Raw genomic sequence first — 142500 nt, 5'->3', positions numbered from 1 at the left:
GCCGCCGTCGCAGATGTCCGGCTTGCCGCTGGGGTACGCCGGCCTGTCGCCCGTGGGCGGCCGCGGCGGGCGGGTCTGCCGGTCGTGCTTGCGGGGGTCCGAGGCCGGGGAGCGTGGGGGCGGGGCCGTGGGCAGCGGCTGGGTGGGCTGGGGAATCTTTTCGGGGGGCCCTGGAACCCAAAAAAAAAAGAGAGAGAAAAGGTTTTAAAATGAGTGTGGCATTCAGACCGCCGCAGAAGCGGATTGGTCTTGGCAGGCTGGTGATGAGAGCACACGCACCTGGGCTGCGTTAGCTAATCAGCCCAGGTGCTTACAGGTGTGCTGCTCTCCACAGCTCGGGGCCGAGACCGGGAGCTCACACCGAGAGCACGTTTATTCACTTAGTTTCTTCGTTTAGTTTTTGTTTACCTGTTTAACAGAGCACAGAACGAAAGTAAACTGGCAGTGCAAAGTAGGAGTAGCGGGTCTGGCTGGAGAGCGGGCCAGCTACGAGTGGAGAAAGCGTTCGTGCCGTGTTACGTTCTTTAGTGTCTGTTATACTAGTTTACTGTTTTTGCCCGGAGCCCGTGAGGAGGAAGGGTGAAGGTGTTCGTTCACTTCACTTTTGGGTTGATGTGGGTGCGCTCTCTCTCTCTCTCTCCATGCGGCAACCAACGGTGCTTCCCGGAACTGCCGCATCTCCCACCCATGGGTGTCATGCTGGCGTGTGATGATGATATAATCCTGTTTGTCTTTGTACTTTTGTCTCTTTTTCTTTTTTAACTGAAGCGGTGAATGCAGTGCGTGTCTGCTCCCGTGGTGTAGAGGGGGCCTGGCTCGATCACATGTTTAAAAAATAAAAAAAAAACATATAACTCTTGTAGATGGTGGTAAAATCACCAGTGAAAGAATAACTTTGTTCTGAACGTTGGTGAAAACAGATGTTTCTTTTGAAATCATCAGTTAGCTGGAGGACTTCCACTGGTGTCTAAAAGAACTGAAGTCTTTCTAGCACAGCCCCAGGTGTAGTCTACAGAGCTGCCGGGTTAAATAAAGATGCCTGTCTCTCGTAGTGGAGCGACTGCAGTATTCAAAGCTCAGGAGCTTCACGCTCTTCTCAGTGTAAACAGCTGCTCTGCGGTGGGGGTTAGAGCGAGGAGAGCCAGGAGAGAGAGGAGAACCACAAAGTGGAGGAGACCTGGAGCTCAACCAATAACCACCCTAACCCCCGCTCTAACCTTAAACCTGAACGTTAACCATAACCCTGTCCGCTAACCATAGCTACCCTAAACTCCAGCTCTAACCATAACTCTGACCACTAAGCATAACCCTGACCGCTAACCACAACCATCTTAAACTCTACTCTAACCATAAATCTATCCACCAACCATAACCACCCTAACTCCAGCTCGAACCATAACCCTGTCCGCTAACCATAGCTACCCTAAACTCCAGCTCTAACCATAACTCTGACCACTAACCATAACCCTGACCGCTAACCATAACCATCCTAAACTCCACTCTAACCATAAATCTGGCCACCAACCATAAGCACCCTAACTCCAGCTCGAACCATAACCCTGACCGCTAACCATAACCATCCTAAACTCCATCTCTAACCATAACCCTGACTGCTAACCATAGCCACCCTAAACTCCATCTCTAACCATAACCAACCTAACTCCAGCTCTAACCATAACCCTGACCACTAACCACACCCTGAAGGAAGCTGAGATCTCCACGCTGCTTCAGTGCTTCCCTCCTGGTCTTCTCCCTCACGAGATCAACATCACGGAAATAAAAACACCTCCCCGTAACCTAGCGAGAGCAGCGCAGCCGGAGTCCCGGAAACCCTCGCCGTGAGCTGAAGACCAGCGCTTTCAGATTCTACGATCAAAACAAGCTCCTCGGAAGAGAGAGGATAATTACTCTGCAAATGTAATATTCGTTTAGGCGTAGTAATTAACAGCGCGCATTAACAATGCACAAAAGCACTGTCATCACCATGGCCATATCAATTGCATCAAACCCCAGGGCCGTGATGTGTGTCCTTATTGCATTAGCCCTTCAACCTCTGGAAGAAAGTTTTTTTTTTATTTTTAAATCGCATCTCCTTATCGACAGGGAGAAAAACTGAGATTTAAAAAAAAAAAAAATGAAGATGGAGAGAAATGGAGAGTTGCTCTTTAAAATGTTTATTTTCATCCCCCCTGAAATCGCTTCAGTCCAAGCCCGAGCGTTGGAATGGGAGCGGACCCAATCGCCCGGAGGCCCCGCCAGCCGGCAACGACGGAGTCGAATCGGCGAAGCTCGGCGAAGCCCGTCAACGAATCAACAAACGACCGAAGGAGGCTGGCGGCGTAATCTACTTTGAGAAAAACCCCCGGGGAGAGGAAGGCAGATTGCGTTCGGAGCGATTCGCACTCCGCCAGTGATCGGCCAGAGCCGGACCGATAGGACGCAAAAAAAAAGAAAAAGAAAAGAAAAGAAGGATTTTATTCACTGAGTGAATGCCCCCATTTTGTTGCAACCCCTGAGCCGGGTCGTAACAAGAGGAAGCGAGTAGATCACACATTCACACAAACGCACTCACTGGTGGACTTACTCAGGATTCAGTGAAAACACACGCGCAAACACACACTCAAAACGTGTGGGGGGGGGGGGGGGGGCGGGGTGTGTGTGCATTAGGTATCCCACTTTGCCCCCCCCCCCCCCCGTTCTGTAAACGCTGACTCCGCCCTCCGTACTGACCCATAGAGTTTGTGGGGGTTAGTGGTGGGGGGGTTCCCTACCGTATATCTTCTGGATCCCCTGCAGGTCATCAGTCGGCAGCTTGAAGTTGTCCGTGTCCATGTACTGGTAGAAGGGAGCCATGATGGCAGTGGGCTCGTTGGAATGCTCCAGCCCGAGGGCGTGGCCGAGCTCGTGCACCGCTACCAGGAAGAGGTCATTTCCTGTCCAAACGCAACACGCACACACACACACACACAAAAACACACAAACACACACACAAAAACACACAAACACACACACACACACACACACACACACACACACACACACACAAAAACACACAAACACACAAACAAACACAAACCATTAGCCACACCACAGTACAGACAAGTGCTACACACAGACCATGTGGGACGCAGGAAGTACATATGGCCGGCGTTTGGGGGGGGGGGGTGGAAAAGGGGGGGGGGGGGGTGGCAATGGTCTGTGAACTTGTAAATATTATTGCAAATTATATAATAATGTCGTTTTGACCTCGAGCCGGGCAGCCCTACGTAAGATGCATTTCAGTAAAACACAGTGACATCTCAAACACAAACACTGGCACTCAGATGCAGGGCAACAGCGGGATTAGCGCTACGGCTGCATCTGAAAACCCGCTCGGGGGAGTCCGGACGGCTCGGTGGCGCGCGGGGCCTGATTCGCCGAGCCAACAGCAAAAAATCCGCACGAATTATACGACAAGGCGGAGAGACATGTCACGACACCGGCGGAGTCGCACAGCATGCTGGGAACACCTCGAGCCGTGTCCGGATCAAACCCGCGGGAGCACGTGGGATGGGTCCAGAATGTTCCTGCGCAAAGACCACGCAGTTCACATCAAAACGTCTGTAAACATGCTAAACGGCTGTTTCCATAGCAATGATTTATCGAGTCAGTTGCGAGGGCTCGGATTGCGTGTGAGCTCAGGACTCTGGGTCTGACGTGCTGAATCCACAACGGCTACCAGCAGTCAGGTTTCCTCCAGGAAACTACGTTCTGGTCTGGACTGGCCTTAATGCCTGAGCAGTCCACCCGTAGAACACAGAACACAGAAACAATGGAAGAACCCTCTTACACTGCATGTAGAACACAGAACACAGTAACAATGGAAGAACCCTCTTACACTGCCAGTAGAACACAGAACACAGTAACAATGGAAGAACCCTCTTACACTGCATGTAGAACACAGAACACAGTAACAATGGAAGAACCCTCTTACACTGCATGTAGAACACAGAACACAGTAACAATGGAAGAACCCTCTTACACTGCATGTAGAACACAGAACACAGTAACAATGGAAGAACCCTCTTACACTGCATGTAGAACACAGAACACAGTAACAATGGAAGAACCCTCTTACACTGCCAGTAGAACACAGAACACAGTAACAATGGAAGAACCCTCTTACACTGCATGTAGAACACAGAACACAGTAACAATGGAAGAACCCTCTTACACTGCCAGTAGAACACAGAACACAGTAACAATGGAAGAACCCTCTTACACTGCATGTAGAACACATTAACAACAGACAACTGTAAAACTTTGTACAGGACTAAAATAGGAGTTTGAAGTCCCTCTAAGAGCAGAACTTGATTGACTCTTAGAGGTGTAGGTGAGCTGGAAGGGACTGGAGGGTGGGGGTGGAAGGGTGGTGGGTAGGGACCATGCCCCCCTTCCCCCCCCCGATTCCTGGCACATTGCGGCTTGCTAAAGTCGCGGTAAAGTCCCGTTTGGAGTGTCGCGGCTGTGGGCCGCGGTGTTGCTGGCCCGGCAGCACTTCGCCCCAGTCTGCAGCTAGCAATCACCCCGCCAAAATCCCTGGCTTTTATGCCCAGCGACCTTTTTAAAACGCTAAAAAAAGACCCATGGCAGAGAACCCTCGAGTCACGGTCTTCCCGGTTCCCAAACCAGAGGCTGGACTGACCGTAACTCGACCACACGGAACCGGCAACAGTTCACACAGCCACATCACCGCCACTCTCTCTCTCTCTCTCTCTCTCTCTCTCTCTCTCTCTCTCTCTCTCTCTCTCTCTCTCTCTCTCTCTCTCTCTCTCTCTTTCTCTCTATTTATTCTTCTCTCTGCCTCTCTCTGCGTGTCTGTCTGCATGTAACTGCATGGCAAGAACCAGGACTGCGTTTTTTTGCCAAAGTATTTTAAAACACATAATGACAAGACACGCGCTCTGAAAGTAAACACCGCGGACTCCTCCAGGCACATCCCTCCCCTTAACCCCTTAAGAACACAAAACCAGTGAAATATTACAGAAATACATACAGATCGAATTTCTGCGACTGTAAAGCACAAACCTGAAAATATTAACTTTGAAGAATAATCTCAGAAATTTGCAGGAGTGTTTCAAATTTGACCAGACGAGGTGTTTATCTCTTTCTGCTACTCTATCTCTATATCTCTCAGGGATAAGATTCATTCTTTTTTCTTTTTTCAATGCAATACTTCTCTCCAGGTGTAAGATTAGACCCATGTGTCACATGACTGGCAGCCCGGGTGACAAGGTGCCGGAGCTGTTCAGCGGAGTCATGTGTTGAAGAGGGGCGGGGCTGGTGCCGAAAGACTCCACGGGACGATTCTGTTACCCAAACCGTGTCACTTCCATTCAGCCGGAGGAAACAGCCAGGAAGAACGCAGCGTCTGTCTGACGCTCTCTGTCACTCCATCAATGGATCAATGGGAGAGACAGAGAGGGGGAGGGAGTGGTGAGGGAGAGAGAGAGAGAGAGAGAGGGGAGGGGGCAGAGAGGGGATAGAAGGAGAGAGGGGGAGAGAGGGGGAAAGAGGGAGAAGACAGACGGAGAGAGGGAGAGAGAGGGAGAGAGAGAGAGCGTGTGTGTGAGCAGTGGAGGCATATTGCTATGCAGATGTTGCATTAGCTCTGCCTGCTCTGCTCTGATTTGTCCCCCTGACGACAGCTGAAGAGGAACCTTACAGACAGGGCCTTCTCCACTGGCCCTGCACATGCAGCACGCGCTGACACACCAATGCACACACACACTCGCACATACATGCATGCATGCACTCACACACGCACATGCACGGACGCACTCACACACGCATGCACACATGCATGTAAGCATGCACGCACATACACACACAAGTGCACGTGCACGCACATACACACACACACACGCACACACACACTCCTTTGTACATTAATTTGCGATGAGGAGGTCAGCCTGAACAGAAAGACACTTCTGCAGTGGGTGGAGATCTAGGCTGTGCAGATGAACTAGACTAAGGCACCGTTTTCCCATTCTGACAATGTAACCGTGCCACAAACCAGCAGGAACAGCACACAGCAATGTCCTACTGCTGAAGAGAGAACGACTGAGACCCAGCCTCTCTTACTCCCTCCCCACCACCCCCACACTTAAGGAGGGGTCACTGGGGGGCACATCATGGGTCAGCACCCCTGACATTTCCCAGGGAGGTAGAGTGTGCTCTGAATGTGGTGCAGCCACGAACACAGCAGCTTTGCTTTTTTTCACTGAAGCAGGGCAGCTAGAAAATAACACAGCAACTTCATCTATTTTTGGAATTGAGTACAAAGAGCTTGACTCCCCCCCCACCACTCCCCACCCCCCCTTCCCCCCCATGCAGAATCACACTCTCAACCCTCACACTCTTATCCAGGTGGAGCGCCTAACCCACAATTCCCCAAAAACACAACACCCGGCTCAAAGTCCCGCCGAGCCCCGCCCAGTCATTTCAGCCAATTAGAGTACAGCTGACCGGCAGACAAACTCAAGGCACTGGGGAAGGGAGAGACAGACAAAGAAGAATATTGCAGAGAAGGTGGAAGAGAGTGAGAGTGAGTGCGAGAGAGAGAGAGAGAGAGAGAGAGAGAGAGGGAGGGAGAGAAAGGGAGAGAATCATTCAGGATGGAAAAAACTGCTTTGGTGGCTGTTTTGCCAAACAAGTAAAAGCAATTTGCTGGCGCCTCTCCGAGGTAAATGTGTAGCAGAATCCTAAAGGGGATCGTAGCTGGTGAATCAGTCAGGGAGTCGGGGAGAGAGAGGGGAGAACCATCAATTTTAGGGGGCAGAGTTGTCCCAGAAACCCAGAGACACAGGAAGCTAAGGGTATAAACTATCTGTATGCGGGAAGACCTCATTTTAACACCATTAACATATATGCAAATACAAGTTGAAATAATTCACACTGGTAAAACATACACAATATAAATGTTGAAATCCCTACCCCCCCCCAGTTTTGCTCTTCCTACATTCTTACTTTCTTGCCTTGGTTTAATATTTTTGTGAACAAATATATAATTTTTTTTCTCTGCCCGTTTTATCCCAGCCTCCTCCACCAAAAAAAAACAAAAACTAAACAGAAATATTTCATTTCCTTTTATATCTGACCACTTTCCCGCAAAGCCTTTTTGCCAGCACAGATGTGCTCTATAACAACGATTAAAAACTTAGGCCAGACCAAAGTGATTTCAAGCCCGTTGCACCCCCGCCCAGGAGAACCAGGGGCTATGTAAGACGCGACGTTCGATCAGAATAAACTCTCTCCTGCCTCACCCGCACAGATCTGCTTTAGGGCATCTAATTCACATTTCCATATTTCCCTATTTTCATGCATTCATATTCCGCTCATACGCGGAGATACTTCTGGTGTACGAGCGTAGAAGCAGCAGGAAGAGACTGAAGGCTGTGCCTGTCTGTCCACTGCACAGGGAGGGAAATACACACACGGTTCATTTTGCGCTTAGTTTAGGTCATTATAGATAATGGACGGAGGGATATTAAATGAAATGAACAAATGCACATCGAATGGTAACCTACGATGCTCCTGTACCTCCTGAGCTCTCCGAAACGCCAAGGTCACATGCTTCACACTAATTTATAATTCCACACACTGGCTCTGCTTGTGCAGATAGCCATCAGGAGAAGGCGGGGAGGGAGTGAGGGGGAGAGAGAAAGAGAGACAGACAGAGGGAAAGAGAGTGAGAGAGAGGGGGAGGGAGAGAGATAGAGAGAGGGGGTGAGGGAGAGAGAGTGAGATAGAGAGGGAGGGAGAGAGATAGAGAGAGGGGGTGAGGGAGAGAGAGAGAGAGAGACAGACAGAGGGAGAGAGAGTGAGAGAGAGAGGGAGGGAAAGAGAGAGAGAGGGAGGGAGAGAGATAGAGAAAGGGGGTGAGGGAGAGAGAGAGAGAGAGACAGACAGAGGGAAAGAGAGTGAGATAGAGAGGGAGGGACAGAGATAGAGAGAGGGGGTGAGGGAGAGAGAGAGAGAGAGAGAGAGAGAGAGAGACAGACAGAGGGAGAGAGAGTGAGAGAGAGAGGGAGGGAAAGAGAGAGAGTGGGGGGGAGGTACTGCAGCCCTGCAGTTAAACTGAGTCTCGCCTGAACTGCTGAAGGCTCAACCTGTCCATCAAACACTAGGACCTCGGCTAAAAATAGCCATCAAAGGACACCCCCCATTCCTGTGAGGCTCTGCATGAACGCACCTATCCAAAGCAGGTTCCTCCACACCCAGGCACAGTTGGGCCCCGGAGCCCAAGGAGTCTAAATAAAGCACAAGACCTGAACAACATCCCGAAACCATTTAACCCCGCCCACAAGGGGACAGCTGATCACATGTGCGGCATTCCAGTCACTTCCTGTTTACAAAGCTCTGGTGCATTGTGCAGTACATTCAGGAACCTGATGGAGGACGCCATGTGTGTGCGAGTGTGTGTGCGAGTGTGTGTGTGTGTGTGTGTGTGTGTGTGTGCTTCTCAGCCACGCAAAACTCAGTGCTCTGTATGCACTGAGCGTCTTTTTGCACACACACACACACACACACACACACACAAGACAAGTCAAGTTCACTTCTAAAGCACGACTACCGTCAACCAAAGTGCCACACAATTATATTACACAAGCGTGTGCAAAACAAAGGATAAAATTGTAAAACAAAACATAAAGAAACATGGCAATAATACGTAAGAACAGAAGAACGAGGACAGACCTGATGTGGAATCAAAAGCAAGGGAGAAAAGATGGGATGTGAGAAGAGATTTAAATGTGTTGAAGGAGGGAGCAGACTGAATGAAAAGAGTCAGGCGATACCGCAGCCAAGGCCCAGTCACCACTCAGTTTTAACCGACACCGAGGAACCTCAGCGACCTGCGTGTGGTGCAGGGGTGCAGAAGATCAGAAATGTGACGCGGGGCCAAACCATTAAGTGCTTTAAAAACAAGCGGCAAAACCTTAAAAATCCATTCTAAAACTGGCCGGGTCAGGGAAGCAAGCCAGTGCAGGGAAGCCAGAATAGGTGTGACTAGGTCTCTTTCCTCGTGCCTGGTGATGGCCTCGCTGAGACATTGTCTCCTGGGGTCAAAGGTGAGGCTGACGGAGACCGAGGGGCGGGGAAACGCTACAGCCGAAGCGGGATGTAATCAAGGCGAGGACGACTGTTCCCGGGTCCTGAAACGACGGGAAAGGGGCGGGGCTTTGGCTCCGAGATGAAGGAACCTGGCCGTTACAGCCGAATTCATTTGTTAATAAAGTTTGAGAGCGGAATCCGAGCTGACGCCAAGGTTTTTGGCTTGAGCAGGGCAGTGACCCACGGTCATTAGAGGAACCTCTGATAGAGAGAGACAAGCCGAGTAAGATTACACACACACGCACACACACGCACACACACGCACACACACGCACACATGCACACACACACACACACACACAGCCATTCTCTCTCTTTCACACACACAAACACACTCTCTCTCACTCACACACACGCGCACTCATACACATACACAGACACAGACACACACACTCACACACACATGCACACACAGACAGACATTCTCTCTCTCTCTCTCTCTCTCTCACACACACACACACAGTTTCTCCCTCCTCTGTCCTCTCCCGACCCGCAGTGCTACACTGCTCTAACCAGGCCATGGAGCTCACCACCACCAGGGACTCCTGCCCCGGCTCCTCCCCCGGTCAAGGGGCCACTCTTCCTGGGGAAGGGCTGAGTCCGGCTGACCCCCAAAACCCAGTGGAGCTCCGAGACAATGCCTGAGCTCTCAATCACCCCACTGGCTCAGCGGCCGCAGTTAGAACAATGCAGCTGACCGCATCGCATTTCCCCCCCCCACCCCGCCGCAACCACCGAGTCAGGCGAGCAGTCAACATCTATTTCATTTGACCTCTTCAAAATGCCGGTGAAAATGTAAAAAAAAAAAACCGTCCCACAGATGCCTGTAGCGAACTTCACGTCAAACACGGTGACTGACCCACACTGTACAGGCACATGAAAGAATGTTGGTGAAAAAAGAAAGAAAATATGCTACTTTTCTTTTGAAATTGGCAGCGATATGGCAGTTTAACCGGTCCTGAAAGGGTCATTCAATGTCGAAAGTATTTCAAGTAAAATATTTGACCCAAGCCAGATTTCCACACGGCTTCATTTTAATTTTCCAAAAAAAGCGAAGCATTATCACGGCGTATCGCACAGGTTTACAGATGGCTAGAGAAGAAAATGTCATGACAGAGTGGATTTTAACAAAAAAAGCAAATAACACAAACAAACCACTTTGGTCATGAAAGGTCGCTGGGTGGTTCTTGGGTCGGAACCAGGCAGCTACTCGGATAATTTGCTCCACAGCATTTCCGACCGGGGCCAAATTTAACCTCTCAGTTTCCCAGCATTTCGGCCTACTCAGTCTTCAGTAGTGTTTATGAGGGCACAGGGAGGAAGAGAGACAGAAATGGGCTTAATTAAATTTAATTCATTCATTCGTTTAAAAAAATGTAATTCATATGATGGCGTCCGATATGCGCACATACATTTCCTCCCACCACCACCCCGCCCGCCCCCCCCCCCCCCCCCCACCCCCCCAGTTTAACACAAATTGTCATACAGCGTGGCACTGGGCCGATCATAAGGCGCTAACCCGCTGTTAGCTGCTGATGCAGGAGTTCTCTCTGGGAAAATCTGCCCTGCTGCAACGTTGGCGCAACGTTGTAGGAGCGCTCTTCGAACCCCGGACATACCCTTGACGGTGCGAAAAAGGTCCTTTCCTGCCGCGCCGTAGCCATCGCATGAACGGCTGGAAAGCTGCCAAGCGGTTCTGGCTGAACCTCCGGCGTCCCCAAATTAAGACCTTTTAACGGGACAATGAAGGCCAGTTTGACTTTCTGCCTAAATCAAAGCAGCTGAATAATTCACGCCATGTCACAATTTGCGTAGCGGATGCTTTTAAGAGGTAACACATCTCACATTTTTATATGCTTGTTGTTTTTGTTTTTTTAAGGTGTAAGATCCCAAATATGATTAGAGTGTTCTTAACTGAACATTCCAATGCTGATGTAACAATCACTGCTGGTGACTGAAAGCAGTGGCATTCTAGAACACTGACTTATTATTGTGAAGAAAAAGAAAAACATTTCAAAAATTCTAATCTTCAAAGGGTTAAATATAAAATACGCATTTCTTTTGCTAGGTGTATTGATGTCCAGGAAGCAATTCAAGGAGTTTTTGTTACTCAACATTCCTGCCCCGCGCAAGAGGGGGGCAGAAAAACAGACTTATGGGATCCTGCTGCACTAGGGTTTCCCTAATCTAATCTCCATTTCAGTTCTGGGCCGGTGGGGAAAAGGCAAAACACACACAAACCTCCCCAGGCGTGCTTTGGATTTTTCCTGTGGGGGCCCTGTTTTCTTAACCTTAGATTTACAGGCAGTCTGGGGCCGAGGACTGGAGAGTCAGGGGTGGTGGGGGGTGCTGGTGAGGGGTGGGCATGGGGGGGGGAGAGCCCTGGAAACTTAATTTTAATTTCCTGGACGAAGATACACTGCGCAGGTGTGCCATATATTTTCAGCAGTGCTCCCTGGTGGTGTCTGAAACCCTGTGACTGTCTGACAAGGAACATAAAAATAAAATAAAAAATAAAAAAAACACATATTGTGTATGTATTCCAGCCCTTATAGGTTGGGGTGGGGGGTTAAGGGGGGACCATTTACACACAAATCAAAACTGTTTTGTCAGTAATTGGCTTTATCTGGGGCTGTGCTGGCGTATGGTGAACGACAGATCAAACCCAAGGTCACGAATATTTATACGTTCGTGACCTCCTGCCCGCGTTTCCATGGGAACCTGAAGGTCTGCTCAACGTCTGTACCTCAAGGGAAACGTCGCTGCTGGAGGAAAATAAACGGCGTTCAGTCTCCCAGTCCCTGCACTGTCCCCCCCCATCTTCCCTCAGAGCCCCTCGAACCCGAACCCCTGCACACCTGCAGCGTCAACACGTTGACACGACTCAAATCTCCAGTGTTAATTCTACTCCAACAGAGCAAAGTCCACAGTGCTTAAAATGTACTCTAGCAGGGCGAAAAAAGCATTGATCAGCACTGATTCCAAGAGAGAAAGAGCTATGTGTTTATTTAAACATGGCCTACTAGTCCGCAGACACTGTACCACCGCGGGCCTGTGTTTTATGCATTAACGCTCTGACCTACTTCTCCCTCCTCCTCCTCCTCCTCCTCCTCCTCCCTGTCCTTTCTCTGGCAGGACGCTTCATTTCGTAAGCCTGTCTGGGACAGGGTGAATGAGACTCGCTTTCTGCTGGGGGGAGGGGGGGAGGGAGCAGGGGGGTGGCGGTGCCGTGCCAGGTCAAGGCACTAAGGGATGTACCTCACAGACACAACAAAACAAAAACAGAAAAAAATTAATAAATAAATACAAGGGGTGACATGTGTCCCAGCACCACCATCGCCAACAACAACAACAACAACAACAACTTAGTCTTGCCTAGCAACAGAAACGAGATTTAGCACAGACAGAGGCACTGACCCTACCCTAATGGCTCACAGACAGAACCACCGACACACACTCAAAACCCCGGCACAGCTTTTTGGCAGCGTATGGCAGCCGGACGATCACAGCCACCACGAGGGAACTGTCCAGAGCAAAAACGTTAGATTCGGTACAAATGTGCACTGCATGGGCGCGAAGGCCAGACTGACTCCGTTCTTTGAACGCTGCCTTAGAAAGAAAAATGCCCAGCTGGAAATGAGCCCTGGTAGCATACATTTTACACTGTAATTTAAAAAGAAGCACAACTCCTTCGCTGACAGACCGAGAGTGGCTTTTATGTAGCGAAGGCTCACATAAACTCCGTCAGAGTTGAGTCAATCACCGCGTGTTTTAACGCGTGCCATAACGTTTGAGAACCCTCGCTTTTGGACGGGAGAGGGACGCTCGTTAAGGGCCGTCGGGGGGGTGTGTGGCGCGGACACACGGGCGCAGCATAAATTTCGGTCTGGACTGTGTGCCCGTACGGCAATTTAGACTTCTCCATCCTCGTTAGACGTCCTCCCTACTCCTCCCTGTCTCAAAAAGCGTGGTGAGTAATTAAACGATCGCTCAGGGTTTTTTTTTTTTTCTTTGCACTTCCCCTCTGGAGTTAGTTAGCCTTCTACAGCATGCAAAAAAAAAAAAAAACTTGGGTAACAGATCCAGAATATTGAGCTGAGCTCCAGAGAAAGCCGTAGGCTGTGTTAAAACACACTGTTTGCATGCAAATAGCGCTGGATGACAAGAAGAAGAAGGAAAAAAAAAAAACAAACTTGCTATTTTGCTATGATTTTAGACAACGGATGCAAAATCCAATCTGTTTCCGTGAGCTGATGCATAATTAAAATCAGATGTTTAATTGGGATGTTTTCATTAAGGGGAACGGCGTGTTATGAATCGCGCGCGGCAACGGGGGCTTTTGAGAACCCGAATAAAATCAATCTCATCTCCCTCAGCGGTCATAACGCCTTGTTTACCTAAAGACTGGAGAGAAAGAAAAAAAAACCTTTACTGTCACATCAAACCTAATGATCTGGACGAGCGGCCTAGCTTTGCATTGATTGGTCCCCGCGTTCGATTGGACCCGCGTCCGATTGGCCGACGCTCATTGGCCATTCTGTAAATAATCTGTCGAGATCCCGCTCGTTTCTAGCATCGCTTCAGGACATACGAAGACCCTTGCCATCACTGTCGTTCATTTTCATAACCCCCCCCCCCCCCCCCACCCCAAGCCAAGTAAATAAAGATCAGCTCGGCACTATGACCACAGAGAAAAACCACAACCGCATGTTCTACCAGAGCAGAACCCAATTATACTGAGGATCTATCAGAACAGAACCATAATTGACCACTGGTCATATACAGCCAGGGTCAACCAGAACAGAATCTTATTATACTCGGGTCACATATACCCTGGTTCACCAGAGCAAACACAGAGTACACCTGAAGGGCTACAGATTCTGACGAAAAGAAGAAATGATATATGACAGACAGCCATACATTATTCATACTGTCCTGGCTGTTCTACAGGCCAGAAAAGTACAAACTTTATATTTTCTGGAATGTTCGCCCACAGCTTCTTTCCTATTAAACACACACATAGTACAGCCCAGCCCAAACCACTGCAGTTGCACGGCAGCCATTTTGATAACTCCGCTTCTCACCGTCGTGGTTGGGGTTCCCCAGGGTCCAGGGCTCGTCCGAATCGAAGTGGGTGTCCCCGCCGATGCCGGGCCCGGGGAAGTAGGCGTGCGCCAGGAAGCCGCCCTCCCCGTCGAAGGGCGAGCTGTCGCCGTGGAAACCCGAGGCGAATATGATGGTGATGTCGACGTCCCGCTTGCCGTTCTCCAGGGCGCTGTACGGGACGGCCTCGAAGCGAAGGGGCGTGACGTTCTGCCACACGTCGAACGCCCGCCGGATGGCGTCGTGTGTCTCCACGGCGCCCACCTTGGGCGTGACGTTCTTAATGCTGCGGGGGGGGGGTTCGGGGCAGAGACATGGTCACAGAGCGGTTATGAATGATCACAGGACAGTCATAGAGAGGTCATGAACGGTCACAGAGCACTGGCAGGGTGGTCATTGAATAGTCATAAGATGGTCATATAGCTGCCAGGAGCTCAAGGAACAGTCACAGAGTGTTCATTGAGCAGTCATAAGATAGTCACAGAGTGTTCATTGAACAGTCATAGGTTAGTGACGAAGTGGTAACGGAACAGTCATAGGAAATCACAGGGTGGTAACGGAACAGTCATAGGAAATCACAGGGTGGTAACGGAACAGTCATAGGAAATCACAGGGTGGTAACGGAACAGTCATAGGAAATCACAGAGTGGTAACGGAACAGTCACGAATGGAACACTCTCGGAACAGTAGCCGAGATGCATGCCAGCCGAGGCACAGATTTCCGGAGCCAAATTTTAAAAGCATTTCCAAAAATACACTGCTGACTCCTTTACATAATACACTGTGCTGAAAAAGGAAAATATCGATATGTTCAATCTCCAATAAGGCGCACGAGATCATATTTCCTCCTGCACAACAGGCCTTGGTGGTGATGCAGCAAAGTTGTTAGGATCGTATGCTAACAGAGGTCTATTCATTCAGCATCTGATCGGATATTCTGGTTGTGACAAAAACTCCTTTCTTCCACACATTTCAGAGCTCACACTGTAATGCCACATAAAGGTTGCCAGTTCAAATCCAGGAAGAGCAACTGCATTTCCACCACTAAGCAAGGCACACTGCTTACTTTACAATGCTTACCCTAACTGCCTTAAAAAATCTATCTACTGTTAATCTCTCTCTTTCACTCTGCCTCTCTCTCTCTCTGATGAACAATAGCATTTTGTTTAATATCGGAAGTGCCAGATACAGTATGTGCTACATCGTTCATAAAAATAACGCACGGCTTCAAACGTAGTACTAGGCCCGCATTCTGGCTACTCCCACAACTGATACAGAATGTTGTACTGGAGGATGGAGATATTAAGCTTCTCTCTCTCTCTCTCTCTCCATCTCTCTCAGTCTCTCTTTCTCTCTGTCTCACTCTCTGCAAAATGTATTTTTTTTTGTGAAATATCTACGCCTTCCTCAGGGGAGGAACAGATGCGAGAAAATTTCAGAGTGAATGGCACACCCCTCCCCCCTCCCTACCCCTCCCCCCATCCCCCATCGCAGCTTCACTCCACTCAGCTTCAACATTATCATTCCTGTTTTTTTTCCCTCTCGTCCCTCGTTGGATGAATTCAAAGAAATTGATATGTATTCTTTCCTGCCGATGCTGGGTGCGTGATGTGTGTGTGTGTGTGTGTGTGTGTGTATGTGTGCAAAGCCAGCCCTCTGTGGCCTGTCCCCTCCTTTAAACACAGAGAACTTCAGATAAAATCAACCGTGAAAATAATTTATTCTGAATGTAAAAACTGGAAAAAACACAGTTATCGATCCCAGGTTAACACCCACACCACCCTGCACCACACACACACACACATACACACGCACGCAAGCACGCACACACACACACACACACACCCGCATGGTTATGGTATGAGGTGAGGGGGAGGGGAGGAAATAGATTGTTTTTCGCCACTTAATATCACATTTTTCCTGAGGAAGTCACGAGCCACCGATCAAATTTACAGTTCGGTATTCTGTCGGAGAGGATGAGTCTTGAATCTTGGCAGAGGGAATCTTGGAGCACAAATCTGTGCTGATTTCTTTCTTGCTAAATACCTTCTAAAGTCACGGATGTGCAGATATTCATTATAAACTGTAACTGTCATCATTAATTAATGTTAATCATCAGTCATTTCATCTTCACTATCAAACACTCTGCTGTAATTCCATATTCAGATACATATTTTCATCCTCCTTTGTTCTTAAGATACGGTTTTATTTCACGTTTACCCGCAGATGTAAAAACAAAGTTTTAAGTGGGTGCAGACGCACAACACAGACACTTTTTACGCTGTCTCGTGGATGCGATGTCATCTGAGGTGGGTGTGATGTCATCGGACCTGAATGCAATGTCATTTGAGGTGGATGTGATGTCATCTGAGTAGGTTGTCATGTCATGTCATTTCAGGCGGATGTGATGTCATCGGACCTGAATGCAGTGTCATCTGAGGTGGATTTGTGGTAGACGCGATGTCATTTGAGGTGGATGAAATGTCATCTGAGGTGGATGTGCAATGTGACATCCTTTACGGATAAGGCATATCCGTAGGATATTATTTTCACTGAATGAAATGCGAGGCGTGATTTTCCCTTGCTTTCAGTTATCATGTTATCTAGTCAGATCCATCTCAGATGATTCACAGGCAGTTCATCTGATTGGCTAACCGTGAATCAACATGGACCAGAGCAAAAATAGCCTTCACCTTGTTAACATGGCATGACATGATTTTAATGTTAAAAAAAAAAAAAAAAACTCATAGCAATTAACCGAGAAAATAATTGTCTCATGGTCTGGTGATTAGATGAAGTAAAGGATGCCTTCTTTAATGAGGGAATATCATATCAGAAAGAGAGAGATGCTTTTATCACGTGCACAGATAGAGGAAGGAAACAAAAAAAGAAAGATGTTAACTGATGCCAGCTGTTTCTATAAATACTTTAGACCACCCAGATGGACAACTCAATATCCTTAACGCTGAAAGTTATTTATATCTTTCCAGTAACTGTCGCAACTTATTACTTTTCACGAGGGGGGAGGGGCCAGTTACCATAGCAAAGTCGATGGATGTACCTCTTCATGAACATCTATGAGCAGAAATACTGCACTCTGAGCTGCTGTATAAAACCAGTGTGTCCTTGTGTCTCAAAGAGGATAGGAAGAATGCAGCACCTGACAATCTGGTTACGATAGAATGTCTATGGCATTTGTCCATTCCTCTGCAGAGAACAATATATAATCTCTCCAGAGCCACAGACAGGGAGGGTGAGTCTGTGTATTGTGTTTTCTCCCCTGTTGTAACATTTTGAAGATTTTTGAAGGGTGAACCACATCTGTGATTTGCTATTGAGGTTTGAGAATTGGGCATAAGCACCGACCCACCATTTTTAACTACAGGTCAGGAGAGAGTGCTGATTCATTTTTAATGAGGGAGTTTGAGCCTGACATGCCTTGACTTCAGCATCTACTGTGGTTCTCATTTATGCAGGTAAACCAATGCAGTCAGGGACGTTGTCAGTCAGGAAGTGCAGAATAGCAGTACAGTAAAAAAAAAACAAAAAAAAGAAAAAGCCCACAAGCATCTCCATATTTACGACAAAAGCAATTCCATTTTTACTCTGCAAATCTAACTGGACATGGATGGCACATTTTTATAATGCCAGAATGACAGTAACTACGTAACTGTAAATACATTTTTTACACCCTCACCTCCCTGTGCAATCCACCTTCTGTTCCCAACTACAGTGTAGCTGAGGACTGGTTTCTCTTCTCACACTGTACACAGCCCTGTTTAGTGCCCAACGAGGAGTTTTCCGTTTGGGAGTGTTTAGTACTGAGAATATCCCTTTTTTTCTGTTTCCTTAACCCTTTATGGTGTAAGTAGTATCGCAAATAATGTTCCTGACTGAACATTCTAATGCTGATGTCACAATCACTGCTGGTGACTGAAAGCAGATGGAGTTCTAGAACACTGATTTAGAATTAAAAAAATTTAAAAAAACATTCCAAAAAGAAACCTATTCTTCAGTGGGTTAATTTAAACACACAGTATGTGTGGTGCGGCAGAAGCTGGGTGAATCCGTGGGGACAGGGAGAGGGAGGAGAGGGGTACCACCTCAGTTCTTGGTGAGAGGAGGAAGGGCTGAGGTGTGGGTCGGGGGAGCGGGAATTTCGACAGGGAACATCTGCGCCCGTCCCATCTGCTCGCCCCAGCTGTGGGAGAGCGAGGCACGCAGACACATGTGCATGCACATTCCACGCCCCTCAAAACTGAGCTCTGTCCCCTTACAGTAGTATCAGCAGTTTTAACTCCAGTCCTGGAGGGAAGCAGTGCCTGCAGGTTTAACTCCAGTCCTGGAGGACCACAGTGTCTGCAGGTATAACTCCAGTCCTGGAGGGAAACAGTGCCTGCAGGTTTAACTCCAGTCCTGGAGGACCACAGTGTCTGCAGGTTAAACTCCAGTCCTGGAGGGCCGCAGAGCCTGCAGGTTTAACTCCAGTCCTGGAGGGCCACAGTGCCTGCAGGTTTAACTCCAGTCCTGGAGAGCGGCAGTGTCTGCAGGTTTAACTCCAGTCCTGGAGGGCCGCAGAGCCTGCAGGTTTAACTCCAGTCCTGGAGGGCCACAGCGTCTGCAGGTTTAACTCCAGTCCTGGAGGGTTGCAGCGTCTGCAGGTTTAACTCCCGTCCTGGAGGGCCGCAGTGTCTGCAGGTTTAACTCCAGTCCTGGAGGGCCGCAGTGTCTGCGGGTTTAACTCCAGTCCTGGAGGGGGCGCTGTGTCTGCAGGTTTAACTCCAGTCCTGGAGGGCTGCAGTGTCTGCAGGTTTAACTCCAGTCCTGGAGGGTTGCAGCGTCTGCAGATTAAACTCCAGTCCTGGAGGGTCACAGCATCTGCAGGTTTAACTCCAGTCCTGGAGGGGGCGCTACGTCTGCAGGTTTAACTCCCGTCCTGGAGGGCCGCAGTATCTGCAGCATTTGTCTGTTTTCCTATCAATCAGCAACCTGCTTAGAACTTGCGGGATGCTTTAGCAAATCGATGAATTAAACAGACCTCTTAGGAGCTGAAACACAGAGGAAACCAGCTGATACGCCAGATACCTCTCACCCCTTGTCTGTTCTCCCTGGCCATCTCTCCTCCCATCTGTTTTGCTCTATTAACACTTCCATTCCTCCTCCTTGCCCCCCCCCCCTCCATTTCTCCATTTCTCCTTCACTCTCCCTCTCCATTTTTCAGCCCTCTCTTCCTGTGCAGACCCTTTGCTTGACCCTGGGGTAACGAACTCGGTGGCCAATGTGATAAAGGCACCATACTGTCAATTGTTTTGGCGTAGCGTCAATGACACGCGCGCACACGAGTCGTATTCACGAGAGTCATGTGACGATGAAGTCGTCATAACGACGTGAGGATTTAGGGCACGACCTCGAAGGGGACGTGGGGCAGGAGCAGCCGCCCTCTGGCCCTTCCTCTGCCATGCATCGCCTTTTATTCATGCGGAATTCCCATAGCGGTGCCCTCAGTCGCTGCGGCTGTCCGGTACACCGGGGCCAATGGAAGATCACACAGAGCCGACCTTTGACCCCGAAAACAAAGTAATCCTGGCTTATGTAGGCTGCACAGTTTCATTTAACCTACATTACTGCTAAAGAGCCACGCGTGGCCGAGAAAAAAAACACTAAAAACACAAGCAACTAAATATATCCAAGGAGAGGGAGGGAGGGAGAGATGGAGGAAGAGAGAAGGACAGGCAGGTGGAAGAGAGGTGGGGTGTGAGTGTGTGAGAGAGGAGTGGGAGGGAGAGTGGAAGAGAGAGAGAGCGTGAGGGGAGAAAGAGAGAATGAGTATGAGAGAGAGAGAGAGAGAGAGAGGGGGGGGGGGGAAGAGAGAGAGTGACTGTGTGAAAGCTGAGAGAGAGAGAGGGGAAGAGAATGACTGTGTGAAAGTTGAGAGAGAGAGGGCAGTTCTGTATGGATATTGTTTACAGAGAGACACAGCCTGGCTGTTTGTTTGTGGGTATAGGGCGAGCAGGCGGACACAGAGGAATTTGATGGGTAACAGCGGTGTTACAGACACAAGCACAGTGCTGTTACAGACACAAGCACAGCGCTGTTACAGACACAAGCACAGTGGTGTTACAGACACAAGCACAGTGCTGTTACAGACACAAGCACAGTGGTGTTACAGACACAAGCACAGTGCTGTTACAGACACAAGCACAGTGCTGTTACAGACACAAGCCCAGTGCTGTTAGACACAAGCACAGCATTACATCACGCTTTCCAGTGCCTGTGTTCATTTACAGCAGGGCTTCAGGCACTAAGCTTGCAGCTGGAATGCTTTCATATCAGACATGTAGTCATGACGACAACTCACCTGTACGTGATGTGCCTGTGCTGCCACCTCTGTCCCGTGAGGGCGTACCGCCGTCTCCGCACGTTGAATTTAGAGGCCCCCCCTAGCTGGTCTGGAACCCCACATCGAGGCTTTTTCATCCAACTGCACGGCACAAGACAGAGGTATCAGAGCTGGGTCCCCCAGCCGCGCTGCTTGATGATATCACAATACAGTGTGTCACTCCCTGGGGAACACAGAGGCGCGCCCTGATGACATCACAATACATCATTCCCTGGGGCCTATTAGTGGTGCATGCTGATGACATGACAACACATCACCCGCTGGGGTTCTGGAATCAGGACGACATCACTCTGCATCACAATGCTTTGCGTTTTGAAACCAATTCCTGATCACGTACACAGCACTGTACACTGTAAATTGTACCCAGGGGCTACTTAGGGTTGGGTAAAACAGCCTTCTCTTATTTAGTGCCCTGGTCATGGAGTAAACTTCAGAAGACTCTCCATTTTAATAATCTTGTCTCTTCAGACTAGTTCAAAGCCATGATCAATGGTTGTGTAACTGAAGAAGGTACTTTTCCGAAGCTGGATCTAATATTGAATGTCTGTTCTGCGTATTCGCTATATTTAATAAAAGATTTTTTTACTTTTGAAGGTTTGCAATGGTGTGCTGTCTTGGCCAGGCCTCCTCAAAAAAGGGGTTATTAATCTCGAGGGACTTTCCTGGTTAAATAAAAGTAAAATAAAAATCAAATCGAATAAATCACTCATCGCTCCCTTCCATCTCACGTGTTTTTCATTATGTATCCACCGATGAACAGGCCGGTTTCAGTAACAGCAAAAACCTGTGACGTCACAGTGGGGTGTCCTGTACCCAGGGCTGGATGGAGCCATGCCAAGCTGTCAATCACGCGCAGATTTGAACCAGAGTTCTCTTCATCGCTTCATACGAGTCAAGAGATTGATAACAGATGTGGCGAACATCCGCTACAAGATTCATGAAGCCTCGGCTGATGTTTTAGCCTTGAGGGTTATTTACTGTCTCAGAAACGGCGAGGGTGGCATGACGGGGGCGAATGAACATCTCCGGAGTTCTGCGAAGCCTGAACTCTACAGGGATCCTAAGGTGACCCGGAGGCGATTCGTGTTGGCGTCTCACAGGTTTTTTTTTATTTTGTTCTGTCTCTCACCTTTCGGGAGAAAATACAATGATCCCTCAGTCGACGTTTCAAGTTCAAGTTCCAACACAGAGCGGCTGATATCGAGTCACCAGGAGGATTACGCATTCTGTGTCACTTCCTGGTTCAACTGAGGAGTGCCTGCTCCTATCCAAGGCCCATGGGCAGGTACAGGGTCTCCTGGTTTTCATTGTTATCAGACCCTGAAAGTAGCAGTCACTCAGACCGATTAAAGCAGTTCATTACACGTTAATGGGTTTAAACTACGTTCTTATTTTTCAGGTGACAACAAAAGCCAGCGGACTCTGCACCTCCCCAGGCTCAGCTCCGAGGGGCGCTGACGTGGAGATCGGCATCTCGGAACCATCGATGATCAAAAAAAAAAAAAAATCAGAAATGAGTTAGAGGTTCGGTGCAAAAAATCAACTTTGATAAGAGTCCATTTTGAGGATCCTGTCGAAATGTCGCCGCCCTCAAATTTAGCAGAATGCATCACTTGAAAGCATAATAGCGGAGTGCTAGCACTGCTGCCTTCTGAACCGGACCGGACTCAGACAAACTGCTGAACCGACGCTACAGACGTCACTCAGGGGCTGAGAGGAAGGCGTGACGATCGCACTCCCGCCTCCCCGTGCGCCTCTGCGGCGGGCGCTAGCCCTGGATAGGGCGCTCTAATGAGAGTTCGGAAAGGAGGCCTGCTCAGCCAGAGACTAATGTCTGTCACACTTAACGCAACCGAGTCACCAGCATCCACATAATCAACCCTCGCACCCCTCGCACGGGCTCATTACCCCCGCCGCACTGCACACAAAAACATATCATTTTTTCATTTTATTTTACTTTTTTTTTTTTTACAGCAAACATAAAATAAATGAATGCATAATTTTCAAAAAAAAAAAAAAAAAGACACGGTAAATTTAGAAAAGGGTCCTCACCTTAACGTGTTTTCGCTACACCACCGTACAGAAAGCAAAGGGAGAAACAAACAGCAGTTAAGACATTGGCTGGATGAGGTTGGGGGGAGTGGGCGGAGCAGAGGGATGGGGCAAGGGGGGCGGGGCCTCATGCTGAGTGACAGGAGCTGAAGAGCAGTCTAATCCCTCTGTGTTTACCATGTAAATGGCTGGATCATAGTGCAGAAACCTGACTGAGTTCTTTCATTCTGACGGTAACCCAAAGTGCCTGATTGGGTTCTCTCATTCTGACTGTGACTCAGAGTGTGTGGCTGAGTTCTTTAATTCTGACTGTGACTCAGAGTGTGTGGCTGAGTTCTTTAATTCTGACTGTGACTCAGAGTGTGTGGCTGAGTTCTTTAATTCTGACTGTGACTCAGAGTGTATGGCTGAGTTCTCTCATTCTGACTGTGACTCAGAGTGTGTGGCTGAGTTCTTTAATTCTGACTGTGACTCAGAGTGTGTGGCTGAGTTCTTTAATTCTGACTGTGACTCAGAGTGTGTGGCTGAGTTCTTTAATTCTGACTGTGATTCAGAGTGTGTGGCTGAGTTCTTTCATTCTGACTGTGACTCAGAGTGTGGGGCTGAGTTCTCAGACATGCGGTCTGCTAGCCCGTCTAGCTTGGACAAGGCCGCAGGCCCTCACAGCTGAATACATGCAGTCTGTATCCATAAAGCATCTCAGAGTAGGATCACACATCCATATCCTCACCTTTTCCATTACCAGTTAAAAGATTAAACTGATCTTACGTTGGGCCCAGTATTCATAAATCATAAGACCCGGGACCCGGATCCTGGATCAGTGCTCCTACTCAGATGCTTTATGAATACTGACTGGCCCTAACATAGGACCAGTCCTGCATGCATAATGAGCTGGGTTTTGCAAGGTTCGGAAAAGATCAGCACTCATCTTTTGCCTAAACACAAGTGTCAGTTTCATTCTGGCCAAACACTGGGGATCTCTTGATTTTTTAAACGGGGGAGAAAAAAAAAGAAACTGAAAATGCACAGCTGCACTTCACTGTGAGCCAAAGTTAAGGTCCATTAAATCCAGGCCTTAATTATGGACGGTTAATTGCAGCTGAGCATTGCAGTCCACCACAGCAACACAGTGAGGGTGGGTGTAACATGAGAAGGCACATTTGATGCAGTGCACCATTGTAATAGAGTGTTAACGGGTGTGAGAGGGTGCGAGTAGGTTGTGAGTGGGTTTGAGTGGTTGTGGGTGGGTGAGAGTGGATTTGGGTGGATGTGAGTGGTTGTGAGTGGGAGTGAGTGTGTGTTAACGGGTGTGTGAGTGTGAGTGGGTTTGAGTGGTGTGCGAATAGGTTGTGAGTGGGTTTGAGTGGTTTTGGGTGGGTGTGAGTGGGGTGTGAGTGGTTGTGAGTGGGAGTGAGTGTGTGTTAACGGGTGAGTGAGTGTGAGTGGGTTTGAGTGGTATGTGAATAGGGCGTGAGTGGGTTTGAATGGGTGTGAGTAGGCGTGATGCTGAGAGACTCACTCGATGGTGATGGTGTCCAGCGACCCTGTGATATTCAGGCCATACAGACGCTGCATAGCAGCGATAGCAGACTGCATGGTCTGTGTGGAGCGCAGGACTGACATTCGGGGGTCAGTGGGGGGCAGGTACCCGTACCTCTGGAGCCAGGCCTGTGGGGGGGAGGGGGGGGGGGCAGGGGGTTAGAACTGAATACTTCCATCAATGACAAAGCAGAAATTACAATGGGCTTCCGTCTATGAACAGACCAGACTTCCTGATTCTGTCTGCGTCCGTCTGTCTGTCAGCTCAACCTCTCCTTCCAGAGCTGTCTCCACTCATAGTTATGTTCATGATCTTCACCATCACCATCATCATCATCATGACTACGACTGTAATCATCAACATCAGTGCTATTATCATAATCATAACCATCATCATCATCACCATAATCTATATCGTCATCATCACCTTCATCGTCATTACCGTCTTCAATATCATTATCATCACCACCATCACCATAATCTATATCGTCATCATCATCATCATCATCATCATCATACTTCTCTCGCTCGGCCACCACCAGCAACACTTCAGATCATGCAGACCACTGAAGTCACATGACACACAGGAAGTGATCCAGGCCTCCGTACTGGACCCGATCTCACTCAACCCCCATTCCCCTGAAACAGCACTTACCGACCCACAGTGTTGTGCAGTGCTGTCTGCCATGCAAATGACACTTGGTGCGAGGGGGAAGGGGGGGGGGGGTATTGCAGGGGGTTGGGGTGTGGGTTTTTCCGTCCAGGGTGGAGCAGCAGCACCACAGGATGTACCTCGAAATGTAATTTCCAACAACAAAATACTTTATCTTGGTGTAGTGCTTGTTGTTTCTACATGTACTCTTCTACTGCCATGCAATGTGCTCATAAATAAAAGAGAAAACATTTAAAAATGATTTCAAAGGCTTTCTTTTTTGTTTTCCCCTGCTAGGAACCATTACGCGCAGACCTTCTATTTATTTATTTATTAGTTATTTTTTTTGTTTTTGGCTATTTGATTTTTGAGCTTTCAAAGTTTCTAAGGCTGTAATGAAACTATGGTGCCATGCAAAGGTTTTCAGTGCCAGTGGGGATTCTGTCCTGCATGATCGCTGTCACACAGGGGTTCTGCTGTCTTTCTACAGTCCGAGGTCTTGACTGTGCATCCCTGTTTGTGAGGTATGTGTCATGTCTGTATCCATATTGCAGTGAGTTTACCATGTAGCCTTGGTCTGTAGTTACAGGGTTGTGGGTTTACCATGCAGCTTTGGTCTGTAGTTCCGGGGCTGTGAATTTACAATGAAGCTTTGGTCTGTGGCTACTGGGCAATAGGTTCACTGCTTTCCTCAGGGCTGTAAGTAAGAGAATGGTATATTTCTTGTGGTAGGAGGTTATTGTATATTCCTCTGATGGATATCTGGGTTTGTGGTCAAGTGAAACCTTCCTGTAGGTCAGGGAAGCATGCAAGGCATCCATAGTGATATCATCTCTCTCTCTCTTTGTCTCTCTATCTCAGTGTCTCTCCCTTTCCCTCTCTCATTACCTTTCTCATTTGCTCCCCCCCACCCCCCCTCCATATCACCTCTTTTTTTGCATATACCCCAGGAGTGAGGAGAGGCGAAGGGTTTCTAGGGAGTGGCAGAGCCCATAAACCCTGTGTGTTGCAAACCTGAGGTCAAACACATCTCCAAAATACCTCAACTCTTTCAGTACCTGGAAAAAGCACTTCTGCAAATCCCAGATTGCTTTCAGCGAAACGCGTTTCAAATCGAAACTCACAATCACGCAGTAAGCAATTTCTCTCTGAATAAAGGAGAAAGTAATTGCCTCTTTTAAAATCGTTCCCTGCAACCTGCAATGACGTTTCCTGGTGTCTAAAAGGATAAAATGCTACAGCTTTCAGACCCCTGGTCTGGTGACAGGTCCTTGATTCAGCCAAGAGCCAGGCCCAGGTCCAAACACTCCAACACTTACTGCTCGACACCCGGCAATACCACAAAATAACGGCGCTTAATTGGAAAAAAACTATTTAATAAATAATTCCCTGAAGTTCAAAGAGAGAAAAGAAAAGAAAATACACTGGAAGACATAGCGCTAACGCCCACGCCACGCTAACAGCATCCGATTAAGCTCGGTAATGAGAGGTTTGAAAGGGCAAATGTGATCTCTAATAAAGCAGTTCTACCTAGAACATTACATCCACAGTGGAACAGAATTCTAGAGCCCGACCGCTCTCCAAGATCAGAAAGGAGACTCTACACACAAACACAAACACAAAAATTCACCTGGGAAATGAATCGCAAATGTATTGCTAGTATATATGCACAGCAGTGAATATACAGCATGTGGGCAGTAATGAACACTATTAGACCACACCCCGTAATGCAAAATTAAGAACAGGCTCCACCCAGAACTACACTCATGCTCCTGCTGCTCCTGCAACTGTACGTGCTTATAAAAGACTTTCGGACTTTGTTGACTTGAGTTTGATCACCCACCCCACCCCCACCCCCACCCCCACCCCCCTTTCAAAAAAACAGAAATGAAAGCAGAGAACGCTCCTAGCATGAGCACGACGACTCGTTTTAAGAGGCGGGGAAGGTGTGTCGGCCACGCTCGCCTCCCACAGCCCAGAGACTCCGGAAAGCAGGAGCTCAAAGGCTCAGAGCCGGCAGTGCAGCCCACAGCTGTCAGTGGAGGGGAGCAGATTTATTGATCGTGTGGGGTGGGGGGGGGACTCCCAAGGGAAGTTCTAGAACAGACGAGCACATGACCTTACAGCCGGCCGGGTGTCTGGGGGTGGCTCGGGAGGGGGGGGTGGGGGTTTGACGGGGGGTGGGGGCTGGTGGATGCAGCAGTACAGTGCCTCTGTCAGCTCTCAGGATTTATCTCTCTGCCATAGATCACTCCTGTGCACAGATACTCCACCTCAGAGCAGCCATTACAGACCTGGAGGTGAGCCTGCAATTTCACTCCCTTTAGAGAATCAGGATGCATGAGAGAGCACTCACACACACACACACACACACGCACTCACACACACACACACACACACACACACGCACTCACACACACACGCACGCACGCACGCACACACACACACATACACACACACACACGCACACACACACACACACACACACACGCACGCACACACACACACATACACACACACACACGCACACACACACACACACACGCACTCACACACACACACACACATACACACACACACACGCACACAAACACACACACACACGCACGCACACATACACACGCACGCACACACACACTCACACACACACACATACACACACACGCACTCTCACACACACTCACACACACACACACACACTCACACGCACACACACACACACACAAACACACACACACACACACACACACTCACACACACACATACATACACACACAAACACACACACACACACACGCACACACACACACACACACACACGACACACACATAGCCAAAAAAATACAGATGAATACAGATGGCAATGAACTTGTATGAATCTCCTCTTAAATGAACTTGGTACACCTTGTTAATGGGGATGTAGAAGAAAAAAAAAAGCACCTGACAGCTTAACAAGCGGAAAAGGGCTTAATTAGCCATAAGGGGGCAGCGTGAGAACACCGCCTCATTAACGAGCAAGGCCTTCGCCTGGGGGGGGGGACCTAGGGGGAAGCATGTCCATGGAGACACGCCCAAAGCTCTGTTTCCAACGGCAACAGGGACCACGCGCTGCCGTGGGAATCCGGAACGCGAACGCCACACACACACACAAATCGGGATCGTGGGATACGGCAAGTAAAGCGCAATCTGATTGGCAGGCAGAGCTGGGAGCAGAAACCTCACCATAACGGCACGCAGACTGAAGGAGGACGTGACGTGTTCCACACAGGAAATGTATTTGGCATACATATTTTTTTTGTTACTTCTGTCTGCGGCATTCGGTCCGGCGGTGGACCGGATTGGTCTCGGCCCGGGCCGGCTGGTGGAGAGGGCACACGCACCTGGGTTGCGTTAGCTAAATCAGCCCAGGTGCTTAAAGGTGCGCTGCTCCCCACAGTTCGGTGCCGAGACCGGGAGCTCACACTGAGACAGCGAGAGTTTTGATTTTCGTTTAATTTTGTTTCGTTTGTCCGAGCACTGCAAGGCAGAGAAAGCAATCCGCTGATGAAAAGCAGGAGGGGCTGGTCTGCCGAAAAGCAGGAGGGGCTGGTCTGCCGAAAAGCAGGAGGGGCTGGTCTGCCGAAAAGCAGGAGGGGCTGGTCTGCCGAAAAGCAGGAGGGGCTGGTCTGATGAAAAGCAGGCCAGCTATGAGCCGGGCCCTGAAAAGTTGCCTCTCAGTTTTGCTTTCTTTTGTCTTTTTTATTTTAGTTTGTTTTAGTTCATTTTTTCCCCCCTAAAACCTGTGAGGAGGAAGAGTGAAGGTGTTTGTTTATTTCATTTTGTGTTTGTGTGGGTGCGCTCTTTCTCTCTCTCTCTCTCTCCATGCGGCAGCCAATGGTGTTTCCAGGAACTGCCGCATCTCCCTCCCATGGGTGTCACCCCGGCGTGTGACACACTGTCACTTTTATTTGTTTTATCTTTTTCCCTCTCTCGTGTGTCCCCTCTTCTGCCACCCGCAAGCTTCACAAAATTTGCCTGACCTGTTGATCTTTGTTTTGAAGAAAAAGACAAAAAGTGCATGAGGAAACATGGATGATCACGCTCTCTGTTACTGACTGCTGCTCCAGCTCCTCAGGGGGGGCATCTTAGAGTTATGGACAGGCGAGTGTGTCCATGTCCTGCTGCGCCTGCTCCTACTGCTGCTCCTGCTGCTCTTAATGCCACTGCTCAGGTCACTGCTCCTGCTACTGATGCTGCTCCTGCTCCTTCTCCTGCTGCTGGTCCTTCTGCTGCTGCTCCTGCTACTACTGCCCCTGCACCTGCTGCTCCTTTTACCACTACTGCTGCTCCTGTTATGGCTGCTCATGCTGTTCCTGCTGCTGCTCCTGGTCCTCTCCCTGATCCTGCTACTGCTGAACTGCTCCTGCTGCTCCTGTTATGGCTGCTCCTGCTGCTCCTGCTGCTGCTGCTCCTGCTACTGCTTCTGCTACTACTGTTGCTGCTGCTGCTCCATTATAACCAATTTCATTTCACACACTTAGCACAATGATTCCATCCACTATGATTTCCATTAGAGGGCAACGAGGGAATCTCCACCTAGCCAGGCGCTTGTGTGAACTCCGACCCCCCCTGGAAAATGAATTTATTCTTAATCTCTTCTCGCCACACGGTTAAACACCTCAAGCGAACGCACCGTGGGGCCTCAGCCAATCGAGAGTGTGGGTGCAGGCGTAAATTCCTGGGTTGCCATGGCAACAGAGCCAGTGGGGGGGGGGGGGAGTAGGGAGACTGGGGGGAGGGGTGTCCATGGACAGGATCAGAGCTGATGGCGCCTTCGCAATCGCTTACATTTTTATTTCGAGGGGGGGGGGGGGGGGAGTCTAAGCACTGCTGTATTTGACCCTGCTGACTGAAGGTAAAATAATGAATAAATAAGAAAGGAGAAGTAAGAGTGCAGGTCCCCAGCTAGCTGCCCACCTCGGCTCGGCTCGGCTCGGCTCGGCTCGGCTCGGCTCGGCTCGGCTCGGCTCGGCTCGGCTGGGCCGCCGAAGCCGCTGCTTTCATCAGAGATTCAGAAGCCCGACAGCAGACAGCTGGGCTTCACCAGACCAGGGGAGGGCTTTCAAAAACAGAGAGAGAGCCAGGAGAGGAGGAGAGGGGAAGAAGGGAGGAAACGGAGGAAAAGGCAGAGGGTAAACCTCCGCAAACATCGCCGCGTCCGCGCCAGCAGGCCACGGCGGGAATAAAAGCGCGAGCGGAGACGAGCTGAACGCCACGCCGCCGCCGACTCCGTCAGGCCAGAGCTGCGTCTCCTCTCACCCTGTGCCGTAGGAGGGGGGGGGCTGTCCCAGCACCGTGTCCCGTATACTTAGCGGCTGTTGGGAGTAAACGTTTAGCTCAGAGGGTCACTGGTGCTGGTAGCTGGATGCTGTGGCCAGTATACTTAGCGGCTGGTGGGAGTAAACGTTTAGCTCAGAGGGTCACTGGTGCTGGTAGCTGGATGCTGTGGCCAGTATACTTAGCAGCTGTTGGGACTAAACGTTCAGCTCAGAGGGTCACTAGCGCTGGTAGCTGGATGCTGTGGCCAGTATACTTAGCGGCTGGTGGGAGTAAACGTTTAGCTCAGAGGGTCACTAGCGCTGGTAGCTGGATGCTGTGGCCAGTATACTTAGCGGCTGGTGGGAGTAAACGTTCAGCTCAGAGGGTCACTGGTGCTGGTAGCTGGATGCTGTGGCCAGTATACTTAGCGGCTGGTGGGAGTAAACGTTCAGCTCAGAGGGTCACTGGTGCTGGTAGCTGGATGCTGTGGCCAGTATACTTAGCGGCTGGTGGGAGTAAACGTTCAGCTCAGAGGGTCACTGGTGCTGGTAGCTGGATGCTGTGGCTAGTATACTTAGCGGCTGTTGGGAGTAAACGTTCAGCTCAGAGGGTCACTAGTGCTGGTAGCTGGATGCTGTGGCCAGTATACTTAGCGGCTGGTGGGAGTAAACGTTTAGCTCAGAGGGTCACTAGCGCTGGTAGCCGGATGCTGTGGCCAGTATACTTAGCGGCTGGTGGGAGTAAACGTTTAGCTCCGGCGATCACAGAGAGGGGTGACGGGATCGTTCGGCCCGGTTAATTTACTGGAAGTCGGACGGGACGCAGGCAGGCCTGAACGCTGGAACCGTTCCCAGGGCCGACGGCACGACGGGAATCCGCACGGCGGGAATCCTCCGAGCCCGCGCTGCCTTTCAATTATTCAGTCTGGCTGGGGCGGGGGGGGGGGACCGGGTCGGTGGATGTGGGGGTGGTGGGCGATGGGCAGGGAGACCGGAAAAGGGAGACCGGCAGCCGACGGAGGTTGGGGGGGGGGGGGGGGGGGGGGCAGGGGGGGGGGACCGGAGGCAGTAACCCGAGCGGAGTTCAGCTGAAGTCTACCGTTACCCTCGCGGCCGGAGCCAGTTAACGGCAGCAGCTTGGACCGGTTAAAAATGTCCTCAAGTGCTGCGGGGCTGGGGGTGAGGGGGGTGGGGGGGGAGGGGTGAGGGGGGGAGGGGGAAGGAAAACATTTTCCAGCCACCGCTTCCGGTTGGTCCGTCTCTCTCATGCCCTGTGTTTGGGATCACGGCTGAAAGAGTCTGATTATCTGGCAGAAGGAGCTACAGCCTTTGGGGGGGTGGGGTGGGGTGGGGTGGGCGGGGGGGGGGTGTCCCAGCCTGAACCCACCCACACACACACACACACACACACTCACACACACTCTCCCATCTCTCTCTCTTTCCCTCTCTCTCCCGTCTCTCTCTCTTTCTCTACCCATTATGCCATTAAACATTAATGGTGAGATGCTGTCCAAAAAAACAAAGAAATAACAGTGCAACGTGACTGCAGTTCATCAAAGGCGACGGATGCAGTAACTGTCATGTTCCGGGGCACACACACACGGGCATACATGTTCACGCATTCATATAGACATACGTGTGCGTGTGTGTGTGTGTGTGTATGTGTGTCCGTGTATGTGTGTATGTGTGTCCGTGTGTGTGCGCGCGCGCATGTGTCTCTCTGTCCGGTGTGCTTGTGTGTGTGTTAACAGGAGTACGCGCATAGACACGTTTGTGAATGCGTGTGTGCTTGTGTTTGAACATGCATATGCGTATGCACCTGTGCATGCGGGTGCGTGCCCGCACACATGCACACGCACAGCGTACGCGTGTACTCACAAGTGCACGAAGCACTCGATGCAGTTCTCAACTTTGCCTTCCTCGTAACTCAAGCACTGAAGACAGGGCAATGCCTACGACTTCAAGGTTAATCTATGGCATCTTGCCAGCCTTTCTACAGACAACTTCCATCTTCCTCAAAGTCCGAGCCAGTCTTTCAAGAGAATCTGCCGGATGTCACTGAAAATAAATAACAACCCTGCAAACGACGGACTTAATAACGAACTGAACAACGGGCTGGCCGATAGATCGATGCCACTCAACCACTTCATCTTGTCCTCTGTTTTTCAGAGCCACGGGCATTGTCATCAGCGATGACAGGAAAGGGGAGGACGTGCAGCACAAGAGCTTTAATCAACTAAAACTCGCAATTAAAACATCAAAATTGATTTTCCTTTTCCTTTTCTAAACAATTCGACCAAGTTCAACTCGTTTCATGCCATCTCTGCCACAAGTTTAATTACAGTGATTACAACGGAAGAAATGTTAAAATGTTAAAATGTTAAAAGAAGGTAATGAAAAAATGACTTCCATTCATTAACATTTTTTAGTGATTTCTGTGGTCCACTCAACAGTCAGTCCCGGTTGTGGATTATAGTATGAAAGTTTATTGCTGCCTCAGGTCTTACAGAGTTTATATTTTTGATGAAAGCCTTCCCATACCGCAGACACAGACAAAAAAAAGAGAGAACGAAGAAAGATTAGATCCTTTGTCCTTTCCTAATTGTTCTTCCTTTCATACAAATCTTTTCTTTTTTGGCAAGAGTTTTCTCACATTAGAAAGCTTTTTGGCATAACAGTTAATGCCTCCTTTGTCCATTATGGATAATTACTGATGTCAGACAGAACCAAAGAAATGAAGAAAAAGCTTAGGAATGAGGCAAAGGCACTGTGATGTCACTGAAGCATTATAGAGTCATGAAGGGAAGGTGAAGCAAAAGCACTGTGATGTCATTGAAGATTACAGACCCATGAAGGGGAGGTGAAGCAAAACATTGTGATGTCACTGAAACTCCACCCCCACCTCACAAACCCAACCCCCACCACAAACCCCACCCCCAACCTGGAAGCTCCACCCAACCTCATAAACCCCACCCCATCTCATAAACCCCACCCCAACATCAGAAACTCCACCCCCACTACATAAACTCTGCCCCACGTCAGAAACTCCACCCCAACTCCAGAAACTCCACCCCCATCTCATGAACTCCACTCGCACATCAGAAACTCCACCCCCATCTCATAAACTTTGCCCCCACATCAGAAAATCCTCCCCTACCTCATAAAATCCGCCCTTACCCCAACTTCATAAAATCCACCCCCTCCCTCACCCCATCCTCCTGACCTCACCCTCCCTCTGCTCCTTCCTCTGTTTCGGCTTTGTTCTCTCTCTCTTGCTGTCTCAGCTGGTTCCGTGTCCTCTCATCCGCCATCCTCCCCTCACATTCAGTAAAGCACCTCTCTCTCTTTCTCTCTCCCTCTCTCTCTCTCTCTCTCTCTCCGTCTCATCTACTACCCTCTCCGTCTTATACGCCATCTCTCTGTCTGCTGCTTTTCTCTTCTCTTCTACATATGTTTGTGGTGTGAGGGAAGGAGTCTTCTGGCTGAGGGGAATTAAGCTGGTTTTATTACGCAGTTTATCATACAGAGCCGGTTGTAAAGTACCAGAGTTTCATGCACATGTCATACTGGATCATCAAAGAAGATAAAAAGGCCAGTCTTATTCTGTCTAATGTCTCTTTTTTTTTTTTTACCGCTAGCTCACGCCCACGGGCGTCACAGGCATCGCTGGCACCCTGTTCCCGACGTTCCCGGTCGAGCCGGGGGGGGAGCACGGCAAGTTTTCCCGAATTGAATGCGGGACGGCGTCTCGCCGGACACGACGCGGGGGGCGGAGCCTCTCCCTGCGGCCCACTCAGCTGGGTCGGGACCCTTTTAGTGCACGGCTGAGGACGGCGAGGCACTGGTTCGCGTACGGCACGGGTTTTCGTGTATGGCACACAGCGAGATGCGTCTCTCAGCCACGCGTGCAGGCGAGAGAGAGATCACACATCCCCTGGGCCAGCAGTCTTAGCCAGTCTCACAGGCAACAGAACAATATGGGGCAGGGCGGGGCTTTGGGAAGGGGGGTGGGTGGGGGTGGGGGGGGCAGGGGCGGGGCACGTGGAGTCTGTGTTGCTTAGCAGCTGGGCCAAAAAACGAAAATAAAAAATTGTGATAGGGCAAGAGCCTGGATAAGGCTGTGGCTTAAACAACATGCATCTCTCTCTCTCTCTCTCTCTCACTCACTCCCTTTCTTTCTCACACACACACACACACACACACACACACACACACAGAATAAAAGAAGAACAGCCATTTCATCCATGCTAAAGGACACAGATTTGAGAGATAAATCCAAATAAGAAGCATCAGGCACAAAATAAGGACAACACCTTCTTGACACAAGAACACAGGCTAAATTTCAGTGTCTGGCTACAATAGCCGAACTACAGTGCGATTCAGAGATGTCTATTTACACACGTGCTACACGAGAGAGGGCGTTTTATCTTCCTCTTACATTTTCTTGCTTTCAATGCTGGCATGTTAAATACAGGAGCCCGTTCCAAACAGTCCAGACTTCACTGACTTCCAACAGTGAAGTCTGGACGTAACTGAAGTTAACTGCCTCCCAGATGCTTATTAAGGGCTGAACACCCAAACTCGCTGTGGAAAAATACCCTAAATGCTGTACACAGCAACTGGCCCTTGGCTTCAAGACTTCTTCGGCAAAAGTAAACAGGCAGCTTACTTCCTTCCTGAAATTACTCAAAAAATGGGAGATGTAAGGACCGGATTTCCTCCTTCCAATTCTCCAGTCACTGCCATTTTCCCCCAGTTTGTTTGTTTGTTTGTTTCTTTGGTGACTGTTGTGGTCAGCCTCGTCATGAAGCACATCTGTGTGTACCTGAGAGCACACATTACAGTACATTAGACCTGTCTCAACTGCAGGCGTGAGCCCATTGTGAACTACAAAACAGAGAGAGATGGGACTAGCCCTCCTGACGGCCTCTCTTTGATTGTTTTTTTTTTTTTCACGCAGTAGCTACAGTAGGCTACATTAATCTTGTCAACTGACCGACACGAACACTCGCGCTGCTGTGGACGTACACGGTACAACGGTATTCATAGTATAGCTATAACAACAACAACAACAACAACAACAACAACAACAACAACAAAAAAAAACTCTGAATGAGAATTTTAGAATTATACAAGAGATAAGTGCGTCAAGCACAACCGAAAGGTTATGTCTTTAGCAGCTGTAATAAGATACTGCTCTCAATTCACATTAGTCCGTCGTTTTAACTGTGATTATTATTAATAATCATGCTATCGTGTCGCTTTGGACAGTGTACCTTCAGCGCGATAGACCACACCGACACCGGCGGGCTCACCATAAGTTTTCTTTTGTGAATGGGTCGTTTGGTGCCGTTCACACGGAAACGCGACCAAGACGTTTTCCGTAATACTGTGAACCTGAAATGCTGAGCTGGCGGCCGGGGACTGAGGTTTCAGCGATCTTGCTCAAGTAGTCTTAAGAAATAATTAATTTCTGGGTGACAAGGTTCATATTATAGAAATAATGAACATTAGAACCGATAAAGGCAACCGATAAAAGTTTGCTTTACATTGAACAAAAAAGTGCCTTTTGGCATCTACGTTGATTGCAATGTGCGTCTTCAAATTGTTTTCATGAGACAGTAGTGAATGGGCTAATCATTTCAACCGGCTGCACGAGCACTACACGTCGTGGGCAACGCTAATGCACTCTGTTCAATTTGCAAGAAGAGAGCTGCACTCACATGCACATAAAAATAGCTTAAGCTAGTGGAACACAGGATCTCGTGTGATGCACGAGCAATTCAGAGAAATGTGTATTCTATTCCGAGTCGTCAATGCCATTCGCAAAACTGCCGCACGAGAAACGGTTTATAAAGTATTCACGCACTATAACGTACATTGATTGACATCGTGTAAATTAATTCTAGTTAGAGTTAGCAGCTTGGACAGACTTGATTTGCAGACGCAGCCCAGTGTAGCCTACTGTAGTTAAATCTGTCATTCCGAACTGGAAAGGGAAAGGAATTCCGACAAAAAATAATATTAAAATGGAAACGACCGAAACGCATACCCTTACCAAAAGCGGACAAGCCTGCAACCCGACCCCCGACATTTGAACGCTCGAAATCCTTAACCTTTTCAACCCGCTGTCCATAACACACCGTGGGGTCGAACATATCTGCGCGGTGCCCGGACGGTGACAGATTGGGGTTATACTTCATCGGACGCAACGCAGGTAAAATGTGGACAACAGTCCTCTGTTTGGTCGAGTGTGGTGGCCAGCTCTTATGGTCCCAGATCGAGGAATTTGCCTGGCCGTGCTGAACCGGACACGACTTCGTGTCATTTTGGATTCCGGCTGGTGCTGGAGACAAAAAGGATGTTGCTCGCGCTCAGGAGGAAAACGTTCCTCAGTAGTTCCTAGCTCGCACAGACACATACGTTTATTACTTCAGCTTGTTTTTAATAAATATTTATATTGCATAGAATGTTGTCATCAGAGCATCGCTGCACCGTCTTACCTCCACACTGAAAGGCTGGTCCTCTCCGCGCGCGGTACATAAAATCCATAGAAATGATTGCAAGCACAACGCCCCTGGATAAAATATAGTCAAGCGTCTTCTATCATGGAATGGTAATAAAAGCATAATGACCCGTTTAGTTTTTGTTTATTTTATTTAAAAAAATATATATCAATAAAAAAAATGATATGGAATAAATCCCCGCGGATCAGAAGGAGAAAAACATCGGTCGAGAGAATGTCGGTACCCAGGTCATGAATTCATCGACACAGGGAGGAGAAAAAATCCAGAGGAATACGATGCACCGATGTTTTCTTCTCGTCGCTTCCCTCTCTTTTGTCCTCCGTCTGATGCGATACCGCGGTTGAAGATTTGATGATCTGATCAGTCACATTTAGCTAGGCTCCTGTGTTTCAGCAGCATCGCTGCTCGTTTTCAACCATACCTCGCAGCACGGCGCCTGCGCTCTCCGCACTCCCGCGGCACGGTCGCATATATATAACAGCACTCCCCTTCTGGACTGTGCGCGGCGCCGCGTCATGGAATCTTGGCTGGCGAACCAAGCTATAGGTGGGAAGGGTGGGAACCGTGAACATGAGAATATCAGCGGCCATCACGCTCGAGAGCAGATTCGTCCGTGCATGACATTATTATTATTATTATTATTATTATTATTATTATTATTATTATTATTATTATTATTATTATTGATAGTAGTAATATTACTATAACATTTACCGGTGCTGATAGTAGCAGTATGATGCTGTTTTACTTGTGGTTGGTAACTGCATGAGGGTTTAAGTTCATTCATTTTGTTTCCCATTTTTTATCCCCTCTCTCGTGTCGCAAGTCGCCACCACACGAGTCCACCGCACACCTCAGGTCGCACGAGCGCTAAGTGCAAGGCCATTCATTGCAAATCAGGCTCAGGTTGCACGCTAGAGGGCAGTGATGAATCTGAATTCATTCTGAAACAAAACAGTATTACTTACAGTCGTGTTCTTTATTGAGGGGTTCATTGGGTAAGTGATAACGGGTTAGCGCCACAGTTTTAATTAATGAATGAATGTACCTCTGTTACATATAGCTGTTAAGACAAAAATGTCAAAAAATTATTATAACGTGAATTGCAATTCTATGTGTGACCCTGTTCCGATGAAAGAATTCCCGGTCTGTGACATACACATCAAAATAGCTTACTTAATGCTCATTTGGATTTTAAATTCAATTACTGACTCCCGCCATAAATATCTGGAATTGCTACAAGGCTCATGAACAACCGAGAAGTAAATCAGCCTGAACGACATCGTCATTCCACGCAGGCGATTGCTGCAGGCGCCCTCACATCTGATTTATTGGAATTTATACAATTTTCCTTTGAAATCAATTCTGGCGGGTTGCACCTCGGCCATCGGTCGGGTTTCCAAAGCGAGACGCGGGCAGCGGAGGAACCAAGCCTCTCTCCTTCGCCTGTCCTCACCTGTCTCCACCTGTCCTCACCTGTCTCCACCTGTCTCCACCTGTCTCCACCTGTCCTCACCTGTCTCCACCTGTCTCCACCTGTCCTCACCTGTCTCCACCTGTCTCCACCTGTCCTCACCTGTCTCCACCTGTCTCCACCTGTCCTCACCTGTCTCCACCTGTCTCCACCTGTGTATTTTGTTCTGACAAACATCGCGGGCGCCTTTTGCGCTTGCATTGCAGAGCTGAATGCTCAGAGTCTCAGATGTGGGGGGGCACCTGAGGTTCATCAGCTGTCACGTTAAGATGTTTTTTTTTTTTTTTTGGTTGTTTTTGTTTGTTTTTTGTTGTCATAGTGCTAAAGATTTTTGTCAGTTCAACTACATGTGCACAGGTGTCAATATTTTATTTACAGTTTGTGAAGAGGAGGGAGAGAGAGAGAGAGGGGGGTAGGGAGATGACCTAGCTCTCACTTTCAATGTAGATGAAATTCAGTGCACTTAGCTCAAAAGTAAGAAAATTATTTATATCCTACAATGCTACACCGAAACGTCTACTCGATGTGATCTAATCCTGTTCCCTCATCAGGGTTAACCGTGGGTGCCAGTGTTATTTCCAGACTTGATGGGATCAGTTTTACTTCACAGTTCTGAAAAGACAAATAGGTGCAATGAGGAGTGCCCCCCCACCTGGGGCTTGGTGGGGGGGGGGGGGGAGTTGATGGTAGAGGGGGAGGGGGGGGGGGGGGTCCACCATCTGGGTCACCACAGGCACTTTACCTTCTGTTCCATTTTCTGCTCTCTCTCTCTCTCTCTCTCTTTCTCTCTCTCTCTCTCTCTGTTTTCAGGCTTCTTAATTATTTCCTTTCACGGTCTGTGAACTCGGCCGGAGCACTTCTGCCTGAAGCTGTGCCCCCCCACTCCCCCGGCCCCCCTGTGCCCCCCCCACCCCCACCCCCACGGCCCCCCCAGCCCCCCACAGCCCGGCCGGGTCTCAGCCGAGCTGTAGGCCTCCTGGAAATGGACCGAGTCCAAGGAGGTGCTGCGTCTGCTCCTGATTAAAAAATGTATAAAACGAAACCGTCCTCCTTTGAGCTGGCAGGGAGCCATGCTATCTCTCTTTCTCTCTCTCTTTTTGTCCCTCTCTCACATTCTCTCACTCTTTATCTCTCTGTAACTTTCTCTTGGTCTCACTCTCTTTATCTCTCTTTTCCACACACTCTTTATCTCTCTCTTTCTCGTGCCGATTATATAGAGATTTATCTTTGCACAGCCCTGCATTTCTGGTAAATGCACACCAACCCCCACCCAAAAAAAGTTTACCCAGGGGAAACATAAGGGGGTGGGGTGGCTATATAGTCAGTGCCTCTCCTGTAGTCCTGTGTGTGGCCTGCTGGGTGGTAACTAGTGATTGGCTTTCATGTAGTGCTGTGTGTGGCCTGTAGGGTGTAAAATAGTCACTCTCATGGAGGACCAGACTGTCCCAGGGTGCTTTGCTGCGTTTGTAAGCCAAGTGACTTACGGGCCAGCAGGCGGATGTGGTGCTGTTTCCCTGCAGGAAAGTGAGCAGGTAATTATATGTGCAGACAGCCTGGATCTGTGCGCTGTTTGGTACAGGAGAAGTTACGCCCAGCTTCGCCAGTCCTGGGGAGGAGCTTCCGTGTGCGGCTGGCCCGAAAATCTGAGCCTTCTGGTATCAATCTCACACACTGCAGTCTGCGTCTGAAGCAAATGACTCTCCTCTCTCTCACCCTCTCGCTCCGTCTGTCTCTTTCTCTCTCTCTCTCTCTGTCAGTCTCTCTCTCTGTCCATATCTCTCACTCTCTCTCTCACTCTCTTTCTCTGTCCGTCTCTCTCTCTCTCACTCCCTCTCTGTCCGTTCCTCTTTCTCTCTCAAGGAGGAAGAAAATTGTTGAGTTGTGGGCCTGTGGATGCGTTAGGTGACCTAGGGCAGTTTGGTGATTGCAAAATGGCCAAACCGAGAAAAGAAAAAGGTGACTTATTTTATATATAATATAATGAGTGCATGAACAGTCCAATTAAACAGAGGAGGATAAATCTGACTCGCTTAAAATCACAGGGGTTAGAAGTTCGGTGCATAAACTGTCTTAAAACGGTGGTGTCAGACTTCGGGGCCTGATGGTTTTTTTTGGGTTGTTTCAGCACCAATGTGATTAATTTAAGACATTGATTGGCTAAAGAGTCCACGCACCCTTTTCCCAAGGTCTAAATTGGCTGCTGATTGTAGGAAAAGTATAAAAACCTGCAGTCGCTGCAGTCTTTCAGTTTGAAACGGCTTCGGTAAAGTCGAGAAATGTTGGAATCTGTACCGTTTAACCAAATGTGTGCTGTGTGTCTGTCTTTGTCTGTGTATATGGGTTTGCACGTGTTTGTGTGTGCGCGCACGTGTGTTTGGGTTTGTGTGTGTGTGTGTGTGTGTGTGTGTGTGTGTGTGTGACGGTATGGGGTACGCGTGTGAGCATGTGTATCTGTGTGTGTGTTTGTCTGTGCGCATGTGCATTTTAAAGACAGCGATGTAAATTTGGAGCTGGCCGGGTAAATGCTGTGTTCTTGTCATATTTGTGTCACTGTGCTGAAATGCACTGCTTGTAACTGCCCACCGGAGGGCGGGCTTTTTCCCGCCATTATGGCGAGTGAACGAGGCTTTCGGACGGGGGAATGGATGTGACTGTGGAGGGCCTGGGCTGATTTAGGACCGAATCAGTCACAGCCACAGAGAAGGGCAGACAGGGAACATCCTCTACACGCTCCGCAGCTTTCCGTTCCGTCCTCTCTTTCATCCATCCATCCATATCATTTTAAGCACTTGTTTTATGTAAAAAAAAATGGGGAGTTCATGATGTGCTGTAATACTGAGATTGAGGCACAGCCACATATGCACATGTGTATACACACACACGATTACACACACATACACACACACACATACATACACCACACACACAGGCACACGCACTCACACACACAACACGCACACACACGCTTACACACACACACACACACGCACTCACACACACACGCTTACACACACACACATACACACATACATACACACACACACACACATACACGCGCATACACACAGATTCATGCAACACACATACAGGCACACTCATACACACACCAATGTAATCACTCAGATTCTGATGCATCGATTCTGTCCATGCACCTTATTAATGGGATTAAAAAACACAAAAGTAAAAAAAAAAAAAAGAAAAGTTTGTAATGAGTTATTATCGATTTGAAAACAAATCATTGGCAAGGATGTTCATTTTTAAAACTTACTCCGGCAGCTGTCTGTCACAATTGACTGGGATAGAAACAGATCGAATCCAGTAGATACCAAGCAGAGTCAACCTGGGTCCACATTCGTAGGGCTGTAGAGCAGAGCTGATCTGGGATCATGTTTCTCCCTCGTCTATTATGAGCTAAACGGCTAAAACTGACCCTGGATCAGCACTTATAGTCTGAGAGGTACTGCTAGCTGTTCCTCTTTTTTTTGTTGTTGTTGTTTGTTTTGGCACCCAAGGAGGGGCTTCCTGTTTTTGCAATTTCCACCTGAATTTAGAAAGTCCAACCGCGCTCATGGGTGAGACCTACTGCCGATTTGGGAGAGCGTGGACGTCCGCGAACCTCGCGTGTCACTGCCGCCTGTGTTCCCACCGCGGACGACAGCCAAGCTCACCGTAGAGCGAGAGTGTGAGGAAGACCTGTCTAATTTTGGCATTGGTGTGCAGTTTACGGGTACCCTGAAGGACCAGCAGCGTGGGGCCTTGTCTGAATGAGCCACAGCATGGGGCCTCATTTTTGCCTGTGCTCAGAACCGTATCAGCCACAGTGTCAGTGCATCTGATTTGTCATCTCTCCTCTTCTTTAGGGGGGACGTGTGGGGAGGGGGGAGGGGAGGGGTTGGCTGTGTTCCGGAATACTGGTGGGCGGACGCGAGGAAGAAGACGGGAGCGCAATCTGGAGCAACGCGATCCACGCCGTCCCCGCACATGTGTCGTCATGCCGACCCGCGCTCCCCAGGAAGTGTGTACATCCTCCCCCTAGACAGAACTGAGTCACAGGTGCACCCAAATCCAGTGGGGGGAGGGGGCTGGAGTAAAACTAATGTCACTATGGGTAGTGAAAGTAATGGAATCTAATGCACAGGGATCACTTTCTTAAATTGGTCTAAATCAGTCTCTAATCAATTAGTTGTTCAAAATGCGGTGGACTCCAGCATCGGATGACACGTGACACACGTCACATGACACTACAAAAAGAAATATAAAGTCTTGAACATTAGGTTCGATATTATCATTATAAAAATATGTGTTGCACATTCTTTATGAATTGCTGTATGTATATATTAAAAAAAGATTTAACTTTTTGGTTCAGCACTCAACACCCTTTTGAATTGTAGGTTTTTCGGAATGTTTTTTCAACATTATGAACCCTTGTTCTAGGACTCCATTGTTTTGGATTACCAGCAGTGATTGTGACATCAGCATTGGAATGTCCAGAAAATTACGATATCACATATCTGTGATCTCACACCTTTAAAAGGTTGAACTTGGAAGCTCACCAAACTCGTTCACGGCCACAACTGGCCGAAAATGGTTTGGCTGTTATCCGAGCCCACAGGTACATAAGCCTGGGGCCTGCGACTCTCTGATACAGCGGTGCCCACGGAAACCGGGAACAGAGACGCTGTCGTATTGATTCCTGGATGCCCTAGGTCAGGGATAATCAGAAGATTAGATCACCCATTTACAGACATCAGTTTGGGACGGGGGTTGGGGCCCAGAGCGCTGTGTGCTATTTTTGGGAAAGGAACAGTGTTTCGCGCAACAAATTAACTCACGCAGAACGTTGGCAGATTAGGTTGGAATTGATTTCAGGAGGGAAAAATGAAATTGTTATTTGGTTATTATTTTGAGGACAAATGCAAATGAAGGTAGAGAGGTAAAAGGTAAAGAAGGAGAAAGGATGCCAGAAATGCAGGAATGGGAATGAAGTAGGGGTACCTAGTAATTTACACCTGTAGGGGAACACAGGTAGTGCAGGTGAAAATAACTGCAGAAAGGGGTTGTCTGAAAAAAAAATTGTTTTGGGAATCTTTGCTGAATACTCCAATGAACATTTTGCAGTGAAGGGCGGAAACTAACCTCAAACAGCACTGACGGGCAGCCATTTTGTGCCAGAACACTCGCAGTACATTCGCCGAGCTGGAGAGGGAGGCGTTTATTGGTGCACTTCTACTTATTGCACTTATTGGCACTAACTGCATGGCCTGTTTTTAGGACCAAGCTTCTTCCCGTGGAGTCGAAGTCAGGACAATGCAGGAACTCACCAAGGCAACAAACACTTCACTGAAGAAAGTAAAAGTTTATTGTAATCACACGGGCCAGCGGGAAGGTCACTGAAGCGCAACGCAAGTTCACAGCAACCCACATCGCACTGGTCTTCTGGCCTGGTTTAAACGCCCTCTGGGGCCTTGACTGGGTATGCGTGTCCGTCCTATCTGAGAGGGCCTATCTCTTTGTTACCCAATAACATCTGTTTTGTACATAAACAACCATTAATGTTGCCTGATACCGCATGAGGTCACTACTTCCAGAGGAGACACACCGAACCCATCAGTGTGTTTCAGTCGCCGTCAAACAACTTCTGATCGTCTCCTTATGGCTAAGCACTTTCCAGTAAATGAGGATTCCAGTGCAGTAGATCTGAAGTGGCGAGTTGCACAAAAATGACGACCTTAAATAGATTCACCCACAGTTCACCGGTAATAAAATAAAAAGCGTTGTTCATCCAATGCGGCTGAACAAGGAATATGATCATGTGATTGAATCACAGTGATGCTCGGGGTCTCGGGGCACTGATCATCCTCTATAAAGGAGCGAGGCACTAGGAAAGCTGTTGTTTACCGAAGATTTTTTTTTTTGTTATCGCATTAAATTTTTTTTAAATCTGGAAATTTGAGAAGCCTGCTGGAGAGCAGGTCTCCACGGTGACGCATCGCTGATGGTCCGGTTGGCGGGAAAGGGAGAGGGAGAGGAGGGTAATGGAATTGCGGCGCGCGTCAGGCGGGAGAGAAACGCGATACGGCCGTATCGTCCGCCGGTGACGTCGTTCCACGGCGTTCCGCCGCTCGCGCTCTCCTCCCAGCTTCCCTTCCCCTCGGGCGAGGCCGCGCGTGGAGCCGCTCTGTTTACCCCTCTCTGAATTCCCCCCCTCGTTCCCAACGGGAAACAAGGCTCGCCAGAGGTGCTATAGGAACACACCCAGGGGGCCAGTGTGAAAAACGATTCTTTTCAATTATTAGTTATTTACTTAACTATCTATGTAATTTGTCTGCAATGATGGAGAGAGTATGAACGAAGTTCTGGCGGAATTTATTTTGATAAGCATCTCTGTTACAGTGGCGTGTAATCTTAGCTTCAGTGCAGCGCATTACGTGGAATCTGGGTGTCACTGATTTGACTTGTACTTCCCTCTCGTGCACTGCGCCCCACCTTTTCTACACCCTGTTACAAATTCAAATTCAAAATGCTTTATTGCCACCCTGTTACCCTCGCACATCATGCACCTCTCTTACACCCTGTGTACCTTTCATACCCCAAAACCCCCCTGTGCTCTCAACAGTGATAGAGGAGAGCAAGTTTCAATAAAATCCAGAAGACAGACCAGGTTTCACTATCATTAAGAGGACAGAGCAGGTTTCAGTAGCATTAAGAGGACAGAGCAGGTTTCAGTAGCATTAAGAGGACAGAGCAGGTTTCAGTGTCGTTAAGAGGACAGAGCAGGTTTCAGTACCATTAAGAGGACAGAGCAGGTTTCACTATCATTAAGAGGACAGAGCAGGTTTCAGTAGCATTAAGAGGACAGAGCAGGTTTCAGTAGCATTAAGAGGACAGAGCAGGTTTCAGTGTCATTAAGAGGACAGAGCAGGTTTCAGTAGCATTAAGAGGACAGAGCAGGTTTCAGTGTCATTAAGAGGACAGAGCAGGTTTCAGTAGCATTAAGAGGACAGAGCAGGTTTCAATACCATTAAGAGGACAGAGCAGGTTTCAGTACCATTAAGAGGACAGAGCAGGTTTCAGTACCATTAAGAGGACAGAGCAGGTTTCAGTACCATTAAGAGGACAGAGCAGGTTTCAGTACCATTAAGAGGACAGAGCAGGTTTCAGTGTCATTGAGAAGATATTTTCTGGCATTCTGGAATGAGGATGAGGCATCTGTTGTCAGCTTGCCTCTTGCGAAATGATTTTTGCATTTTTGTTATGCTTTTCTTATCAGGGCTGTGAGTGACTGTTTGCTTCGGGGCAGAGACTGGCGTCTGCCATCACATTTGGCGCAGAATCTTTGGAGTCATCCGAGCGAATTTAAATCCATGCACCTTTAAGAGAAGGACATCATCCATTTCAATCAGTTACAATGTGTCCCTGTTAACATGGGACGTGGCTGGGGCGACATGGCTCAGGAGATAAAAGCGATTGTCTGGCAGTCGGAGGGTTGGCCTGGGCGTGTCGAAGTGTCCTTGAGCAAGACACCTAACCCCTAACTGCTCTGGCGAATGAGAGGCATCAATTGTAAAGCGCTTTGGATAAAAGCGCTATATAAATGCAGTCCATTTACCATTTACCATTTAACACAATTTATTTGCATTCGACCGAGGGAGAATCAATCCCTCTGGAGTTTCACATTAATATTCCTTCAGAAAACATTGAAATGTGATTCTCTGGAACAGAAGTGTGTTGGACGCTGATGTCTCCTGCATGTGTGGAGTTTTTTAGCGCCGGCTTTGGGCGCGTGGTTTCCGCACACTGTCTGTGGACGACCCATTTGACGATGGGCTGTCTCCAATGGTCACTGAAGGAGTGACAGTGCTGCTGTCAGTTGGTCACCGTAGCAACTGGCATGTGACAATTCCCTCCCACCGCAATCTGCTTCTGAAGAAACCGCACGTGTGCATCCTCTCCCTGACCACCCCTGTCTCTCTCTCTCTCCCTCTCTTTCATTCTCTGTAATTTTCTGTCCCCAATCTCTCTCTCCCCTCCTTTGTGTGTGTGTGTGTGCGCGTATGTGTATGTGTGTGTGTGCGTGTGTAGGTGTGTGTGTGTGTGTGTGCGCGTGTGTGTATGTGTGTGCATGTGTGTGTGTGTGTGTGTGTGTGTGTATATAGGTGTGTGTGTGCGTGTGTGCATGTGTATGTGTGCATGTGTGTGTGTGTGTGTGTATAGGTGTGTGTGTGTGTGTGCGTGTGTGCGTATGTATGTGTGCATGTGTGTGTGTGTGTGCGTGTGTATGTGTGCATGTGTGTGCGTGTGTGTGTGTGTGTGTGTGTGTGCGTGTGTGTGTGCGTGTGCGTGTGTATGTGTATGTGTGCATGTGTGTGTGTGTGTGTGTGCACGCGTGCGCGTGCGTGTGTGAGTGTGTGTGTATGTGTGCATGTGTGTGCGTGTGTGTGTGTGTGTGTCTGTGTGTGCTTGTGTAGGTGTGTGTGTGCGCGTGTGTGTGCGTGTGTGTGTGTGTCTGTCTGTGTGTGCTTGTGTAGGTGTGTGTGTGCATGTGTGTGTGTGTGCGTGTGTGTGCATGTGTGTGTGCGCGTGTGTCTGTGTGCGTGTGTGTGTGTCTGTGTGCGTGTGTGTGTATGTGTGTGCATGTGTGTGTGTGTGTGTGTGTGTGTCTGTCTGTGTGTGCTTGTGTAGGTGTGTGTGTGCATGTGTGTGTGTGTGTGTGTGTGTGTGTGAGACTCCAGAGCCTCGTTCCCTCAGTGAGCTGCTGGTACCATGCCCAGCACTTTCCATAGTACTGGCTTGGCAGTTCTCCGTGTCATTGGGCTGAATGACACAGAGAAAGAGAGGACACTCCCACCCCCTCCAATTACCACCATCCTGCGCATTAACAGACTTCATTTCATCTGTGTGACTGCAACTGCAAACACGCTCTCCTTCCCTACCGTCTACTCAGCGGGAGCGATGAGGCTCTCATTAACCCTGTGAGGTGTGCGGTCACGGACAGGCAGTTAGAATGTTCTTCAGTGAACATTCCAATGCTGATGTCACAATCACTGCTGGTAATTGAGGGAAATTGAGTTCTAGAACATTTTTCAAAGGGGTAAAACCCGGCAGGCGCATGATCGTTCCCTCACTCAAAAAGTGGCAAGTTTGTAAATTAAATCAAGCCAAATCAAAATTGTATATCTTGTGTATTTGTGACACTACCCTTCACAGCAGACCCCGGCCTTAGACTCCCACAAAAGCAAGCCTAGCGAGCCACTGTGACAAGGAAAAACCAAGCCTCGGGGGGAAATGGGTCGAATCCTCGAGTGGAACTACACTCAATTGGGGGAGCCCACCGACCTCTGGCAGGCTCAGGACCAAACACTGAGAGAGCAAACTAAGGGAAGTCACCATTATTTGAAGGAACCAGATGATCTTGCAGAAGGCCGAAATTTCTTGTCAGCAGATCTGTGGTTTCTCGTCCGTTTTGCTGCCACCTAGTGGTGCGGAGTGCCACGCACACAGGACTGCAGTTGAGCGATCGATCGCCTCCATTAGCCGCCTCAGTCTCTGATCGCTCTCCAGCACTCTGCTCTGACGCCGAGGCTTCTACCGGTTGCTGGGTTACCTGCCGTGAGCTCGTTGGGAGCGCCAGGCTCATTTTAAACTCCGGCGAAAAACCCTCGTAAACGAGGGGTCCGGGGAGCATGACACGAGCGCTTTGTGTTTTATGGACTGTAAGAGGTCTTGCAAGTCAAGCCAATTTAAGCTCAGAGGGGAAGAAATGTGTAATTTCCCTTCCAAACAACAATAATAAAAAATGAATAGAATAAAAAGAAAAATACAAGCAGATCTTTCATGGTGCAAAAAAATACCCACTGTTTGCAGGATAAGATGAAACAGGATAAGATTAAAATAATAATAATAATAATAATGTTAGTCATATATCTCCTGTGACAATGTAGTACATAGTTCCCATTCTCAGCTTTTATTAAAGAGCGCTTTTATACACTTTGGTTTGACCGTATAGAATTGACAGCACTTACATATAGGGTCTCCCCCCATTTCAAGGCGCAATGTGGAGCTCATTGTATAAATGACATATGCATAATAGGGTCCGGCACACCGCATCTTTTCTAAAGGACTGAAAAAAAGCTCCTGCTTCACACTTTCAGCCCTGAAAACACAAGCCAAGAGAAGACAACAGGGGGCAAGAAAGGCACATGGAGAAGCAGCGCATGACCAAACTCTTGCCTGAATGTCGGCCTACTTCCAGGCCAAGGGCAAGCAGCGCCTTAAATCAACTGGGCAGTGTTGCGTGACACAGCTTCCCTTCTATTGGCCAGATTTATGGTGGGCGGGGCTGAGACTGACCTACATGCACCTCGGCCTCAGTCTCCCTCATCCTGCAGGTAATTAAAGACATCCCCTCAGGAGATTTATTTTGTCACTGTCACCCAGGAAACATGCACTATGCAAAGGGTGTGTGGGGGGGGGGGGGTAGTTTTCCCCTCCACTGCACTGTGCAAATGTAATATACTGCAATATAATGGAAATATGTGGGCTTTCTCTAAAAATATTGTTTTAAATATATTTCGAAACAGTCACTGTCATCCAACGAAGACAAGCTACGCAGGCAGAGGCTCAGTTCTCTCCTACACTGCATTATGTGAATGCAATATATTGGAAATATATTTTTCTTCATATTAAAATATAATGATACAAATTTTTCACAGCAGGGTAATATATTGTAATGTCTAAAGGTAGTAGTAATTTCTATATTCTCACAATCTATATTCTCAACAATATTCTTACAATATTTTGAAGTGTTGATAATTAATTTCACACAAATACAATTTCATAATATTCAATTTTCATAAGTTTTGGGTTACATTTTGGTTGGAGTTTTTTAGGCATAGATAGAACATACTTGCGGTGCATACATTTGAAACCACAGAATGGCACATAAAAGTATTGCTGAAAAATTCAATTATCATCGTTTTTTTTGCCTCAGTGGAAGCACGTGACTGTCTACGAATCGGACGACATCAGACGCAGACAGCTGTCACTGCAGCGCGCTTTAATGCCGCGAACAGAGAACGCTACATTCACAAACATTGAAAATGTGATCACTATCGCATGAGACATGTTTTCTTGGTCAGTTTAACATATTCTTAGGACGTTACATTTGAAAAAAAAAAAAAACAATGTTATAGTCATAGTTATCATTAAAAACAAAACAATAAATTGTGGAGATAAAAACAGTGACACAGCCAATTTCTGTGAACGATGGACAGTAAAGACACATGAATCCATTTCCACTTAGTGATCAGTCTGGCGGGGATTTTTTCCCACATCTAGAGAAGGAGCTTGATTGCATCGATACATTTATAAACTGTATTTATATGAACGTACAGTCCAGATATTTCATTTATCCTAGGTGCATGTTCTTTTTTTTTTTGTTTGTTTTTTGTTTTTTTCACCGGCCGGACTCATTTAACACTCTGGGCCCCCGTGGCCTTGCTGCGACTGGATTGAAATGACTGCCGTTGTCTGAAATCGAGCTGTGACAGTGCCCTAGATTTCCCCAGGTCTCCGGCTATTTATAGAATGAATCGCTGACGAACGAAAAATAAGCAGCGTTCCAAAAAAACAAAAACAAAAAAAACGAGCTCACCTTTTCAGATGGCAGTTTAGCAGCACCCCCCTACCCCCCCCAGTCACCCGCAGCCCCCTATTGATGCCAAGGCCCACTGACATGGCAGTAGTGCCCCTCTAGACATTCTGCTTGCTGGCAGCCTCACCCAGCATCTCTCACCCGGGTTCAAACTGCCACCCCCCCCACCCCCCACCACCCCTTCTCCACCCCGGGTCAGAACCCGGGCTGGGATCTAGACAGTTAGAGCAAATAAGAAACAGCACTCCGAACTGCACTGTACCCAAACCGAGCGGTGTGCCCAGCTGAGAGCTGAGGGGTAAGGGGGGTAGTGTTTGGGGAGGGGGGACAGGGTGGGTGGCGGGAGGCGGAGGGGAGGGGAGGGGGAGATTCCTCAAATGCCTGGACAAATGTAGAGGAAATAAGTTGTCTGGGATTTCCCGTGCACTTTCAGAATGTGGAGGGGTGGGCGGCCGGGGCGGAGTTTATACGGGCAGCCTGGTAGCTTAAAAATTGCTTCCAGGCTGTAAAAACACAAAGAAAACATCACTGCGCATGACCCCCCCTGCCCCCGGCCCCCGGCCCGCACCCCCATGTAAAACATGGTTCCCATTGTTCGGCATGTGGAGGTTAAACTGAAAACACCTGCGGGAGAGCAGAGTGCCAGAAAGCAGGCGTTCCTCTCTTCCTTTCCTCCATTGCTCCCTCTCTTTTCATCTGATAGTGTGCGTTTGTGTGGCATCGTCATGCCTGTTCTCTTGCACATATGGCTTTAAGCGACTGCACGTCCTTAAGCCCCGCCCATCAGGGCTGAAGTCAGACAGCATTAAAGATGTTAGGAAAGGCCGCCAAGGTTTGAAACACAGAGATGCTATAGGCCTGCTATAGGCCCAGTATAGGCCCACCATAGACCCATTATAGGCCTACTATTGGTCAAATACAGGCCAAATATGGGCCCACCATAGACGCAGCATCGACACACCTTTTGGTCCAGGAGATTGGCGCCATGGCCTATTAGGTTTGATACAAATTTCTGGGTGCACCGCTATCGAAACGAATTTCGCAAATAAAATTACGGTAAATTCACTGCAATCGTCTGATGAAGATGATTTACTTTGATTATCGACTTCAGTGTGAAGATCAATAGTTGTGGTCATTGTAGTCATACGTCATAGAAACGATGGGTTTATAACTCCGTGGAGATAACGGATGCCATTCGAACAGCGACAGCTTCTGCTTTAATTATCATGATGTTTTAGTGGAGGCCACAGTAAAAACCACATATTTCTGGTCAGGCTAAATTACAAGTTCATTCAAGGAATGTTAATAGGGTTCAGCTTTGGCCTGCACTGAAATAAATACCCTTTAACTACAAGCACTGTAATGTAATGTAGAAATACATGTCACGGGCATTGCAAAAAACAGAATCCCTGTGTGTGGGTGAGTGTGTGTGTTATGTGTGTGTGTGCATGTTTGTGTGTGTACACGGGTGTGTTATTAATGTTCCTCGAATGAACTTGTAGTTTAGCCTGATCAGAAGTATGTGGTTTTTTTTTTTTTTACTGGCGCCTTTTGAGCTGTGACAGCTTCTGGTTTAATTATCGAGATGTTCGGTGGAGGTGGCAGCAGATGGAACTGGCGCCCACAAGAACGTCTTACAGTGGGAGGACGCGGAAGGCGTTTTGATATTTAACATTTTTCTTTTGGGGGGGGGGGGGGCGATCTGTCAGCCTCGCTCCTCGTCCCTTCTCAGAAAGACGAGGGGCTGAACCGATGACAGATCCCTTCCAGATGCAGCCGGAACCGCGGTTCGGTTTTGTCGTGACCAGCCCACGGCCTTTCCAAGCTGTCAAAAGTCTTCGATTCCCACACAGCCTTGTGCTGAAATTCAAGCGAACGCAGAGATGAAAAAATACATTAGTACTACTATGTACCCGATGCTATAATATTTTAAGAAGGTTAATGAACAAGATCTTTACTGGCCAACCCTGGTCCTGGAGAGCCACAGGCAGTGCTGGTTGGTTTTTGTTGGTGTTCAGTAATTTACTAATAAAACTTTTCTGGGATCTACTGTAATCAGGGTTGGGGATCCCTGCAGGCACTGAGGCTCTCCATGACCTGGTTTAACCCTCACTGAACATGATATATGTGTGTGAAGAGGGTAGAGGCCTCTATACTTCAGGAAGTAAACCATACTTTTTAGGAGGTTCCACAGAGAGGAAGAGGCGGAGCCATCTTTTGATCCCATAAATCAGAGAGGAAGAGGCGGAGCCATCTCTCAATCCCATAAATCAGAGAAGAAAGAGGCAGAGCCTCCTTACTATAGGGCGGGGCATCTTACAACACTTCTGCAGTACTGCTCAAAAAAGTATGGATTTAAAAAAAATTTTGCATACTGCCCATCGCATACTAAAAGATATTATCTGAAGAGTAGGCAGTATGTTCACTTGAAGGTATATATTTTGAGGACACAGTAGTTAGGCTGTTTCAAAGCCTGTCTTTTTTTCTCCTCTCAGTTGATGGGCTAGCCAATGGGAGGTTGGTTGGTTTGATTGGTTGGTTTGGTTGGTTGGTTAGTTGGTTAGTTGGTTTGGTTGGTTGGCTGGTTGATTTGCACTTACAATGCTAATTGGCTTACTTCATTGTTACTCTTTTGTTGTAAGTATTCTTGTTTGTTAATAAAGTGTTGTTCCGCTTTTAGAGAATTTGTCTGTCTCTCAACCAGCCAACCAGCCAACCAACCTCTCTCTCTAGCTCTCTCTCTCTGGTCCAAGGCATGACAGTGCAGAAGACGACAGATTTGCATGCCTCAGAAGCACATTTATTGGATTGATTTCTGCGCTGGCAAAATGCCTAATGTCGGCAATTACCCAGAGAGCCTAGCTAGACCCCTGAACGGTCTCCTCCTTCTGTTCAGACTTTAAATGAACCTTGGCACGCCTTGTCTCTCTCTCTCTCTCTCTCTCTCTCTCCCTCTCTCTCTCCCTCTCTAGCTCTCTAGCTCTCTCTCTATCTCTTAGACACATCTCTCTCTGCGTGTGTGTGTGTGTGTGTGTGAGTGTGTGTGTGTATGTGTGTGTGTATGTGTGCGTGTGAGTGTGTGTGTTGAGGTGAGTGGTATCTGTGTGGTATGAGGCGGTGAGATCAAAGGCAACCACCATTAGGAGAGGTCAGGGCTGTCTGTCTCATCAAAGGCATCTATGGCCACAGGCCACAGGACACCAGGACACCAGAGACTGGCAGGCACAGGCTAGTACTGTACAGCAAGTAGAGCACATTCACAGCTTGAGATTGAGTGGGTGGGGCGGTTGCAGACACAGAGCTGGAGAGGAAAATGTGATCGCCGTTGGGCAGAGGGGCGATTGTGATCGTGAAGATTAGGGGGAGATTACCCCAACCCCAACGCCCCCATACTTTTGCAGGCTCTGAGAACGCTCTGTTGCAAAGGCTACCACAGCTGCACAACTGCAACATATCTGCAGCTAGACCACTAAACTTTGAAAGCAACCATCACTATCACTATCACTATCCATCCATCCATCCCTCCATCCCTCCATCCATCCTGGTCAGGGTCACATGAGCTCCTGAAGCCTATCCCAGCATGCATTGGGTAAGAGGCAGGAATACACCCTGGACAGTTAACTGTCACTATACAGACTCATTATTATTATTATTATTATTATTATTATTATTATTATCATCATTATCATTATTTAAATTGCTTTCCCACAACAGTGAGTGATGAAGCATGCAGACCAGACAGAAATGAAATGCTTAGCTTGTTTATTCCGTGTTACTCAGGGTTTTAATTGTCAGGAAAGCCATTTTCTTAAATACTTACTAAGCCTTTTTTCGGTCGGTTTCCTTTTAGCTGAAGCCTCTCCCGGCCTTGGCTCAGCGCTCCACCTCCACCTCGTAGACGGAAGACATATTGGAGGGCCGTTCCTGTAAGACACTCCAGGGCTGTTAAATCAGACTCGCCCACCATCTTCACGGTGAATGCCCGCGATGCCAAGAACACTTTGGCAGAGTCTCCCGGTTTTATTTTTTATTTTTTCTTTCTCTCTTTCTCTCTCGCTCTCTCTCTCTCTCTCTCTCTCTCTCTCTCTCCATCTCTCCATTATTTTAATTGCCTTTAACCCTTAATCAATATTTACGGCACTCTCTTAGCAGAGGATTCAGAACTAAGCATTCCTTCTCTTCTCCGGTTTGATTTGATTAAACGTTGGCTTCTCTTCTGCACAGTCATGGTTTCATTCTGTTCATTTTATTTTATTTTTTTATTTTTTGGTGGGGTATTTGTTTGGAGGGGGGAGTGGGGTAGGTGGTGTTTCAGTTGTTAATGTCGGTAAGTGGTGTCAGTACTGTTGGAAGTGGTCTTGGTGGGGATATCATGGTGGTGTTGACAATTTGGGTGGGGCTGGTGTAGCTAGTCACGGTTAGGGTGTGATGTTGGTGGTTTGTGTGGTGTTGGGGGGATGGTGTTGGTTTAGTTAGTCATGGTTGTGGTGGTGCATTTGTTTATTGATTTACTTTTGAAATCCATTTTACTGCTCCCAACGAATGGCGTATGCTTACGAAGCAGCTTCGAAGCTTTTGGGGCTCAGAAAGTGTCTGGCGGCAAGCTTCCAGCCGGCAGCCATGCTACGGTACTAACGGCCGCTACGCGGTAACCACGGGAACGCCCCAAGCTCGTAACCCTGAGGTCCCGTGTCAGAGCTGCGGGCTGCTGAGGTCATGAGGAACACAGAAACAGAGCACGTCGATAACCAGTACAACAATGCTGACCGCAACTAGGAGATAAAGTCTGACTACTCTCTGATAAGCACGTTGGGGGGGGGGGGGGTGGGTTGCGCTTGATTGCACTTTTTACAGATAGCCAGACAGTTATGTAAAGGCCCAACTACAGTGCAATGGATCAAAACCTAACAGCAGTCCAGACTGTGTCAGTCCTTAAAGGACAGGCTACTGGTCCCCCACGGCACAGACTGTCCGGCTGCCCGCTGAGATTCACACCCCTTTCATCTAAAGATCACAGAGCGCTTCACACTGAAGGGCTTGTTCAGCCCACAGAGCCTACCAATTAATGAGCAGTGTACAGCTGTAACACACACGCACACAGGCACGCGCAGACACTCACACACACACACACACAACACACTCGCACATGCACACAAACGCACACACACACACTCACAGGCACGCACAGACACACATAAGCACACACACCCACACCCACTTACACATTCACCCACATACACACACACACGCAAGCACGCACACGCGCACACACACACACAATCATAGGCACGCACAGACACACATAAACACACACACACCCACACCACTTACACATTCACACACACACACACACACACACGCACGCACACACACACACACACACACACATTCACATACACACAGGCACGCACACACCCACTCAGATCCGTGCACGCACACACGCACATGCACACGCACACACGTATAAAAGTTCTGTTCATTACCCCAACTTGACCCAAGATAGAAGGAGGTTGAATTTCAGGGCTGGCCATGGATATGCCTGCCCTTTCTGGGATCCCCGCACACATTGTACATTTTTAATGACGTGTCCTCTTATCCCCCTCTCCTCTGCACATCATACCCCAATCATACGTGGTTTTGATCAAGCCCAACCTGTTGATCTGAGCGACAGCCAAACTCATGTGTCAGAATATTTTAATTATCGGTAATTCAGAGTAAGCTGGTAATATTCCCATCGCCTCCATGCACAGCTCGATCAAATGTCCATTAAACTAATTTTCAGGCGCGCAACATTCATTTATGTCGGTTGAGTACAAAGGAACATTCATCTTATTTAATTTTCTGCGTCAACATTCCCTCATGTGACTCTTCACCTTATCTTGGAGGCTTTTGGCTGTGTTTCTGTATTATATATATATATATATATATATATATATATATATGTATATATATATGCCTCTGAGCCAGTGGTATTCTTTAATTGAACACGACAGCTTAATTTTTTATTCTTCAACTGACTGATTTTGTGTGTGTATGAATGTGTGAATGTGTGTGCATGTGTGCACCTGCTGCGTGCACCCTACTTAACGAAGCACCACCTGCGCATGCGACCCACCAAACGTCCCTCTCGGGTCGTCCGTGAGTGAGTGAGTGAGTGACCACAATTTGCCATGCATAGAAGAGACAGTCACGTCCGTGCGCAGTGAATTTCGGGCGATTAATTATCTTGAGCGCACGTTGGCGAAGAGATAGTCCGATGCGTTCGAGTCGGGCCTTCTTCAGACGGAGCGGCGTTGAAACTGCTTTAATACCTGCCCGTTCCCTCCGAGCCCAGCCGCGGGGAAAATCGATAGGAGAGCGGGAGTAATTACTAAATCTGTTCAAATTAATAGAGTGGCTGAATAAGCAGGAAGGAAAAGGCCCTGGCGATGCTCGTCTCTGTCGCTGATTAAAGGCTGCCTGGCGCTTGACAGAGCAGCGCCTGCCGCTTCCCATAACCCTACCAGGAAGTGGTGTGCGATTTCCCAGGGTGCACTGCTTCTCCGTCTGAAGGACGCCGCACGCCGTTTGTCACTGGCAGGTGGTCTTGCCTCGGGGAGTCAACCAAGTCCACCTGTTGGAAAAAATATATAGGCCTATATGTAAAACAATATCCAAGACATTTTTATTGTTTTCTTTTTAAAAATTACTTCTCTTAAGTACTTTTTGGTCAAATGTGAAAAAAATAATAATTTTATTTGTGAAGGTTTGGAAACAAAATTATTAGTTCGCAAATGGATGCTGTTTAATTTGAGAGCAGTTTATAAAAAAAAATTTAAAAAAATGATGTTAGCCTGAATTGTGGGTTCAGGGGGAATTCATTTGGTTTTATGTGATTTAAAGCTACCATTGATTGTACTCCCTTTTTATAGAGCCCTTATTTTCCCTTACAAGGGATGCCTTCAAGACATTTGGCCGGAAGGAATTTAATTAATGAGTGTGGAGGCATAAGAGTTTCAGAATGTGTCTAGAGGAAATGATTGGTATTTAGGGAAGTATTGCTTTTAAAGGCTGAAAACATGGCTGCCCCTTAATGCTGTGCCCAGTTAAAGGGCTCTCTGTGTTATATTGGTGATGGCCTGTAATTCTGAGCTTGATGGGTTCAATTCCCTGGTGGGGCATTGTTGCTGTTGACCTGTGAGCAAGGTACTTCATAAAAATCCATTAAAAATGGATTATCGTTTAGTTTTTCATAGTTTTTCTTTTGTTTTTTTTTGTTAAATAAATGTCAGTGTTCTACCTTCCACTTGTCATCTGATGATGATTTTGTTATTTATGGGGAAAATGAACGTATCCCAAGGCTCACACCACTGGCTCCCAATGCAGAAACAAACATGGGAGAGAAAGGTAACTGGAGTAAGACTTCACTAAAACTTTGAACAAGGAAACAAAACAACGTAACTTCATAACTCAGCCGACCAATGGTGTAACTTCATAACTCAGCCGACCAATGGTGTAACTTCATCACTCAGTCACTCAGTCACTCAGTCACAGACATTCGTGTTTGTAGGGCTGGCCCCGCTGTTGCGGTCCAGCCAGAAAGTAGGGCTGGGGAACTGGCCGCATCTAGTGGCCAGAAACAGGAACTGTAAGAACAGATGCGTTCTCTTAACAGTGACGAAAATCTTGCACAGGAAACCAGGATTTCTCTCCTAGCACGTGTCAGAGGAAGTAACGATTTTTGTATTTTTCAGCACAAATAATGATGTCATAAACCTGCAACTGTGAAGGACTGTGCTGTGATGTTTGAATAAGCTCGCTAAAAATCCTGAAACTCTGATGGAGGTTTGCTGTATGGAAAGTGGAAAACTGTCATCCACACTACATGTTATCACAAGCTAATTTAATAATATGAGGAATAATTTCATACATCAAAATGACTGTCTAAATGTTGGGAAGCAGTCAGATTCACCAGGAAATTGTAATCAGGTCACAGGAAACATGCTATGGAGGAACTAGGAAAAGATTGAGAAGGGAGGTGTGGGGTATGTATTTTCATGAGATAAATAGATAAATAAAAATAAATAAAACTAACATTTAAAATAAATTTTGTTTTTCAGTAAGTCCAGAAAGGCGTGACTGTGCTGAACAGGGGCGGCCGGCTTGTGAGAAATTCTTCGTTTCCATCATAACGACACGACAGAATCATTTTTGCTGCCAAAAGTGCCTCGCCTGCCAAATGGCACTCACAGTCACTTATCGGCGACGAATCGTCCGTCCCCACTCTCTGAGCCTCGTCTGTCAGCTGCGGAAAAGGTCAGACAGTCGCTCACCTGCCTGTGCAGGGACTCGATCGGATCCAACGCGAATCCCCTCCACTTAAATAACACTGACAAAAAAAAAAAAACCTGTCTGCATTCCTTCCTAGACTCATTAAACCACAGTTGCCCGAGAGGAAGGTTGAGAGGAAGGTAACGTTTAAAGAAATAAAAAATTTTAAAAAGCATGTGAGTGACCTTCGGCCCGGCAAACAGCGGAGCCGTTACCGCCGGCGTGGAGTCGCGTCTGGCTCTGCGGAACAGCGAGCCGCCCGCCTGCCAGCCCCCCCGCCCGCCCGCAGCGGCGGTTTTCATTCATCTTAACGAGACGCGCTTTGCATGCGCGGTGCTGCCGCTGCCGCCACCGCCGGCCGACCAGCCGACCGGCTCCTCCGCGAATTAATGGAGGAAGAAACACTTAAAAAAAAAAAAAAAGAAATAAATGAAAAAGTTCTGCAGAGGCCCGCCGAGAGCGGCGACCGGCGTGCCCGAGACGGACGCCTCCGGGGACGGAACTAAACCCGCAGAACCGAGCGTGTCCTTAAAAACATTCCCGCATGCTCCCTGAAGGCCACCTAGAGCATTTTTTTTTTTTGGAACGCCGAAGTCAGTGTTCTAGAACTCCGTTGCTGTCAGTCACCAGTAGTGACTGTTACATCAGTATTGGAATGTTCAGTTTAGAACATTCTAATCACATATTTGTGAGATTACATCTCAAAGGGTTTACAGGTGAGGTAAACACCTCAAAGGTTTAACACCTCACCTGTTTTGTGGCACACAATCAAACCAGCAGACACTGCGGCCCTCCGGGCCTGGAGTTAAACCTGCAGACACAGCGCCCCCTCCAGGACTGGAGTTAAACCTGCAGACACTGCAGCCCTCTAAGACTGGATCCTGCCACCTGTGGTTTGGAACATGGCCTCTAATACAGAGTTTAATTTGACCTTCTTTACACCTGAACGTTACACTCAGTTCACTTCAGAAATTAAATCCTATGCTGCTGAAATGTAAAATGGCTGTACACCGCCTGGGAGTTGAACCCGCACGCTCTGAGATTCAAGCCAATGCACTTAAATGCATTACATTAATTAAACAGAAACAATGTATGAGAAGATAAGTGCATTCATCTGATTTACATGAGCAATATCTGAGTGAAGGTGTCACTTACGCACACACAGTGCTTTATGTGTGTCACAAAGCAGGAGTACACATTAGAATGCAGTAAACAAAAACAACAGGACTGCACTCTCTTCTGTTCACCGGTACCACTCAAACAGGCACACAGTGTAAGCGCCTAAAATCATAGGGCAGTGATTTCGTATAAGGTACATATTGATCTTTTTTTATTAGAAGAACAAATCCTCTTATGCGGTTCCTCTTTGGCTGTGTTCCCAAAAAAAAAAAAAGAGTCTGTCGAAATAAATAAGTGATCATTTATCACTTAAAGAATCAGACATGCACATTTTTATAATTATCAAAAATCCAATGCGGTTGATGATTTAAATGATTTTTCATGTGAAACTATCGCATGATAAATGGAAAAATGCTGGCAGGAATTCAGTCGTTAATTCCTAATGAACTTATATTTCTTCATTTCACTCTGGAGGTCAGATATTGTTGCCATGGCCTATGGTGGAGATTGAATGATGTCACCTCTGCAGCTGCTCCACGATTGGCCGCTGATGCAATCCACTTCCTGTACAAATCCAGGGGCTGTGCCTTAATTCAGCGCACTCGGCTACTATTGAGTATATAAGTCACATGAAAGTTTTATACGACTTGCATACTCAATAGTGGGAGAGTGCACTGATTCGGGCATCGGCCAGGGTAATGAATTAGGGATGGGACATTAATGTGATCAATTTTTGCCCGGAAACCAGAAAGGAGCTCCACCAATCACAAAGTAAGCTAGAAGAGACAGAATAACCCTGAATGGGATTGGTGGATACTCTCTGACCATGCTTCTCTAGGTGGCCTTCAGGGAGCATAACCGGCATTTGTCCACCATTTTCTTCTGGCTTTGTTGTATTCGTAAATGCTGAGGGTAAATGCTCATTACTTTTCCCTCTCGTCTCCTACCCGGAAGCATGTGGAGGAAAGGGGGCGGGGGCGGGGGCGGGGGCGGGGGCGGGGGCGGGGGGGGGTGGGTGGAAGAAAGGAGGGGGGAGACGAGTTTGAAGCCGCTTCGCCAATATAGTTGAAATCTGAAGGTGTAGCGCATGGTTGGACCAAAAAAACCTGTAGGCCCGCAGGACATCGAGCTGAGTAGCCCTGCTGTATATTATGCCACAGTAATTACCTTATCCCTGTCAATTACCTCATGATACGTTTCCTTTTCAGTCTCAATAAGTACCGAGTATTGAGTATAAGAGTATTGTTTGAGATACCTTAATCGACCTGGGTAAAAAGCCGGTGATACAGTCTACTTTAATGTCACAGTACCCCTTCCATTATACTGTGAGATCAGGTGTGCGCTTCTGGGTGTGGCCATTCAGGAAGTGCTCTACCTATATCAGTAAATCTCAGAGACATTACCTGAACTGGTACAACGGAATTCCTTCCTCTAAAAGACAAGCTGCAGGGGGTCCTTTCTTGTAAAGCCCCGCCCACCTTTTTCGGCACACACCCGTCTGAAGATTAAAAACTTGGACGAGTTTCAGCTATGTCTGACCATGAAAACATACAAGTGAAACAGAAGGTTTTAAGGCGTGTGAAGAGTCAGAAAGCTCAGACTGTCATGCACGCTCGGCGGAGTCAGGAGGTGATAATTATACTGACCTCAACATAACAGCTGTAGAGCAACAACAGCAACCAACAAAAAAAAAAAAAAAAAATTTTTTTTAAACTAAAAGGAAACAAACTGAGACAAAACTAAAAGAAAATCAGCTAAAAAGAAAGAATAATAAGGCTAAATTTGAGAGAGGTTCGCAGTAGCTGAAGTGAAAGTAAGAGATTAGAACTCACTGAATGCGCTGAGAGGCAGTTCTGCAACAGGGAACAGCGGATGGCGGCGTTTTCGCCCCTGGAAGAAGAGCTCACCTGTCCTGTGTGCCACAGGATCTACGAGGACCCCCTCCTCCTGCCCTGCAGCCACACCTTGTGCAGACAGTGCCTGCAGCAGTGCTGGAGCCGCCAGATCCAGAGGTGCCCCGTCTGTCGTCAGCAGAGCAGCGAGCAGCCCCACCGAAACCTGGCCCTGAGGAACCTGTGCGAGGCCTTCAAAGGGGGAGGGGGGCGGAGCACTGCCCCAACCACCGCCGCCGCCGCCGCCGCCAGCGCCCCGTCCACGGGGCCCAGCGAGGCCGTCCGCGCGTTCAGGAGGTGGAGGATCCCCGCCCGGGCCGAGGAGCTTTGCTCGCTGCACCAGGAGAGGCACAAGCTCTTCTGCCTGGAGGACCAGGAGCCCATCTGCGTCGTCTGCCAGGCGTCAGTGAAACACCAGAATCACACGCTCCGGCCCGTAAAGGAGGCCGCTCAGACATTTAGGGTAAGAAACCAGTGGCTGTCTGTTGCTTTTCGTTCACTTTCTGTTCACGTTGACCCGCAAAGTGCTTTGAGTGTGAACATAATTAATAAGATGCATTACTACTATTACTACTACAACAACTACGATTATTACTACTACTACTACTATTACTACTACTACTACTACTAATAATAATAATAATAATAATTGTGTTTGTATAGCACATTACCATTCAGAAATCTGTCTTATGTGCTTCAGAAAAATACAGAAAACAGTAAGCAAAACACACACATGCGCACACACACATTTTGTTTACAGGGGGAAATCAGAGCGGATTTGAAATCCTTGGATAAGAACCTTAAAGTCCTAGAGAAAACCAAACAGACCTGCGAGAGGACAGAAAGGAACCTCAAGGTGAGCAGGATGAACCAAAAAAAGTATCACTTGTGAAAATTGTGTGTGATTCATAACTCAATATAAAAATGCAGTTTGATAAACAACAACCGCTCCCTCACACAGAGCAAGAAAGAGTTCACAGAGAACCAGATCCGGGCGGAGTTTGACAAACTTTTCCAGTTTCTGCGGAACGAGGAGGAGTCTAGGATCAGTGCCCTGAGGAAAGAGGTGAAGGACAAGGCAGATTTGGCGCAGAGGATGACGGAGGACCTGAGCGACGACATAGAGTCCCTATCAGACGTGATTAAAGCCATGGAGGAGGACCTCAGAGCCAAAGACATCGTGCTGCTGAAGGTAACTTCGGTAGCGGTTTGCACAGGACGCCACAGACTACAACGTACTTCAAATAGAGGCGGGCAAAAACTTCAGTACCTCGCACCAATGACACCTTTCGCCATGCTGTCGCCAAGCAGACACTCTAATCCAGAGAGCCTTACAGCACAAACACAAAACCGAAGAGGGAGCAAATCTACAATAGCTGATAATCTGTAATAACTCACAAGTACAATACACTGCTGAATGAATAGCCAACTGTGAAGAATACGTATTCCCAGTCATTATCAACACGTCATACACCCTGAGTGTATTAATGTGCAATGTGTTTTGATGTGTAGATGAATTAGATTTGTTAGTTAATGTTTAATTAGTCAATATGTCTGGGGCTTCATTTCAGAACTACAAGGACACAAAGAGAAGGTATGTTAATTGTTTTCATCACTATGTTTTCCTCGTAATGATGAACCCTGTGTTATATTATATCCTTCAGCAGGTCAAACCTTCACTGCATGGACTCCTAAACTATGGAATGGCTCACAAGAGAGCAATAGAATCCCCTTTTAATGATAATAATAATAATAACAAGCATGATAATCATAATAATCATAATTGTTATTATTATTATTGTCAGTAGTAGTATTAGTAGTAGTAGATATTGTAATGCATTTTATTATTGTAATGTCAACACTCAAAGCAATGAACATGAAGGGGAATTGAAAAAACATAACAAACAGACTTTTATTATATTATTATTATTATTATTATTATTATCATCATCATTATACAGAAGCCTGACTCTAGAATGATATCGTAGGGCTCAGTTCATAGCAAAGAACCCTGGGAAGGTTCCAGAAGAAACGGATGTGGATAAACACGTGCTCAATCTGAAGAGCAAAGTTATGGACAGAATGACAAGATATTTTCAGAACCGTGAGTACTGGGGATGGTTATTACACACCCTGAACAAATGATACACACAACTAAACGTTCTGCTACTACAAATGTACAAACTTACCATCTATGCCAAGGGACTGACTGAGCATTTGTAAAACTGCTTTTCCCAGCATGCAATATGATGGAACAAATCAATAACCAATATCTGTTAAACCAATGAGTTTAAGGTTTTTTTTTTTACTTTTTGTTTTATTTATTTTTTAATTTTTTAATTTATATATTTATTCATTTTAAATTGAGATTTTATATCTGTTTAGCACATTTATGATATATTTAGTGGCTATATCATGAAATAAAATGATGTTTTTAAGAACATTATTAGGTCATTTAAATTAACTAGTATCGTCCACATGGCTTGGATGGAAAAATATTGATTTTCACCAGAATATGGTAGGCTTTAGTGTATTTTAGGTAAAGGTGAGATCATTGAAGCTGCTAGTATTGCATACAAGTGTAATGATTGTAATACACTTTAGGCAGATTGAAAAAAAGTAAATGAATTATGTAATGTGATAAATATTGTGTGAGTTTGTGTTTTTGCATTTTCAGAACAAGACAGAACAAGAGAGAGAGGCTCCGCCAATGTGATCCCAGCCTCTCCCGATCGCAGGAGGTCAGTACATTAAACATGATACTTAGAAAAACCTCTCTCTTTCTTTCTCTCTTCTTTTTTTTTCTTGTCTTCCTCGACTCTGGGCACCTGCCCGGAGCTCTAGCCCAAGTTTGCTTCCCAGAGCTCAGTCAATTCCAAGTCCATTTTTGTGCATTTCTTCCTGGGGCAAAATAGGAAAATTAAATAAAATAAATGCTTCTGATACAGAGCTGTCCTAAAAGGAAGCTGTAGTCTACAGGGAGAAAAGAAAGGCTCTTTATTACTGGGTTATATACTAGCAAAGCTCCACTGCCGTGCCTGCTTGTCTCTCCACAGGTACAGCTATTGTGTGCCAGAAGTTACTACGGCTGCACCAACACCAGGTGTGCGCAATCGAAGAAGTCCAGGTATGCTTAACACTCTTCCAGTCTTGTAGCTGGACAGTTGTCAGCATTGCACAGGAAATTATGTAGTTTCAATAAAATGGAGTCACATGTGTGCGTCACAGTTATATGGCATTACTGTGTGAAGTTGTTTTCCCGAATACGCTGTTCTTCTCCCCAAAAAGGCATCCTTCGCCCATCTTTCCCCAGACGACCGCTCCAACCCGCCACGTCAGTCCAAAGTTTGCCCGGATACTATGACCCCCTCGGTAGGTACGACGATGCTCATTCACAGCATTGCTAGAACGAAGCCTACGCCGTCCATTGACATAAGGGGCGGGTTCTGCGTTGTTGTTCAAACGGAACGTTCAGGTGACGGCCAAACTGAACCGTGACTAAGTTCGGACAGTGGAAATGATACGTCTAACGTGTTATGGAACTGATTGTTGAACGCTTTCAGTGGTGTTTGAATCACCTTCTTTAAATAGCCAGAAGAAGACTGTTGTTTGGACATTGTTTTGCGTAAGAAAAATAAGGCGATAATTCATATATATATACTGTCTGTATATACATACAAATATATATCTTTTTTCTTTCATGCAGATGAAGGTTGTGGTAACTCACCTGGAATTGCCGTTTAGTTATTTCCCCGCGTGTTCTTCATGGACACAGGAAAAATGGACGAGACTTGAAAAGAAGTGGATTCCAGCTCCTGCCCACGAGAGGGTGAAATCTGGATATTCAAGTTGACCTGTTTTCATGATTCATTTACTTAAACAGATAGGCCCTTCCGGCATGGCCACACCTACATAGCGCTAGCATGTCAAACTAAGGTTCTTATCTCATGGTAGACTTGTGTTTCATGAGAGTTTACATAACTCCTTCATAAGCTCTATGGAACTCCTTCATAACCTCTACATAGCACATTTGTGAGCACTACAAGGGCATTGTAAATGCTTTTGTCAGTAACCACAGGTGTATTGTGCATCCCTTGGCATGTTGTGATGCTGTCACTTGCTGCTAAAGAAAATATAGCTCTAATAAATGACTGTTAACGGGAACTAACATACAATTTGTACCTAAGACTGTATTCCTGTTTATTTAGTACTCTCTCAATCAATGCTTTAATTTAATAATGACTGTATTACCATATAATTGCCAATAATCACTGTTTTCAGAAGCAGCAAGTTTTTGTATTTAATGTTTAAATTTTTATTGCGTATTTTAACTTAAATTGTTTGGGCCTATAGAAAATGAATGGTCATTATATTAATGGGTGAATGTACCTTTCACTTCACTTTGATTTACATTACATTCCCATGTTATGTTCTTGTAATACTTTGTGTGTGATGACAGGTGTATGGGGACATGTGTGAGGACATGTAGGGGACAGGTGTGTGGGGACATGCGGGGGAGAGATATGCAGGGACATGTGTGGGGACATGTGTGGGGACAGGTATGTGGGGACATGTGTGGGGACAGGTGTGTGGGAACAGGTATGTGGGGACGTGTGCGGGACATGTGTGGGGACAGGTGTGTGGGGACCTGTCCCCACACATGTCCCGCACACCTCCCCACATGTGTGGGGACAGGTGTGTGGGGACAGGTTAGGTACAGGTGTGTGGGGACTGATACTGCTCAGGAACAGCTTTGTATATGGTAATCTGAGGAGTGTGAAGTTTTCTGTCCCGGGCATCCTTGCCTGCTTAGGTTATCCCTCTTGTATTCATAACTGCCCTTTCTCTAGATCTGAAAGTCCATCCTAAAGCTACACTGAACACATGCCCACTATGCACTCACACTCGGACTTGTGTGTTAAGTTATTATGATGCGCTGTGTTCTGCTCGCTGTGTGTTCACTTAGACGTACACTCTGTCCCTTGCATTGTTCATCAATCCATCCTATATCTAAGCCGCCTATTTCTGGCCAGTGTTGCAGGGGGTGCTGGAGCCTATCCCAGCATGCATTGGGCAGGAGACAGGAATATGCGTAGATTTGAGGGCCACGTTGGAATATCCTTGACAGAGCAACCACACATTAGAGCTTTTAATAAATCAAGACTAACTTCTTACGTTTCCTTATCCACCTGTTCTGGCATTCAAATTTATGTTGCATGTTTTTGTACTGACTGCTCCCATTGGTTGGAATGCTGATGACATGTTTAAGTGCTGACTGTTCCTATTGGCTGGGATGCTGATTATATGGTGTTATCTCCGCTCCTCACCCAATCATTTCTCTATACAGGGCTCTAAAGTGGCTGAATGGACGAATATAAGCTCAGATAAATATCTGTGGCGTGGGTGTACTGAGCGAGAGGGTGTGAATCAGACTCAAATATTATATATATATATATTTTTTTTTTTTTTTTTTGTGGGGACGCCGGAGACTGTGCCCACGTGCACAGTGGCGCAAAGCCGCTGCCACCGTCACGATTCTGTAGCCCCGTCTCGCCAACAAAAAAAAAAAAACCTGAAAGGCGCTGGCATCGTGTCTGTGGGACGGGAAGCACGACAACGTGGGGGGAGCTGGCCTGGTCTCCTAGGAAACCAAATGTGTGGAAACGCCTCCTCAACCAGGGTCCTGTGTCATGAAGCAGGATTACTGAGTTAGCTGGATAACTGCGCTGAGTAAAACCTGGAACAGAGGCCTGTATCATGAAGCAGGACTACCGAGTTAGCTGGATAACTGCGCTGAGTAAAACATGGAACAGGGGCCTGTATCATGAAGCAGGATTACTGAGTGTGGCATGCTTCAGAAAAAAAAAAAAAAAAAAAAAAATAAGGGCTGCTTATCAATTTGCCCAGTAACTACATTAATTCACAATTGTGGATATGGATATTTTTAGTAAGAAATTACATAGATTTGAAAACTATAATTTTTTCCCTCAAATACTTTGTACATAGTTTCCTGCATTGCAAAGACTTCTTGAAACAATATAAATAAATACATGTTCACAAAAATTAAAAAAAAATGAAATATTAAAGTCTAGCCAGAAACGTTGACTTCTGTCACTTGGTCTAGCTGTCTCATTGCTTTTCCTTATTAGAGGAGCTGGATTCCATCTGAAAACAACATAAACTCAAATATTCCCACAGATATGTTACATCTTCCCTCTCATATCTTCTGCAGTGGGTCTTCCGAGAGAAAGCAGCACTGTTGGGGGTTGCAGTTATTTAAACAGACCTCATTCTTTTGGATACACAGACACAGCGCACAGCGGTGGTGATGAGCCTTGTTCCTGGAAATCTACCATCCTGTAGGTTTTCACTCCGACCCTAATTTGGCACACCTGACCTGGCCTTACTAATCAGCAGCTCAGTGAGGTCTTTAGGTGTTGAATGAGGTGTGTTTTTTTACCTACAGGACGGTAAATCTCCTGGAACAGCGATGGACAGCCCTGTTCTGTGCACTGTTTGGTACAGGACAGTAGGTCCCCAGGAACAGGGTCGGGCAGCCCTGCTCTGGCTGTTGAATGAGGTGTGCTTTGCTTGAGTTGGAGTGAAAACCCACAGACTGTAGATCTCCAGGAAGAAAGTTTATTCCAGCTAGTGTACAATGTCCTGCTGCCACTTGCTGGTCTGAGCTGCCCAGCTAAATTTCTGATAGTAACGGTTGTCTCGCATCCAGAGGTCCTCAACATTTGTTAACTTAGTGCTGCCCAATCATGTGCCATGGAGGGAGGGCCGAGAGTATGCAGGTATTCATTTCAGCCAATCACTTCACCTGCTGGTTTCACTGATTAGTTCCCTCCTGTCTGGTTGAAAGTGTGTAAATCAGGGAAATCAGCAGGTGCAGTGATTGGTTGGAACAAAAGTCTGCATAAATGTCCCCATGAAAAACCAGTATGGGATTCATGACACATGTGCATCCTAGGTGTATAAGGTGATGAATGCTGACTGCTTATACATTTTATGTGCAATCCTGTTTGTGTGTGTGAGTGTGAGTGTGTGTGTGAGAATGTACGTGTGTATGTGTGTGAGTATATGTGTGTATGTGAGAGTGAGAGAGAGTGTGTGTGTGACAGAGAGATAGAGAGTGTGCTTGTGTATGTGTCAGAGAGAGTGTGTGCGTGTGAGAGAGAGAGTGTGTGTGTGTGTGTGTATGTGTGTGTGAGAGAGAGAGAGAGTGTGTGTGTGACAGAGAGATAGAGAGTGTGCTTGTGTATGTGTCAGAGAGAGTGTGTGCGTGTGAGAGTGAGAGTGAATGTGTGTGAGAGAAAGAGTGTGTGTGTGTGTGTATGTGTGTGTGAGAGAGAGAGAGAGTGTGTGTGTGTCTGTGTGTCTGTGTGCATGTGTGTATGTGCCTTGGTTTCCATATGGTCAGTACTCCTGTGTGTGTCCTCTGAAGCAAAGTGCATTTAGTCGTGATGGGAGTTTGGAGCTTAGAGGAAGGAGAGGTCAGTGCACACAATAAAAAAGATTACACTGTGCTGCAGCTCCCCCTGCAGGTAAAACCTGGGTATAACTTGTAACAGGACAGAACAGTGTCATAAATTTCACAGAGAGCAAGTATACCGGCCCCAGTATTTATTGATGGCAACTTTAAGAGCTGTAGACTTGACAGTGTTCTGCCTTCATTTCAGCAGTATGTGGACAGTTTGACAAAGAGGAAAAATGTAATGGACTTATGCTATGGCAGTATCGCTGATGCGTACGATGCCCGTGTATGCCCGCTGCTTGGCTTCTTCTCCCTTCGGCATTTCAAACAGGCACTCAGACAGCATAAGCCTCAATCTCACAGCGTCGCTCAGTGGTCAGAGGGTATCACTGCACAACTAAAGCGTTCGCTAGCTAGCATGTTCTGCCTGGGACATTTCCGATGGCAATTTTGATGAGAGGGGTTCTGTTTTCACAAACTGTACATCTTGTATGTATCACCACCATACCGGTTCAAACTTTAAGGAAATACTCAAACTGTGTGCGTGCATGTGTGTGAGAGAGAGAGAGAGACAAAGTGTGTATGTGTGTGTGTGTTTGTGAGAGAGAGAGACAAAGTGTGTGTGTGTGTGTGTGTTTGTGAGAGAGAGAGACAAAGTGTGTGTGAGTGTGTCTGTGTGTGTGTCTCGCGTGCAAGCAATTTTGCCTCAAAGCAAGCAAGCAAAAAAAAAAAAACTTACAAAATAACCCAAAACAAAACATAAATGAAAGGCATCTGATCAACATCTTAAGCTCTTAATTAACGTGGCAACAGAACTTTCCCCCCCCCTTTTTTCACTCTTTCATGAGGGATTAGCCAAAGTAACCAAAGCTCTCAGAGAAGAGAGACAGATCTAATATGTCAATTCAGACTTTTTTTGAAATTCTTATCCTTGATAGGACAAATATATTTGCATCAGAATTTTTTAAACATGAGAGCTCTATAACATGTCCACCCAGCACACTTGATGACTCAGTCCTTCGAAAGCACAATCAGACCTCCTTTAAAGGTATCCAACGCAAGCACTGCGGGGAGCAGTGTGGCATAAGGGTTAGGGAACCGGGCTGGGAACTCAAAAGTTCTGAACGGAATAAATAACTTTGTTTGTGATGGTACCACAGCATCATACCAGTATGCAATTCAATATCTACGATATCTTCACAGTTACAAATATGCGCAAGACATTTAGAAGTTAAAAGGAAGGATTAAGAGATTGTGCCAAGGGTTAGGATGTTGTTAAACTTTATTAGAGAGTTATGGCAGAGCTATGACAGAAAGTATGACAGCAAATACAAACTCGCAGGGTTTGTAACTCTGACTCTTCATTTGAAAGGGCTGCTCAGGTCATGGAGGAGTTTAATTAGTGCAGCTCGCCTTAAGACGCGTTTTCCAGTGGGTGCTTTTTAAAATATTTTTAAATAATGAGAATGAAAGAGGAATGTGAGAGGGATGGAGAGAGAGAGAGAGAGAGAGAGAGAGAGAGAGAGAGAGAGAGAGAGAGAGAGAGAGAGAGAGAGAGAGAGAGAGAGAGAGAGAGAGAGAGAGAGAGAGAGAGAGAGAGAGAGAGAGAGAGAGAGAGAGAGAGAGAGCGCATCATGCTTACCGGAGGTTCAGGAGACAAGCAGATGCAGAGCCGTATGGAAAAGGTGCTTTTAAAGTCCTGTCTAATCAGACTACAGTCCCCAACCACCCCCCCCTCCTACAAAGACGTTAATCAGCACTACAAACAAAATGTGTCATTTCTTTATTGCCATTACAGCATTTCATTTTAATAAGGGAACAAGGGCAGAATAGTTAAAGGTGACCACACTTTAACAAATGGCTGTTTCATTTTTTCACTGCTGTGGGTAAGATAATCCCAACAGGAGGCTGGGTGGGACTAATATATTGGTTGAGCAAATTTCAACAGGTAAGCTCCTTTTGTGTTGGGCACAATGTGCTTTCCTCCCCTTTACATACTGTATGAGAGAGTGCAGTAGCAGAGAGATAGTGAACCACACGTCTCATTTCAGCACAAAAAACCGTATTCCATGCAAAGTGGGGTGACTGGACAGTGAGGTCATGCACTAGCAGATCTACCTCACTTGCCCTGTTGGTGCCAGGGTGGCTAAACTCAGACTGATGTGGCTGTCAGCAGAGTAGAGCCCTGTGAGTCTGGGTTCCAATTCCACTGTGATTATGGACCTGGGGGGGGGCGGGGGGCATTCCAGTCTTGGACCAGGGTGCTCCAATTTCTTTGGGGGGGGGGGGGGAGTAAAACTTAAATTAGTAATTTAATTACAGCTTTTCGTGTTTGTCCTCAACCTCCAATAAGTCAGTTCCACAAAAACAGAGACTAACCTACTTTAAAGGTGCCACAGAAGGGACTGAGGACTGTGTCGTTATGATGCCATGAAATGGTGTAGGACAGTGCTGCTGGACTGTCCTTGTTTGAGAGAAGGACAGAGAAACAAAAGCTTTTTCATCATCCCGGGTGCTCACATTGACGCACTTGTGAAAGTTTAAGCAGAGGGAAATCAGGTCTCTTAACGGCTATTACAATCATTCATTTCTAAAATGATGTGGAGCCAGTTCCTAACCTCGAAGCCCACAGTACTTCCTATGAGCACCTATAAAGCAGGTTAGTCTTTTTTTTTTTTGCGGGACTAGTTAATGAGGACTGGAAAACAAACTGCTGAATTTACAGCAGGGCTTAAATTACTGAGGATCCAGGGGGAGCTCAGCCCCCCCCCCCCCCCCCCCCCACCCCCTGAAAGAGACCTGAGGCCCCCCAGTCCAAGATTGCAACCCCCCCCCCCCCCCCCCAACAATCACAGGCCCACCAGAAGCCAGAGGGGAACTGGAACCCAGACTTACAGGACTCTGTTTCGCTCACAGACACTGTGTCTGTGAGCAAAACTCAGTCTGAGTTTAGCCACCCTGGAACCAACAGAGTAGGTGAGGTAGATCTGCCAATCCATAACCTTACTGTTCAGTCTCCCCACTTTGCATGGAATTAGCCTTTTTCATACTGAAATGTCATTGCACTCTCTCATAATATGTAAAAAAGAGGAAAGCACACTGTGCCCAATACAAAAGAACCTTGTCTGATGAAATGTGCTTAACCATTATATTATACTCCCACCCAGCCTCCAGTTGGAATTATCTTACCCACAGTGAAAAAAATGAAACGGCCATTTTCTAAACTGTGGTCCCCTTTAACTATCCTGCTATTGTTCCCGTATTAAAATAAAGTGCTGTAATGGCAATAAAGAAATGGCACATACTGATTGTCATGTGGAATAACATCCTGATAGGAGGGGAGGTGGTTTGGGAGAAGCAGGGTACCTGACTGGAGTCTGATTAGACAGGACTTTAAAAGCACCTCTTCCATACAGCTCTGCATCCACCTGTCTTCTGAAGACGAGATAAGATGTTACATGTGTGGTTGCTCAACTGTCCCTCTCTTTATTTGGGGGGAACATAACTATCTTTCATAACTTCAAGTGATATGAATCCTTTTCTTCTTTTTATTTAGAGACAAAGAACAGGATGAAGAGCCTGCTAATTACAGTACTCCTGTTTCTCTCTCTGGCTGCTGTTGCTCTAGGAGGAAATACAAAATCTAAACCGGTACCATGTGAATTTATATTTACGTGTTTATATCCTCCATCCTATCTCAAAGAGACATTAGGTAAAAGTTTTGCAAATATACTTTGGAGAATGCCACCTAGTCTACATTTTAAATAGCTATGTGCAGACTCAGCTCGACTGCCCATTCTCACAACAAAATGTAGACATTTCATTTTTAACTGCATGTAACATGCATGTATAAGTGATTATGAAAAGCTACGCAACTCTAACCTAGAGTTTTAGCCAAAATATTACTTTAATAAGTAACTGACTTCTGGAAAATAGGATGTATGTGAAAAATCATTAACTTTGTATAGTTCAAGTATAAAGTATAACAATCCATATCATGCAATAATTCATCACATGCATTTAGATTAAATATGCTACATATGTTACAGAACTATGCAGATTATTTTGGTGTTAACAGAACCTTGCAAGTGCTTTTTAAAATGATCACCTTAAAACTCCAAATCCCAATCACAAATTCTATTTGTGAAGGGTTCCTGCTCAACTGATGCAGCTAAAGACTATGTGCTGGGATTACAAATGTATTAATTAATTTATTTATGTATTTATTCATTCATTTATGTGTGACATTGTCAATGATATTGGTGCAAATGTACCTTTTCAATGTGTCTTTGTCTTTAGCATAATGAAGTATTTGTGCCACCCACACCTGAGGTAAATATTGACTATTATATTCATATATAATTTAGCTATTTTAGTACACATGTTTTCTGGCAAACAGACTTCTAAGATAATAGTTTATCACTGTCTGAAAGAAAGTTTGAATCCCCCGACTTGCCGAGTGTTGAGCAAATCTTGCCTGAAATGGAGTTACAAACATTAGACTAGGCCTACTATTTGAAAAAGTAACATATGTCAAAAATCAGTTATGACAGGTCCGATTTGAATTTTCCTCATTTTTTCAGCATTGTCAGCTCTTACTGTAAATTAAATGACCGGGCAAGCATTGCTTTGCAGAATGTCTAAAGTTACTGCTTCATATCTAAAAGTATTGCATCACAGATAAAGGCTTTGTCATAGTTCTGTGTTCCTGTCTGTGTTTCCTTGTTGGGCCGCCAGATGGCGACACTCCTGTTTTATGTCCTGCTTAATTGTATTATTGTTTTCAATTATCCCATTATTGTTTTCTGGGTGTCTCGTTTTCCCTTCCTTCTCTGTGGCCTGATTGTTCATTGTGCCCTCCTGTGTCTCATCTGTGTCTTTAAGTTTCCCGTCTCCTGAACTCAGTGCTGGATCCTTGCTCATTGTTGGTTTGTTGGTTGTTTGCTTGTGTTTGTTTCTGACCGTATGTACCTTTCCGTGTACTCTGCCTGCCCGTGCTCTGCCCTGCCCGTGTTTTGAGTCCCTCTTGTTTTCTTAGATATTTTGGAGTTTGTGTTTTTGCCCATCGTGGCCTTTTCTGTTCCCTGCTTGTTTGCCTTTTTTGTCAGTAAAGTCTGTTAACTTTCCCTTTTTGAGTTTGTCTTTCCTTCCTCTGCGTTTGGGTCCTCCCTACCTGTTTTGTGACAGGCTTTGTAGTAGTAGAGGACCAAGAACTGAACCCTGGGGGACACCTGAAGGAGTTTTCCCTTGACCTAGTAGGAGGGACTGTCAAGGTTGGAAGCAAAGCAGTTGAAAGCTGTCCCATAAATACCCAAGGTAGTCAGGGAAGACAGCTGGCAGTGGCGGCCAACCATGTCAAAAGTTGCAAAAGTTTTTGTTTTTTACAGGAAGAAGCCACGGCAACCAAAGATGTAAGTACCAGCAATGCAATAGTCCATTAATGCAGGCAATGCAATAGTCCACTGCTTATTATGGTGGAAGAAGCAAAACAACTTTGGAATTCTGCTACCAGAAACTTGACGTATCTTCTACATTATTATTATTGTTATTATTATATTTTTTCTTCTTTATTTCATTTTTTAAATTTTATTTTCTTCACTTTCTTATTTGCAGTTTACATTTGGAGACATCATTGAATTTCCCTATAAACACAAGAGGGTGGTCCCATTCAAGCACTATGGTGTATTTGTGGGAAACCATCGTTTTCAGACGACCGGAGAGCAGCAAGGACCCCATGACACTCTTTTCCATTTCTCAGGTTTTTTTTTCTTTATTCAGATCCATTGTACTGGCAAGCTGATCAGAATTGTCAATGAATGTTTCTTGTGTGATATGTGGATGTTTGAATGAGTACATCAGTACAATATGAAAAAACGAAATAGTGTAAAAGTTGCCTGACGGGAATGTATGATTGAGGGAAATTAACAAAAAATGCTAGTCTGGGGTTTATTAAACAGGACTGAGACTTCAATCAAAATCAGGTGTTACTGTAAATTCAAATTAAATAGAGTTTCTTGGCCACACACAGTAGGGTTGACTTTGGCGTTAGCAAGATTACAGTTTCATAACAGGTACATTTACTGAGCTGGATAATTTCAGTGCAGCATTTCAGGTTAATTAAGGGCATAACAGCAGTGCCCAGGTTGGGAATGAAACCCACACCTTTTCAGTTACAGGCCTGGTTCTGAAACCATTACACCCCGCTGCCTTCACTAAACAGCATCTTGAAATTAAATGTTGTGTCTATAGTGAAGCATGGTCAGCAGTCTTTGTTTTAAGGTTATTTGTGTTATTATGTCTAAGAATTCTTTTTTCCTTCGCATTATATGACTGTCTTTTGCATTTCTTGTTTCATATAGAAAGTGAAACCGGAATGAAATGTCAGTTTAGTACAGTATTGGCAGCAGCTGAAGGAGGTACATACCAAAAAAAGAACCTTCATGATGGAAAAGATGGGTGGCAAAAAAATACAGATGAGAAAATGGTGGAAATAATCACATTTCTGGCAAATAACGGATGTGGAGAATACAAATTACTAAGCAATAACTGTGAGCACGTGTCAACATACGTCCGTTATAGTCAAAATGTTTCGAAGCAGGCACAGAGGGTATGTGATTCTTCAAACGTTTGAAATAGACTTCCCATTTCTGTCATTTACAAGGATAATTTATGATTCATTTCAAATATCACCACCTGCTCAACCTCATGTTTGTTCAATCTCATTTCTCCCGCAGGCTAAAAAAATAATTCGCTGTTTAGAGATTACACCCACGGGAAACAGACCCAAAAGGTGGGCTGCATCAATTAAACATTTCCTGGGTCTGGCCTGAGCACCCCTCTCAGAGGAAGAGTCAGAGTTACAAACCCTGCAAGTTTGTATTTGCTGTCATACTTGCTGTCATAACTCTGCCACAACTCTCTAATAAAGTTTATTAACAGCATCCTAATACGTGTGTCTCTGCACTGGCATGCTCTCTTAAATTATTTATTTTAACTTTTATTTTCTAAATGTCTTATGCATAATTGACACTGTGGATATATTGTAGATGTAAAATTGAATACCGGAGTGATGTTATGGACTCATCTCAGCTCTTGGACAAATATATCTTACTTTTGTTCAGCCCTAAACTTTTGAGCTCCAAGCCAAGTTCTACCACATCTACACTTAACCACTGTACTACAGTGCCTCCAAGTGTTTACTTTGTGTACCTTTAAAGCAGTTCTGTTTGTTTGTTTTTTTTAATCTATTGGGTAAAAACAATACAGAGAAGTCAAATTTTAAAAATCAGATTGTGTGAGATTATGCAAATATGCAAGGGTTTGTAAGGATAACAATTACAAAAAATGTATGAACTGACTTTGTCTCAAGCTCTCACTCAGACCTTGCAAAGAAAAAAAAGGAAAAACAGCTCTTTTGCCATGTTAATGTAAATGTAAAGTAAAAGTGATTCAATTTTGATCAGATGCCTTTAAATCTTGTATTGCTTTTTTTGGTATGCTGATTATTTTTGCTTTCCTTGAGGTAAGAAATAAAATCTCAAATAGAATTTTGTGCGATTGCACACACACACACACACACACACACATATATACATAGTGCCCTCCAAACATTACAGTGACTTTGTTCGTTTTATTGTATTCTTAAGGCATTTGGATTTGTGATCAAAAGTTGAAAATGAGACAAAAGCACAGACAATCAGTTTTTTTCCCATGGTATTTACATGCATATATGTTTTACCACATTACAGAAGCAGCTGTTTTGTGTTGAGTTCACACATATTCAGCTATGCAAAAGTGATGACAAAGCATAGCATGTTAACACAAATGCTCAGAAGCCTGTGCCAGAGAACTCAGTCAAATGATGACATGATGTGTCAGAGTCACATGATCACACCAAACGAAGCTGTGTTACATAACACAAAATTTGTTAAGTTCAGTACAGTGGTGCTGAAGGGCAAGCAAGCATATCAGTCTTATATTACATAAAAGGCCAATTGAATTTAAAAAGAAATTCAAGTTATTTATTCACTTCAATGTCAACAGTGCTCGCCTATGAATGAGTGAAAATCAGTAAATGATGTTATCATGCGTAACATGCATTAATCACACCCCTAAACTCCCAAAATGCTTTTAAGCCCACCAGATACCTCCAAACTCCAAGGCAAGGTAAAAGAGACGTAGTAGACTTTGAAATGAAAATGGTAGGAAAGGCAAAGATTGTGTGGGACCATTTCAATGACGAGACCCCAAAACAAAATTTCATGCACTATTGTATATCTTACCAGCACCTGTCAAATCTGATCATCTGAGCGTGAGAATTTCTGGAACCTTCCAGGAAACAGGAATCCGTGACGCATAGAGTGGATAGGGAGACACACTGCATGTGGAGGACGGAGTGTAGCACAGTGGGTAAGGAACTGCGCTTGTACCCGAAAGGTTGCAGGTTCGATTCCCGGGTAGGACACTGTCCTTGTACCCTTGAGCAAGGTACTTAACCGAAATTGCTTCAGTATATATCCAGCTGTGTAAATGGATACAATGTAAAAATGCTATGTAAAAGTTGTGTAAGTCGCTCTGGATAAGAGCGTCTGCTAAATGCCTGTAATGTAATGTAATGCATGTTGTACTGTGTATGTTGTAAGTGTATCTCACGCTCTTTTTTAGCCCTGTCATGGTGGAACAGGTAACACTGGTGTGCATTATGTTTTTATCTTATCACCAATATTTATCTTATCTCATCTTATCTCATCTGATCTGAGGCGATGAGCAGGAGGAGAAACAGCTCCAGCAGAATGAGTTTGAAACCCTAAAAATCCTTGAGTGTTTCCCCTCCCCCTGGCCCCTGCCCCTCCTTCCGTAACACAAGCGCCATGCCGCTCACAAAACACTGAAACAAACTCAAACGTTCTGCACTGATTTTAGTTTATTTTTCTGTTTTCATGTGTTAATTTTGTGTCACGGGCCACTCCTTGTTATCCCTGCAAATGAAAAGAAGTGCACACACAAGCCCATATGGAAAGCATGCATAGTCATCACTTCATGCAGAATAAGATAAACTGGACTCAAAGAAAGTGTTTAACAGGAACTTCAAACAATCCTTAAACCTGCCCTAAGCCCAATCACATCACACAGCTTTTAATGAGAAATACGGTGGAAGACGGGGAACATCGATAATTTAATGGCACAGATGAGTCTGACCATTTTTAACAATGCTCTCTGGTCCTTGGCGTTCTGCTCATTACTGCCAAAATACAGGGTGAACAAAGGCAAATTCAGTGAAGGACCACAAGATGGCGCCAAATGATTTGACACATTGACAAAGTACTGACACAAAATGGTAAGAGCTTTAAAAACTTTGCCATACCAGTACCTACTTTGAAGTAAATCAACGCAGTAAAGTCTACTATTTGATTGTATTGCCCTTAAGTGCAATTAATGCATGAAGTCTATGAGCCACTGACATCACCAAACATTTGGTATCTTCTTTGGAAATGCCTTTCCAGGCTTTCACTGCATTACGTTACATTAGATTATAGGCATTTGGCAGACGCTCTTATCCAGAGCGATGTACAACAAAGTGTATAACCATAACCAGGAACAAGTGTGTCGAAAACCCTAGAGAGAAGTACCGTTCCAAGTGCAGGGAACAACCGCATAGATTAACTTGGACCCTGTAGGATAAACTGATTAACACTAACACAAACAAGAACAGCAACAATTCAGTCTATGCAAAAATACAAGCAGTAGTTAAGACACGAGTGCATTAACTAAGTCAACTACGAAACAGCTACCTAGTTACAACCCTAAGCTTACAGTCAATTTAGAGATTACAGGGAGGTAGGGAGGGATGGGGAGAGGAGCAGCCTGAAGAGGTGAGTTTTCAGTTGTCGCTTGAAGTGGGTCATTGTTTGTCTTTTTTCCCTCTTTTTTTCACATGTTCATGCCAAGCATCTGGTCAACCCATGGATGTGCATACACTGCCATCTATTTTAAGTTGATATTAAAACGATGTATGACTGTTCCATTTAGCCATGCTGTATCACTCATATTGGCTGTGATAAGAAGGCGCACACACACAGTCACACACACACACACACACACACATACAGTCACGATGGCTGTCAGGGGTGATCTGAAGTGCAGAGAGACAGAAGTTAAAATCCATGAAGGTCTTTACTTGAGTTTCAGGTTTAAAAAAAAAACACATCACAAGTAGAAAAAAACACGGAAGGAAATAAGAAAAATCACAAGGAAAGGGAAACAGGCGGCCTCTGGTGGACAACACTAGGAACTCATGAGACACACTCTCACACATATACACGGATGCACACACGCGCACACACACATACATGCAGACACACACACTCACAAATACACACGCTTGAACACACACACAAATAGAAACACATACCCACGCTTGCTTCTAAGGAGCGAACAAGGTAGTTAGCTTAGCCTCAAGTGTCAGGAGTTGACACACTAGGTAGCTTAGCATCAAGTGTTAAGCTGGCTTTAACCATATCTTCTCTGTTTCTCTTTCCATGGGGCTCCCACCCCTAACCTCACCCTGAGCTCAAAGACCGCTCCAGCCTGTTTCCTCAGCCTGAATCCATGGGATCATTCCAGCCCTGTCCATGGTCGTGGACCACTTGAGGCCTGTTCCTCCCCTGCCAAATGCCTTGACGCAGCCTGGAGCTCCAGATCCATCACCCTGCTCCTCTAAACTGCACTATTTAATCTCCTATTATTCCTGCTAACTTTCACCTCAGCTGTAACCTGCACAGCCCATTTGATTTGCTGTGATAGATCCCTTGAAGCTTTTCTGCTGCACTCCATTCTACTGCTACTTTACACCGGGCTGGCCAGTGGAGAATGGGCTCCCCATCTATAGCCGTAATCCTCTCGAAATTTCCTCCCCTTGGGAAATTTTTCTTGCCACGTTTTGAAGGTTAATTTTTACCGTATGCATTCGCTGTTTGGGGGTTGAGGCCTGGTGTTTGCTCGAATTGCTCTTTTTGCTCGGTCTCTGCCTTGCTACGTAAAGCGTCTTTGTGACAGTTCTCTGTAAAAAGCACCATGCAAATAAAATTTAATTGAATTGAACGCCCCCACATACACACACACAAACATGCAGACACACACACTCTCACACACACAAATACACACACATTCATACATGCATGCACACACACACAGATACACACATGCACAACATACACACATACACACATATACACACACGCACACACACGCACAAACACATACACACACAACATACTTACACGGTGTTCAGAACAGGTCAAAAGGGTCAGGAAAACAGCTTTTTATATTTTTTCTTAGAACTGATAGCATCTCGATTACATAGATAGTGTGACATAAAACAATGAAAGGGAATGAGGTTTTACGATGTTACATTAATGCCCATTCATACCCAGTGTTTGAACAAAGTATCTGCTCAAACAAATTATTTGCATCACCGTCTTTAAAATACTATGATTACACGGTTAGTATCAGGTCAGGGCCCTGTTTCATGCACGCCACTTGAAAAATCGAGGATAATTGGACTAATGTTGTGTCACATTATGTCATGAATTAAATTTGGGCTTAATTTGATAAGTCAATGTAGCCCTGAATCATCTCAGATTACTGCACGCACCCCTCTCTGTTATAATGGGGAGATGAACCGCAAACCAGAAACAGAATCGCACTCCTTATATAGACACACAGGGATGTGACGCTGCCCTTTGCAGGTTCCAGTAACACACTGAAATTAACAAAAGTGATATTTTCCAAACTCACAATATAGCCTATGTGTTTTTCTATTATGTATTGGGGTACATCACTAAATTATGGCAACACTGGAGAGGGCATATTTTTTACCTCTAAAGATCAAAAATGCATCATTCAGTTTTATCCATCCATCCATCCATTATCTATACCTGCATATTTCTGGTCAGGGTCACGGGGGGTGCTGGAGCTTATCCCAGAATACACTGGGCGAGAGGTTTTAGAATTGTGCTTTCGTTTAGCTAAGGAATAGTCCTGTCTCTCAGAAAACAGGAACGAACAAGGTCAAGTATGTCCTGGGGATGCTAAGATTTCAACTATTGCTGCTCTTCCCATGTCTACAGACAGGTGTGCGCTGCATGGATTTCTGGGGATGGCCGGGTATGACCACCGTTTTTGTAATCTGTTCTGATGAGCGGGCACGGTGGTGTAGTGGGTAGCACGGTCACCTCACAGCAAGAAGGTCGTGGGTTCAAATCTCAGCTTGGGGCCTTTCTGTGTGGAGTTTGCATGGTCTCCCCATGTCCACATGGGTTTCCTCCTGGTACTCCGACTCCCATAGTCCAAAGACATGCAAGTAGGCCAGTTGGAGACCCTAAATTACCCATAGGTATGTGTGTGTGAGTGAACGCAGCATGTGCCCTGCAATAGACTGGTGGCCTGTATTCCTGCCTCTCACCCAATGCACACTGGGATAGGCTCCAGCACCCCCCGCGACCCTGCTCAGGATAAGTGGGTATAGGTAATGGATGGATGCTCTGATGAGTGCCAGTAGGCCCGTAAATGTCTGAAAGCGGTGTTGCACTGCACCCCTGTCCTGGGTGCTCCAAACTTGGTGCTACCATTCAAGCTGGAGGTAGATGCAAGCGCGGTGGGAACTGGGGCTGTTCCAGGAGGACGGACATGGCCTTGATCATCCAGTCTGCTGTTTTCTATGGAAGTTCCACAAACACAAACTCAGGTATTCCACCATTGAAAAGGAGGCTTTGGCATTGCTGTGAGCTCTCCAATACTTTGAGGTATTTGCTGGATCTAGTGTGCTACCTGGTGTGGTGTGTACAGACCACAGCCCCTTAGTTTTCGGACAAATGTATAACCGGAATCAACATCTCATGCGTTGGTCTCTCATTTCCCAAAACGATCATTTGGATATTAGGCTTAAGAAGGGCTCTGGAAATGTACCAGCTGATGCTCTCTCTTGCAAATCAGACATTGTCAGTTTGATCTTGTGGGTGGGGTGTTACATGCCATGTGATGTACCAGAGTGGACTTTGACCCGGGGCTCCTGATCCAGAGAACAACACTCTATTCAGTGAGATATCAGTGAGCTATCATCATCAGCCAGCTGGTCCCAACTGGTCCCTGTTCCTGGTTCATCCAATCACCTTCGTCCGCCTCAAGATTAAGTCACCTGAAACAGTCTGGATCTTTCTCTCAGATGAATTCCATGCATGGCCAATTTAATTCAAAAAAGGTCTGGATAAGAGCGTCTGCTAAATGCCTGTAATGTAATGTAATTACACTAAAGTTTAAAGCGATGGGCCACCCCCTAATGTTTGGACTCTCTTCCATTCTAATGTCATACTGGAATGTATAGTGACGGCAGCTACAAAAGGGTTCGGCAGCAGGTCAAACTCAATTTGAAATATATATATATATATATTGTGCACAGCCACATCATTGCAATTCTACATTATCAACTTGGTAATGGTCAAGTAAGTGGCTGACCTCCTAGGACTATACCAATGTAGCCAACAAGAAAAAGGCTTGGTGAGGAAAACTGGGGTCAGGGGACCGCAACACCAGCCTTCACCCCTGCTGTGGAGGGGCTGTTGATAGTGGGCATCCCCGGGAGCACCTGCTCGAAATCAGTGGCGGAATGCAGCAGCTTCTATACCCTAATTCAATGACCCCCCCCACCCCCCATGAACAGTTGGCAGTTCGCAGCCAGGTCATTCTCTCACCTTCCTGTCTGTACCAGAGACTGAACCAGCACATCACTCAAAACAGTCATCTCCACTTGTACTCATTTGACGTAAAGCACTCAAAAAGACGTGTTTACAGTCCTGAACGCATAACAATATAACCTGCAAGCTGGCAGCTCCCAGGAGCATGCCAGTTCAGCTAGTGGAGCTCCTGGGGGGGACCACATTTAGAAATGCAATGAAAATATTTATTGGTGATTATGCAAATACTCAAGATGAGGAAACAGCACTCAGACCGTCTGTGAGCAGGTGCAGCCTTAAAAAAAACATGAAGAATTGATCAATGAACACAGCTCTTGCTCTCAGTAAAAATATTTTGATTTTTTTTTTTTTACCCATTTCTATAAAAACCATTGACATAGTCTCAGGCCTTCATCAGAACGCGTGATTATGCAAACTTTGCCATCATAAAACCCTCTCGGAAATGATACCAAAATTTACACAAATTTTCCTTAACATGTTATAATATACAGTTTGGGTGCATTTAAAGAAAATGTATAAGTCTGAATATGTATACATCACATACAGGCATACCCCATCACACTTTGATGCAATGAACGCAAAAACTGAGGTTTAAGCTGAAGCTGACTTAGCATATTTAAACCACTCAGTGAAACCTCAGTTTCACCTAGAGTGGATATGAATGCGAGGTTTGTAAGAGGTTTGTGTCGATAAAAAAGCCATCATTGTATGAGAATTGAGAAAGGGACGCATTTTTGGAGACTGACAACATCCTTTAAGGCACTTTAATGATTGTTTTTATGAGCGCAATCAATTTAGTGAAGAAATTATTTACTTCCAGCAATTATTAGGAGTGCACATTGCCAGCTCCGAGCAAAGCAAGCCCAAACTGATACAGACAGGGTGCCCCCCCCCCCCCCCCAAAGGCAGTGAATTTGGAACCCAGACTCACAGGGCTCTGTTCTGCTGACAGACACGTTAGTATGAGTGTAGCAACCCTATAACCAACAGAGTAAGTAAGGTAGATCTGCTAGTCCATAACCCTACTGTTCAGTCTCCCCACTTTGCATGGAATTTGCCTTTTCATACTGAAATGTCATTGCACTCTCTCATAATATGTAAAAATGAGGAAAGCACACTGTGCCCAATACGAAAGGCTTATCTGTTGAAATTTGCTTAACCAATGTATTATACCCCCACCCAGTTTACTATTTGGATTATCTTGCATGCAACAGTGAAACAATGGTCACTTTTACCTATCCTGTCCTTGTTCCCTTATTAAAATAAAGTACTGTAATGGCAATAAAGAAATAGCACGTACTGATTGTCGTGTTGAATAACATCCTGATAAGAAGGGAGGTGGTTTGGGAAAAGCAGGGTATCTGACTGGAGTCTGATTAGACTGGACTTTAAAAGCACCTCTTCCATACAGCTCTGCATCCACCTGTCTTCTGAACCTCAGGTAAGATGTTATGCGTGTGATCGCTCAACTTTCCCTCTCTTTCTCTCTCTCCCTTTAATTCATTACATTACTTGATTCATTGAATTGTAATTACTATTTGTATTTGTTTAGCAAAATTACAACTATGTTGGCTTTCTCTTTCCTGATTTGTTACTTTTTCAGGATATATCCATATTGTTGTTGCCTAAACGTTTGTTTTTTTAAAACTCGAACAAATAATCTTGATGAATGAACATAATTACCTGTTAATTCGATTTCAATCTGTAAAGCATCACTTTTATAGTGCAGTCATCATAGTTTACCACATTCAGCTAATCACCAGCAAAGCATGTGTACTGAAACATTCAGATATATCATTACTTTAACCAGGAATTTAAGTTTTTCTGCAGCCTCTAATTTTACTATAAAAGTTAAACAGAAGTTAATTTAAACAACTGAAAATAAATTATTATACAATGCTTAATTATATAAGTACTACAACCTCTTTGGGTCAGTGATGCCAAGAAAGATTTAATCCTTGATACAGTATTTGTATCAGTTTTGTTTATAGTGACATATATAAATGCATGACCACTTGTGTTTTTAAAATAGGAATATCCACACGCTGAACCCTCCAAACTATTCTTTGCTCCCTCCTTGCATACACAGGTACTGCTTGGTGTTCCAGATACGTGTATAGCAGGAGTTAAGGTGAGTAGCCAGACTACACCACCATGGGAATTTCACCCTAGGAAATGATAACCAATTCAGACCCCTCAATTACAACAAGTTCCCAGGTTCTTTAACAGAGATGTGGTGTCAAAGGAAACATTCATTTTTTTATTGAGATTTAAATAAATGGCTGCGATTACTTGTATGAAATCACTTGTATGAAGTCCAGTTCTTTTGGCCAGCACAATTAGAGACTGCTATAGACAAGAGAACAGCAGAATGTTTCTGCAATACTACAAACCTTTTATGAATTTAACATAACTATCTTTCATAACTTCAAGTGCAATGAATCCTTTTTTTTTTCTTTTTACTTAGAGACAAAGAACGGGATGAAGAACCTACTATTTATAGCACTACTGTTTCTGTCTTTGGCACTGATTGCTCTAGGAGGAGGCTCAATTTCAAAACCGGTACCATATGAATTCATATTTATTTGTCTATATTGTCCATCTAATCTCAAAAAGAAATGAAGTAGCATTTATGCCTGCCTGTCATGTCAAGTATAATAATACATACCAGGCCCTAATCGGTTGCATTTCAATAAAATACACTGCATATGTGAAATAACTATGGCGATTACGTTGGTGTTAAAGTAAATTAACAGGACATAAAGTAAATTAACATTAACATGCTTTCAGGTACTTTTAAAATGATTGTGTTTAAACCTCTTTATAATTGTGAAGGGTTCCTGCCAAAACTGTTGCACCAATGTTGTCTATGAGCCAGGACCACAAAATTACTGTTTATTTAGTTATTGGTCACATCATTATTGTTGTTAATGTATGTTGTGTAAATGTGTCTTTGTCTTTAGATACCTTCAAATCTATCACCTGAGGTAAGTATTGACAAATTGACATGATGTTCTTGGAGAGGGACAGTTTGTTGTCCAGTGAAGCAGAGTATCTCAGTTTTAGTCAAGTTGAGCTTTACTGGATGATTTGTCATTCAGATTGAAATGTAAAGCTGAGATGTGTGCAGAAATCACAGTGGGGGGGGGGGGGGGGGGGAGAAACAGTTGTGTATCATCACAACATCATCATCACACAACACAATGAAAAGACAGGCCATGGGAGGAGAGGGCAGAACCAAGGGACTTGGTACAGAGAGAAAAGAGGAGAGGACTAAGACCTGAACCTTGAAGGACACCTGTATAGAGCAACCTGCTTCAAGGTAAGAATCAAACCAGTTGAGAGCTGTGTCAGAAACCCCCAAGGTAGTCAGGCGAGACAGCTGAAGGTGAACCTGGCAGGAAAACGTGACAGGTTAGAAAAATTTTAAAAATTAAAACTTGCTTTCTTTATTTCTGTTTTTCAAAGGAAGAAGCTCAGATGATCAAAACCGTAAGTACAGGCAATGCAGTAGTCCGCTCCTGATTATGGTGGAAGGGCACATTTATTCTCACAGCAGAATAAAAAAACAAATAAGGAGATCTTTTAAAGCTGCATATTAAATAACTAGTTAGCTCATTCTTAAACAAAAGGAGTTGTTAGCCTGTTGTCGGTACACTATTAATTAACCAATTGATTGGATTTGTTCAACTCAGACTAGATATTTAATGTATTTAACTCAACTTTAACTTTAGGCTACATGTGACATCAACTGATACAGCTGTTTGGATCAAACAGACATTAGATGTGAACTGGAGAATAATGTACCATACAGTCTTGTGATAGATTTTCACTGATATAGGTAGGCCATGAAAAACATAAATGTAATCAAAAAATAAATTGAAGACTGTTTGTATCATATAACATGGAATTTATTGAACTGCCTAACTTTGTGTTGTAACTTTTAAAGCTATTAAGACTGTTGTACCCCGCGCTGTGTTAGTTTTTACCCCGGGGTTAAATGTAACAAACACTCTCGGTACAATTTATTTGTTGGCAGTGTACATAAGTAATTAATCTCCTCACTCTCCTATTTACAGTTTCAATTTGGAGATGCAATTGAATTTCCGCGACGCGGTTTCAAGCACTATGGTATATTTGTTGGAGACCGATCATTTCCAAATAAAAAATCAGATGATGATCTTTTCCATTTTTCCGGTAGGCTATTTAAATTTTGTTATATATTTCTTTTCCTATTAAATGTTCCTAATTACATCAAACGCACTGGCCTGCTCATCAGACTTGACAATTAATGTTTCTTGTTTGATTTTTAGATTTTTTGGGGTATTTTTATGTAATATGCAAAAAAACTAAATAGAGTATAAGTTGCCATGTAAGAAAGCTTGACTGTGGGCTATCAAGAAAAAATATGAACTATGAGTCTATTAAACAGCATTGAAACTTTTATTGGAACCCATTTTTAATGAGACCAGAATTTAAGCTTACATATACAATCTTATATGTGCATGCATTTCTATGTTTATTAGACGAGTATCAATGCCCTATTATATATACACTACTCTGGTCAAAAATATGGTTCCTTCTGCCGGGTACTTAAACTTGGCTGCAAACAGATCTTTCAGCAAGACAATGATCCACAGTATATAGTGTCATGAAAAAGTATTTGCCCCTTTCTAATTTCCTCCATTATTACATATTTGTCACACTGAATGGTCTCAGATCTTTAGACAAAATGTAATATTAACCAAGGGGAACCTGAGAAAAAAAAACACTTTTAAACCTATTATTCCATTTATTTAATGAAAAACTTTATCAAACACCCAAACACCACCATGCCTGGCCAAAACATACAGTCTATGGGCCAAAATCGTCACCACATTTGGAGCGCTGCCCCTCTGCACTCTGATTGGTTATGCCTAGAACGTACAGAGTAGAATTCATGGTTCCTTCAATAATCGCAAGTCATCCAGGTTCTGAGGCAGTAAAGAGTCCCCTTACCATCACACTACCACCATGTTTGACTGTTGCTATGATGTTTTTACTGTGAAATTCAGTACTTGCTTTATATCAGACATAATGGGACCTGTGTCATTCAAAAAGATCCACATTTGACTCATCTGTTCATAGAACATTATCCCCAAAGACCTGGGGAACATCCATTTGCTTTTCTGCATGTCAGATGAGAATTTATGTCTCTCTTGGTTAGCAGTGGTTTTAGTTTTACTACTGTCCTATAAATTTTTTTTTTTTTTTTTTTTTTTTTTTTTGTGGAGTCATGAACACTGAACTTTGCTGAGGCTAGAGAGGCCTGCAGTTATTTGGATGTTCTTTTGGGATCTTTTGTGACTTCCTGGATGAGTAGTCGTTGCACCCTCTGAGAAATTTTGGCAAGCTGGCCACTCCTAGGAAGATTCACCACTGTTCCAAGTGTTCTCCATTTGAAGAGAATGGCTCTCACTGCTCTGAGTCCCAGAGCCTTATAAATGGCTTTATAACCCTCTCCAGACTGATACATTTCAAGATCGTTTTGCCTAATCTCTTATGGAATTTTCTGTGATTGAAGCATGGTGTATCTTGTAGAACCTTTGTGGTGACTACTTCACCCTGATAGTAGGGTTCAATATGGTGAGGTGAGAGTGAGGTCAATATTCAACAGGGCTGACTGCAATTAAGCCTGGCTGTATTCAATCAGCAGAATCTAATTATGAATTAAATTTGGTTAATTGGTTCCCTTTGTCTAATATTACAGTTTGTTTAAAAACATGAAATCATTCAGTGTAACAAATATGCCACAATAGAGGAACACATACAGGGGCAAATTCTTTTTCATGGCACTGTACCTCAGAATCACAAAGAAATGCTTAACTGATCTTTGTTTTGAAGTTTCTATTTTAGTTTCAAGACTTAAACTAAATTTTTATTTATGTATTTCTTTTTTATGTGATGTATGTATGCATATATTATTCAAACAAGACATAATTATCTTGTCTTTGCTATCAGATGCAGGCAAGGTCTAAATGAGCGAATACTGTACCTTTTTGTTTACATACACTTATCGTATGAAATTGGAATTAATCAAAATAAAATTTTTTGGTTGATTCCCTTAAATCATTATAAAGGTAGAATAATTTTAAAATTATAAGTATTACTTATTATTAAGTAATATAAATATTGTTCTACACAGCCTAGTTTTCTGTTAATCTTCATCAAGTGTGTGAACAATTTTGCAGGGCCATCTAAGAGAGAAGCACGATGTATATTTAGTACAGTAAGTGCAACGGCTGCAGGAGGTCAGTTCGAACGGAACAACCTTCATGATGGAGAAAAAGGCTGGATTGTAGATTCACCGGATAACATAGCAGCAACAATCAACAAATTGATTGATCAGGGGTGTAACACGTATGATTTATTTATTAATAACTGTGAACATGTGACCACATGGATTCGATATGGTAAAGATTTTTCACAGCAGGTATGTAATTCTTTAAACTTTGACTGGTCCTAATTCTGCCATTTACAAGCCAAATGTATGATTCATTTTAAATACACTCCCCTGGTCAACTTCATGTTTGTGCAATCTCTTTCCTCCTGCAGGTTAAAAACAAATTGCCCTTGTGTACACCTAAACCCAAAGGAAACAGACCCAAAAGGTGGGCTGCATTCATTAAAAATTTTCTGGGTCTGGCCTGAACACCCCTTTCAGATGAAGAGTCAGAATTACAAACCCTGCAAGTTTGTATTTGCTGTCGTACTTGCTGTCATAGCTCTGCCACAACTCTCTAATAAAGTTTGTTAACAGCATCCTAACCCCTGTGTCTCTGCACTGGCATTCTCTCTTAAATTATTTATTTTGACTTTTATTTTCTAAATGTCTTATACATAATTGACACTGAGGATATATTGTAGATAGAATAAAATTGAAGACTGGTGTGATATTATGGACTCATCTCATCTCTTGGACAAATATATCTTATTCAGTCCTGAACGTTTTTAGTTCCAAGCCCAGTTCTACCACACTACACTTAACCGTCGTACTACACTGCCTCCCACGGTGTTCACTTTGGGTACCATTAAAGCAGTTTTGCATTGATGCAAATATGTAAGGTTTTGTAAGAGTAACAATTACAAAAAGTGTCTTAATTAACTTTGTCTCAAGCTCTCACTCAGAACTTTGGCTGCTTTGGCTAAAAGCTCATGCAAAGAAGGAAAAAAAAAGGAAAACAGCTCTGTTGCCATGTTACTGAAAGTGATTTGATGTTGATCAGATGCCTGTTATTTATGTTTTGCTGTGTTGGTATACTGATTATTTTTGCTTTCCTTGAGGTAAAATCTGAAATATAACTGTCTGTTTTCACATACACATGCACACACACACACATGGTATATGGTATAACCTGCTTGGCGTCTCACCTGCGCCGAGTCAAAAGGGATTCGTTTAGCACAAAATTGATCCTCCCGAAACATTGTGAATCTTGGTATTCTCTGTTTTTACATTTAGGCAAAGCTATATTAATTCATGCGTTCTTTCTCATAATAAAACGGGGTAGCTGCCAGCCCGGCGCTCCTTCACCCTGTCGTTTCCCAGAAATGTATCGTCTAGGAACGCGTGTGAGGCTACCGTATAATTGAGAAACTAGGTGCGTTTGTTTTATACAATACGATTCTGTGCACTTATTCAGAACAGCAGACTATATGCTTCGTGTTTATCAAATACATACTTAAATTCTGCCAGTGATTGTATCTACAAATATCGATGATTTTTCGTCAAAATACCTTGTAGTGTCGCACACACAAAACAATTGCGGAATTATTTGTAGTTTTACGCTACCACGCGAGTATAGTTTCACTGTATCATAGGTTATTTGACAAACCCGGAAGAGGCATGGTTTTGAACAGAACGTTGTCGTGAAATAACAATTGAAACAGATATACAGCTTTCATTCTAACGCAGAAAAGTTGGCAAATATTTATCTTAATTACGCTCTTCATGTTTTGGAAATGTATATGTGCGAGTTTAATGCGATATTGCGTAAAACTGGATCAGCGGTGTACCCGTGCATTCCGGTGCGACGTAGCAAGCCAGCTAACAGTTAGCCGAACCACAACAAAGCTTTGATTGGTTTAAATTGTTTCTGATCTCATATGGACAGGTGATAAGCTAACAAGGGCGGCTGTGCTTCTCTAATTGTAATGGGGTGGGTGGCTCTCAAGTAACACAAATCCAGATTCATATTTTGACATTGCTCATCTGCGGCGACTGGAGCCCGGTTGGACTAGATCAAGCGAGTGTATTTTCCTCGGCTCTATCCACGGTCGTTGTCCGGCAACATCTCCAAATGGAAATGTGACTCAATCCCGCAATTTGTACCAGGCCAGCAGCCAAACGTTGGGTTCTCTTTTTTTTTTTACGACAGCCGCATAATTTATTTCCCTTTTCGGGCGATTCTACGCTTTCGGAGCCCTTTTTTTTAATGAATTTACTCAATTATGGAGCACTCGGGCTGTGTCAATATATGTAATCTCACCAGCACGTTGCCAGTGATTCCTTATCGGAAACTGACGGATTTACATTACCTGAGTCGAGGAGGATTTGGGACGGTTTTTCGGGCGCAACATTCAGACTGGCGGACAACCGTTGCCATCAAGTGTTTAAAATTGGACTCTCCCGTCGGAGAAAGGTAGGCTGTCGACTGAACATTAGCCTACTAGCAGTGCAGCAAGGCACCACAAATGCCTTTAGATTAAGAACATTATGGAGTTGCAGCAGACTACCACAGTATTGAAAGGCAATAGGCCTAACCTACATATTTAATATTAACGTTGCCAAATTGGAAACTTCCGGAGAATTCTAACACGTGATGCGATTTCTCCAATTTAGCCGATAAGATGTAAAATAAATAAAACACACAGACACAGTATAGCCTACACCAGCAACGCGATTAAGCTTTGAGTGATAAGACCGTTTTAAAGTAGAAGGAAACCCATGCTACAAGTTTATTCCAAACGAAAACATGTCCGATTGCCTGCGGTGAAAGGATTAAAAACGATGTTTAAATAAATAAATAAATAAATAAATAAATAAACCACATCAGAAGGCATGATTGTGTGGGCTAATGTTATAGGCTGTGTGTGTTAAACTTCTAGATCAATGTAAAATTCATTGCCAACGCGCTGTAATTGTTCGCCAATAAAGCCACGTTTTTAAGATGATTTTTTTTTAATTCCCTGGGAAGAAGAATATAAAGGCATACAATATATGTTTTCCTGTCTCAAATCAGTTTGAAACCAGTGTGACAGTTCAGCCAATTTGGGCTAACGTGTCTCGTGGAGCGTTCTAGTCGAGTCGGTCGGATCGTCCTAAATTGTTTCTGACTCAGAAATAAGCACTAGATCGATCCTACAAATAGCAAGAGTTTATGAGTTGTGACGTAGGCTATTCTGTAATCCTTCACCTTCGCCGCCGTGATTACTACTACCGCAAACTGTCACGTCATTTTTTTACAGTTCCGGTGAAAACGAAAACCAGCAGCAGATTCACGCACACGTACACACACTCACAATTGGATGCATTGGCATGGCATGAGCAAATGGCAAAATGCAACTGAATTGTTTCTATATTTGTTTTAAGAAAGCTCTTTTAAGCCGCTATAATGAGACCGTATCCTTTTGTAATTTTTTTAAATGTCACATTCACATACCTTCAGAAGGTCTGAAGAAAGTGTGAGGCACTGTAGGGAGTTTAAAGTCTCATCTTTTGGGTTGAGTCTCAAAGAAGCAAGATATATATCTCTCATATCTTACTGGATGACCAGCTCACTACACTAAATTCCGGACTGACGAACTCCCTAACCGAATCCCAACTGTCCAACTCACTAACCAAATTCCTGCCTGACCAACTCCGTAACCAAATTCCCGACTGACCAACTTGCTATTCAAATTCCCTACTGACCAACATGCTAACTAAGTTCCCAACTGATCAACTCGGTAACCAAAGCTCAGACTGACCAACTCACTAAATTAATGCCTGACTGACAAACTAACTGAATCCCCAACTTACCTTTTCACTAACCGAACCCCCGACTGACCAGAGCACTGACCGACAAGTTTTCCAATTGACTGACGGACTCACTGACTGACCGGGGGGGCCTTGACCAGAGTGTCCTTGACTGTGGTCACTTAACCCCCCCCCCCCCCCCCTCCCCCCAATGCACCGGATTGTTATTTTCAGGCTGGGTTTTAATTCTCCCTGTTACAAGCAGCTCATGCAGCTAATGAAGGACCCTGTGAATGGGTTGACAGGGAAGATGGATTTTCTGTACACCAGGGCAGTGCAAACCTTGTCCTTTTTAGGTCATTCTCTTGTTTGCTTATTTTCCTCTTTTTTTGTATGTCATGAAAGCCCCATATTATTCCAGCGGTAGCGGTCCTGTGGTGGCATAATGACATTTTGACTGGAGAAGTGAAATATCTAGGTGCCCTGCCCACCTGTGCCTCGCTGTTGCAATCAGTACAAGCCTTTAAATTAAACCAGGTATGTAAAGTGTCATGTAAACCCTAGGGGTGGGACACTTCATGATTTTTTTTTTCCCTCAGCGATTACTAGCTGATTTTTTCCTTGCGTTTTCGCAAGTACTCTTTAATTTTTATTATTCATTTTCTGTGCTTAGAGCCTGTTTTACAGACCCGCTTAAAGGCCCTGCAGAGCGTGCTCTCTGGCGCAGCCTAGCCTGCAGAGCGTGCTCTCTGGCGCAGCCTAGCCTGCAGAGCGTGCTCTCAGGCGTAGCCTAGCCTGCAGGGCGCGCTCTCTGGCGTAGCCTAGCCTGCAGGGCGTGCTCTCTGGCGTAGCCTGGCCTGCAGGGCGCGCTCTCTGGCGTAGCCTGGCCTGCAGGGCGCGCTCTCTGGCGTAGCCTAGCCTGCAGGGCGTGCTCTCAGGCGTAGCCTAGCCTGCAGGGCGTGCTCTCTGGCGTAGCCTAGCCTGCAGAGCGTGCTTTCTGGCGTAGCCTAGCCTGCAGAGCGTGCTCTCTGGCGTAGCCTAGCCTGCAGGGCGCGCTCTCTGGCGTAGCCTAGCCTGCAGGGCGCGCTCTCTGGCGTAGCCTAGCCTGCAGGGCGCGCTCTCTGGCGTAGCCTAGCCTGCAGAGTGTGCTCTCTGGCGTAGCCTAGCCTGCAGGGCGTGCTCTCTGGCGTAGCCTAGCCTGCAGGACGACGCACTGGCTTTAAACGCTTCATCATCGTTTTCATGTTGTGAACGTGTTACAGGGAGAGGAACTGTCTGCTGAGGGAGGCAGAGGTCCTTCACAAAGCCAGGTTCAACTACATCATCCAGATCTTCGGCGTCTGCAACGAGCCAGAGTTCTTCTGCATCGTCACTGAGTTCATGAGCAATGGATCCCTGGATCAGTTTCTCCATGAGGTGCGTGCGTGCGTGCGTGTCTGTGTCTGTGTCTGTGTCTGTGTCTGTGTCTGTGTCTGTGTCTGTGTCTGTGTCTGTGTCTGTGTCTGTGTCTGTGTCTACTTTGTAAGCTTGACCAGGATGTGTGTAAACCAGAGGTAATAACAGAGTAAGGATTAGGCCGTTGGAACATCACCTTGCGCATAGAAACCGGAGAAGATCTCCACCAATTCTGCAGTTATGTTGGTAATGGCAAATAGAACAATGCCAATACTGACTGATGGATGCCTTCTGGCTATGCTTCCTAAATGTCCTCATGGACCTGTAGTAGTATACCATGGAATTCCACCAATCACCATCTCTGCTGTTCTTTTCCTTATTAGGAACATACTCTGTGATTGGTGGAGCCTTTGGTTTCTGTGTGCAAGCCGACAATACACTCATCCCGTTCCCAGTCTGTTATCCCCAGTGTACACCAGGTCGTGTGCTTCTAATCTCTTGTATTGGGGAATTACAAATATGCCACCATCTTATCTTTTTTCATTGTTAGTATTATCTTATCAGCATTTTATCAATAGCACAATATAATAAACACACAATGACTCAGTGAATTAACACAATAAAATCTATGTAACTACAGTATCTCAAGCAGCTGTGAGGCTAATTCTGTTAAGGCACTGTTCCAGTGTGTGGATGGGCCCCATGGTCTGGTATTTGTTAAAGCACTGTACCAGTGTGTGGATGGGCCCCACGGTCTGGAATTTGTTAAGGCGCTGTTCCAGTGTGTGGATGGGCCCCATGGTCTGTAATTTGTTAAGGCGCTGTTCCAGTGTGTGGATGGGCCCCATGGTCTGGAATTTGTTAAGGCGCTGTTCCAGTGTGTGGATGGGCCCCATTGGCTGTAATTTGTTAAGGCGCTGTTCCAGTGTGTGGATGGGCCCCATGGTCTGTAATTTGTTAAGGCGCTGTTCCAGTGTGTGGATGGGCCCCATTGGCTGGAATTTGTTAAGGCGCTGTTCCAGTGTGTGGATGGGCCCCATGGTCTGTAATTTGTTAAGGCTCTGTTCCAGTGTGTGGATGGGCCCCATTGGCTGGAATTTGTTAAGGCTCTGTTCCAGTGTGTGGATGGGCCCCATGGTCTGTAATTTGTTAAGGCGCTGTTCCAGTGTGTGGATGGGCCCCATTGGCTGGAATTTGTTAAGGCGCTGTTCCAGTGTGTGGATGGGCCCCATGGTCTGTAATTTGTTAAGGCGCTGTTCCAGTGTGTGGATGGGCCCCATTGGCTGGAATTTGTTAAGGCGCTGTTCCAGTGTGTGGATGGGCCCCATGGTCTGTAATTTGTTAAGGCGCTGTTCCAGTGTGTGGATGGGCCCCATGGTCTGTAATCTGTTAAGGCTCTGTTCCAGTGTGTGGATGGGCCCCATGGTCTGGAATTTGTTAAGGCGCTGTTCCAGTGTGTGGATGGGCCCCATGGTCTGGAATTTGTTAAGGCGCTGTTCCAGTGTGTGGATGGGCCCCATGGTCTGGAATTTGTTAAGGCTCTGTTCCAGTGTGTGGATGGGCCCCACGGTCTTTCAGAGGATCGGGTGTATTTGTTCTGCTGAGAGCTGACATCAAGTCTGAGTTTAAAGTAGCTGGTTTTGGGTACTCTCACAACCGGCCTGGATTGTGTCAATCTCTCTTTTGTCTCCTGCTTTCACATGGTCAAACACCCTCTCCTTATCTCCCTGGCGTTCTTCCCTCCCACGTCCTCCCTCCCCCCCCTCCCCCTCCCCCCCGGTGCAGAAGGACCTGTACCCTCAGCTCGCTTGGTCACTGCGCCTGCGAGTCCTGTACGAGATCGCCCTGGGTGTCAACTTCCTGCACAACATGACTCCGCCCCTCCTGCATCACGACCTGAAGACCCAGAACATTCTGCTGGATGCCGAGTTGCATGTTAAGGTCCGTGCACTGAGATACATCCAGCTACACACCCAGATGCACCTGTCTATCCCCAACTATCTCCAACTGTACCCAGGTGCACCCAACTATCCCCAGCTGTACTGAGCGGCACCTAACTATCCCAAACTATCTCCAACTGTACCCAGATGCACTTAATTATCCCCAACTATCTCCAACTGTACCCAGATGCACCTAACTATCCCAAACTATCTCCAACTGTACCCAGATGCACCTATCTATCCCCAACTATCTCCAACTCACTCACTGACCAATCTGCACATATTCACTCACTCACTCACTAACCCATTAATTCACTCATTCACTCACTAAACTGTACTCATTCACTAAATCATACGTATTAATTCACTAATTCACTCACTCACTAAATCACACTCATTCATTCAATAATTCACTCATTCACTAAGTCACACTCATTCCGAAAACAGCAGCGTGTGAAATGGGAGCTCCTTGTGCTTGTGCGCGCGCGGAACCTTGACCTCCCTCTGTTTCTCGTCCGTTCTGTTCCCTGGCGGACAGATTGCGGATTTCGGGCTGTCAAAATGGCGGCAGCTTTCCATCAGCAAGGCTTCCGGTTCCAAGCCGCCGGAGATGGGGGGCACGGTGATCTACATGCCCCCCGAAAAGTACGAGCCCTCACAAACACGACCACCGGACGTCAAGCACGACATGTACAGGTATGCTCACTGCCCCTCTACTCCCCAACCCACTACCCCTCTACTCCTCTGCCCCTCTACTCTCCAACCCAATACCCCTCTACTCCTCTACCCCACTACCCCCTGCCCCCGTGTCCCTCTGTCCCCCTGTCCCTCTACTCCCCAACCCACTACCCCTCTACTCCTCTGCCCCTCTACTCTCCAACCCACTACCCCTCTACTCCTCTACCCCACTACCCCCTGCCCCCGTGTCCCTCTGTCCCTCTGTCCCCCTGTCCCCCTACTCCTCTACCCCACTACCCCCTGCCCCCATGTCCCTCTGTTCCCCTGTCCCCCTGTCCCCCTGCTCCCCTACCCCTCTACCCCCTTACCCCCCTGCCCCTGTGTCTGTTCCCCTACCCCCCTACCCCTCTACCACCCTACCCGTCCACCCCCCTACCCACTTACCCCCCTGCCCCCGTGTCCCTCTGTTCCCCTGTTCTAAAAAAACATATCCAGGCACCAGTGCAGTGGGTTTGTAACTAAGCGGAAAGGCCTGAGGAAAGTTGCTTATGTAAGGAGTACAGTACAGTCCACCCAAGTACACCCCCCCCCCCCACCCCCCCCTCCCCCAGTTGGTAATACTGGAAGTTTTTTTTCTTTTGGAGGAGGAGGTTACTTTAGAATACTTTTGCTTGCAGTGGCACGGCCAGCACGTCTCATTCATCTGAAACTCTCAGGTTTGTGGCGTAACCGTTGAGTCATGGGGACTTTGGGAAGGACCGCATTACGAATGGTCGAAACACTTCCTCTTCCTTAAAATCGCTTTGGTGGTTCTTTTTCTGCCGCACAATATGCAGAGTAACTAGGGCTAAATCAGCTGCACTGCGTGTCCAAAACTTTCCTTGTGTTAATCTGTGTGTGTGTGTGTGTGTGTTCTTTCAGTTATGCAATCATTATGTGGGAAGTGCTGTCGAGGAGGATACCATTTGAAGGTACAGTTCATATTAATACAACAGCGATGTCATTATTATTATTATTATTATTATTATTATTAATAATAATAATAATAAAATTGTTTTTTTTAGAGTGGGACAGCCGATCCACGTTTTATATTGTTAATGAAGGCTTGTTCCCTCAATATGTCATCTGAAAATTAAACAAAGGTCGACTGAATTGATTTTAAAAATTCATTTATTTGTGGTTCAACCCATGATGGGGAGCCCCCACCCCTTTGGGGGGTGTGCAGTGGGGCGTGGATGTGGGTGTGGGCGAGGGTGGGGGGGCGAGAAGTTTGCATGTGACAGAAATTGGGCTGCTGTTCCTCTTGCCAACTGAGGATTTTTTTGTCCATTGCTGATGAACTCTGGGGCACGGTACAAAACGTGGCTTCTCACAATGTTGTAACCAGGCGGTCCCTAGAGTCCGTGAGCGCGAAAAAGCAGAAATGAAACGCGGGAATGTGCATCGCGCGCCCCCCAGTTGTGCCTCTCTGCGGGGCATCAGAGCTGGACGGCCCTCATCCTGGAGAGCCCCTGGGTCTGCTGCTGGTTTCGCTCTTTCAGTGTGAAATGGGGAAGCAGTCCAGACGCAGTCGGCCTGGCGAGCGAACTGTGCATCGACCGACAGCCGCACACCATGTGACCCCGGACCACATTTATGAATTTGAACTGATGATAAACTGACACGGTCAGCTCTCTCTGTCTTTCTCTCTTTCTTCCTATTTCTGTCTTTTAATCTTGCTCTCTCTCCATCTTGTGCTCTCTCTCTTCCCTTCCTTATCTCTCTCTCTGTCTGTCTCTATACTCTCTCCTCTCTCCTCCCCCCACTCTCTGTCTCACTCGCTCCCCTCCCCCCTTTCTGTCTCTCTCGCTCCCCCTGTTCTCTCTCTCTCTCTCTCTCTTTCTCTATCTCTCTCTCTCTTACACTCTCTCTTTTTGTTTCTCCCTCCCCCCTCCCCAGAGGCCACTAACCCCATGCAGATCATGTTCAGTGTTTTGAGGGGTAACAGACCCGACACCGGGCCGGACAGCCTGGACCCCCACATCCCCTGCAGGGAGACCCTCGTCGACCTCATTACCCGGGGATGGACCGCCAACCCGGACGAGCGGCCGTCCTTCCTCCGTAAGACTCGTCTTCCTCTCTGTCCCTCTGCAGAATGCTCTCTCTCTCTCTCTCTCTCTCTGTCTCTTTCTCTCACCGTGTCTCTCTGTCTCTCTGTCCCTCTCTCCCTCTCTCTCTCTCTCTCTCTCTCCCCCTCTCTCGCTCTCTCTGTGTCTCTTTCTCTCGCTGCGTCTCTCTCTCTCTCTCTCTCTCTCGCTCGCTCTCTGTGTGTCTCTTTCTCTCGCTGCGTCTCTCTGTCTGTCTCTCTCTCTTTCGCTCTCTCTGTCTCTCTTTCTCTGTCTGTCTCTCTCTTTCGCTCATCAAACACATTCTCGCTGGACTAAAAGAGGAGGGGACTTATCAGCCTGTAATCCAGTGTCGTGGAGAGAGTAAAAAAAAAAAAATTCCAGTGACCCTCAGGGAACTGTATGTTCTACAGTGAAGCTTATCAAACAGCCATTGTTACAGCAGTCATATTCCCCTCATAAAGGAGACGATTGAAAGTACAGAGGTTGAAAAGAGGGGGGGGGAACAGACAATACAATATTTCAATGTCCCCTCTGGGGAAATTTGTTTTCACAGTTTTTGCCTTGTAGCCTCACATAAATACATAGATACATACAGTAATAAATACCTAGATACATACATATAATACACCTGGCATTCAGCGAGGCAGTTTGTTCAGCGCCTCAATAGCAGAGGGGACAAAGCTCTTTCTGAAACGGGCCCGCTTCCAGGTCAGAGACGCGGACGAACACTGCGAGTCCCATGATTCATAGCAGCGCAGGGAGAGGAATTTCCTTATCGGTCCCCTCCTCTTCTCGTAAGAACACCCCCCCCCCCCCCCCAGCAGACTGAAGCCTGTGCTGTTACATTAGTGTATTAATGAGCCAGAACAATGAGAACAGTTATTTTAACTGTTTTTGATTTCATTTTCCAGTCCTGTAAAAAAACGGCTCTTATCCATGTTACCAAATGGAGCTACACAGTGGCAAAAATATTTCCCCGCTCACTTGCACATATCTAACCATGTGTGTCGCACCCGGGTCAAATACATATTTGTTTTGGATTGAAATACTTTTCTAAATGCTCTGCTAAGTTTGTCTGGTGCGTTTGAACCTGTGACGTTCTCTCAAAAAGTGCAAACCCCACCTTTTCGGCCATGCTGGCAGGCTCAGTTGCACCAGGCCAGATCAGCGGAGCACAGAAAAGTATCTGAATCCGAAACGAATGCGTGTTTTGCCCAGGTCTGGTGCGCGCGTGATCTCGCATCGCGGGGGGCCGTTCGAAGAGAGGGCGCTCCTCGCGTCACGGCGGAGAAAGCGTTTGTAATCGAACCCCTTTTTGGTTTTCTCGTACGGGGGGGGGACGTAACGAAGCGGGAAGTCTGGTCCGGACACATTCTGCAGCACCCCTGAGAGGAACTGAAAGCAGTTTAGGGGGCTGTGAACCACCTGTGACAACATTAGCAAATTCTCTACTGCTTGCTGTCCCCCGTGAATGTCTTGGTTTTTAGTACGTCCGTCTGACTGTGACAGGCGTACGGGCAGGTGACAGATTAAAGGGAAAAACCTGCATAAATGACTGGAGAAGCATCACAAATTCAGATGCTTCCATACAGGTGTGATGCATGGTACAATTAAGCCATTAACATCCTATCCTGCTCTGTGGCATGTATAAAAATGCTGACCAAGCCCAGTTGACCTCGATTTTGGATCAAGATGGCTAGAGGAAAAAATCTGTGTATTTTGAAAGAGGGTTTGTTATTGGGGACCGGATGGCAGCAGCTTCAGTCTCAAAGACGTCTCACCTGGCCAGTGTTTCAATAGGAACAGTGGCGAAAGTGTCATCTGCATTTAGATCTATGGGAAAGACAAATAACTAAATGGGGTCAGAAAGTGTGGTAGAAAGCGTACTTTTTATGACCGTGATGCTTGTGCATCAGTGCGATGTGTATGGAAAAACAGAAGAGCAGCTCTTCCTCAGGTGACTGAGAATATCAATGCCGGACGTGATCAGACTGTGTCAGGAAGAACTGCTTCAGTTTCCGAGAAATAACAATAATAATAAAAAAAGACCAGGTGACTGTTGTTCGTTGTCCTCCATTTTGATTCCGCGGGTGTCCCGCCCCTCTGCGCAGAGTGTCTGATCGAGCTGGAGCCCATGATGCGGAGGTTCGACGAGGTCGAGGTCCTGGAGGCCGTGCTGCAGGTGAAGCGAGCCAAGGTGAGTCCCCCCAGCTGATCCTGGATCAGCCGAAACTGCCTCTTTTCCTGAGCCTCCTGACCAGTTTGATTTTAATTTGGGGAAACTGGAGCCACCTGCCCCAGTCAGACAGATTCACAGTGAGGGGGCCTGCTACCTGTTCTGTTCATTATGTTACCTTTTTCATCCCATCTTCCAGTCCTCTCCCTGCAAACTGTCTCGTTACATTTCCTGTTATCCCTGTCCCATTACTGGTGTGATACCTGTCCCATTACTAGCAATGGTATCTCTCCTGTTGGCAACCTTGATACCTGTCCCATTACCAGCCTTGATAACTGTCCCATTACCAACCTTGATAACTGTCCCATTACCAGCCTTGATATCTGTCCCATTTCATGATTTTGTTACCTCTCTTTTCTCTTGTCTGGTTGACTAACCCTGCCCATTTCCCTCGATACCTGTCCCCTGTCACCTGTACTTTTTTCCTTAGCTCGATACCTGTCTTTGTTTGGTTACCTGCCCTGTTACCTGTGGAGCTGTTCTTGTTCTGGCCCCACACCCTGTCAGTGAAGCACGTAGAAAGCAGTGTGGGTCTCGGAATGGGTGGGTGGTGGACACGAGAGTGAGGGGGGCGGCGGGCAGGTCTCAGTGCGTTTGTTAAGGGGAAGGTCAAAGGTCACCGATAAGAGCAGGGTCAACGGGCAAAAAGAATGATGACACTGCCGTCTCCGCCCACAGGCGCTGAGCCGTTTCCCAGCAACCTCTGCGTGCGCCGCGAAGAAGGAAGAGAAAACGCTGAACGCCATGAAGGAAGCCAGCACTCCTTGGCCGGTCGGTTTGCGCTTCTCACCTCTTTGTTTTCTCCATCCGTTTGGACTTGCTGTTTGTGCCACTTCCCGCAGGTCCGCCCAATAAGCAACAGCGAGCAGCTTGTGACTTTTTTTTTACATTACATTACATTACAGGCATTTAGCAGACGCTCTTATCCAGAGCGACTTACACAACTTTTTTACATAGCATTTTACATTGTATCCATTTATACAGCTGGATATATACTGAAGCAATTTCGGTTAAGTACCTTGCTCAAGGGTACAACGGCAGTGTCCTAACCGGGAATCGAACCTGCAACCTTTCGGTTACAAGACCAGTTCCTTAACCACTGTGCTACACTCCGTCCATCTGTGATTTAAAAAAAAAAATTTTATCTTCAGTTTTTCATAACATTATTGGTTGGGCAGCGCGATATACCCAGTCACATTTTTTTTAAGCGTAATAAGAACAGCCGCCACCGAGGGGCGTAAAAGCGATCTGTCGTTACTTATATCCGTTGGGTGCCGATAAGACAGCCAATCAGCTTCCATGTGATTAGAAAAAACAATTCACATGATCCCATTGAAGCTGTACAACCTTGCTGCTGATTGGCTGTCACCCAACAGACATCGGTGATGGCATTTTTCCCCAGAAGCATTACACATGGCCTCTGACATTTGGTTGTTTACTACAGCCTCAGGTATGCTTGAAGAAAAAAAAAGAGATGAAAGATAGCGGATCACGTGGTGGCAGTTATTTTTAGTGCGCTTAAAATTTTTTTTTTTTAAAACACGATTAGAAAAGTCATGCAGCCCGACTCCCGTCCAAAAACCTGTCAGCTCCCTCACGCTTCCTGTTTTACCTGTTTGCGCTCAGTCTGCCTACCCCCCCCCCCCCCCCCCCCCCCCGACCTTCTCAGGTTTTGGCAATGCCTCACAGAGATCTTGCAAATGAAAGTTTCCATGCAGACCTCCTTTCTCTCACAGAGAGGGGCCCAGAGGCCAAGACTTGTTTGTTCTTTTTTTTTCCCTCCTTTTTTTCAGGTGTTACCTTACTGTATGGATGAGGCATTCCTTACGTGAAAAGTTAAACTGAGTGCCATCCTCTTTTTTTATGATTAATTTGTATTATTTCTCTCTTTTTTTTGTCCCTGGTCAGGACACAAGCTCTGCCTCTGGCTCCCTCTCCTCCCAGGAGACAGAGATGTCCCAGCCTGGCTTTCTGACCATCAGCAGCGCCCCCTCATCCAAAGGCAAGTCCCCCAGTCTCTTCTGTCACTACACACTCTCTTCTGTCACGACACTGTCCTTCCTGTCACAATACACACTCTTCTGTCACGATACAGTCCTTCCTGTCACATCACACTCTCTTCTGTCACCACAGTGTCCCTCCTGTCACATCACAGCGCACACTTTTCTGTCATGATAATGTCCCTTGTGTCCCAATTCAATGTCTCTTTGGTCACAAGTGTTCCTTGTGTCACAATACAGTGTCTCTTCTGTCATGATACCTTTGTCACACTACAATTCTGTCACAATAGGTTCCCGACTCCCATCTGTCACAACCCAGCATTTTTCCCCTTCAAAGTATGGTTTTATCAGACCTAACCATGCTGAATACCGCCCTAAAGCAGTGTCCCTCTCTCGCTACCAAGGACCTTCTTCTGACCTTTTCAATCAAATATCTGTATTTAGGTGTGTGTGCTTGTCTCATGTCCGCTACTCTCACATCAACCACATCCACATGTAGATGACCAAATATATGCATTTATGTAACCAGGATTAACAGACAGGACGTTTGACTCCATGCTAGCTGGCTCGGTGTGGTTTATGTCCTGTGGTATTTGGGAAAGCAGAAATTAGCTTTTTTATACAGACCGTGCCCAGAAAGAAAGTCCCCTCGTGCTTTAGTGAACAGGGGAATTTCACCTTACAAGGGGAGTTTCAGGTCAGGGATTCCCCTGGGAAACCCAAAAAGCTGTGGCCATACCTGTGGCATGCCCCAAAGCTGTAGCGTCTCAACAGTGCCCCCTGGTGTTGAAAAAGAAGCGATGTCACACGGTTGGAGAGCAAACCCTTACAGTAGCAAAAGGCCTGTCTTTGTTTTCACCAGGACTTTGTTCTTGTGATTCGACTGCATTGGATTGCTTGTAGCTGTATGTTAGACTATCTCTGTACTTTTTCTGTATTACACAATGTTTCATACTTTAACACAATAGCCCACCAGCATTAAATATTAAGCATATGATTGGCTGTTACATTACTTGTTGGCGTGATTGATCGATGGATTGGTTGATTTTATTGGATGACATAAATGGCTGACATTATCGGCTGACGTGATTGGTTCTGTGCCCTGCTGATATACAGAGGGGCAGCGCTGTTCGCCTGATCCCTTCTGTAAACAGGTCGACCTCCAGCACAAGCTCTACAGCAACAAGACAGGCAAGTGGACCTTTGTTCTAAACACAGGCGCCAGGCCTGGCCTACTGAATTGCACATAGTAGCCATTTTTTGTCGCTTTCTAAACAGACATAACATAACACAACGTAACGTAATATAATGACGAGAACAGGCCATTCAGCCCAGCAATGCTTGCCATTTTCCTGACTAAATCAGTGCTCTGATTGCCTGCGCTCTAGGTAGTATCTGTCACTGAGATACTGCATTAGAAAGACAAGTGTAGGTAAGAAAATATTTGTTGTTGAAATTATTTGTTTAAAAAAAAAAAAAAAATAATAATAATTTCTCCTCACCACTCAGACCCCTCTTTGGTGTCACACCCTCTGGAATACCCAAAGTCCCTGGTGGACCCTGGCTGTGAGAGCTTTGAGGACAACCTGGACTGCCAGACGGCCCGTCCTGTCTCGGGCCCCAACATCCCCTTCAAGAGGGCCGTCCCAGAGGAGAGCGTGGGCGATTCGCAATTCAGCTGCCTCTCCCTGAAGCCCCGCCCCCTAGGTATGTCACATGACCTTGTGGACACGCCCTCCTCCCCACGAGTATTCCACGTGGTGCAATGACGTAACCGCTAAGGTGCGACCCAGTGTTATTCTGGCCACGCCCCACCCGGGTCTGTCACACGTTACATTACATCATAGCTACTTCCCCATAAATATGTCAAACGCTGCGTTACCTTGTGGCCAGGCCCCCTTGTATGTCACACGTCACCTGACTCCCCCCAGCAATCCACCCCGGGTATGTTATGTCACGTGATCCTGCAGCCACACACACACACACACACACAGACATATACTCCTACCCATCCACACAGACACATGCATGCATGTACGCACACAAACACACCACATACACAAGCACACAGACATGCACACCCACCAATCCGCACAGATGCATGCATGCACGCATGCACGCACGCACACAGTAAATAAACATAATAAATATGCAGCTTTGCCATGTTATTAAGGCTGTTTTATGAGACCAGCTCCAGTCCTTACAGTAGGTCATTAATCAGAAAGCACGCAGGACGCTTCCTTGCAGCCTCTCTGTGCGAGAGTGTTTTTTTTTTTTTGGTGGATTCCCCCCCCCCCCCTTCTCCGTCCCGTACACTGATAACCATACGCGTGACTCCCTCCTCCTCCTCTCCCTCTGACCCTGCGGCAGCAGCGACGGCCCCGCCCTTCTCCCCGCCCTTGGCCACGCCCCCGGGGCCGGCGGCGCAGTGGATCCAGGCCCGGCGGGAGGAGGTGGTGCGGCAGATGACGGAGGCGTGCCTGAACCAGAGCCTGGACGCCCTGCTGGCGCGCGACTTCCTGATGCGGGAGGACTACGAGCTGGTGTCCAATCAGATCACGCGCACCGCCAAGGTGCGGCAGCTGCTGGACACCTGCGACCGGCAGAGCGAGGACTTCTGCAGGGTGGTGGTGCGCAAGCTGCAGGAGAACAAGCAGATGGGCCTCCAGCCCTTCCCAGAGTTCCCCTCACCAACCCCCACCCCCACCTCCACCGCCCCCACAGCCACCTACATCAACAGCCGCAATGTGTTCTAACCCCCCTCACACACATACACATTCACACACACAATCTCACACACACACACAAATACACAAAAACCCACACACATCTCTCTCTCTCTCTCTCTCTCTCTCTCTCTCTCTCTCTCTCTCTCTCTCTCTCTCTCTCTCTCTCTCTCTCACACTCACTCACTCACTCACTCACTCACTCACTCACTCACTCACACACACACACACACACACACACACACACACACACACACACACACACACACACACACACACTCTCACTCTCTCTCTCACACACACAAGGGGAGGCCCACAGCAGTCAGCTTTCAGCAGAGGGGGTTCCCTGCTCCCCCAGAGAGAGGGGGGTGTGAAGTGGGGTGTGGGTTGCCAAGGTCATTTTCCACCCACGCCCCCTCCCCCTACTCCAAAAAACAGGGATAGAACTGTAAAAGTCCCTGGAACTGTTGGCTGTATTATTATTATTATTTGGGTTTCTTTTCTTTTTTTTTTTTGCGGGGGGGCGGGTGCAGTGGAGTTTCCTGTCATTGGATGCCTTTGTTCTGGGCCCTTTGCATTTTGGGGGTTCGATTTGCCTCTTGGAACGTCAGTCGAAGATGATCACTGATCAGAAAAAAATTATACAGATGGATCATGTCTGCCATACCAAAAGTGCTAAATTTGCATTTGTAACATCTTTGATCAATTTATTTTGGTTGGGTTTTTTTTTTTTTTTAACCTCCACCTAGGAGGTTATGTAATGACGTGCATCCGTTTGTCTGTCCGTGACTGACATATCTGGAAAAGCAATGGTCGGATTGCCATGAACGTTGGTGTGTGCACACGTTTCCAAGAGGAAGAAACTTACTGAGTTCGGTGAGCCCATGACCTTTCTTCTGGTGCCACCATCAGGCCAAATTTCAGTTTGAGATCTACATACTGTATCTCAAAAGGTAATGACGGGATTGTCATGGAATTTTCTGCGCACATTAATGTTCCCAAGAGGAAGAAACCTATTGATTTTGGTGATCGCACGATCGTTCCTGTAGCGCCACCATCAGGCTAAACATATCTTGAAAAGTAATGACTGGCTTACCATGCTGTCCATCAGCATCAAGGTATTGGTCAGGTATCACACTGATCTACGGACAAGAACAATGTTACACGTAGACATTTATACAGAGTGTAAATAAGGCATGATAAGTGAATGAATAAGTAATGTTTATAGACTAAGTTAGGTGACTCGATTGGTTGAAAGCCCACCTGCATCAAGTTATATTGCAGGTCATTGGGTATTGTGTTAGTAGGACCAGACAAGACCGTTAGCATTTGATTAGCTCCATGCGTGCCTACGTTTGAACCAACTTCAACTTAAACGCGTCTAATCGAATCGCACGTCCAAACAAAAACGTCGCTTCGCAGCGATGGACGATTCGCAAAAAACTGGTTCTTCTTCTGCAGCTCTCTTTGGTGAACACAGAAGGTTCTCACGGTGTTGCCGCCAACGGTAGTGGTGGCAGTGTTATAGCATTTACGGAACATTTACAGTTACAGCATCGTGAGAACATTTCTTTGGGGTTCTTTTCTGCCAAGGACACCTTTACTTTTATCGGCTCAGCGTTTCTCAGAAAGAAATGCTTCTTTGTTATCAGATTGCCAAGGCGTTTACTGTGCACGTTCATTCAAAGCGAGACCGCTAAGCTGTGCCTTGGCCATGGTCAGCACTTTGCGGAGTGCATTCTCTCTAGTTTATTTTGATCTTGTTCCAGTGAAGGGGAGTGAACTTATTTGAAAACATTTTGATTAGAGTTCAGGAGTCATTTGGTATATCTTCCAGCTTGTATCTATTAGAAACCTAAAGGAACTTGGGTTGAAACACACACACACAGTATTTTTTTTTTTTTTTGAATGGAAAGTTTAAGGAAACATATCTGTTGAGCCTGTCGATTGTTAGCCTTTGCACTTTCTTTGAAGGAAAATTGTGTTCCATTGCCCTTATTTTCCTGTGTTAGCCTTCCTGTAGAAGCCAAATATTTATTTATATTTGAACATTTTAGCATATAACAGAATTGTAAGTGTTATGGGGAATCTGCAGTAGGCACACCTGTTCTGCAATAAGTGTTAAGAAATGAAACTTAAATCTGTAGTCGTAGTCTACAGCCTTCCATAAAGTGAAAATTTGGTAATGGGGGAGGGGGGGAGTGCAGTAAGCGCTTCCCCTGTTTATCCTTTTCCACACTTGTCTATTTATGGCAATCGCATCTGACGCAAGAAATAAGGCAAGCATTGGATTTGCCCAGATTCGAACTGAATTCCATCTGGCGGTCGTCCAGGTGAGATTCCACTGTTTATGTTTTGTAGGCCATTTTGTAGAGCCTAATTTTTAATTCATCGACTGGCTAATTGATTCAGATCAGTTGCCGTTGCTGACGGGCAGCGGGGGGGGGGCCTAAATTGGTGTGACATCACTGTCAAGGAAACTGGAAGCTCATTTGTGATTTCATTTTTTATTTTTTTCCATGGAGGGGCAACACAGACTTTTTGTATTTATGCTTCCGGATTCCCTTTCCTCACTTTAGGGTGTGGTGGAGCAGCACTCTTGAGATCTGTGACTTCCCTTTTTTAAAAAAAAAAAAGTGCCAAAATTCTCTCTTGAAGCTGCTTGCTCCTCAGTTAGACTGCTGTATGTATATTTGTTATCTTTCTGATTTCAGAAGGGATGGTTAGTTCCTCCCACCTGTATTTCATATCAATTTATGCTGTAAGAACAGTGCCACCTCTGCACCAGCAGAGGGCAGTCTGACATGGTGTAGCAGTAACTACTAGGACCTTATTACCCGGTACTGAAATCTCCTCCTCTCAAGAGAACCCACCATCTTAACCCTCATGTCCTACTGATTAACATTACATTTGAGAGGCTCATTTATTCTTGGAAAAGAAACAAAATACAGGCTCCAGGACCAAGATTACCATTCTCTGCCAAAAATTTGGGCTAGGAAAATATAGACATTTTTCTTATTTTATATCATTTTTTTTATTTTTTATTGTGGCATTGTATATAACTGTTGCCTTATCATCACTTCCAAAGTGTGCGTTATTTGGGTCATTGGGGGAGAAAAAGTATATATATATACTTAAAGAGTTTTACTGTTTCTGTTTACAAATACTGTGCCATCATCATAGGTTCTGTGTGCCAACATGACACTTCTAGATGATTCCACAGGTTGCCCTGCTCCTCTCTACCTCCCCCCCTATTTCTGAGTATATGGGTGTTATGGTGATAGATATCCACGCTGAAATTTAGAGGACAAAGTGTTAGCATGGTAGCATCTCTCTCTCGCGCTCTCGTACACACACACACACACCCACGCACGTGCACATACACATGCACACACACACACACACCCTGCACCACAACAAAATCATTCTCAATGTTCTAATGTTATAGGATGTTCCCTTTACTTACTTCCTTTAGCCTGGATAGTAGCATAGCGGAGTAAATTTATTTAATTTCTCTCTCTCTCTCTCTCTCTCGGAACCTTGTTTACTTTGGTTTAAATAGCTCACGTAAAACAGAAGAAAAAAAAACAAGCACCAACATGGACAAGCTTTGTCGACGTGTTATAAAAGTGCTTAGGTTATGATCTGATCATTTTAGTTTTTTTTGTATCTGGAATTTTTTGCTTGCCTCGAAGTGAAATAACAAATAGAAATATATGTGTAGAGTACTTGCATTACTTGAATGTACAACCCTTCCTTAAAAATGCAGGGTTGAATTTTGGGCAGATGTGGACATTTTAATAAAATACCTGTACTGAAGTATTGAAGATGAGTAGTTGCATGTTACATTGCATACGGGTGTCTACAGGCATGTTTGTGTGTGTGTGTGTGTGTGTTAATGTGTACATGTATGTGGTGTGTGTGTGTACATGCATGTGTACTTCCTGCCAAGAAACACATTTCCCCAGCGTATTCAACAAGGATGAATAAATAAGCGAAGCGCATTTATTTCATTTTATTTTATTTTGTCAAGACGGACAAAAACTGGGCAGCGTCGTTAGCATGGCACGTGTGCGTTTCTTCGACGTCTTGGACAAGGAGAGGGTCACCACGAGCGACAGGGCTAAGGGACAGACTGCGACAGGTCTCATCACCACAATACACTGCATGTCTCAGCTTATGAGCGTATGTGTGCATGTGTGTGCCTGTGTGTGCGTGCGTATGTGTGCGTATGTGTGCGTGTGTGTCAACTGTGTCTCAACCTCTTGCGTCACTGCCAGGAAGCCGACCTTTGGGTCATTCATTACACACAACTGCCTCATTTCACACCACAGCCTTTTACCATCCAGGGGAAATCCTGTTCATTTAGTAGCATTTCAAAATGTAATGTTATTTATTTTAATGGCAGGATTTTAATAGCCATTTTTGGCACACTTCCTTGCATAAAACTGCAAAAAATCACGGGCTTTTTCCTGGTTTGATATAAATGAATATAAATGGTCTGTTTAGTTCACTTTTACACACATCGTTCATGAGACACCAGGTTATTGACACGGCAGACATCACCTATTATCCCATCTTTCTGCAAGGATTTCTTTCGGTTTTATTTTATTAGTTAATAAAGCACTATGTTTGCTCGTAACTGTTTAGTAACACAGCACAGTGGCTAACGGCTAACTGCAGCTCCTCAGTAACACAGCACAGTGGCTAACAGCTAACCGCAGCTCCTCAGTAACAGGGCACAGTGGCTAACGGCTAACCGCAGCTCCTCAGTAACACGGCATAGTGGCTAACGGCTACTTTCAGCGCCTCAGTAACACAGCACAGTGGCTAACAGCTAACCGCAGCCCCTCAGTAACCCAGCGCAGTGGCTAACGGCTAACCGCAGCCCCTCAGTAACCCAGCGCAGTGGCTAACGGCTAACCGCAGCGCCTCAGTAACCCAGCGCAGTGGCTAACGGCTAACCGCAGCCCCTCAGTAACCCAGCGCAGTGGCTAACAGCTAACCGCAGCCCCTCAGTAACCCAGCGCAGTGGCTAACGGCTAACCGCAGCTCCTCAGTAACACGGCATAGTGGCTAACAGCTAACCGCAGCTCCTCAGTAACACGGCACAGTGGCTAATGGCTAACTGCAGTGCATCAGTAACACAGCACAGTGGCTAATGGCTAACTGCAGTGCATCAGTAACACAGCACAGTGGCTAATGGCTAACTGCAGTGCATCAGTAACACAGCACAGTGGCTAATGGCTAACTGCAGTGCATCAGTAACACAGCACAGTGGCTAATGGCTAACTGCAGTGCATCAGTAACACAGCACAGTGGCTAATGGCTAACTGCAGTGCATCAGTAACACAGCACAGTGGCTAATGGCTAACTGCAGTGCATCAGTAACACAGCACAGTGGCTAACGGCTTAATGCAGCACCTTAGGGAATGAAAACTGACGGAACACCAAGCAGGGTAACACTAGAAATAGAATCTAATAGAGTACAGCTGTACATCCGCCCCCCGCCCCCCGCCCCCACACACACAAATATACACACACACACACACACAGCTTCGCACATCATTTATGAAAAGGTCCACTGTACACACTGCATTTCCAGAGCAAACTGAATCATCTCCTCTACGACCGCCAACTCCTACAATAAACAACTATATATAGGCTGGAATGGGGGATGGTAACTTAGCTTTCATTGTGAGTTGCTGGGACAATTGGTCAGTTAAAGTCACATGACAGTGGAGAAGGGTCACATGACAGTGGAGGGAGGCTGTGGGTGCATGGGCAGATTGTGTAGGCAGTTATGGGGAGGTTGGGGGATAGTTGTCATATCGAGTCCCGTGATTGGTCGAGATCACATGAGATTGTCGAGATCACATGATGGAGACCACCCCCCCTCCCCCCAACCCCCCCGGCGGCAGTGTTGTGGGTGGTTATGGAGGGGATGGAAGGACTGTCATATTGAGTCCTGTGATTGGTCTGTTGAGATCACATGATGTTGACCACCCCCCCCCCCCCCACCCCCCCCACCCCCCCCACTGGCGGCAGTGTCGTGGGTGTTCATAGGAAGGTTTGTCATATCGAGTCCCGTGATTTGGTCAGCGGGGATCACATGATGGTGACCCTCTCGGGAGAGACGTGGGCGGCGGCCGAGCCCGGCCCGTCGTCACGGAGACGCTGACAGCCCTCCTCCCAGCCCCGGCGAATCCGGCGCAGCCTCTGCCCCACGCAGGGCAGGAGGAGCACCACCTTCCCCAGGATGACGGTCACCGGCAGCACCAGCGCCACCGCAAAGCTGGGCGGCAGGTAGAAGCGGTAGGACTCGGCCTGGAGCGCCCGCTTCCACCCAAACAGCAGCGTGTGGAAGGTGCCGATCAGCAGGGCGATGTAGCCCAGCGTGGACTGGGAGGGAGAAGAGAGAGGGAGGGAGAGAGGGAGAGAGAAGAGACAGGGGGGAGAGGGGGAAAGAGAAGATAGGGGGAGAAAGGGAGAGAGAAGAGGGGGGAGAAAGGGAGAGAGAAGAGAGGAGGAGGGAGAGAGGGAAAGAATGGGAGGGAGAAGAGAGGGGGAGAAAGGGAGAGAGAAGAGGGGGAGAAAGGGAGGGAGAGAGGGAAAGAGAAGAGGGGGAGAAAGGGAGGGAGAGGAGAGGGAGAGAGGGAAAGAGAAGAGAGGGGAGAAGAAAGAGGGAGGAGAGAGGGGGAGAAAGGGAGAGAGAAGAGTGGGGGGGGATAGAGGGAGAGAATGGGAGAGAGAAGAGAGGGGGGAAAAGGGAGGGAGAGAGGGAGGGAGAAGAGAGGGGGAGTGAGAGACAGTCAGAAAAAGGGAGGGAAAGCTAGATAGATAGTCAGAAAGACTCAGTCTCATAAGGTGCGGGTGTCGCCTGTTGTAAGGTGCGGGTGCCAGCGAGCCGTTTTGGTTAAGGTGCAGGTGTCTTCAGAGTGTTTGGGTCCCGCCTGTTTTAAGGAGCGAGTGCCGCAGGGGCATTTGGGTTAAGGTGCGGGTGTCACCGGGGTGTTTGGGTTAAGGTGAGGGTGTTGCCGGGGCGTTTCTCACCTGAATGAAGCTGAACTCCCGCCAGTTGAGGGCGCTGTTGACAGAGGGGATGGAGGTCACGGCCAGCAGGGACAGCAGCCCCAGGCTCATGATGCCGAAGGACAGGTACATCTCCACCCTCCACACCTCCTCCTCATTCCACGAGCTCTCCACATCCGCACGCACCTGGGGGGGCAGGGGAAGCACAAATAACACACACACACACACATGCACACAGACACACAGACACACGCACACAGACACACACATGCACGTGCACACACGTGCACACACACACGCACACACATACACATACACACAGACACACGCACACAACACACATGCACGTGCACACACACGCACACACACACACAATATTGACTTATTTCACATTCCAGGTGTTTGCTTCTATCTCTAAAACCGCAGTACCCGAGTCTTTATATACAAACGGCTGATATCCCCTTTAGGTGGGTAGGTGGGTGTGGAACATGGGCTGGATTGTGTGTGTGTGTGTGGGGGGGGGGGGGGGGGGTGGCGTACAGCTGTGTCACTCTGTCCCTGAAGCTGCATGACTCTAATGTGGGTCATCGACCGGAATAGAACAACATGCACCGGAGAGCAGGAGTCAAAGGAACTCAAATAACACATTTTAAAAAAGAATAAAGGCAAAGGCTGTAAACATCCCAATAAAAATCAAAAACTCACTTTGATTTTAGTAGCTATGTTCATCTGAATGCCCCTTTCTTAGTGAACAGCATCTTCTACTGACTAACAACCTGTGAATACCTTTGGCTAGAAAAGTTTTATAATATTTATTATTATTATTATTATTATTATTATTATTATTATTATCATCATCATCATCAATAATCAAACATACAACACATCATCCAAAATCACACGCATTAATGTGAAGTTACTCCGCCATTTGCTGCTAAAACAACCTCCAGGTAGAGAGGTTGGGTATCGATTGGGCGATTAGGCCTGGCTCACAGCTGGCTTAACCAATTGATCCCAAAATGGTTGGATCAGGTCAGTCAAGTTGTTCCACAACGTTCTCTCTAAAACCATTTGAACATGGAGCTCAGGGGCACTGTCATGCTGAAACAGAGAAGGGCCTTCCCCAAACTGTTTGGGATGCACAGAATCATCTAGAATGTCATTGCATGCTATAGAATTAAGATTTCCCTTCAGTGGAACTAAGTGGCCTAGCCCAAATCATGAAATCCAAGGGTTGCCCAGATACGTCTGTCCATATATTGTATTTCTAATATGTCGATATATTGCAATCTAGTCCACTCTAATGTATTTCCCCAAACTAAAGCCAGACAGTGGAAGTGGAAGGCTAAACATGGCTGGCCCATCAACGTCCTACCTACCTACCTCCAGGTCCAATAATAATAGAACGGAAAATAGGCCAGTCCATAAAAATGGCACTGACAGCCCCCCCCCCCCCCCCCCCCCCCCAAACCCGCTCAGGTGGGACGGGGTACCTGCTGGAAGGCCGTGTTGAGGACCAGGTACCTCTCTGACCTCCTCAGGGGCAGGCAGAGGCTGTAGAGCACGTGGACGCCAGCGAAGAAGAAGCTGAGGAGGCCGAACTGCTTGCGGCACTGCAGCCAGTCCTCCAGCCACCGGGGGAAGCGGCGGTACTTGGTCCCGTAGTGCAGCTGGTGGGCGGCCGCCAGCAGGCCGGCCAGGTACACCAGGGCCAGCAGGGTGATGGACACCACCGGCAGGGTCTTGTTGACGATCTCCACGGGGATCTTGTAGAAGTCGCTCTGCTGATTCCGCACGTAGGGGTGGACGATGTCGCGGACGAAGGAGTAGACGAAGAAGAGGATGGACAGGCCGACGGCCACCAGGACGGGGCCCTTCCAGGGGGTGAAGAGGTGCAGGGGCATGTTTTCGATCTCTCGCGCCGAACACAGCGTCCCCATGTCCACCGGGACGAAGTTCAGCTGCCGGGCCAGCTCCATAACCTGCTGCCGGGCCTCCACCGAGTTACCGCACACATACACCTGGAGACAGGTAAGAGTTACCACACACATACACCTGGAGACAGGTAAGAGTTACCGCACACATACACCTGGAGACAGGTAAGAGTAACTGCACAAACACTAACATACTCCCCTCTTTATTTCTCTCTCCCTTGCTCGCTCCCTCCCCCTCTCTTGTTTTCCCTCCCTCCCCCCCTCTCTCTCCCTCTCTCGTTCTCCCTCCCTCCCTCTTTCTCCCTCTCTCCCGTACCTGTCGGCTGGCGTCCATAGGGGCGGACTGCATGGCCCAGGCGGAGATGACGTTGAAGGCCTTGACCACGCGCGAGTCCGGGAAGAGCGATGCCAGGTGCTCGGCGTTGGATTCCGGGTACTGGTTCATGCGCCCGTTGTTGCTGACGTCCACCAGCACCTTTCCGGCCAGCAGGCGCCTGAGCCCCCACAGCGAGGCGTAGTGCTCCCGGCGCACGGCCAGGACGACCACGCCCGCCCTCCCCACGGCGTCCTCCTGACTGGTCACGTCCACCACGTGCGGGAAGCGGTCGGCCGCGCGCTTGGGCTGCCGGCTGCCCACCGCCACGCGGTACCCGCAGCGCAGGAGGCGGAGCGTCAGGCACCGGGAGAAGTCGCCCGAGCCGATGACCGCCACGCAGGGCCTTCCGGAAGCTTCCTTCAGGCCGTTCTTCTCCAGGCTGGGCAGGAAGGTCTCCTTGGCGTTAAGGGGGCTGTTGCCCATCATAGAAATGGTGTCCATTTTCAAGCCCTCTGCGTCACTGGTGACCTCTGGTGGTCTTGGGGTAGAACAACAGATACAATCATTATGATCATCATATTGATTTTTTAAAATTATTATTTATAATAGTAAAATTATTATTCTCAAAAGTCACATACAATAACAGATCTTAATGACAAATCAAAAACAATTATAGCCTACTACAACGGACAAAAACATTAAAAATAATAATACTAATTGTAATATAGAGACAGAATATCAGCCAAAACTAAAACGTGCATGTCCTGCCCTTCTTAACTGTTCAATTAATAGTTTACCTGGGCATTGCTCCCAATTCACGCTGTTGTCATTTTAATTAATTAATTTGTTTGTTTATTCATTCATTCATTCATTCATTCAATTATCCGATAACAAACGAGCCATTTCGTCAGTTTCGGAATAATAGGAAGCATGGCGCTTCAATCCCTCATGACATTGTAGCTCTCGGTCAATAAATAAATAAATAAATAAATAAATAAATAAATAAATAAACGAGAAAAAACAACAGGCTGGAGTCATTTAAGGTCTAAGGTCTTTCAGGGGCATGTCAATCACAATATTTATGCTCGAAATGCTTCCGAATCTCAGTATTTCAGCGAGATTAGACTGCATGCACATGTATGATATTTAATCTCAAAATATTCCAGCTCTCTAACCTGTTACTGGAGGCGCGCTACAGAGCCTAAAACTGCGCCCGGGAGACCAATTCTCAATTCCTCTTCTAAATAAACCATTAGGCCAACTGAATGCATTTTACATGCCGATCTGTCGACCTTTAATAGACGACTCGTGGTTTTGATATGAAAGAGCCGCAACGAATGTTAATAATGCTAGCTAGCAGGGAGAGGAAAAAATAAAACAAATCGACAAGTGCACGTAATACCAATTTGCTGGATGCAGGATTCTATTAGACGTATTTGCTGTACAGCTAAATATATACGTGGAGTTACGTTTATTGTTGTTGTTTATTTATTTCTTTTTTAAATGACATGACAAGGATGCGCGGGCTTACCTTGCATATGCTGCGTGTGGACAGTGGAGCTCAGATTCCTCTCTTCCGCTCTTCCTCCGCCCGATTTAGCCCTCGCAAGGGCGTTTCGCGCACAGAGACTGAACGGTTCGTGGGCTCAGGCGGCGCACGTTCGGCGGTTTCCCCGCGCCCGACTAGAAGGGAATCTGCGCGCAATGGCAACGTAGATGTCACTCAGGACGCAGAACCATCCCTTCGCAGTGCTGCCGTAAACGTCACTCGGCGCGCGGCCGGTCAGGCAAGTCTGTTTCTTGAACTCCACCGGCGGTCAGCAGTGAATCATTCAGGCTAAAGGGATGTATTTCGCGTAAAAAGCTAAATAGAGGTCAAAATAAAAGGAGGTATCGTAAACTGCTAGAGGTTAAAAACAGAGCGATTAATTTAAAGTTATAAATATTGCCACATATTGGGGGAGGGGGGGGGGGGGGTATGACATGGAGGAAATCATAGGCTATTAATCTGGGGGCCCTGAAAAAATGGTTGATAACAAAGACTGCTTCTAGTAAAAACACGACACACACATTAGAAGCATTTTGCAGATGCCAAGACGTTGTTTGATTTAAAACCATATATTTGTTCAATGTGAGCCACGAACAGATCAGTTTATAGTCATGAATATGACTCCCTGTTATGCTGTCCTTTTAATATAAAAATAAGGCCAGTTCGATGTGGGCTAATTCCAGTAGAGTCGCGTGGCCACAGCAAACAGCTGTGAACCAATGAACATAGGCTGGGATTGCACAATACCAAGGCTTTTTATTTCTATTTTTTCACAAAAGGTTTGGCAGTACAGAAATGACAACACTAACTTGCAAAACAGCCTGTGAACATAAAAAAATGAAATGTTTACATTTTGTTTCAAGTAAAAGACTAAAGCTGATTGAAACTAGAGCCTATAAATATGCCATAACCTGTCATGTTTGAGCGCTGTGTAACAATGCAAAGCAGCAGATCCCACGCTTGTGGTGGAGCTTTTACTTAATAGTTCTAACTGATCGGAAGTCCTGAAATGCGAACATGGAAAATGCATGAATATGTATTATGCATATTATCACATGCATCATCATGATGTGTAAAATAGTAGCCTTCACGGCCCTAAAATGGGAGCTAATCACCCAACAGACACTAATAGCATCTAATCGAGAACAATTAACAGCTTGTTAAAAAGACAGAGGTTTGCGATCATGGTTTGTATAAATCCAGAACACACAGTGTCCCCCTGGACACAATATGAGGACTGCTGCCCTGGATCATTTTATTTCTCCGAAAAAAATCCTTTTTTTTTTTTTTTCAACCTCCCCCGTCACTCTCCCAGCCATGGGAAAACAACAAGGAAGCAGATTAAACATAAACACGTGACTTTAGAATGTTAAGGTGGCTGCTGTAGCCTGGCAACGGAATTCATACAGTTGTAATACAACAGAACTATGTCTGTAATAATTTTTTTTTTTTTTTTTTTTTTTAACAGAAGGGAACAAAGAGCAGTGTGTTCGAGTTCTCGTTTTTTTTTTTTTTGTCAGCATCTAAGAAAACAAAATGTGTGTGTAGTTCATATTTACTTTTGGAAAATAATATGTTTTGCCCTTTAAAACCAACTCTGGCTGATATACATACTAACACTGCAGGATTCCTGCCATTGGTAATGTGAACTTAGAAGTTCTTAGTTTTTAGAATATATTTGAGAAAAAACTTCAGTACATACACATGGAAAATCACTGGCATATAAACTAAAAGTAGCCCCAAATTTGACCAATAAGGGACACCTGCAAAGCATTCAATCGATGAAGAACAATTCTAGTGCATTACTTAATCATTCTTAAATACTTCCATCCATTACATTTCACTCTCAGAAACGTTAAACAGGGAAATCTCAGTACAGCTCCTACAACACCATTTTTAACTGGCAATGCTGTAATTTTCTCAATATAGCAAACAGCAATAACTGAAGGATACATTTCCCTTAAACTCTAACTCCACTGGATGAAGTGAGTCATGCCCAGAATTCAGGAGATCTGTAAGTTAAGTTAGCATCTTTTCTGCGACGTTGGGTCTTATCACCAAAATACAGATGGGCATATACAGTAGGTTGCTTAAATACAGGTATAACAGCCACAGATATTAAACAAGTGTGTGGAAATTAAGTAGTCCCAGCCTCTACTTAACAACCACCACAAGTGCAATATCTTTATATAACAATTACATATAAGTTAATTAAAAATAAAAACTGGAAAAAAACATGACACAATGTAATAAGATACAGCATCTGACAAATACCTAAAATAATATTTTAAATGATATATTTTACATTTTAATATATTACTACATATTTAATTAATATTTAAATTAATTTAAAAATCTTAATTTATATTTAAAATAAGACATGTTCTGGGAGGGCATTCTTCACAGCCGAACACAGAGTGTACAATCAAGTTCACTGAGCACCTTTTACACTCAAAGCTAACCTTTTACGCACTGTGGACTCATATAAAATCTGGTCCTTTTTGAGTTCAGTTAACATTAAATAATGGTGGTGAGTGTTCAATAGCGGGTGTGTGTTCATTCTGAAGTACCCCAGTGCATTGTGGGGGGACTGATGATGCCCAGTTTATGGCTCTACCTGCTTCGCTGGCCCTCCCTGGCGGGGAGGGAGGGGAAGGGGGCGTGGCCTCTCCCAGCCACGTCGAATCCGCCCCAGCTTCCTGTCCACACATGGCAACAGCAACGCCCCCTTTGCCAGGAGCACCACCCCTGGCAACAGTGAGGCCAGGATGAAGGAGGGAGGGGTGTACCACACAAAATGCTTTGGCTCCACCCACTTCCTCCAGCCGTACACCAGGGCGTGGGCCGTGGCCAGAAGCAGGGCACTGTATCCCAGACTCCTCTGCGGGAGACGGAACACAGCCGACCAATCAGAACTTACTTTGTCGGACATTCCATAAGGGACTGAAATCAGTATACTGATTGGTTTCTGTTGGATTCTATCAAGCAATCAGTCAATCAGAGAAGATCCATCTTCTATAGAGCAGAGCTATAGAATCTGACAGTAATTTGTATGTACGTGTCTGTGTGTGCAGGTGTTTGCATGTGTGTGTTTGTGTGTGCATCTGAGTTAGTGTGTGTCTCTCTAGTTAAAAGCATCTGCTGTACACAAAAGCAGAAGAGCAGAGAGAGATGACTGAGGCGGCTAGGTGTGTACAGGTGTGGGGTTACCTGGACGCACTGGAACTCCCTCCAGTTGAGGGCGTCACTGACGGATGGAAGGGAGGAGATGGCCACCAGTGCCAGAGCGGCCAATCCCAGAATACCCAGCGACACGTAAATCTCCATGCGCCACACGTCGTCCTCCACCCAGGCGTCGGCTTTGTCCTGCTTCACCTGTGGATTTCACTGAATATCATGGAATATTCCATCACAGCCAATCAACAGTTAGGAGCTACAGCAGTAGCCAGTCAGTAGTCAGTAATTCTATAATGCCTACACACTAAAATCTGGGTTTTGAGTTCCAGCACGACTGCTGTTTTTCCCCCCACCTGTTATTTAATGTATTTATTAATGCAACAGGTTAGCCAGAAACCAGCAGTACTGCTGGCTAATTATAAAAGAAGATAAACTACCAGCTGATTGGCAGTTATAGTACATGCTGATTAATCACTGCCAGCTGATTGGATGTTACACTACTTGCTAATTCATCACTACTTGCTTATTGGCTATTACAGCACTTTCTCATTAATTACTACCAGCTGATTGGCTGTTATGATACTTGTTGATTAAACATGACCCCCTGATTGGCTGCTACAGTTCCTGCTGATTGGCTCCCACCTGCTGATAAGCCCAGTTGAGCAGCTTGTATCTGTAGGACCTCCTCATTGGGTAGCAGAGGCTGTAGATGGCGTGTAGTGAGGCCAGGAAGAAGGCGATCAGGCCCAGCTGTTTCCTCATGGACAGCCACCTGTCCAACCACCCTGGGAAACGACTGTACTTAGTGCCTATGGGGACACAAACAGGAAGTGGCTTACACGCATCACAACCTGCTTTATGAGGTCAGTTCCATTCCAACCACAATGTTCACTCGGCTGCAAAAGCATTGCCCCCAGCTAGCAAAAAAAAAAACATTCTTACAATGTTACTGGAATGTTTTGTCAATACTTTAACCCTTACTTTGTCCATCCATTATCTCAACCACTTATCCCTGGTCAGAGTCACAGAGGGCTGGAACCTATCCCAGCATGCATCGGGCAAGAGGCAGGTATACACCTGGTACAGGTTGCCAATCCATCACAGGGTACACAAACCATTCACTCACACCTAAGGTGTGTTCCAAATGCTTATTTTCTCTCTTTTCCTTGTCTCTTTTCCTAGTATGGATTCCAGATTCCAGACTTCAATTTAATGTATTTTTTGACCCGTTTGACCTTCCATACTAGGAAAGGAGGCAAGGAACGGGAAGCAAGGAGGTAAAAAAAATAAGCAGTTGGAATGCACCCCTTGAGTCATTAGAGTCTCCAAGTAGCCCTTGCACCGTGTGAGGAAACCCACACAGTCACGTGGAGAACATGCGAACCGAAAGGCTCCAGCCGAATTTCAAACCCAGGCCCTTCTTTCTGTGAGGTGAAAGCGCAATCCACCGCACCACCCTGTTGCCCGCCCACACTTTACGCCAGTAAAAACTGGAAAACACTCCTGCAGACCTCTGAGGATGTTCAACAAGAACACGTTACCAAGAATGACTAATTGTGTTGCTTCACATCTAAATTTATAAAATGTGATTGCAGGAAGTGCACTGAAACAAATTCCTTTACAACTGGAGGTACAGTGGAAATAATTGTGCTGTGTTTTGTTGTATGAACTGTAGTGTAGGACTTTGCATGTTCCTTGTGTGACCCCACCCCCATGCCCCCCCTACCCTCCCCTGCCCCCCAATCCCTCGCCCCCCCGACCCCCCATGCCCCCCCCCCACCTCGATGGAGCTGCAGTCCCGCAGCCAGCACCCCCGGCAGGTACACCAGCGCCAGCAGGGTGATGGAGCTCCAGGGCAGGGTCTTGTTCATCACCAGAATGGGGATCCTGTAGCACTCGTTCCGCCCCTGGGACACGTAGGGGTGCAGGACGTCCCTCAGGAGGGTGTAGAGGAAGGCGGCCCCCGCCACCGAGGCCGCCAGCTTCAGCGGCAGCCGCCACCGCGGAAACAGCGGCATGCCTCGCAACCGGACCCCGGCGGGGAACTCAAAGTCCTCCACCGGGAAGGGCGTCAGCAGGGGGAGCCGGTGAGCCCCGTTACACAGAGCCTCCACTCTGCCCTCAGGGACCTAAGAGGAAGAGAGCGCAGGGAGAACAGACCAGGCAGTTAATCAGCTAATTTGCGCAAACTAACACCGTATGAAGATAGACCAGGAAGCTAACCTCTGATTCACGCTAACAATGAATGGAGATAGACCAGGAAGCTAACCTCTGATTTACGCTAACACTGCATGGAGATATACCAGGAAGCACTCATCTGATTTCTGCTAAATAATGCACTTGCAAACATGATATGGTTTCGACTTTTCAAACGAACAATATTAAAAGGCGTCTTTTAGCATGTAGTGGCGCACATACATAGGCATGTGCATACACACACAAGCATGCACACACACACACATACACACACACGCACACACATACAGCCACACCCACACACACGCTCACACACCCGTTCACACACACACACACACACACACAAACACACACACACTCTCACACACACGTTCACACACACACACACACACACTACTGTGTCAGCACGTGAGGCCAGCTCAGCAGTCAGCCACAGTTTCCATTTGGGGTCGTAACTAACGCCATTTTCAGAGCCTCGCTGGGGGCCAACAGAAACCTTTCCCTCGGTTCCCTCAGCTCAGCTTTCAAATGCATATTTACTCTCCAGAAATGTTTACCCAGAGGTCCTTCAGACCTATTTAACTCCTGACTCATGTGTTTGCCGGCTGGGCGGCAGTGTAGCATAATGTTCAGGAACTGGGCTTTTCACATAAAGGTTGCAGGTTCCATTTCCAGGTACCCTCGAGCTGTATTTAATGTACACTGCTTCAGTATATCCAGCTGTGTAAATGGATACCATGTAAAAAATAATAACAATTATTTTAAAGCAAAGAGCTGCGTAATTCACTCTGGATAAGAGCGTCCGCTAAATGCCTGTATCGTAAATGTAACACTCTTCAGTGAAAAGTGTGAATTACCCAAGTGTGGTCCACATAAGCATCTGCCTGCAACTATTCTGTGTTTATGCTATTTGGCTAAAAATGAGTGCTTACTGTATTTCTGCAGCTATAGCAGAGAGGCCACAACCCCAGTGCAAAATTACAGCCTGTGCAGCATTTGCATGATTGCTGCCTTCCCCACACTCTACCACTTGGAAGCATGCTCACCCAGAAGGAAGTCTAAGTGACCGGTATGTGTGTGTGTGTGTGTGTGTGTGTGTGCCCTGCGATAAACTGGTGGCCTGTCCAGGGTGTATTCCTGCCTCTTGCCTGGTGCACACTGGGATAGGCTCCAAGAACCCCCTCCATTACATTACATTACATTTATTTAGCAGACGCTTTTATCCACAGCGACGTACAAAAGTGCATATCGTGGTCAATGGACAACTACAAAACACAGGTTCCATAAGGTACAATACCGCCCCCCCTCATAACCCTGACCAGGAGTAAGCAGGGATAGACAATGGATGGATGGACCTCTGTTATAGTATTACTGATTAGTACTGGGCAGTTTCTTTCTTCCCCTGACTCGCTCTCGCTCTCAGCCTGTCTGTTTATCTGGGTGTGCTCTTTCTCTCTCTCTCTCTCTCTCTCTCTCTCTCTCTCTCGAATCAATTCAGTTCATTGTGCTTGGCGTGAAATACACATATGCATAGTGCCAACACAAACACAAGGAACATACAAAACAAGTAGCGTGACAGTGCACGTACAACATGAACAGTAGTTATTACTTCTCAAGTTACAATAAGAGTTCAAATAAAAATCATAATAATAGTATTTTGATAGTGCAAATTAAAATAATAAATAGGTTTTGTGATTATTTATCAATGACTCTCTCTCTCTCTCTCTCTCTTATTTGTGGTGTAGGGATGCAGGGGTGCACTGCTGTGCCTTGTTTACATGTCACACAGGCGCGTTTGCACAGGGGAGGGTGTGGGTCATCTCTATCCCAGCAGTCCATGGGGCCGCGGCGTACTTTAACCCGAAAGCGTGTCCTGAGCTAACACCGCCTGGCTGAAATATGTTCATCCACCGCACCACAAAAACGCTGCGCGCTGGAAATAAAGTTTATTTAACCGGAAAGTTCCCACAGAACATCGCGGCCACTGTACTAATTCCTGGACTGAATGTCAGTTTGTTTCCTGAACCGACTGAAACGGAGAACTGGCCGAAATGAGGCCGAAATGTAAACAAACGGCCTCGAGCCCGCCTCTAAGCTCGGATCATAACACAGGACATTTCCCAGCGATGTCTCTTACCCAACCTACGTTTGGTACATCGGCCCCACGATGGCACAAGTCACGGTGTCATTCTGTCCAGGAGTGATGTCAGGTTAAAATGTAATTAAGCGTGAGGACGGCTGCTGTTCATTTTGGCTCAACAGGAGTGACGCATACCATTTCATAAAAGCATCCTAAAGAAAACATGTCCGATTGATAGGAGTACAACAAGAGTTCCTCTGTAAGTGATACCGCACAATGGCGCTGCCAGTAGAGCATGCTGGGAATGCTTTTGGGCTGGGAGCCACAAGATTGCAGGTATAATTCTCAGATATTTGGGATTAAAAACTGAAGCATGAACAAACACTCGAGAAGTCTACAAGGAACTGAGCTAAACGACACCCTTGAGTAAAGCTGTATCTTCACTTTTTGGTGTGGGAATTCCATTAGCATTTCAGGGCTGACACCATTGCTCATATTAATCAGATGAAACCACTTGTGCTTCTCCTATAATGTAAACTCATAAGAGCTACTGCTAAATTAATGTAATGTAATGCGATGTAAATTGACGTGACATAATGTGATGCAATATAGTTTGATGTGATGTAAAGTGATGCAATGTGATGTGATGTGATGTAAAGTGATGCAATGTGATGTGATGTGATGTCATAAAATGCAACGTGATGTAATGTGATGTGATCTAATGTGATGTCACGTAATGCAATGTAATGTAATATGATGTGATCTGGTGTGATGTGATGTAAGCTACAGTACCTCCTGTCCCACATGGAGCTGGTTCCCTGTGGCCACTTCATTCAGCTGCAGCCAGTGAGGATCACACTGCTCTTCCTCTGGATCTCTCTCCATAGCCTCTGGGATTAATGTCCTTCAGCGCAATTACAGGAAAAACACAGGTGTGGCATTATGGAACCTGTCGTATTACTGGGCCTGAATTTCACAAAGAAGATAACTATTAATGCCACTGCAATAAATAAACAAATAACATTTAATGTCAACAAAACACTATTTCACTTATTATTATTATTATTATTATTATAAAGTAGGAGCAGTATCTGTTGTAGTAGCCACAGCAAAACGGCAGAGCCGGTAGTTGAATCAGTAACATTAGTAAGAATCATAGCAGCAGCGGAAGTACAAGTAGTACAGGGAATTTTATTATCTTTTATTTATTAATTAAATTTTTTTAAATCATTGCCGATAGGTTTAATTTATTCTGGGCTCTGAAGCTTAATACATAGGCCTCATTAAGTTCATAGATTTTTAATTCTAGACGTGTCATCACCTTGGGGACCGAGCAAAGGATTCAAATGACTGACTACGTTTTAATTCCTGGGGGAATTAAAGCATTAATCCGCGAGGAATTTACCGTCACAGTTTCTGGTTCCCACAGTTCTACTACCGCATTTGTGCATTAGTAGTACAGTATGTGCCACAGTCTTCAGATTTCCGTTTTAGAAAAGTACTCTGTACAGGACCACCAGTGGCCGCTGGTATTAAAAAAATACATCGTTCAAAGACACACAAGGTCGATTCACGATCAAACACACGTGACATGTGCCACGGCACAACACGTTTAAATGTCACATCTAACGTAGACACATCTGCGATATAAAATTAAACAGAATTCTTGCTCCAGACGCAACATTACCTATTTGTTCACGTGGCTCAGACTTTATAAGTTGCGGGCATGACTTACGGTAAGTACAGCTCATCGGAGCAAACATCATTGCGATGTCCGAAATAAGACCAACGTCCAATGACTCAAGTAAGACCATGAAGAGGAAGCATAAAACGTTGAGGAAAGAGGAAAATAACGTTATAATCCGCCTACGATTGACACTAACAGAGTGAGTCTCTAACTACACTGATTGTGTCACACTTCTTAACTATTGGCAACCCCACGCAAAAAAATCCGTGTAAATCACTACTTTAACTTTGTGGCCCGCCCAGATTTTATAAAAGCTCCGCCCGTATGTAAGCAACCGTTTCCCCTTGCCCAATCGGCGAGCATAAATTCGCAAAGAGAATGAACCTCTCCACCAATCAGAGAGACACACCGTTTTTTAGCTAAACACTCCGAGTCAGACACCGGCTTGAGGGAATTTGGTCTGTGTAATGGATAGCCTGTCTGTGATTTTTCCGCAAGCCACTCTTGGAGTTCACTGAGCTGGTAACCAGCCAAAAATGAGACGCAGTGAAGGAAGATTCGCTAGAGAAGTCGTGTGTATCGAGATAGTTCAGTATTTTCTCCTTGACATGGAGCTTGTGTAATTATGTGGGCTCTAATGACATGCAATTAACATGTGATTGATCTAACATGTGCTACGATATAAAATGAAAAAGTAAGATCGAAGTTGAAAAACCTACATAAAAATAGGCTGCACTTGAAAAAAGATCAATCCCTAAAATGGCCAAAACAATGGCCTTTTAAGAAATAGTTTTTGTAATTTCGCTATGCGACCTACAGGGTCCCTAAACCGGTCGGTCCTGTTAGGTTCCCAGTAAAACAGAAAATGGCATAATTTGATTTGTGCTGCTTCCTTTGGAGTGACGCACATGACGGTCCTGTGATCGCTTTTCATAAAAGTACGCGTTAGAACGTTTGGTTTTAGAACAGTGTACTAGACCTGACACCGTGGAGAATCCACGAGGATCTTAATATGAACAGAATCACCATGCGCGTGGAAACCTGTCTCTTCGTGTCCGCTCTGCTTTTAGGAGCATCCGTCCCTTCCACCGCTGGACCGCTCCACGCGCAGTGCAAAGTAGAATGGTAAGGTATAGGCTGCAGTTATTGTTCTCGTTCGTTTGGTAGTTGTGTTGTGTTTTTATCCTGGACAGTGCAGTTGGTCGGTCGGTCATATTATTAACCTTTACCATTTTAAGTCGTGTTCGCTACAAAGGTATTCCTGTGAATACATTGATGAGTTGGATATATATATATATATATATATATACACTACATGGCTAAAAGTATGTGGACCCTGGACACCGAACATCTCATGCAAGATTATGGACGTTACTATGGTTTTATTTTTCTTCTTTTTTTTTTTTTTTTTGCTGCTGCTATAACAACCTTTACTCTTCTGGAAAGTCTTTCTGCTAAATGTTGGAGCGTTGCTGCAGGGATTTGCTTCCATTCAGCGAGAAGATCATTAGTGAGGACGGGCATTGATTGGGCGATTAGGTCTAGCCCACAGTTGGCTTGACCAGTTTTGACAGTTGGCTCCCAAATTGATCGCAAAGTTGTTGGATGGGGTGGAGGTCAGGGTTCTGTGCAGGCCAGATGAGTTCTTGTGCACCATTCTTGACAAAACTATTTTTATATGGACTTTGCTGTGTGCCCGGGGGCATTGTCATGCTGAAACAGGAAAGAGCCTTCCCCAAACTGTCGTGGAAGCACAGAATCATCTAGAACGTCATTGTATGCTGTAGTATTAAGATTTGCCACTACTGGAACTAAGGGGCCTAGCCCAAACCATGAAAAACATCCCCAGACCAAGGGGTGTCCAGATACTTTTGGTCATGTAGTGTACATTTAATGCCTTAAATACGCCTCTCAGATAGTTTAATTTTTAATTTTTTTTTTTTTTCGCTTTGGAGTGGGGTGGTTGTTGGGGGTTTAGCAATTAATCTACGTTCAGGAGAGCAATAAGGGCAACATAGCTTGGCCTGGCTGAACTCGTTTCCTAGGACATAGCGTGCTAATCCGCACTCTCCTGTGCTGAGAATGGAGAGTGCAGAGACAGAGCATAATTGGGGGAGAGGGTTGTGCCGAAGGTCAAACCAAGGTGAAGGCTAAGGGAAGTGGTAAGGCTGAAGCCAGCCATTGTGACTGGACCTGTAAGTGCATTGAGTGTGTCACATTGCCTTTGGTTTTGTCTGTATAAATCATCCGTTACACGAATCCTCCTCTTTATCCCTCCTTTCTCTCCACACCCATTCTCTTTCACTTTATTTTTAGAACCCCCCCAACCCCAACACTATGCATGTTTTCTCTATAGAGCTACAAAGTAAGACAAGGGGGGGTGGTGTCCTGCAGGCAGAACATTACTGCAAAGCCACTTCTTCCACCAGGTGGCAGTATTTGACAACAGAAGATGTTGCTCCTCTCTGTTCGGAAATGGACTCAGCTCGAGAGAACTTGAAGTATAGAACTTTTTCAGGTGCGGAGAAAGGTTGTAATCCAAAGAGAAAACTTACAATGCTGCCTAGAACACTCAGAGTAGGGGTGTAATGACCCATCGATATGGATCATTTTATCAGTTCAAAGGGCAATCCGATCTCACCCAGTGTCAGAACAGGAAATAGCCATATCTGAAGTAATAAGTATACCATCCAGGGATTTTTACTACACCACATTTATATAAAACTGTGCCTAACTTGTAACTTGTAACTCAGTAGTATGGAAGGGCCCTGATTCAGACAGAGCCATGGTGCTTCTGGCATTTTGGGGGTCCCCTGTATGAAATGTCAGTCTGTACCCCCCTTTTTCATGTTGCAGGTATTTTGGGGTGCCCTGCGGGGCGGTCTACGTGGCCCTGGTGAATCAGATAAAGAAGTGGGCCACCATCAGCAGCTGTGCAATGGGAGGGGAGAAGTGTCTCTACACCGTAAGGGTCTCCTCTTGGGGACGCCCCAACAGAGTCTGGGGTGTCGCCATAATGTAACCGTGGAAACAGCCTGTCAGAAGGCCACGCTCTTAAATTCCGCCATTTGAAAGAGCCACCAGGGGCTCAAATACAGTACTGGCACTAATTATGGAAACACTGCCTTTATAAATAGAGTTTGGCCCCCTCTCCTTCCCTGCCTCCCTACCCCTGTCTCTCTCTATCCCACCTTCCCTCCCTCCCCCTCTCGCTCTCTCTCTCTCTCTAGCTGCAGTCGGCTAGCCTGCACTTCATTGCAGCTAAGCACACGGTACCACTGAGGAAGTATGTGGATGACCTCAGCTTCCGCCTGGTTCCCTACAAGCTGTTCACCCACTGCCGTGTGGCGGTAAGAAGGCTTCCCATTGGTTTAGAACAGCAGGGCAGAAAAACATCACAAGTCACATGTTCCAGGGACCGGAAATGCCTATAACAGAGTGCATGTGTGTGTGTGTATGTGTGTGTTGTTGTGTTTGTGTGTGTGTACATGTGCATGTGTGTGTGTTTGTGCAAGTGCACCTGTGTGTGTGCCCATGTACGTGTGCTCAAGTGTGTGTGCATGTGCAGTGACCAACCCAAAAACCCTCTTTATTTGGCATATTTCCCATTTTTTTTAAATGTGCTGACTCCTGACTGTCTTAAAACTGCTATTATTTCATAACTGTCATGAAGTTTCCTTTATTTAGTGACCATTCCTAAATTTGGCTGTTTAGTATGGTTAACAGCTTAAACAAATTCCTTACTTCTGTTGTTGTTCACACCCGATTCCTTCTCACTCAACTGCTTTTAATGTGGTTGTGATAACCATGCATGCATATAGAATATGTTTTGGTAAATAAATAAAAAACCCCAAAAAAACCTTTATTCTGAAAATCAGTTTCCACTCTGTGCCAGTTAAGTGATTTCACAGTATCACATGCCTGACATTATCAAATGTGCAGATACGCTTTGTTAGTTCATGATCTCTGTTAACTGGAGCCATTTCCTTGCCAGGCCATGTCTGTTTCTGAAACCTGGTATGCCATCCGTGACCACGGCACCAACTACTGCAACCTCTACAACCTCATAGATGGTAAGAACACGTGTGTGGAAAGCACCAGGCATCCCTGCAGTCTGGCACTCTGAAATCACACCGCCACGTTTTACTGTGATGTCACAAAGCCATGACTCACTGTGATATCAAGCAGCAGCATCTCATTGTGATGTCACGCAGCCTTGCTTCACTGTGACATCACACAGCCAGTGTGACCGCGGCGATGCTTTGCCTTGGTTTTGATGCTGTCCCTGCCTCTTTTGTTGTTGCTAGGTAGCAGGCTTAACGAGGCTCCTGGGTACACAGAGATTACCAGCGAGTTCATCTGCACTCAGCGATCATCTGCTAACTGTACAGTGTACTGAGAATGATGGCATCATATGTATGGTGCACTGGCACTGAGACTGCTAAATATGTTATACTGGCACTGAGACTGGTAAATGTGTCCTACTGGCACTGAGACTGCTAAATATGTTATACTGGCACTGAGACTGGTAAATATGTTATACTGGCACTGAGACTGCTAAATATGTCCTACTGACACTGCTAAATGTCATATTGTCACCTCCAACTGAGGTTGAAAATCCAAGTTAAGAAAGTTAAAGTCCTCCCCAGTATTTTGTTCCAATCACCTGGATTTGCTAATTGGCACAATTCTTCCGTCAGCAGGGAGGGAGCTGGGCTGAGCTCATGGGTGGAAGAAAACACACGGCCGGACTTTTACTTTCTGACCCCTGGACTTTCCACCTCTGCACACCCACCTCACCTACTTCAGCTCTATAAATACAGTCAGGCGGGCTGCCAGAGCCCCTTTACCCAAACGCGCCCCCCGCTTGCATTATGAAACACATTTCTCATCCCCTCCCCACCCCCAAAACCCTTTGACAATGGTGACGAGAAGGAGAAGGAGGGCGTGCATCATTGTGTCAGGAAATAATCACGGTTTGCGGTTGTGCTTGGCCTTCCAGTTAATGTCTTAGAGACATTTTTTTCCCCCAGTAAATGAATTTAGCGCGTGTTTGATGACAGACATTGTGAAAATTGCGCTCCGCTGTCCTCAGGTAGCTCCTGGCCGATGGCTTAACTTTGTTACGTGTGCTCTGTACCACATATTTTGTTTTAGTTTTTTTCGCTGGTCTTGATTTCACGCACTGACATGTTTAGGATGTTTTTGTTCCCCCTGAATCAATAAATTGCCCAATAAGACCCTGCAACTTGGAGTGGACTAATGAAAGTAGTGTTGATTTTTCTGTGGTTCAGAGTTTCAGTTTATACAGTGAAATGAGCACACGCACACACGCACGCACACACATGAATGCATACACACACTCACACACTCATACATGCAGACACACACACATGCACACACACACACACACACGTGCGCACACACATGCACGCACACACACACACACACTCTTTTTTGTAAATATAGCTCTCTCTGTCTCTGGGGTATAAACCGAAGCATACAGATGCATCGTTCTTTTTGACATATAAACTAGTTTTTCTCTTTAAAACGATGGTGCCGGTGGAAAAAAACAGAAGAGACTTGGAGCAGTGTGAATTGCAGGCCAGGTTTTATTAGGATAGCAATATGCTCAGCGGGGCATTGCCATCAATCACACAACAGATCGCTGGTTCGTCAGCAGCTGTTGTGTGCCCTGTCTGGGGTAATTCTCTCAATCACCAGTAGATGGCAGTGTCAGCAAACCTCTTCTTGCTCCCGATTTCATTTATTGTCCACAGAAATTGATTTTTTTGCTTTCCCAATTTTTTAAAAAAGAAAACAAAAGATAAATCAGAGCTGTTTTTATTTTTTAATTACGAAGATGAAATCTCAATCAATAGAGAAGAATAACTTGTAAAAAGTTATAACTTTGTTTTTTTAAAGAAACATGAAACAGTGTGTGAGGCTTGAATTTCTGATGAAAGTTAAGTCTAAGTCTAACAGGCTTTCCATGAAGATGGATGCAGGTTGGGGCGAGGTGGGGTTGCCATGGATGCAGGGTGGGGTGCGGTAGGGTTGCCGTGGATGCAGTGTGGTGTGAGGTGGAGTTGCCGTGGATGCAGGTTGGGGTGAGGTGGAGTTGCCGTAGATGGAGGTTGGGGTGAGGTGGGGTTGCCATTGTCACTGAGAGGAGGGCGTGAGGAACGGTCCATGGCAGTTTGCCCAACTCTACTGTTGCAGCCTTGTGTGAGACTGAATCATTAAATTGAATGGCTTCAATGAATCAATTAGTTAACCTGACTTGCAATGAATAAACCAACTTGCCTAAACTGCATCAAATCAATCAAACACTGGATTCAATCAATATATACATCAACTCATTTAAACTGTGTCAATAATAAGGATGGGCATTTTACATTTGTTCACAAATCAGGCAATCGCATGATGTACTTGATCAGTCGTCGATTACTCCTGGAGATTAAAGCCTGGAATCACTGAACAGCAATGTGCAGCAGTATTCTCAATGCTTAAGGTGAAACAGTCACAGTGCCATTTGATATTCAGAATTTATTCACAACAAATATGTTGTAACAGAAAAAAAAATGAATATAAAAAATAAATGATTACACAAAAAACATTGCTCAAGATTGTTTGGGCCTCTTATCTTAATGAACAAAACAAGGCGATAGTGCTTAGTGCTGATAAAAACAAAGGAGCTTACTGTAGCCTAAAAAACTTTTACACTGCCCTGAGCAACACAAAATCGAATGCTAAGCCTTCTCCAGTGAAATAATGAATAAAATAAGTTAAACCAAAATACAATAGGCATTACAAAATAACACGGAGCTTGGCGACGTCGACTCTGGGCAAAACTAGACTGATATTGTAAATCGACCTGAACGACTTCAATCAGTTAACCAATCAATCAGTTAACCTCACCAGCGGTAATCTATAAAATCAATCCACTTGCTGAAACTGCTTCAACAAAATCAATCTTAACCTGAATGGCTTCAATCAATCAATCAATCAATCAATCAATCAATCAATCAATCAATACATCGACCTGCTACAGTCAATCAGTTACCCTACACTGCACTGCACTACATGTTTGTCAAGCAGACATGGAACAAATAGGAAGATGCACGGAAAAGGTTTGGCGGGTGACAGGACGACGGGCATCGAGGCAGAAGAAGTGATACGGCGAAAGGATACGCAATAACCTGCGTTATAACGGTTGTGCAGTCACACCCCCCGTCCCGTGTCCCCCCCCCCCCCACCCTGATTCTGCCCGTCCCGCCGAGGTCAACCCCCCGGCTCTGAACCGGTCACAGGCTCACCCTGATTCCGCCCATCCCGCTGAGGTCACGACCCCCCCCCCCCCCCCCACCCCCCCACCACCCCACACACACCCCCCCCCCCCCCCCCCCCCGGCCCTGAGTCCCCCCAGCCGCCCGCTCAGGAGGGGGGGGAACAGAGCACCGAGGTTCAGGCATTTAGCGCTGCGGAATATTGCAGAGATTTTTCATTTCTACGGGCCCATTAGGATACGGGCTGTGTCACATATTAAAGCTGAAGGGCACCCTCTTCTGTCCTTCTTAAAAAAGTTTAATAAAACAAAATGGAGCTCTAAAAGCGCCGGGGAGCGCAGACTGCACAACCCCTCCGCACCTCCAGGGTTTATGCACAATGGCCTTTACAGCAAATGGAGAGAAAGAAGAAGAAGAAAAAAAAGAGAGTTTCTGTCATTTGTCCCTTTCAGACAGAAATACCGTCCAACTGCACACTTTACTACCAGCCGAGTATCTGAATATTTTTCTTTTCTTTGTTTTTTATTTCTTTTCTTTTTTTTTAGTATTAACGATTCAGCTATTCCAGCAGTTTGTAATCCAGTCCTGTAGAACCTTGGTTCTGCTTGGTTTCTAATTTTCGCTTAGCAACCAGTTCAAACCCAAGACCCTAGAGACCAGGTGAGGTGGTAGGTCAGCTGTGTCATGAACAGCTAAAATGAACCAATGAAGTTGAGTGAGTAAGCAGCAGACCCTGTGGCTCTCCGGGACGAGGGGACTAGGCTCCTGATCTATATGACCTTGAACCTAGCCTGGGCTCAGAGCTGATTCTAATGTTCTCTGAAGGTTAATCCCAATGTTCTGTCAGCGTGAGACATGCAGAGAGCCAGTAGTTGAACAGTGCCCTGTCACACATCAGTAAACTGGCATGATGGTTCCTGTATATTTTCTCTGTCCAAACTCCAAACATGTAAAATCCTGTGTGTTTGTGCGTGGGTGTGGGCAGGGATGTGTCTGAGTGTGTCTTTTGGGTGCATGTGCATGCCTTTGCGCATGCATGTGCACGTGCGTGCATGTGTGTGTGTGTATGTGTATGTGTGTGCGTGCATGTATGCGCGCGTGTGTGTGTGTGCACGTGTGCACGCGCGCATGTGTGTGTGCGTGCGTGTGTGTGCATGTGTGTGAGTGTGTTTGTGTGTGTGTGTGTGTGTGTGCATGTGTGCACGCGTGTGTGTGTGCATGTGTGTACTCCAGGTCCAGCCCTTGTCCTATTTTGATATAATCTGTTGCTGATGAAAGGGCACAAACCCTCAGCAAACCAATCAAAAGAGCGTGACCCCAGCGCGACCCCAGAGGACCGGGGACCGGCGGTCCGGGACCGGCCCCCAGGCCAGCAGGGCAGCGGTAATTAGCGGCTCTATATCGAACAATATTGAAAAGCGCAACAATAACATGCAATAAATCATTCTGAGACTTGCACTGGATATGGACTTTCAAGGGCGAGCGGTGTATCCTCTTAAGAGCCCAAACAACAGGAACCTGCCAGCTTTCTTGTTATTCTTCTTTTTTTTTTCACCTGTCTTTTCTTTTTTTTTCCTTTTTTTTTTTTTTAAAAGGTCCCATTTTTATTTATTTTTTTTGTTCTTCAGATGGGTGTTAAAGGGCAAACTCTCCCTCAATCATCGCATTATGAGGGGTGCAGGTGTGTGGAGGTAGGGGCCTTTGTTTAGTCTAACACTAGTTAAAGCATTAACTAACCTGAACAAGGAATGAACTAATCCATTCGCATTTATTCATGTTAACTATGCCATAAGCAGATTTATAATAGGAACTAGATTTTGAACAAGTAGTATTTTTTTAGATGCAAATAACGTCTTCATGCAAGTCACATGATCCAAACTCCCCGCACCACTCCCACCCCCCCCCCCCCCCCCGCGACCCCACGGTTCATTCGTAAGGGCCGCCGAGATCCTAAAATCCCAGAGTCGGCTCTGTCCGCTGGCGTGGGAGAGCGGCTAGCTCGGTCTGGCACTGCCGCTGTAAGTAATCAGGAGAACGCGCCTGCGTTTCCCCTTTAATGGAAAAGAGCATCTGCTAAATTAGCGTCACGTAACGATGACCCCTTTCCGAGCGGTATTCTCTCAACTGCCAGGAGCACAGGTAAAAAAAAAAAAAAATGCCATTGCTAACTGAATGTTTTGAGTTATAAAGAATTCTCCGTTGGCCATGAAAATGCAATGTTGCACACACAAAGAGAGTTAGGCGTTTGGTCTTTATGGCTGCTATTCGAAACTCAGGGATTGATTTGACACTTCGTCAAACTTCCCTCAGAGTTTGCTGCTATGAGGTACGCGTGAGGCAGGCGAAAAATAAGACAAGAGGTATTATAGTCAGGGGAAAATCGAGACCATAAGAGACAAAATCTATCAGCATGGGTATTTAAATAAATAAATGCATATATATATGAGAGAGAGAGAGAGAGAGAGAGAGGGAGAGGGAGAGAGAGAGAGAGAGAGAGAGAGAGAGAGAGAGAGAGAGAGAGAGAAAGAGAGAGAGAGAGAGAGAGAGTTGTGAGTGCCCTTTATCACAGATTAATGTATCATTTCATCGAGGGAAAGTAATAAGATGTCCTCGTTACACATGCCCCCACCCCCACGTTGGGACAGTTCATATCGCTCCAAATTAGAATGAATAATGTTGGCGTGGGAGTCCTGGCATATCAGGGTTCTGATGGGGGGGAGGGGGGGGGGGCGTTTTAATCTGAGCGGCTTTAATGAAACAACCCCCACACCTCCATCACACCATACCCCCCAAGCCCCCCCCCCCCCCCCCCCCCCCCCCCGCCCCCCCCAATCGCCCCCATGTATGATTTCATTTTGCCACCCTGTTAATGGCCAGGGAGGTAATAATTACATTCAAACATTAATTTGGGGAAAGACAGGGGTATGAATCATGATGGCTGGCCCACCAATACAGACAATCACACACACACACACACACACACACACAACAGCACACATTAAAACATGGATACACGTGCACACGCACGCAAAAATGCGCACATTCACAGAATGCCTCCATCTCTCATCCTGTCAAATCAGAGGAATTAGAATGACAAACAATTTCAATTCCTCCACGAAGGGGCTTTCATTACAGAGATGCAGGGGGTGGGGCGGAGCTGGGGGGAGGTATTTGGGTGGGGCGTAATGAAAGTGAAGGATAGTATGTTGTTTGTTTGTAAGGTGTGGATGGGGAGGATAAGGGGCACTGAAAATACCTTTCGACAGGCGACCTGTCGAAACTGCAGCTAACACCCCACAGGCCACACACAGTACTACAGGAGAGTCACTGACTATTTTACACCCTAGAGGCCACACACTGTAGTACAGGAGAGTCACTGACTATTTTACACCCTAGAAGCCACACACTGTACTACAGGAGAGTCACTGACTATTTTGCACCCTAGTGGCCACGCACTGTACTACAGGAGAGCCACTGACTATTTTACACCCTACAGGCCACACACAGTACTACAGGAGAGCCACTGACTATTTTACACCCTACAGGCCACACACAGTACTACAGGAATGGTAAAAACTCCCCAGTGAGGAAATACAGTCTAAGGCTCCTGTAGGATCTCAGTATCTTACCTGTCCATTCACACAGTTTGTCGGCCGCCTGATTCTGCCTGACAGGATTCTGGGTAATGATGTTTACACCCCTGCATTTGTCACAAAAATAAATTAGCCTCTGGAGCCTCCCAGCATCCAACCAGAGAACGATATCTGATATCAATATGTTATAAATCATTATGATACATAAGCCAAGAGCCAGAAGAAGGAAGAGAGGTAAAATAGATATTGTATAGATACAGTAATGTTTGAACAGTCTGCAGTTTGGAGGACTTATGTAAAGGTGTTTCTGGAAGAACTTCATAAAGAATTTACAGTGGGAGAAAGAGAAAGAGAGTGAGAGAGAGGGAAAGAGAGGGAAAGAGAGGGAGAGAGAGAGTGTGTCTGGGGAAGAGGGAGGGATTGACTGATGAAACGATGCCGTCAGTTTTCTCCGCCACAAGATGAACCCCCATCCCAGAAGGAAAGGGAATGTGCTGGATTCCTTCAGGGTCTATGGTGTGGGGAAGGGGGGAGGGCATTGTGGAGGGGTTGACATTTGTCGGTACTCAGGAGACAAGGCCTGCCTGTCAGGGCCGGCCAGTGGCAATGGCTTGGTTTGAAGGCTATGCCACACCTTTGCCATTAAAGACAGAATCGCCTTCAGGAGCCACGTCCTATGAGGGTGGCGCGGGGGGGAGGGTACAATGGTGGGGGTGGCGGAAGGCTCCCCCTTCCGAATAGACCAAGCATATCAGCAGCGCAAAGCCCTTTTTTGCCTCTGGAAAAACGCAGGTGCTTTACGCTTCAACAATGGTCCATTCAGGAGGCCGGCGCCATCGCTGTGATCTCCAGACCTGGGGCGCACAAAGGCGTGACCTTTACCTCCAGACCTGCGGACTCCAGCGCTGAGCGCGCGCAGGGCTAGCAGACTGCTGCACTGATGGGCTAGCAGACTGCTGCACTGACGGGCTATCGGACTCCTGCGCTGACGGGCTAGCTAACTCCTGCACTGATGGGCTAGCAGACTGCTGCACTGACGGGCTAGCAGACTGCTGCACTGATGGGCTAGCAGTCTGTTGCACTGATGGGCTAGCAGTCTGTTGCACTGATGGGCTAGCAGACTGCTGCGCTGACGAGCTAGCAGACTGTTGCACTGATGGGCTAGCGGTCTGTTGCACTGATGGGCTAGCGGACTGTTGCACTGATGGGCTAGCGGACTGTTGCACTGATGGGCTAGCAGTCTGTTGCACTGATGGGCTAGCAGACTGCTGCGCTGACGAGCTAGCAGACTGTTGCACTGATGGGCTAGCGGACTGTTGCACTGATGGGCTAGCGGACTGTTGCACTGATGGGCTATCGGACTCCTGCGCTGACGGGCTAGCAGACTCCCCCTCTGACGGTACCCTGGGACTTTTTTTCACAGCACAGTTCTGTGCACGGAAACACGCCGCGGTCATGGTAACAACGATTATGCCCTTAAATGAGCGCGCTTTCCTGCGTGTTGAACAGTGTCTCTCTGCTTATGCTTAATCACTCGGGGTCAGTCTACCTCTGAGAATCATGGGTAAATTGCTGGGGTCAGGGATGAAATAACATCAAAAATGCATGTTTTGTTTTTTTTTTTATTTTGTTTTTTTTTTATTTTATTTTTTTTACTGTAGACACATCCCAAACTGCGACTGTGTCTCGCCTCGCACCTCAGTGGGACAGCCTGGAGCGCAACCGAGCGATCGGCTGCGCATAGCTGGAGACAGCCCGGGGTGACAGCACCAGCTCTGGGAGCACATTAAAGAGCAGTGAAGGATGGTTCTGTAGCCACCGCTGCTGCCCGAAATCTGTTCAGTTTTTAGTACAGAGACACTTTCAAAAAGGCACATTACAGAAGAAAAAAAAACAGGAAGTAGTTTAATAATTGCACAAGACAGAGCCTGAACGTGGTGCCTTCTCTCCCCCATCTGAATCTCTTCATCAAAAAACTGCAGTAGCTTCACGAAGATGCGGAGTTTCTCTAATGTCCTCTCCTGAGTGGCTGTCCCAGCATGCACCTGGGTGGGCTTATAGATGCGAACTGGAAATTGCAGGATGACAGAAGAGAGGAGTGTAGGAAAGAATTAAATAAAAGAGTTTGTCTTTGATTCAGCACTGTCCTTTTGCAGCACACGCGCCCGTCCCGGGCCAGTCACCAGGGGATTTGCCACCAAAAAGGTCATTAATCATTTAGATGTGTGTGTGTGTGAGAGAGAGAGAGAGAGAGAGTAAGAGTGGATGAGTTGGTGTGTGTGTTTGTGTGTCTGTGTGTGTGTGTGTATGTGCGCATGTATGCGTTTGTGTGTGTGTGTGATTGGGAGTCAGTTAGTGTGTTTGTGTGGGTGGGTGCGTGTGTGTGTGTGTGTGAGAGAGAGAGAGAGAGAGAGAGAGCAGAGTTTAATAATACTCCATAACTGAATATTTTCCTGCTGGTGGTGGTGAAGGGGGATTCACAGACTATTCCTGGAGGTGGGGGCTGTCATTTTGATTGGCAGCTGGGATTTTGGGGACCAGTGGTTAGGGTCCAAGGGTGGCGGGATGCACTGCCAAAAAAGAGGTACATTAATTTTGTCCGGGGAGAAAAAAAAGAACCCAAACACGATCAGAGAAATATTACACAAGGCCACTCAAAAAAAGTTCTGTCTGAAGAACAAGACAAGGCCGGACTGTTTGTTTTCTTAGGAGCTTTTCCCATTATGCAGAAGGCAGCGCTGTAGCCAGTTCAGGTGCCTTAACCTTGAGCCCAAGTCCAGACTGAAGTAACCGGAACGCAAGTCTGAGGACCAGTCTAAGTCAGCAGTACAAGCCCAAGTCCATCTCCTTCCTCACCCCAGAAATAACGGTATGTAATGAACAACACTCATTGTCCCCCAGACTGTGCCCTGAAGCTACATACGCCGTACAGACCCAACCAACTCATCATCATTCCCAGAGAATTCAATTTATTGGCATGCGCAGAGCACACTCGCATTGAAAAAAGGACATTCAGTAATAAGAACAAGTGGAGGCTTTTCAGAGTCGGTCAGACGGCGCGGGGGAATCGCGAATCGCGCAAACAGATCTCGACCCCCTTTACTTCCGCGAAACAGCAGCGAAGACACGCACTCTTTAGCCTTTACCGCGAGGAAGGGGGGGCGGGGGGGCGGGGGGGGGGGGGGCACCAAGCATGAATGTGAAGTGTATCGTTCAAGCCCATCTCCTGGCCTTCCGGGAGGTCCTGTGATGTGAGAAAGAGCGCCCCCTGGAGGATGGGGCGGGGGGGGGCGGGCGGGAGAAAGGGCGAACGGTGGAAGAACACCGAGGCTATCGCTGGAGCTGATCTCAGGTCTTTATTTTTTTAGGGAGCCCTGGTATTTTCTCACAATGGGGGCGCGGGAACGGCGCGCGTTCCTCAGTGAGAGGGCGCCGAAAAAAAAAAAAAAAATCCGGAGCCATATCGCGGTTCCGCCCGGAGCTCCATTGAAACGGAGTCTTTGAGGGAGACACAAAGACCGTCCACGGCGGTAAAGGACTCTCTGCATGCCGTCAGAAGGGCCAGGGACCCGGGGGGGCGGAGCTTTGGCCTGTAATACACGCCGACAGCAGCCTGGGTCGGGTCTTATTCATCAGGATCATAGCCTGTAATGACCCTGACCTGGCTGCTCATAACCTTACAGCACTATGAGCCTGACCAGGCTGCTCATAACCTTACTGCACTATGAGCCTGACCAGGCTGCTCATAACCTTACAGCACTATGAGCCTGACCAGGCTGCTCATAACCTTACAGCACTATGAGCCTGACCAGGCTGCTCATAACCTTACAGCACTATGAGTCTGACCAGGCTGCTCATAACCTTACGGCACTATGAGCCTGACCAGGCTGCTCATAACCTTACAGCACTATGAGCCTGACCAGGCTGCTTATAACCTTACAGCACTATGAGCCTGACCAGGCTGCTCATAACCTTACAGCACTATGAGCCTGACCAGGCTGCTCATAACCTTACAGCACTATGAGCCTGACCAGGCTGCTCATAACCTTACGGTACTATGAGCCTGACCAGGCTGCTCATAACCTTACGGTACTATGAGCCTGACCAGGCTGCTCATAACCTTACGGTACTATGAGCCTGACCAGGCTGCTCATAACCTTACTGCACTATGAGCCTGAGCACGCTGCTCATAACCTTACAGCACTATGGGCCTGACCAGGCTGCTCATACCCTTACAGCACTATGAGCCTGACCAGGCCGCTCATAACTTTACAGCACTATGAGCCTGACCTGGCTGCTCCTAACCTTACAGCGCTATGAGCCTGACCAGGCTGCTCATAGCCTTACAGCACTATGAGCCTGACCAGTCTGCTCATAACCTTACAGCACTATAAGCCTGACCTGGCTGCTCATAACCTTACAGCACTATGAGCCTGACCAGTCTGCTCATAACCTTACAGCACTATGAGCCTGACCAGGCTGCTCATAACCTTACAGCACTATGAGCCTGACCAGGCTGCTCATAACCTTACAGCACTATGAGCCTGACCAGGCTGCTCATAACCTTACAGCACTATGAGCCTGACCAGCCTGCTCATAACCTTACAGCACTATGAGCCTGACCAGGCTGCTCATAACCTTACGGTACTATGAGCCTGACCAGGCTGCTCATAACCTTACAGCACTATGAGCCTGACCAGGCCGCTCATAACCTTACAGCACTATGAGCCTGACCAGGCTGCTCATAACCTTACAGCACTATGAGTCTGACCAGGCTGCTCATAACCTTACAGCACTATGAGCCTGACCAGGCTGCTCATAACCTTACAGCGCTATGAGCCTGACCAGGCCGCTCATAACCTTACAGCGCTATAAGCCTGACCAGGCTGCTCATAACCTTACAGCACTATGAGCCTGACCAGCCTGCTCATAACCTTACAGCACTATGAGCCTGACCAGGCTGCTCATAACCTTACAGCACTGTGAGCCTGACCTGGCTGCTTATAACCTTACAGCACTATGAGCCTGACCAGACTGCTCATAACCTTACAGCACTATGAGCCTGACCAGGCTGCTCATAACCTTACAGCGCTATAAGCCTGACCTGGCTGCTTATAACCTTACAGCACTATGAGCCTGACCAGGCTGCTCATAACCTTACTGCACTATGAGCCTGACCAGGCTGCTCATAACCTTTTGCACTATGAGCCTGACCAGGCTGCTCATAACCTTACAGCACTATGAGCCTGACCTGACTGCTCTTAACCTTACAACACTATGAGCCTGACCAGGCTGCTCATAACCTTACAGCACTATGAGCCTGACCAGGCTGCTCATAACCTTACAGCACTATGAGCCTGACCAGGCTGCTTATAACCTTACAGCACTATGAGCCTGACCAGGCTGCTCATAACCTTACAGCACTATGAGCCTGACCAGGCTGCTCATAACCTTACAGCACTATGAGTCTGACCAGGCTGCTCATAACCTTACAGCACTATAAGCCTGACCAGGCTGCTCATAACCTTACAGCACTATGAGCCTGACCAGGCTGCTCATAAACTTACAGCACTATGAACCTGACCAGGCTGCTCATAACCTTACAGTACTATGAGCCTGACCAGGCTGCTCATAAACTTACAGCACTATGAGTCTGACCAGGCTGCTCATAACCTTACGGCACTATGAGCCTGACCAGGCTGCTCATAACCTTACAGCACTATGAGCCTGACCAGGCTGCTCATAACCTTACAGCACTGTGAGCCTGACCTGGCTGCTTATAACCTTACAGCACTATGAGCCTGACCAGGCTGCTCATAACCTTACAGCACTATGAGCCTGACCAGGCTGCTCATAACCTTACAGCACTATAAGCCTGACCTGGCTGCTTATAACCTTACAGCACTATGAGCCTGACCAGGCTGCTCATAACCTTACTGCACTATGAGCCTGACCTGGCTGCTCATAACCTTACAGCACTATGAGTCTGACCAGGCTGCTCCTAACCTTACAGCACTATGAGCCTGACCAGGCTGCTCATACCCTTACAGCACTATGAGCCTGACCAGGCTGCTCATAACCTTACAGCGCTATGAGCCTGACCAGGCCGCTCATAACCTTACAGCACTGTGGGTGAGGACTTTTTTTTTGGATCATGACCAAAATGAT

General features: G+C 46.3%; 6 protein-coding genes and 3 long non-coding RNA genes across 12 annotated transcripts in view; 6 read left to right on the top strand and 3 right to left on the bottom strand.

Annotated features, from left to right (window-relative positions):
* The window catches only part of LOC118225469 (matrix metalloproteinase-16-like), a 52467-nt gene extending 15257 nt beyond the window's left edge, over positions 1 to 37210 (bottom strand). Inside the window, exons 1-7 of one of the 2 annotated variants that reach the window (XM_035413922.1) lie at positions 36700 to 37210; positions 24228 to 24376; positions 22709 to 22723; positions 20615 to 20737; positions 14238 to 14542; positions 2772 to 2933; positions 1 to 170 (exon numbers count right to left, since the gene is read on the bottom strand). The exon at positions 1 to 170 is cut by the window's left edge and continues 45 nt beyond it. In XM_035413922.1, coding sequence (XP_035269813.1) covers positions 1 to 170; positions 2772 to 2933; positions 14238 to 14542; positions 20615 to 20737; positions 22709 to 22723; positions 24228 to 24376; positions 36700 to 36825 — 1050 coding nt within the window. In that variant the 5' untranslated portion in view covers positions 36826 to 37210. The remainder of the gene's footprint in view (positions 171 to 2771; positions 2934 to 14237; positions 14543 to 20614; positions 20738 to 22708; positions 22724 to 24227; positions 24377 to 36699) is intronic. The other variant, XM_035413923.1, reaches the window with a different exon arrangement.
* Positions 37211 to 60995: 23785 nt separating this feature from the next.
* On the top strand, positions 60996 to 65750 carry LOC118225489 (tripartite motif-containing protein 35-like). The gene is made up of 9 exons (XM_035413958.1): positions 60996 to 61634; positions 61932 to 62027; positions 62133 to 62363; positions 62743 to 62765; positions 63160 to 63275; positions 63849 to 63912; positions 64228 to 64298; positions 64460 to 64543; positions 64878 to 65750. Exons 1-9 carry the CDS (start codon positions 61152 to 61154, stop codon positions 64913 to 64915), a joined length of 1206 nt encoding a protein of 401 aa, XP_035269849.1. The 5' UTR covers positions 60996 to 61151; the 3' UTR covers positions 64916 to 65750.
* A 17-nt stretch (positions 65751 to 65767) lies between these two features.
* Positions 65768 to 66355, top strand: LOC118225510. The gene is made up of 2 exons (XR_004764840.1): positions 65768 to 65807; positions 65867 to 66355. It is a non-coding gene; the product is annotated as an uncharacterized LOC118225510 (long non-coding RNA).
* A 5827-nt stretch (positions 66356 to 72182) lies between these two features.
* LOC118225504 lies at positions 72183 to 75600 on the top strand. Its single transcript, XR_004764834.1, has 6 exons — positions 72183 to 72302; positions 72951 to 72983; positions 74039 to 74062; positions 74265 to 74409; positions 75011 to 75258; positions 75386 to 75600. It is a non-coding gene; the product is annotated as an uncharacterized LOC118225504 (long non-coding RNA).
* Positions 75601 to 83831: 8231 nt separating this feature from the next.
* On the top strand, positions 83832 to 84943 carry LOC118225511. The gene is made up of 3 exons (XR_004764841.1): positions 83832 to 83843; positions 84492 to 84533; positions 84870 to 84943. It is a non-coding gene; the product is annotated as an uncharacterized LOC118225511 (long non-coding RNA).
* A 5310-nt stretch (positions 84944 to 90253) lies between these two features.
* ripk2 (receptor-interacting serine-threonine kinase 2) lies at positions 90254 to 105596 on the top strand. 3 transcript variants are annotated; one of them, XM_035413925.1, is made up of 12 exons: positions 90254 to 91080; positions 93659 to 93812; positions 95577 to 95732; positions 96270 to 96427; positions 97331 to 97380; positions 98348 to 98509; positions 100629 to 100714; positions 101432 to 101524; positions 102662 to 102755; positions 103870 to 103944; positions 104263 to 104460; positions 105127 to 105596. In XM_035413925.1, exons 1-12 carry the CDS (start codon positions 90890 to 90892, stop codon positions 105507 to 105509), a joined length of 1800 nt encoding a protein of 599 aa, XP_035269816.1. In that variant the 5' UTR covers positions 90254 to 90889; the 3' UTR covers positions 105510 to 105596. The 3 variants fall into 3 exon arrangements, with proteins under 3 accessions (XP_035269816.1, XP_035269815.1, XP_035269817.1); XM_035413924.1 differs by having other exon boundaries at positions 105124 to 105596; XM_035413926.1 differs by lacking the exon at positions 101432 to 101524 and having other exon boundaries at positions 105124 to 105596.
* Positions 105597 to 111500: 5904 nt separating this feature from the next.
* Positions 111501 to 116679, bottom strand: LOC118225485 (metalloreductase STEAP2-like). Its single transcript, XM_035413952.1, has 5 exons — positions 116293 to 116679; positions 114762 to 115299; positions 114005 to 114532; positions 112533 to 112697; positions 111501 to 111881 (listed from the first exon to the last, which is right to left on the bottom strand). Exons 2-5 carry the CDS (start codon positions 115260 to 115262, stop codon positions 111588 to 111590), a joined length of 1488 nt encoding a protein of 495 aa, XP_035269843.1. The 5' UTR covers positions 115263 to 115299; positions 116293 to 116679; the 3' UTR covers positions 111501 to 111587.
* Positions 116680 to 117046: 367 nt separating this feature from the next.
* On the bottom strand, positions 117047 to 125734 carry LOC118225491 (STEAP family member 1B-like). Its single transcript, XM_035413961.1, has 6 exons — positions 125499 to 125734; positions 124556 to 124667; positions 121268 to 121616; positions 120130 to 120296; positions 119521 to 119685; positions 117047 to 119191 (listed from the first exon to the last, which is right to left on the bottom strand). Exons 2-6 carry the CDS (start codon positions 124646 to 124648, stop codon positions 118916 to 118918), a joined length of 1050 nt encoding a protein of 349 aa, XP_035269852.1. The 5' UTR covers positions 124649 to 124667; positions 125499 to 125734; the 3' UTR covers positions 117047 to 118915.
* Positions 125735 to 125860: 126 nt separating this feature from the next.
* Positions 125861 to 130709, top strand: LOC118225498. The gene is made up of 5 exons (XM_035413971.1): positions 125861 to 126575; positions 128307 to 128415; positions 128681 to 128800; positions 129445 to 129523; positions 129758 to 130709. Exons 1-5 carry the CDS (start codon positions 126463 to 126465, stop codon positions 129847 to 129849), a joined length of 513 nt encoding a protein of 170 aa, XP_035269862.1. The 5' UTR covers positions 125861 to 126462; the 3' UTR covers positions 129850 to 130709.
* The last annotated feature ends 11791 nt before the right edge of the window (positions 130710 to 142500 follow it).

This window comes from Anguilla anguilla, chromosome 4, assembly GCF_013347855.1.
Source record: "Anguilla anguilla isolate fAngAng1 chromosome 4, fAngAng1.pri, whole genome shotgun sequence".
NCBI lineage: Eukaryota > Metazoa > Chordata > Actinopteri > Anguilliformes > Anguillidae > Anguilla > Anguilla anguilla.
Note: the sequence above shows the minus strand (reverse complement) of the source record. Positions and strands in the feature narration are given on the sequence as shown.

Bases quoted from the DNA above. Each gene is read 5' to 3' on its own strand.
- LOC118225498 (XM_035413971.1), top strand. From the start codon at position 126,463: ATGAACAGAATCACCATGCGCGTGGAAACCTGTCTCTTCGTGTCCGCT. The intron at 128,416-128,680 runs GTAAGGGTCTCC...CTCTCTCTCTAG, and splicing joins GGGAGAAGTGTCTCTACACC to CTGCAGTCGGCTAGCCTGCA. The intron at 129,524-129,757 runs GTAAGAACACGT...TGTTGTTGCTAG, and splicing joins CCTCTACAACCTCATAGATG to GTAGCAGGCTTAACGAGGCT.
- LOC118225485 (XM_035413952.1), bottom strand. From the start codon at position 115,262: ATGGACACCATTTCTATGATGGGCAACAGCCCCCTTAACGCCAAGGAG. The intron at 114,533-114,761 runs GTACGGGAGAGA...ACCTGTCTCCAG, and splicing joins CTATGGACGCCAGCCGACAG to GTGTATGTGTGCGGTAACTC. The intron at 111,882-112,532 runs GTGAGAAACGCC...TCTCCCTCCCAG, and splicing joins GGGAGTTCAGCTTCATTCAG to TCCACGCTGGGCTACATCGC.
- LOC118225491 (XM_035413961.1), bottom strand. From the start codon at position 124,648: ATGGAGAGAGATCCAGAGGAAGAGCAGTGTGATCCTCACTGGCTGCAG. The intron at 120,297-121,267 runs GTGGGGGGGGGG...GTGTCCCCATAG, and splicing joins GGGACTGCAGCTCCATCGAG to GCACTAAGTACAGTCGTTTC. The intron at 119,686-120,129 runs GTGGGAGCCAAT...TGAAATCCACAG, and splicing joins TCAACTGGGCTTATCAGCAG to GTGAAGCAGGACAAAGCCGA.
- ripk2 (XM_035413924.1), top strand. From the start codon at position 90,890: ATGGAGCACTCGGGCTGTGTCAATATATGTAATCTCACCAGCACGTTG. The intron at 101,525-102,661 runs GTCGGTTTGCGC...GTCCCTGGTCAG, and splicing joins AAGCCAGCACTCCTTGGCCG to GACACAAGCTCTGCCTCTGG. The intron at 104,461-105,123 runs GTATGTCACATG...ACCCTGCGGCAG, and splicing joins CCTGAAGCCCCGCCCCCTAG to CAGCGACGGCCCCGCCCTTC.
- LOC118225489 (XM_035413958.1), top strand. From the start codon at position 61,152: ATGGCGGCGTTTTCGCCCCTGGAAGAAGAGCTCACCTGTCCTGTGTGC. The intron at 62,028-62,132 runs GTGAGCAGGATG...TCCCTCACACAG, and splicing joins GGACAGAAAGGAACCTCAAG to AGCAAGAAAGAGTTCACAGA. The intron at 63,276-63,848 runs GTGAGTACTGGG...TTGCATTTTCAG, and splicing joins GACAAGATATTTTCAGAACC to AACAAGACAGAACAAGAGAG.